At 45.1% G+C, this 143,060-nt stretch overlaps 3 protein-coding genes across 4 annotated transcripts; all 3 read left to right on the top strand.

The window, feature by feature from the left end:
- The first annotated feature begins 29,817 nt into the window (after positions 1-29,817).
- On the top strand, positions 29,818-62,825 carry PAQR5 (progestin and adipoQ receptor family member 5). 2 transcript variants are annotated; one of them, XM_069458255.1, is made up of 7 exons: positions 29,818-29,853; positions 42,936-43,063; positions 45,595-45,800; positions 49,893-50,019; positions 56,669-56,765; positions 58,979-59,120; positions 62,584-62,825. In XM_069458255.1, the coding sequence occupies exons 1-7, from the start codon at positions 29,845-29,847 to the stop codon at positions 62,823-62,825; spliced, it is 951 nt and encodes a 316-aa protein (XP_069314356.1). In that variant the 5' UTR covers positions 29,818-29,844. The 2 variants fall into 2 exon arrangements, with proteins under 2 accessions (XP_069314356.1, XP_069314366.1); XM_069458265.1 differs by lacking the exon at positions 29,818-29,853 and adding an exon at positions 42,645-42,653.
- An 11,614-nt stretch (positions 62,826-74,439) lies between these two features.
- Positions 74,440-101,240, top strand: KIF23 (kinesin family member 23). The gene is made up of 20 exons (XM_069458243.1): positions 74,440-74,509; positions 75,915-76,043; positions 79,897-80,002; positions 80,589-80,698; positions 81,129-81,299; positions 84,391-84,503; positions 84,663-84,784; positions 86,431-86,533; positions 90,391-90,470; positions 90,562-90,681; positions 90,899-91,022; positions 91,324-91,482; positions 92,367-92,524; positions 93,493-93,666; positions 93,896-94,075; positions 94,399-94,710; positions 98,727-98,809; positions 99,003-99,084; positions 99,739-99,809; positions 100,594-101,240. Exons 3-20 carry the CDS (start codon positions 79,979-79,981, stop codon positions 100,607-100,609), a joined length of 2,202 nt encoding a protein of 733 aa, XP_069314344.1. The 5' UTR covers positions 74,440-74,509; positions 75,915-76,043; positions 79,897-79,978; the 3' UTR covers positions 100,610-101,240.
- A 5,837-nt stretch (positions 101,241-107,077) lies between these two features.
- RPLP1 (ribosomal protein lateral stalk subunit P1) lies at positions 107,078-109,725 on the top strand. The gene is made up of 4 exons (XM_069458229.1): positions 107,078-107,273; positions 107,930-108,004; positions 109,242-109,359; positions 109,599-109,725. Exons 1-4 carry the CDS (start codon positions 107,202-107,204, stop codon positions 109,676-109,678), a joined length of 345 nt encoding a protein of 114 aa, XP_069314330.1. The 5' UTR covers positions 107,078-107,201; the 3' UTR covers positions 109,679-109,725.
- Positions 109,726-143,060: the final 33,335 nt, after the last annotated feature.

The following is a 143,060-nucleotide window of genomic DNA, read 5'->3' as shown; positions in this document are numbered from 1 at the left end:
ACATTTTTCCATATTTCAACTGGATCTTTCTTAGTCATCAGACAATGACTTTAAAATGTCATCTACTGAGAGCTCAATCAATTCCAGCAGTAGTTCTTTAGGTGCCTTGGTGATATCCACTAGGTGAGGGTGAAATGCTAATTTCAGTGTGATGTCATGATTCTCAAAGTGAATCTTTCATTATATTCTCCAATTAATAGGTCCATAACAGCTTTGTATTCTTCGAATGATTCACATATATCACCCTGCTCATCAATGACCTTTGCTAACTAGGGAAAATGTTCATCTAAAATTTCCTTTTGAAGAAGAAGTGTTTTGAAAAAAGATAGCTTTTTTCAAAATGCTTGAATTTTTTTGCCACATATGCAGTAGTACCCAACCTTTCTGGCACCAGGGACCATTTTCATGGAAGACAATTTTTCCACGGACCAGGGTGGGGGGATGGTTTCGGGATGATTCAAGCGCATTACATTTATTGTGTACTTTATTTCTATTATTATTACATTGTAATGTATAATGAAATAATTATACAACTCACCATAGGTTGGGGACCGCTGAATACAGACTTAGTTTTGTCTTGCAAAGAAATATTCAAGTTGTTTTGATTTGACATGATATCACACAGAAATGCTGCATTCCTGTAGAAATACTCTTTCAATAATTCACATTGCTGATTCTGTTCTTCATAAAATTTAACTATCTGTTCTTGCAGAGATAAAATTTTGGCTAACACCTGTCCTATGACAGCCAACACACTTTAGAATGATATGGCAAAGCCACACTGAATGCCTCATTGTTCGACTTCAGCAGGTTACGTAACTGATGATGCTGTGTTGCATTTGCAGGAACATAGTTAACCATACTTATAAGTTATTGCAAAGTGTCAAAATAGTAGCTTTAGCACAGAGATTTTGCTGATGCAAGGTACAATGAAAAGAAATGAGAGCATCTGGATCTGTTAATGCTTTTCTGTGCAATAAAACCTTCATGGTTTCCTGTCATGGAAGGTGCACCATCTGTACATACACTCAATTTACCAAATTCAGTCCAACTTCATGACATTTATCTTGAAAGTTGTTGAAGATATCTATTCCCCATGTTCTGTTCACCAGAGCGCCCAAATCGTGTAACTCTTTGTGGCAAAGAAAATCTTCTGTTGTGACCCAAATGAAGTATAAAACCTGTGCTGAGTCAGTAGTACCAGTTGATTCATCCAAAGTGATTGAATAATATATATTTTCATTTTGAAATATTGTGTGAAAGTTGGTCTGTTAAATTGAAGGCTAATTCATGCTGATGATCAGTTATGGTTCTCCTTGAAAGAGGCAGTTATTTGTACTTTGAAACGTTATTGGGGTTTAAGCATCCTACAACTTTGACAATGCATTCTTTCACAATTTCTACATCATTGAATGGCTTCCCTTTTTTCGCAAGTGTATAAGCTACTTTAGAGGTTGCTTCAGTGTCATTATTTCCAGGTCTTATTGCTGCTTGGAGGAATTGTCTTTGCTTTTGCTTTTCATCTTTTAATTTCTGCAATACAACTTTTTGTACTTCTCACTCTAATTTAAAATATTTGTGGTCCATAAGAGTGTTATAATGCTGATGAGCATTGAATTTCTTTAATGTTGATATTGCAATATCACAAAGCAAGCAAATCATCTTATCTTTAGCAGAAACAAGATAATATTGCAATTCCCAATCCTCATTACAAAATCTCTTTTCTTCCCTCAGCATTTTCTTGGTCTTCTTTGACATGATGGGCTGTTAAGCAGACAATTAAAAAATACCATCAAGCTGTGCAACTATTCACAAATTCCACTTCAAACAGAAACATAGTGCACTGTTGTCAAAAGCTGATAACAGACTGGTGTACTCGACCGCCATAAACTCTCATCAACATGCTATAGTGGCACCAGTCGGGTGGGGAAAGTTAGAACTAAATCATGAGTGTAGCAGCCGTCAGGTTAGCCCTATGGCTTACTAATGTCCTAATGGTGCAAATCAATCTGGGAGGATTATTTTGTTGAAACTTATTTTATTCTTTGGTGTTTTAAATACATTCATTTTAAAAATAAAATAAAAAATATAAAAGATGAACAAAAATGTATTAGTAAAAATAAAAGGATTTGTTCTGTAAAATTTGGATTCAGTCAAAAGGCCACACTTAAGGACCTAGAAGGTCACACGTGGCCTGGTGGCCACAGGTTCCCCCACCCTGACCTAGTTCTTATGAATGCTGAACTGGGCCAGGTGTCACGGATCTTAAGCATTTATTGCATTTGTTTTACCTGCTCAGGAAAGACACCATATAACAACTCCCTGAAACACTCTTATAATCCCGGTTGCCAATGCAGAGAATAAAGGGAACCCAGCTGGGCTGTGGTTGGCAGAGACGACTTCTTGAAAGCGGAAGAGCAGACAGTGCATCTGGAAAAGGTAGCTAAGGGGAAGGAAGAGAAAAGGAACTCAACGAGGAGGCCTCCTGTTCCTGGCATCCTGTGGGGCCAGGTGTCCCCAAGGGAGGTTAAGCGTCAGATCTTCAGGGTGGCCAGAGGATAGAGGTTGGTCACCCTGGGGTGACAGGTGAGCCAGCTAAGGAGCAGAGGGACTGGAGGCAGTGGACTTCCTGCCAACCATGGGGGCGTGGGGCTGTGAATGTTTCAGGGGGGCGTGAGCTTGACGGACAGGGGTGGACTCAGGGACTTTGGATTTCTGCGAGGGACCATGATTCCCCTCGTAGCTGCAGTTGTCCCCATGGCAGGAGGCAACTTTTCCCAGATTAGGGTACACGAATGCCTCCTGCCCGGAATGCTTTCTCCGTGAAGGCTGGTGGTGGTCCAGAGCTTGGAGCGCCGAGGGGAAGGCCTCCGTTTCTGAACCATGGGACGTCAGTAGTTCATTTCTTGGATGTATTTGGTACACATCCTCTCTAGAACCTGACTAATCATTTTTTTAAGTTGTAAGTGGAAAATAAAAAGGAAATTGTGTGAAGGAGGGTGAAACATTTGGCTACCCCGGACTCCAGCAAACAGGAAGGAAAAGTGGGTCTGCTGCCCCTCCCCCACTCCCTCCCGGTCTGGTTTAATCTTCACCTTTGTCTCAGCCACAGTTCCCGATGCCCAGCTGCTGGAATGTTGCTTCTAGGTGTAGCTTAATGAGACTGGGGCCTCCTGGTCCTGGCCTTGCCATTGACCAGCTCGCCGTGTGACCCTGGGCCCTGGGTTCCCGCCTGGCTTCTCTTCTGGAAGCATCGCTTTTGCCTTGCGAGCGTCTGGACCATTCTCTCCTTCTAAACATAAAGTCTTGGCTTCACATCCTCAGGATTTCTTTAGGGGACTGAGGAGAGCAGAGGAGTCTGAGGCCGTGAATTCCAAGGGTTAAGCGCCTGTGCCTGCCCTAAGCTGTCTGGGGAGGGGAGGGAGCAGGCCTGGTGTGCTGGGAACACCTCCATTGTCCACAGGGTTCAGATTTGACTTTCAAAGGGAAAACACCTCTCCTGATAAGATGGGTCCTGCTCTGTTAAAGACGGCTTTGTTTCAGTGTCATGCTGCCGTGAGAAGGAAGAGGCTGAACCAGGTCTCTGGGGCAGGTGATTCCTGCCGTGGGTGAGCTGAGCCGGAGGGTGGCGTGCAAGGGGCTGTGCCCCCTGTGCCTTCAGCAGGGCCCACCCAGCCGGCTGGTGCTGGGCACTCTCTTTAATTTGATCTTGGGAACTGCTCTGGAGGAGCGAAGCCAGCATTGCCATCTCCACTTTCTCACCTTGAGATGAGGAAACTGATGGTTGTGTAGCTTGTGCAGAGTCCCCTGGGCTTCCCAGGGACAGCTGGAGTCAGACCTGAATCAGGTCTCAGGACTCCGTGTCCAGCGTGGTTTTCCCCACAAACTGTCCAGGATGGGCCCTAACACAACTGAATTCTCTCCTCTCCACTCCTCCCTTCCTGCTCTAATTTGTCCCCTGTCGTCCCAGCTGCTGCCAGTTATTGGGGAAATGAATTGGGGAGGAAGATCTGGGTCTTTGTACAAATAGTGAGAGGAAAAAAAATTTGCCCTAATAATTTCAGCTAGTTCCTACAACACCTGCACTCTCCTCAAAGTATCAACATGTTCCTCAGGCCCTTCCATTAAGACCCAAAGAAACGAATCTCTAATGGTGAAATCTCCAGTCTCAGGGCATAGGGAGTGGCCCTTGACTCATGCTGCAGACCACTTTTCCACCTCCTTACACAGATGCCAGCCCAGCGTGACATTCCTGTGCTGACAAAGGCAAGGACAGATCTCCAAGCATGTTTTCACCTTGACCTGGACCTCCCACTGCACACGCCCACTGCACTCTGTGGGATACCGTGGGGCCGTGTTTGGGAGACGTATCTTAGCCATGGAAATGATTTTTCTTCTCGCTCCTCATACAGAGGCCCTGCTTTTCCTCCCTGGGCAAAATGAATCATTTTCTACAATAAGCAGCAGCAGTTGGGACTTTGGGGACAGGAAGGGACAACCTAGGTTTACAGACAGCTGAACTAAGAATCCCACTGTCACCTGCTTGCCAGTTCCACGCTGCATCCTCCCGTGGCCGCCTTGGGTTCTGGGCAGACCTTGGGTTGGAAGTCTAAGACCAACCTGGACCCTCAGAGGTGGCCCTGGGCAGCAGAGGCCCAGGGAAGATGGGGTTACTATTTACACCTTCCTGGACTGGGGCTGCGTGTTCTTGGGGGCTGATTTAGAGGGCCTCTTATTCCTATTCTTCATGGATTTTTGAATAATGCATTTTGCCTCAGCCCTCTAAAAAAAGCCTGTGCTTAATAATGCTAGAATAATGACCTTGTGTCACATTTCAGCCACTGGGGCTCTTAATCCACTGCTGCATTCAAATACTGTGAAATGTGCTACTTATGACATTGGGTTAGCGGGAAAAATAACATCCTATAGCGAGGAAGAAGGAGAATCAATTCTGCAGTCTGTCCTGTAGCCTGGGACAGGCCGGAGCAGGCACATCCTCAGTCCTAACATAGTTATAGCGGCAGCTGCTCCGTCGAACACCTCCTGGGCACCAAGCGCTTACCAGGGTGCTTGCTGACGCCCGAAACACACCAAAGAGGCAGTTACGATGGGGATTATAAAAATGCCCACCCGGAGGGATGTTGTGAAAATGAAAAAATGAAATGGGGCATAAAGTGCCCGTAGGGGCTTGTAATAGACTACGTTCTCCATAACTGGGAGTTCAAATCAACGTTGTATCTCCATGTCACAAGGGAGGAAGGTGAGACCTACAGAGGCTTCAGGACTCAAAAGCCAGGGGAGCGGACTCCAGAGCCCAACACCACACTGCCAGTGGGAACAGTTGTATGTTATGGGGCGGGGGCATCGGCCTGAGCTCCTGTGGGCCATTTGCAAGTTGCACCCCTTCTCATCAGAGCCCTGTGTCCTTCTCTGACCCCCGTGCCCTCTAGTCTGGGCCGGGGGTCTGGGCAGGTGCCAGCCTCCTCATCCATGTGATCTACTTCCCTCTGCCAGCTCACGCCTCCTGAGCTCCTTGGCTGCCCTGACCATTTCCCCCTCCCCTGTGGGGTGTGTTCTTTGGGTAATAATTACATGAAATGGCTCACCCACCGCTGTGTCTGCTAACAACCCCCTAGTCCCAGAGGGTGAAGCTCAGGTTAATGATTGCCAGGAAAGCTTCTCGTGAATGCAAATCCTCTAAGGGAGGCGCAGCAGGTCCCCTGGGTGGTCACTCGGTCACTGGAAAAGCACCCTGGACGCTGTGTGTTGGCCTGTCCCCTGCACCCACCCCCTTTCTCCCCTCCACCCCCCACTGTGCTCCCACCTCTTGCCTCTGGACTCAGCACCAGCTGCCTCCCTGCTCTGGCCCTTTGCTCTCCGGGGACAAGTCCTGGCCCTCTTTGGGACCCCCTCAAGTACTGTCTCCTCTGGGAGGCTTCCCTCCTGCCCTGCTCTGGGCGCCCTCCCTGAACTACTTTGAGCTACCGGGCAGATGTTTTCTGAGCGCCCTGAAGTGCCTCAGGTGCTGCACGTGTAATCGAGCACTTGGGAGTGAGCAGGGCAGGAGCCCTGCCTCCCAGGAGGGGAGGGAGGATGCGACACCCACACAGCCTGGGGTGTGGCAGGGCTGGGAGGGGAGGGGCACTGGAGGCTGACGGGGCAGGCGGGGTAGGGCTGAGACCCAGGATGAGGTGGAACATTCCAGGCAGGTAGCAGAGGGAGCCATGTGTAGGAAGGACAAATCGGGATTTGGTGTCAGATAATGTGACGGAGCTGCAGACGGGTTGCACTTGCAGCACCTGTGAAGTGCCCAGGTGGATGTGCCCAGGAGGCGGGGGTCCCTTAGGGAAGTCTCCCTCCCTCCGATCGCTTGCCCGGCAGTTCTCCTGGCTACGCCTGTCTCTTTAGAAAGAGGGAATTCTCTCTGAGGGCAGCCACAATTCCTGACCCCCTGCCCAACAAGGACCCCAGCACCCCTGCTTTTCATCTTGTCCTGCTAGTCCCCAAGTCCTTGTCTGCAGGGGAGATGGCCTAAGACCCCCTGTGGGTGCCTGAAACTGGAGACAGTGCCAGCCCTGTATGCACTGTGTGTCTTCCTATGCAGACATACCTACTGTGACATTTAACGTGTAAATTAGGCACGGCGAAAGATTAATAACAATAACTAATAATCAAACAGAACAATTATAACAATATACTGTAATAAAAGTGAAGTGAATGTGATGTCTCTTTCCCAAACTATCTTACTGTACTGTACATACCTATTTCTGGACTGCAGTTGGCCGAGGGTGACCGAAACTTGGGAAAGCGAAACCTCCTCTGAGAGGTGACTACTGTGCCGGTCCCTAGATCCTCGTACTTCTGCTCACTTTCCGTTGTGTGTTGTCTCCCTGGTGCGTTCCAGGCAGGCACAGAAGGTCAGGGCAGTTGTTCCCCACCTGGGCCACGTGTGGAGCTCAAGAGTGGAGCTTGATATCCGGGTGACCCCCAGACTGCACCCTGGGGGCTCTGAAATGGGCCCACCCAGGCCAGTCTGGTTTTTCAGCATGGTTGTGTTTGGTACTTATTGCCAGAGAGGTGTTCCAGGCCCCTGTCTCCACCCCAACTTTACCCCCCACCCCCTCCCAGGGTTAGACCCCCAGGCTCCACCTGTCCTCGTGTGTGTGTGTGTGTGTGTGTGTGTGTGTGTGTGTGTTTGTATATGTGTGGTATATGGGGGTGTGGATAATGTCTCTGTGGTCTGAGCTAAAGGCTGCCTCCCAGAAGCTCGGGCCTGAAGATCTTGGTTCTGCCCTCAGGGGGTGCCTGTCTCCCTCCAGGTTCCCAGCCTGCTGCCCCAGACATGTGAAGGCTCTTGTCCTTGCCGGAGTCTTCTCTGGGTCTTCCTCCTTTCCTTCCTCTGTGGTCTGGCCTGGCTCCCACAGGCTGACAGCTTTATCTCAGACTTCTAAGTTTCGGATCAGATCAGAAGCTGAGAGATAGGATCGTGCCTACCCAGCAGCCTGCAGCTTCCCTGCTGGGGAGAGGGGACGTCAGCAGTCAGGGCCTGTGGTCCCCTTCCATCAGCCTGGCAGGGACTTCACCCTTTCCCCACCTTGGGGGAGGAGCCTGCCTGCTGCACCTACCCCGGAGGCCAACTATCTAGGTAACAGAGAGGCAAAAAGAGCCTGGGCTGGCGCCATGGTCCTAGCTCTACAGGGCTCGACGTTGGACCAGCCCTGGGTGGGCTCAGCTTCTCATATCCTGAACCAGAATCTCAGTGGTCTCTGACTGCACTTTACAGTCACCTGGACCCACCTCCCCTCACCTGCCCCTCGGGGAGCCTGATTTAAGTGAGCTGTAGTGGGTCAGGGCGTTAGTATCTTTTAAAACTCCCTGGCTAGTTCTGACGTGCATCCAGAGCTGAGGTGCTGGCACCCACCCTTCCAGCTGTCACAATGCGTGGAAAACGTTGTTACACACTGGAATAAGGTGCCAGGGCTGTTACCGTGCGTATCACATAATGCTGAAGTCAGTATTTGTATTTTACAAAAAGATATTTTTAAAAAAGGTAGCACCATAAACCCAAATATTTAATAATTTTAAATGCAAAAATGTTTTAGCATGCCAAGGAAGTGTAGATTTATAAAAATACTATTTGATCCCTTTTAAAGCAGAATCTTAAAAACAGAGGATGTTGGCAGAATCATTATGTCACAAGTATGGGGTTTTTTTTTTTCTGTAATATTTTTCAGAAAAAGCTTTTCCTGACTCTATACCCTAGTTGAGGAATGGTGAGAAGATATATTTGTGTGATATCTTCAAATATTTTCCGCTGACAAGGCCTTTTGACTTTTTTTTCAGGGACCGCAGTCTTGTATTTATAAGGAGCCATCGTTTTGTTTCTAAAGTGTTTCCGGTTTGCCTGTAAGTTCTTCAGTTTTATCTCGTTCAGATGGAGATTCTGATGCATGCTTCCTGTGTCAGTTTCGAAACCGTCGTGTTGATATTCCACATGTTAGGAAAGTCTGTGAGTAAAGTAATAGTTGTTCTTGCAACAGAGTTTTGCTTTGTCTACTCTCGTGCAGTGTCTCAGTAATTCTCAAGAGACATTTCACATTTGAGGGGTCTGTTTTTTTTTTTTTTTTGCATTGTTATTGTCTCCTTTTCAGAGCATATGCAGACCATTGAGAGATTAGTGTAATTAACTTCCGTGTCTGGCTTCCGCAATGATCGACTCATGGCCAATCTTATTTCATCTGTATCCTTACCCAGTCCCTTCATCCCAGTTGGATTCTGTTGAAGCCAATCCAAGACATCATATTCCTTCAGGATGCAGCTCTAGAGGAAAAGCCCTGTAAAACACATAACCACAGTACTATTGTTGCACCCTAACAATTGATAATTCCTCATTATAAAAATATCAGTGTTCAAAATTTTCCAATTATGAACATCGGTAATTTCCCAATTTTCTCATACTCACATTTTCAAAATTCTGAAATAAAAATTTTGGACGAAACAAAGTATACGATTTTGGTAGTGAAGTACAGTATTCATGAGTACAGCATGGCGACCACTGGGTGGAAGGCGCTAGGCAGTGGGGCAGACCCTGCCTCTGGGGTCCCGAGTGCAGTGGGCAGCAGAAGTCATTCGGGGGCTCAGCAGACATTTACTCCTTGAACAGCAATAGTAACATTGAACAGTGTCACGGGCACAGCCACCAACAAGACAGACTCGTAGTCTGTCTTGACCTGAGCGAAACAAAGACGCTGGTGTCTAACTGTGAAGTTTGCATATAGACATAGTCCCTTGTAGTGGAACCCAGAAGACACTGGAAGATAATTTTGCCCTAGAAAGCCATTATGGAGCAAGAGATGTTTGAGTTTAGTCGAGTTTGATGTTTGAAGAATGGGTAGAATTTCATCAGGAAAAGAAGGTGGAGGGAGAAGTGTCTCATCCCACGCAAACAGCAAGCGCAAAAGCATGGGTGGGTGGCAAGCTGGTGTGTTAAGGCCCAAGGTGAGGGGTGGGGTGGGCATGTGGCAAGGCTGGTGGGAGGTGAGGCTGGGGCTGCTGGACTGTGGAGGGCTTGAGCTTATGCTAAGGAATGGGGTCTTCCAGCACTTATCGGAGGGGACTGCACGATTTTCTCATGAGAGCATAAGTGTGGACAGGAGAACAGAACCTTGCAGGGGCAATGAGAAGTTAGTTGGATTTCCAAGCCCTTCCTGGAGCCCTTTATCCACTAGACCAGGGGTCCTTCGGGGGCGGGCCTATGTCTCCCTCTATCACCACGAGTCTTCAGGGATAACACAGGGACTGGCACACAGTAAGTGCTCAATTCAGGTCTACGGAAGGATGGTCTCTCGAGTGCTCCAGTGTGGGGCACTCCCGCCCACACTCACCTTCACCTGTGGTGGTGACCAACGGAGCCTCCTCCTTAGGCCTTCGGCTCAGGGAAATGGGGTGGCTTTTCCAAATGCATGCACTGTTAGGCTTTAGGACTTGGTCCCCAGCTGCCCTGAATGGGATCCCAGAAGGCCAGTGTTGCCTGGGGCCAGGAGGTGGGATGGGGGCACATGGAGGAAGGCTCAGCCATGGCCTTCTCATGTGGGGGTATGAGAGAATGACAACATTCGCAACCCCCATGTTGGCTGATCCAGTTAACTCCTCCAAGACTGGCCAAGAGTTGGCGGACTCATTTATTTCCTTTCAATAGTATTGTTGCTTAGTAAAAAAGAATAACACACACGCTCATCGTGGGCAAACTCTAGCGTTACAGAAAAGTGGAAAGAAGAGAGTGGAGCAGGTGCCTAGATTTGCTGATCCATCTAGAGAGAGAACCGCAGCGAACAGCCTTCCAGACATTTTTCTGCCCATAAATACAAGCAGTAAAACGTAACACAGTTTCATATAGACAGTATTACAAGATTTATGCTGTTCTATAACCTGCTTTTTTCATTTAACAACTTGTCGTGACACCGTTTCCTGTCAGTTACCGCAGATCTGTAACATTTTTAATAGCCACACGGTGCAGCTTTGCATGGATGTACCGTAACTTACCCAGCCTGCGCGCTATTGCCAGAAATGTGGGTTGTTTCCAATTTTTCTCTGCAGTGTGCTAGAAAATATCATTCGGCTTTTTCAGCTGTGTAGTAATCGCCTAGTGGTAAATATTTAGAATAGCTGGGATAGCTGGGGCAAAAAAAAAAAAAGTTTAGTTCACTCACAGAGTCCTAAAGCCACGCTGGGAGGTTACCATGGCAACCCCCGGCCACCCTCTTGCAGGGAGTGCCCATTAGCCAGGGCTCTGCCGGGAGGAGACGGGTCAGAGCTGAGGGGAGCAGTCTGTTTTCAGGCAATTTTATAAACCAGGGGCAGAGGGAGCAGGAGAGAGCGTTAGTGCAGAACTGAGATGGTTTAAGGTGCAATGGTGATAAGAGCCATTTATTGCGGGCTTGTTATCTGGTGGATGCCACGGTTTTTCATACTCACGAGAACCGTTGATACTCGTATTATCCTCATTTTAGTGATTAGAGATTAGGTAATCTGTCCAGGGCACACAGTAAATGATAGAGGCAGGATTTGAAACTGGCCGGTGTTCACTCCTCAGAATCCTCCTTACCGCCTGACGGGGGTCACCAGCCTCTCTCCTGTCACTGTCCCTGAGCCTCTGTCCTTTCTCCCCAGCCTCCTAGTGCTTTCATTCCCATCACATTTGATGTCGTGCACATTGATTCTTCATCTGGCCCCCATTCCCCAGGCCCCGCCCTGGCCACCTGCCACCCCATACCCTGTTCCACCTCCATGCCGAACTGTGGACAGGTCCCCGAACTGTGTGCACACCCTCTTCCCACCTCCATGCCTCTGCTCCTGCTGGCCCACAGCTCTCCCCATGGCTCCCGCACGACTGCTTATTCTTCAAGACTTATCCCAACCTCTGTTTCTTCCAGTAGTCTTCCCTGACTCCCCGACATGACAGCCCTCCTCTGTGTTGCCCTAGAAGCATCTGGTTCTGACCACTACTTTACCATTAGATGTGCCATGTGGCAATTGCTAGAGTGGGTCTATATTAGAATGTGAGCTCTTAAGGGATGGAACCTTTGTGTCCACTTCTCCATCCCCACATCCTACCAGAGCCCTGGGCAGATGCACGGTAGGTATCTAGTAAATGTGTGCTGAATGAATGAATCAATGATTGAGTGTATTCCTGCTCACTCACCATTCCTGCTACCAGCCCAGGGCAAGGGAGGGGAATGCAGAGACTAGTTAACCCAACCAGAGCATAGCCACTCCCTGGTTCCCTGCTTCTCACCTAGCTGGTTCCCGAGCACTGCCCAGATATCTGCTCCCAATCTCCACCTTCCTTAAGACTGGTCCACCCCCTCCTCCCACCATAGTCCCGACCCATGGCTGTCTGCCGGGGTTCTGGGTGAATCCTTTACCATCACTTCCATCCCAGCTTTGTTTCTCCCCGTCAGTCCCATGAACCTCACTTTTGCTTATCTCTTTTCTTCGTTTCCTTTGGGGAACCTCAAGTGCTTCCCACGCTTTGAAAGTCTCTTCTCTCTGCCTCCTAAGTGTATCTGTGGCCTCGACTTCTCCAAGATGCGGTCATGTATTTTTAAACTGCAAGTCTGTGCAAAGCGAACTCAACTTGTCTGAAAACTGCCCTGGTTTTTCTTACTTCCTTCAATTGCTATCATCGTTTCCCAGGCTCTGGGAAACGGTGGTCTGAGACCCCGGCCGAATTTGCCTCATTTGCCTGAGTCTGTCTCCCTGTGGTCAGACTCCTGACTTTTATCCCAAAGCTCCCAGCCAACCCCGGCAGGGGTGGGGGCCGTCAGCAACCCCGAGGGCCCTTAGTGGGTCTGAAAGTGCTGTGTCTGCTGGGCTGCGGCTGGTTGTTGCCATGTGCAACTTCAGCCGGGGCTGTAGATCTTCAGATTTGTCCAAAGAAACTGGGAGCCTAGGTTTTTATGTGTGGTCCCTTGATTTTTTAACATTGGCCCATTTTTTGTTTGTTTTCTTAAAGGACTTTATAGTTTAGAGTAGTTTTAGGTTTGCAGAAAAATTGCGCAGGAGGTACAGAGAGTTTCCATTTGCTGCCTCCCACCTTCAGGTCCCCTAATATTAACACCTCACATTGTTGTATTATGTTTGCTCAAATTGATGCACCAATATGGACACATTAATATTAACTAATGCATTAGGGTTCATTCTTTGTGTTGTGCCTTCTGTGGGCTTTGACAGATGCATGATGTCGTGTATCCACCATTATAATATCCTGCTGGTTATTTAAAAAACACTTTACATGCCAGAAATCTCTGCTTTCCACACTCTTTCATTCCACATGCCCCTCCTCTCTTTGTTTCTGCTCCCCCCTGTATTCAGCTCTTCTCCTCTCTCTCTAGTCCTGAGAGCTTCCTGCCCCTGGACACGGACAGTTCTCTCCTGTCTCATCTCTCTACCAGACTCTAAGCTCCTGGAGAGACTCGGAGGTTTAACTTAGAAGTCTGAGCTTGCTCTGGAGTGCTTGTGAGATCCCCCGTGGACTGAGTGAATGCCTGCACGTGTGTTGGCTCTGAGGCTTCCGGGGAAGGTGCTTTGGGTGCAGTTGACAACAGGGAGAGAGCATGTGGCGAGGGATGGAGACCTGGGCACATCTCGAGTGGCAATGGCTGCAGGGAGGAGAGAGGTGTCCCCGCAAGGACAGTCTTGGAGAGAGGAGAGTTGGGGACAAACAGCTTGAAGGGGGAGGGATGAATCCTTAGGAGGAGTGTCGGGAGGTCTCCAGGGCTAAAGGGAGGAGCTGACCCCATAGAACGCCCAAGTTGGGGTCTCAGACTCACCCGGTCCGGAGCCCACCTTCTACCCACGGAAACAATGAAGCCCAGAGTGGGGAGGGCAGTTTACACAAGGCCCCAAGGCCCCAAGAGCGGGACTGCGGCAGAGCAAGGCTCAGAACCCAGGGCTTTCTCGGCCCCTTGTGGCCTTCTCAGCCCTGCCCGTCACCCCACCTTCTTGTTGAATGGCCTGTACGTGGGGAGGGCCCAGGGTGGGGCCGAGGCCTGCTCCCCAAGCAGGGCGGAGGGAAGGCCTGGGTGTGGCTGGCAAGCCTGTGTACAGAGGACGGGGTTGTGACCTGTGAGGCAGAAGCAGGAGGAGGAGGTGAGGGGAGCAGGGGTGGGGCCCCATACTCCACCTTTCCCTCCCCCCGCCCCCAGCAGCAGCCTCCTTCAGGAAAGGGGGTTGGAGAAGGAAAATGAACTCACAACTCCTCCTCCCCAGTGGGGCCGCCCACCAGCCCCTCGGGGAACCGGGCTCCCTCCCACCTCTCCCACGCGCTCCCCCAACTCTGCCCCCAAAGAGCCAGACGAGGACACATACCTTCCACTCTGCTGAAGGGGTGGCTTGCTGTTCCCGTGACAGTCCCACCTGCGTGTCTTTGCTGAAGCTATGCCTCTGCCAGCCGTGCCCTCTCCCCTTCCCAAGCTGACAGATCCTTTCTGATCTCTTTACACTCTGTTCACACATCATCTGCCCCAACCCTGGGCTGCTGCCCTCCGCAGCAGGAACCCCTGCCTGGAACCCCAACATTCCCGTAGCATCTGCCCTGCCGGCTCTCTGGTTTGTGTGTCTCCCCTATTCAGCAGGGAGCTCCCCGATGGCTCAGGCTATGGTAACACCCGTGTCCCCAGCTGTGGCAGAGTGCCTGGCACAGAGCCAACTCACTACATGGGTGAGTGGATGAATGGACAGCCTCTGAGTAGAACAGTCAACACATTTTTATTTAATCTCTTCTCTTATGATAAAAATATTAATAGATTCAGATCCTGTCTTTCAGGAATCTGAATTATGGCTACCAAAATGACCGCACCTAGACGGATCAGAGAATGATAGAAAATCAAGCTAATAATAATGATGATCTTTTCTTGAGTTGCTTGCTATGGGCCATGCTCTATGCAAAGAGCCTCAGGTACATTATTTTATTTAATTCTCTTGCAGCTGATGAGGTCGACATAGAGACCAAGGCGGAGAAAGTCAAGCAACTTGTTCAAGGGCACCAGTCAGTGAGTGGTGTGTGGCCCTGATGTCTGGTTTCAGCCACCTCACTGCAGCTGGAGGTGTTCAGCGAGGGAGGGAGCACTGGGGAGAAGTAACCTGGGGCCAGGCCTGGAAGTGGCCAGCTGGAGGAGGTTTGAAGCCTGGGGACAAGCCTGGAGCCTGCCAGACTGGAGAGACTCCGAGGAGTTGCAGGGGATGGGATTGGGGGTGGCCGTTACCCCAGCCTGTGGTCCCTCTGGGTGGCCCACAGTGACAGAGGCTGGCAGCCCCTCCTCAGGGCCCTGCCCGGTCCCCCCACCCCCAGCCCAGGAAAGAGCTAACTCTGCAGGTAGGAACCAGGCCCATTGCCTCCAGGCTGGGCTGGTCACCCTGGGTGTGGCAAGTCCACACAGGGCAAGGCCAGCACAGCCTGCAGAGCCTCTTCTCCCTGGCACACACCTGCTGAGGGATGCCTCTCCCAGCCAGCCAGCCAGTCTCCAGGGTGGAGTGGCTGGGCAGGAGCAGGTTTCTGTGAAAGAACACTCACTCCCCCATTCACTGACCGGTAACATGACTGTTTCCCACCGCTTGGAGCCCGGCCAACGACTCCTGCCCTGGATTGGCTATTCTGTCTGGGTGCCACGGTGACCCGGGGATGTGACTTTGCTCTTGTTCACCAGGCACTGCATGGGGCTGGTGGTTCTGAGCCTTCCTTGGCTCACAGACACCACTGAAAATTTGTTGAAAGCCATGGCCCCTGTCCCCAGTGACACATGCACACATACATGGATATATGTGCACATACACACACATAATTTTACCTCTAATTTGATGACTTTCCTGAGGCCCATCCATGCATTTCCATAGACCTCAGGTAAAAAAAACCCCATCCTAGGAGCTACTGCAGGCCCATTCTCCTGAACGTGTTCTTTATAGTAACAATAGCAGCAGCAGTAGTAGTGGTGGTAAATACCACTGGCATTGCTTTAGCATTTTGTAGTTAATGAAGTATATTCCCATCTGTTGTCTCATTTTAGCTTCCATAGCCCTGGCCAGTTAGGTGGCACTGTCCTTATTTCACAGATGACAAAAATGAAAGCCAGGTGCAATTGGCCCAGCCAAGTTCACACCTAGGAGGTGACAGAGGGAGACTCAGCCCTGACTCCCAGGCCCCGTGTGCCTGCCTCCTGTTACAGCTCTTCAGAAGGTTCTCCAAGCTCAGGCCGTCCAGGGAGCTTGTTGACATATACCAAGGAATGTTAGGAGGGGCTTCTTGTCCCGCCATTCATGTGTCTGGATACCTGGCAGCCCCGGTGCCCCCAAATTCCTTAGACATACCACAGCATGTGAGACTCCAGGTGAAGAAAATCCGTGGCTCTCCATAATCAATACAGGTGACCTGTGACTTTTTCAAGCTTTTTTGACTATGGTCTTCAAGTAAGAAATACCTTCTGTCGTAACCCACCACCCACATACAGTCATACATAACATAAATAACAAATACCGCTAAGCAATACTTACCTTTACTTTATGCAATGCACTGATAGTGTCTGTTTTGTTATTTTCTATACTATTCTATTTTTAAATGCTAGTCATGACTCACTAAATTGATTTCATGATCTATGGATAGATTGTGACCTGCAGTTTGGAAACATCACATAAACAGACGTAATATTATTATCATGGTTTTAATGAATAGTGAGCTACCTGGAAGTTGGTTGTAATCTTGCCGAGGTGGGCATTTGACCCTGGCTGCAGCAGCTGGAGTTTAGGTGCGTGTCATTGGGCTAAGGCGTGACCTCAGCTGCCACCTGGCTTGCTGTCCTGTGAGTTCTTTTCTCCCTGTGGTGGATTCAGGCACTGGCACTGAATCCAGCAGGGTGGGGCTGCTGGTCTTTCAATCCCTGTCATATGTCTGGGCACATGTTCCCATTGTTAGACAGCTTATTTGATCTTGCCTTTGCCAGTCCTTCACCCAGTGACCTTAGACAAGTCACTTCCTTTCTGGTGTTCTCATCTATAAAATACAAAGAAGGGTGGGTTGAACTAGGCTGTGCTTCTCAAAGTAGGAGGGTTTTTGGCTGGGCACAGTGGCTCACACCTGTAATCCCAACAAGTCGGGAGGCTGAGGCAGGAGGATCACTGGAGCCCAAGAGTTTGAGGTTGCAGTGAGCTATGATGATGCCACTGCATTCTAGCCCCAGGCAAAAGAGCAAGACCCTGTCTCAGAAAAGAAAAAAAAAGATATATATATATGAAGCTGCAGTGAGCTACGATCATGTCACTGCACTCCAGCCTGGTGACAGAGCAAGACCCTATCTCTTAAAAAAAAAAAAAAAAATAGGAGGATTTCTGTAGCTATAGAATGTATATGACATATATTTTTTCTGAAAGATTTGGAGAAAATAGGCCGGGCGCGGTGGCTCACGCCTGTAATCCTAGCACTCTGGGAGGCCGAGGTGGGCGGATCGTTTGAGCTCAGGAGTTCGAAACCAGCCTGAGCAAGAGCGAGACCCCGTCTCTACTAAAAATAGAAAGAAATTATATGGACAGCTAAAAAAATATATATATATAGAAAAAATTAGCCGGGCATGGTGGTGCATGCCTGTAGTCCCAGCTACTCGGGAGGCTGAGGCAGGAGGATCCCTTGAGCTCAGGAGTTTGAGGTTGCTGTGAGCTAGGCTGATGCCACGGCACTCACTCTAGCCTGGGCAACACAGTGAGACTCTGTCTCAAAAAAAAAAAAAAAGATTTGGAGAAAATAAATTTCTGTATTAAAACAGTCATCACTAAGTTACGGAGCAGACAAAACACGCATGCTTTTTTAGATACATTTTTTATTGTGGTAAAATATACATAACATAAAATTATCATTCTAACCGTTTTTAAGTGTACAATTCAGTAGCATTAAGTATGTTCACATTGTTGGGCAACTATCGCTACCAGCCATCTCCACAACTTTTTCATCTTCAAAAACTCTGTGCCCATTTAACACTAACTCCTCATCCTCCGACCCCCGGTCCCTTAGCTTCTATTACACTTTCTGTCGTCACAGATTTGCCTACTCCAGGCCCCCCATCTAAGTGCAATTGTACGGTGTTTGTCTTTTTGTCTGGCTCAGTTCACTTGGCCTAATGTCGTCAAGGCCCACCCACGTTGTAGCACGTGTCAGAATTTCATTCCTGTGTAAGGCTGAATAATATCCTGTTGATGCGTGGACCACATTTTGTTTATGCATTCATCTGCTGATGGATGTCTGGGCTTCCACCTTTTGGCCATTGTGAATACTACTACTATGAAATTGGTTTACAGATAACTGCTTGAGCCCCTCTTTCACTGACTTTGGTATATGAAAAGTATCCAGCCATGTAATCTGAAAAATTATATTAACAATGGCTGGATACTTTCCAGACAGCCAGAAGTGAAATTGCTGGAACATTTGCTAATTCTATGTTTCACTTTTTGAGAACCTGCCATATTGTTTTCCATAGCGGTTGTACCATTTTGCAGTCCTACCAGACATGCATCAAGGTTTCAATTTCTCCACATCCTTGCCAACACTTATCTTCTGTGGTTTTTCTTTTGTTTGTTTGTTTGTTTCTTTTGTATTTTTGTGAATAGCCATCCTCATGAGTGTGAAGTGGTATCTCATTGTACTTTTGAATTGTACTTCCCTAGTGACTAGTGATGCTGAGCATCTTCCCATGTGCTTATTGGCTGCTTGTATATTTTGGGGGAAATGTCTATTAAGTCTTTTGCCCATTTTTGAATTGGGTTGTTTGGAGTTTTTTTGGTAAAGTTGCAGGAGTTCTTTATATATTCTGGATATTAATATCTTATCAGACATATAAGTGATGAATCTCCCGTTCTGTGGGCTGTCTTTTCACTGTCTTGAGAGTGTCCTTTGATGCATAAACGTTTTCAATTTCGATCACGTGCACTTTTAAGGTAAAACAGGAGTCTGAAGGCAGCTTGGGACTCTGCTCCTAGGCTCTGTCTCCCTCCCCGCTCCCCCCAGGGTGCAAATTCAGTCCTCTGTGGTAGTGAGGACTGCCAGGGCGCTCCTGGCACAGCCTCGGTCACCTGGGCTCTGTGCTGTTTTCTGTCAACACGAAGGAGATTAGTTGGAGCCCCAGAGGAGGGAGGGGATCAGAAGTGTGACTCAGCCCCAGAGCGTGAGTGAAGGACCGCCCCCTCACCTCGGGCTCCCCTGCACCTCACCAGCCTCCTCCCACCACGCCCAGGAAGCTGGGGCCTTACTGGGACCAGTCAGTGTTCAGACCGGTCTGAGGATGGGCAGAAAGGTGATGCTGGCTTCCTTCTCAGACACCTCCCCACTGCCTTCTCATAGAACCGAAATGTCTCTGTTGACATTGCGTCTTTGGGTGACATGTATGACCTTTTGTCTGAAATACCTTCTATAAAATCCAGACATCCAGTGGTGATTTGGACTAGATGACCTCTCAGGAGCTTGCTGATCTTACCTTTCCATTATTCTAAAAGCAAGCAAGAGGCTGGGCACGGTGGCTCACTCTGTAATCCTAGCACTTTGAGAGGCCAAGTCAGAAGGCCTTGAGGCTAGGAGTTCGAGACCAGCCTGAGCAACATAGTAAGACCCTGTCTCTACAGAAAATAAAAAAGAATTAGCTGGGCATGATGGCATACCTGTAGTACCAGCTACTCAGGAGGCTGAGGGAGGAGGACCACTTGAGCCCAGGAGTTTGAGGTTGCAGTGAGCTAAGATGACTCTACTGCACTCTAGCCTGGGCCACAGAGCAAGACCCTGTCTCAAAAATAAATAAATAAATAAATAATAAAAAATAAAAGCAAGCATGGAGGAAATTTAGTACCAAACAGTGTTCTTTGCCTTTGTTACGGGTTTCCTGACTTTGAGGTGAGTATTTTGTTCTCCATCATATTTTTCAGAAAAGAAGAAGTGGTATTCCAGCTGGATCTAGTGGCATCATAGTTGGGTCTATTCAGAGTTTTTCATATTCAGGGTTATTCTGTTCCTTTATTTAGAACAATGGGCTGTTCTGGGAAGACCGGCAACCTGGTACTTTCCCAATCAATACTTGTTTGGGATTCTTCCAGAAGGTCCCTGACACAATCAGTTGGGGGAGAGAGAGAGAGAGAGAGAGAGAGAGAGATATTTGCGGGGGCCGGGGCTGGGGGAACAAAGAATGTAACACAGATTGAGATTTATTCTCAGGAATATTGTCTTCCAGCAAATACTGGTTTTGTTGTAAAGGAGGCTTTAAAGATCCCTTTAAAGAACAGAGCAGTAAGTTGTGGAGAGCAATCATTACAAACTAACCTACGACAGTCATTCATTCACAATGACTATGTTTCATCAATCAATTTCAATATGTACTTTTTTTTTTCTTTTACTTCTTCTTTTTTTTTTTTTTAAGGCAATTCAACAACAAAACCACCATCAGGAGGTTTCAAGCTAGGACTCTTAGATTCAAGACCAAGCAAAATTAATAAGAGGTGAAATTTGCACATGGCTATATCATTCCTCTCGGGAGAGGGGTTCGTCCATACAGTTCCCTCCCCCGGTGAACTGTAGCTACACTCTGTGCGTCCTGGGCAGTGCATGTCTTTCGTAGCAAGCAGGCACAGAAACAGTATCACGACCTAGCAGCCCCAGCAAGCCGCCCTTTTAGGGACTGTTACGTGCACCTTGCTTGAACAGTTCATACGGCTGATGCTGCAGTTGTCTAGTGGCCCACTTCAGCTGACCTTCTAGTTGGATTCAGGACACCAAATCTTCCTGAAAGGGCTCATCTGGGCTCACTCAGAGTGTGCCTCTTTGGGGCATACCATAGTTGCCTCTGCTCAGGCACAAGGGAGGGTGCCTGTACAACACTTCTCACTAATTCACGAATCTCTAATTCCACTCATTTCTCTGAAGAAGCAGCATCCACTGGGCTAATTAGCAAACTCTCTGGTCTTGATTAAAAATAACGCCAGCTGAACCAAAGCTGTATTCTCTGGAGTGTGTGTGAGTTTACATGGTTGTCTTTCAAATGCTAACTAACCGCCCCCCACCCCCAGGGGTATGGGTTAAAACTAACATTTTCGTATCATACTATCTATATGAAGTATTTGAGACCAAATTGCAGACAGCATAATTACGGCAAATGAATACTTGTGACTTGGGATACATTTTTCAGCAATCAGCATTAAACACAGCTTCCAGAAAGTACAGATTTCAAACAACTTTAATGGAGGTGAGAGTATTTTTCACTTAAACTGGGTGAGGTGACTCAGAAAAGTGGCTGTAGTTAGGAAGAAGATACCGTTGTTGATGTATATGAAGATTTTGGATATGGTTATTTCTATGAACTAGGAGTAGAAAAACTATTTTAAAATTAATATATTGGGCATACTTAGGGATTTTAAATGGGTATGCCTAGCTAAATTAATAAATTAGTGCCATAAAGAGACTGTTTATTAGTTCATTTGCATTCCTAGAAGTTATAAAGTTTTTGGACCCTCTCATTGGCTTACGTGTTCGGTAGGTTATAAGGTTTGCCAACTGTGGCCTTCAAGGCCTGGGATATACAGAGTGTAGCTAAAGTTCACTGGGGGGAGGGAAATGTATCGGTGGACCCCTAGCCTGAGAGGAATGAGGTAGCCAAGTGCAAATTTCATCTCTTATTAATTTTGCTGGGTCTCGAATCTGAGAGTCCTAGCTTGAAACCTCCTGATGGTGGTTTTGTTGTTGATTTGCCTTTTTCTTTTTTTTTAAGGCTATTTCAGGAGAACTTAGCATACACATGTCCTGGAGAGTGTATTACAACACACTTACCTTTTTTTGTTTTTATTTTTTTAAAACTATTTTAAATCAAGTTTTAGAGTTTTGGAACCTTCTTTTAAATGAAATCTGACGTAGCTGGGCGCAGTGGCATGTGCCTGCAGTCCTAGCTACTCGGGAGGATCACTTGAGCCCAGGAGTGAAAGGCTGTGGTGTGCTATGATCATTCCTGTGAATAGCACTGCACTCCAGCCTGGACAGGGTAGTGAGACCCTGCCTTTAAAAAAAAACAAAAACAGAACAAACAAAAAAAAGAAACCTTCTATGGAACACCAATATAGGCTTGAGACATTCGCAGAGCTTTACATTGTGTTTTGGTTTTGGAACTCTGAGAAGCCTTTTTGTTTTATTCAAGTTTGTTGCTAGACCTCTGCAGAAAGAGACAACAAACCAACCTGCTGTTTGAAATACTGGAAATCACACTCTGGTTTTCATAGTGTTGGTGAAATGAAGAGCGTGACTTGTGATAGAAGGAGGCTAAAAAGACTGAGTTCACTTTATGTCCAATTATGTATGGAACGATTAACAGCAGGCACCGCATGTGGACCGGCGGCCGTGCTTTATGGTTGCCCAGAGTTGGCCATGGATGTTCACAGTTCTTGACAAACATAGAAGTTTACATTTAAAATGCAAAATAACTATGTATGAACAGGAGAGTCCTTATTTCTCTGAATGGCAGGAAAATAAGACAAAAGAAATCTCCGGCTTCTGAAGCAGCAGGTCGAGTTAGGTCCTACCTGAGAGTTTGCCCAAGCTGACGAACTGACAAAGAGGTTAATTGTTTAGCATCCAGGTTATAAGCATCGTTGTAAACATTCTGCATTTTCCATCTTCTCTCAGGAGCAAAGAGAAATTAAGTCTTAGTGCTTTGTGCTAGGACTTAACTCCCTTCAATCAAAGTCAATTCTCTTCTCAAAAGGAAACTTATGCCTCTTATAGCTTCTTTCTCAAGGGAGCGGTTTATATGTTTCCACTATAATTCAGAAAAAATTGGGCATCTTGTGGTTAAAGTGTGGGCAGAAATGACCTCTCTTTTTCTCCGAGCCACGATTACAATGCCCCTCTCCCCCAGAGTGGTCGCTGAGCGTCTCGGTCTGCTCAGGCTGCTACAGCAAAATACCATAGACCGGAAGGCTCATAAGCATCAGAAACTCATTTCTCAGTTCTGGAGGCTGGACGTCCAAGATAAAGGCTCCAGCAGATTCTGTGTCTGGTGGGGGCCCACGTCCGGTTCATAGCCGCTGTGTCCTCTCGCTGCGTCCTCACATGGTGGTAGGGAGAATGAGCTGTCTGGGGCCTCTTTTATAAAGACACGAATCTTACTCATGAGGGCTCTGCCCTCACGACCTAGTCACCTCCTAAAGATCCCAATTTCAAACACCATAACATTGGGAGTTAGGTTTCAACATATGAAATTTTTAGGGGGACACAGACATTCGGTCTGTAGCACTGGGGCCTAACCTAGGGCCCCACCGAAAGCAATGTCAGAGTCTCTAATCTCTTGGGTTTCTGCAGCCGATAGTCTTCAACTCCAGCGACACAACTCCATGAAGCACCTACATCCCTCCACCCCTGACTCCTTCCTCAGACCTCAGGCAAAGCAGAAATCAAATGCCAACTCTGCCACCTGCTAGTCTGGTCACTGCGATGGCTACACAGTGACTGAAGGGCGGGTGGCTACACAGCACGGATACACTGGACAAAGGGAGGATTCCCAAAGTCCACGTCCCAGCTGGGACGGAGCAAGAGTTCATCTCCATACTCAGAATGGCACACAGTTTAAAACTTATGAATTGTTTAATTTTGGAATCTTCCGTGTAACATTTTCAGACGTCAGTAACTGAGACCATGGAAAGCGAAACCTCAGATGGGGGGACCACCGTCCCCGGAGAACTGGTAAATCGTTATTTTGGGGTACGTCTGGGAGGGTGTTTCCGGAGGAGATTGGCTTGTGAGTCAGTGGCGTGAGTGGGGAAGATCTGCCCTCAGGGTGGGCAGGCACCGGCTAGTGGGCGTCCCCCGCCCACAGGGGCTGTCCGAGGGGATTCGCCCTGCGTGGCCTGAGGAAGTGGTCGTGGCCTCTCCTGGGGCAGTGGCCAAGCAGACGGTGCTGACTCTGCTCAGACCCGCCCCACCACCCCTCTGCTTCTAGACCTATGACTAGACTCAAGTCCCAGCAGGCCCCTGAGGGACAAAGTGTGACCCATGAGGAGGTACACTGCACCCCAAAAGAACTACGTCAGTTTTCTAATTTATACAAGCAGAAATGCAGGGAACAGGTGTGGGAGTGAATATTAAGGGTGTGGGATAATGGTGGAAGGAATATAAAATTGGATCAGCTGAATTTATTGATGTGGGTCCCCTAAGCAGAGATTCTGCATTTAATGTTGCAGCTTGGGGAATTAGGATAGTTGCTAACAATTTGTTTGGTTGGTTGAAACATAGATCAAAAGATGGCCCACTATTCTGTCTATAGTTTAGGACTGCTAAAAAAAAAAAAAAAAGATGGCCCACTATGAGCAAGTTGGAGATGCCTGATCTCCCCCTGGTTTAATGGAGAGGAGGGGATTCACCTTTCATGAATACTTTGAGAAACAGATTTGTGAGGGGAGCCCCATCATCCTTGCAGAGCTCTGTGATTGGTTCTCTCCGTAGGCCAGACCTTACAGTAGGAAAAGCAGTTACTCAACTGAAAAACTTAAAGGCAGTGGGGATAATTGGATCCTAGTGGCAGGGGCCAGGTGGTGGCACTGGACTGTCAAAGGCCAGGTGGACGCAGTTGTGGTAACAGACAGCAGAGGCAAAGCACACGTCAGAATAATCTGACTCGCATAGACTGATGGTGTTGGCTAATCACTGCTTTTCTAGAAGTGAAATAGACAGGAAGCCTACTAAATTCTCACTTAATTTAGTCAAGCCAACAAAGTTCTAACTCAAATCATAAAATCAGAGAATTACGGCCCCTCAGTCAATTTCTGGACTTGAGCCAGTTTACAGACCCAGAACCTCTTGAATGAAGGGGAGGCTGGGGTCCCTCGAGGAAGGGGACACTACTAAAAATTTATATTGTTAACTTTTCTCCCAGCCTTGCCCAAAGGGACCTGTGGCCTTGTACCAGGGTAACTGGGCACTGGGGAAAAGGAAATAAGCAGGACTTCCAGGGACTGGTGGACACTGGCTCTGAACTGACATCGATTCCAGGAGACCAGAAATGTCACTGTGGCCCTCCAGTCACAGTAGGGGCTCATGGAGGTCAGGTAACCCATGGAGCATTGGTTCCCTGACCTGTGGTGTGAAAGGCCAAATGGACGCCATGACAGCTGCCTCTACCTAGGAAAACAGTATGTCAAAAACAATACCGCACCTCTCGAGGGATTGCATATCTTAGTGCCACCGTCAAGGACTTGAAACATGAAGGGCTGGTGATCCTAGCACGTCCCTGTTCAACTCACCTATTTGGCCTGTGCAGAAGACAGATGGATCCTGGGCAATGACAGTAGATGTTTGTTAAACTTAACTAAGTGGTGATTCCAATTGCAGCTGTTGTACCAGATATGGTTTTATTGCTTGAGCAAATTAACGCATCTCCTGTACCTGGTATGCAGCTTTCGATCTGGCAAACGTCTTTTTCTCCATTAAGTCCCACCAGAAGCAGTTTGCTCTCAGCTGGCAAGGCCAGCAATACACCTTCACTGTCCTACCTCAGAGTGCATCAACTCCCCAGCCCTATGTCACAATTTAATTTGCAGGGAACTTGATCCCCTTTCCCTTCCACAAGATATCACACTGTTCCATTACATTGATGATATTATGTTGATTGGACCTAGTGAGCATGAAGTAGCAATTACTCTGGACTTACTGGTAAGACACGTCAGAGGGTGAGAAATAAATTTGACGAAAATTCAGGGGCCTTCTACCCCAGTGAAATTTCTAGGGATCCAGTGTATAGTGCATGTTGAAATATCCCTTCTAAAGTGAAGAATAATTTGTTGCATCTGGCCCCTCCTACAACCGAGAAAGAGGCACAGCTCCTAGTGGGCCTATTTGGATTTTAGCGGCAGCATATTCCTCATTTGGGTGTGTTTTGCCAGCCCATCTTCCAAGAGGCCTGAAAAGCTGCTAGTTTTGAGTACAGCCAAGAACAGGAGAAGGATCTGCAACAGGGCCAGGCTGCTGTGCAAGCTGTCCCGTCACTTGGCCATATGATCCAGCAGCTCCAGTGGTGCTTGAGGTATCTATGGCAGACAGGGATGCTGTTTGAAGCCTTTGGCAAGCCCCTGTAGGTGAATTGCAGCAGAGGACCTTGGGGTTTTGGAGCAAGGCCATGCCATCAACCGCAGATCAATATACCTCCTTTTGAGGCAGGGTGCGGTGGCTCACACCTCCAATCCCGGCAGTTTGGGAGGCTGATGTGGGAGGATCACTTAAGGCCAGGAGTTTGAGACCAGCCTAGGCCACATAGTGAGATCCCATGTTTAAAAAATATATAGCAGGGCATGGTGGCACGTGCCCATAGTCCTAGCTACTCTGGAGGCTGAGGCGGGACGATCGCTTGAGCCCAGGAGTTCAAGGCTGCAGTGAGCTATGATCATACCACTGCACTCCAGCCTCAGCAACAGAGTGAGACTCTGTTTCTCAAAAAAAAAAAAAAAAAAAAATTCCCTCCTTTTGAGAGACAGCTCTTGGCATTAGTAGTACTGAGCCCTAGTAGGAAACTGAACACTTGATCGTGGGCCACCAAGTTACAACCTGAGCTGCCTATCATGAACCTATCTGACCCACCACGCCATAAAGCTGCCTATCTGACCCACCGTAAAGTTGGGTGTGTATACGGCACTCCGTCATCAAATAGAAGTGTTGTATCTGTGATTGGTCCTGAGCAGGTCATGAAGGCACAGATAAGTTGCAAGAAGTGGTCCAACTGCCCATGGTCCCCCGTCCTGCTACTCTGCCCTCTCTCTCCCAGCCTGCGCCCATGGCCTACTGGGAAGTCCCGTATGATCAGCTGACGGAGGAAGAGAGGCCTCAGGCCTGGTTTGCAGACGGTTCTGCACAATGCTCAGGCACCAGCCAAAAGTGGACAGCTACGGGACTGTAGCCCCTTTCTGGGACATCCATAAAGGAGTATATTTTTGTTCCTTTTGTATTCTTTTATCATGGAACATAAGATTTATTGATTTTATCAATATTTAAGTATTATGTGTTTAAGTTATGGGATATCAGGAGAAGAGTAAACATCACCCAACGACTTTACCTCTTCTTCTGGAAGGGATTAATGAGTTTTTGGTTGTATAAAGGACAGTTGCAGCATGTTAGGCAGAACTATTACCTTGCTACAAGCTTTATTTGGAGATTAAGTGTGGTTTAGGAGAGGCATAGGGTGCTGACGAGGGGTGGGTTTGTGATGGTTAATTTTAGGTGTCAATGTGATTGGAGTAAGGAAGACCTAGAGAACCGAGACAGCGTCCTCTCTGGGTGTGTCTGTGAGGGTGTTGCCAGAGGAGACTGCCGTGTGGGTCTGCGGACCCGGTGGGGAAGATTCGCCCTCACTGTGGGCGCCACCCAGGCGGCTGTGGGCCCAGAGAGAACAAGGCAGAGGAAAGTGGGATTCTCTCACCACTGCGTCCCAGGGTCTCAGCTTGCAGAGGGCCTGTTGTGGGACTTCCCAGTCTCCATCATCGTGTGAGCCGATTCCCCTAATAAGTCCCCTCTCATCTGTCTGTCTGTCTGTCCATCCTATTGGCTCTGCCTCTCTGGAGAACCCTGACTAATACACGTGCACATCTGCCTCATTTCTTTGTTTACACGTTTCATGGAGACAAGGACAGTCCTCTCCATCTTTCCCCCCATGCAATGAAGGAGTAGAATGGCCTGCAGGATGCCTACGTCCCTCCATTCTGTGTATCGCAAACCTCTGTGATTCTTATATCAGTTAAATTCTCAGCTTTTCCTTAAAGCTTCTGCAGCCCACAGAGAACAGTCAACTCTTCACTTAGTCCTTACCCTTCCTTGCCACACGATTAAGATGCAGTAAACAGGGGCTGAGTGGAGAAATGGATGGATCCTACGTTCCTTTGTATTACCCTCATTTTTGCGTGGTTAGCCTGGTCATCTGACCTAGGTGTGTGCACTGTGACACCAGGGACCATGTCTTTCTTTTTCTTGCTTACGATACTGAGTCAAACCCAGGGAGAACCAGGAGACCAAAGGAGGCAGGTCTGTGGAGACCCAGCCTCGGTTCCCATTACTGTTTGAGGTTTCTCTGGTTTGCCTGAGTTTCCCCAAGTCCTGGGCCTTTGTCTCTTGCCTTGCCACTAGGTGAATTAGTCTTGCTTCTGGGAATGTGCATGGCTTGGTGACTTAGCTTTGAAAAACCAAGAATGTATCATGGCTTGTTTACATCAGCGTTGTTTGTGAAAAGTATTAACTTTTATTTTTTAACCTGAACAAAATGGACATGAGCTTTAAAAAATCATTTTCTTTATCATTCTGTAATTTTGAAATAGTATGTAACTATTTTATTGTCATAAAATATACATAACGTAAAGTTTACCATGTTAACCATTTTTAAGTGCATAGTTAAGTGGCATTCAGTACATTCAGGTTGTGCAACCGTCACCAGCCCCCGTCTTCAGAACACTGTCATCATCCCAAACAGAAACTCTGTGCCCCTTAAACACTCACTTTCAATTCTTTCCCCCCGGCCCCTGGCAACCACCATTCTACTTTCTGTCTCTATGAATTTGACTCACCCAGAGTATTGTGGAATTGCACAGTATTTGTCCTTTTGTAACTGACTTCACTTAACATAAGGTCTTCAAAAGTGCATCCTTGTTGCAGCATGGATCAGAATTTCCTTCCTTTTTAGGGCTGAGTAATATTCCAGTGTATGTATGTACCACGTTTTGCTTATTCAGCCTTTGATGGGCACTTGGATTATTGCTACCTTTTGACTATTGTGAATAATGTGTCTATTAGCGTTTCTAAAGAAAGAAGCATACTTATGACAATGAAACATAAACAGATTGTATGTTGCTATATACTTCTAGATCGTAACACATAGAACACAGAAAAATATAAGAAGAAGCAAAAGTTAACAAACCACAAAAACAAAACCACTTTAAGTTCAAAGGATGAGCAGCACCGTGTCATTAAATAAGCCTTTGCTGAAGGCCCAGGATGAGGCGGGCACACACCCAGAGCTTCCAGCCAGCCCTGGGAGGATCCTCCCTGGTGCGGTGAGGGGTGGGCAGATGGAGGCCTAGGGAGTTACCTTTGACTGCAGGTAGGATGTGGTTGGCACCCAAGGGAGGTCCAAGAGTGGTCTCCAGGCTTTCAGAGGCAGGGAAAGAGGCCCTCTGGTTGATGGAGACTATGAGACAGGCGCTAAGGGTTGATGGCTCAGTGATAATGGGAGTGGGGAGGAAATTTACTATGGTAAACTCTCTGTCTCCACCAAGTACCTTGGATTTATTTGTTTGGCCTGGTTTTGTGTGTCTCAGGGCAACCAAGCTCTGGTGAGCTTTCTGGAAGAACCACTTCTCTTTGTGCGATCTGGAACACAGCTCCTGGTCCTCCTCCACCCACTGGCTGGATGCAGACTTGGGAACCACTGTCTGCAGGGGGCAGTGTTTGCTGGGTGGAGAGTGCGCAGCCCCAGCTCTCCCCGGCTGTGCAGGCTTGGGGAAGTTACTCTGCCCTCCAACCCTCCTGCATGTGTGTAACATGGGGAGATTGGGTGGCCTCTAAGATCCTTTCCAGCTCTGCAATTTTATGATCACTATCTTAGTCCATCTGGGCTGCTATAACAAAATGCTTTAGACTGGGTGATTTATAAAGAACAGAAATTTATTGCTCATGGTTTTGGAGGCTGGGAAGTCCAAGATCAAGGCACTAGCAGATTCGTTGTCTGGTGAGGAGGACCTGTTTCTTATAAATGGCTCCTTCTATGTGTTCTCAGAAGGTGGAAGGAAGGGTTGAATAAGCTCCCTGGAGCCTCTTTTATACAGGCACTAATCCCATTCTTGAGAGTGGTGGCCTCGTGACCTAATCACCTCCAAAAGGCCCACTTCTTGATACCACACTGGAGATCAGTTTTCAACATATGAATCTTGGGGAGAGACAAACATTCAGACCATAGTAGTTGTCCATATTTTGATTTAACTACCTCCCTCCAGCATTCTTGGGATGACTGACTCAGCAATCTGATAGTTTTGTGTTTTTCAGGAAGCTTGATTATTTGCTGTCATTAGCAAGTGTATGTCCGATAGTTGAACAATCAAACTGTACGATCCAGCTGGAGTTAGGCTGTGACTGACTGGATTTCTTCATGCTGTCCTCTTTCAGGGCACCGGCTGGCTGAGACAGCCCAGGCCATGTCAGAGCTTTGAGCCAGGCCTGGTGAGAGGGAGGGGCGGCCACCCACCGGCCCTGCCAACCGACCCAGCTCCACCATGCTGAGCCTGAAGCTCCCCAGGCTGCAGAGCATAGAGCAGATGCCCGAGGTATGTGTTCTCTTCATTGCAGAGCTTGCGTTGCAGGGTGTGACAGGGCTTGGCCTCTGCAACGCGAGGACACTTGTCTTCATCCAGCCTGTTCTGTGCAGGCACTTTCTCCTCGAGGGCCCCTCCCGGACTCCCTTGGGGGAAGTTCGAGCCTCTTGCCTCCTGCCCCTGCACCAAACCTGGAAATGGAAGTGATCCCCAAACTGTTTTAGTTTTAACCCTTGCCCACGACATTTGTGTTTTATCCGGAAGCAAAGTCATTATTGAGATTCAAGCTCAGAGATTAGCCAGCAGCAGCTGGCTGGGTAGGGAGAAATTCTTCTAGGACCTTCCTACTCCTATGGGTGCTTGAAAGCAGGCCGTAGGTGGAGTCACCTGAGGGCATGGCTTTGTTGTCGTCCTCATCCCTTGGGGGTGGGCTGGGCCAGGGGCAATGGGAGGGCTGTTGAGTGGGCCTTAGCACTGCTCTCCAGCAGACCCCCGGGCCTGGAACTCACGGCAGCCACCCTGAAGTACATGGGACTCATGGACAATCTGCTTTCATAAGCCTTCGGTGAGGTCATTCCGGGTGTGTGCCACAGAGAACGGGTGCCTCTCCTTCCCTTGCGAAGAAAGCAGCTCATTGCACCCCTGTTTTGATGTCATTGTTCCTTCCTTTCTGACTGAAGAAAGAGTAAGTGTTGTTTCCTGGTGGGACGTTTCACTGGAGGATGTCACAGAATGCAAGAGTGCCTCCTTCTACTCAGCTGGTTGCCAAACACTTGCTACTTGCCCCAGAAAAGTAACTCCTAAACACACTCAGCATCACAAATGGAAGACTAAGAGGGGGCAAGTTGCCAAACCCTAACCCTAAAAGCCTGTGAAGGCAGGTGGTTCCAGGAAGCTGGTGCTGGGGGGAAAGCATCAACAATGCAGAGGTGTTTGGTGTGCTGAGACAAGGACTGGCAGGTGACAGGCAGACTGAACATGAGGCTGGTTCCTCTGGCACTGTGAGCAGAGCGCCGGCCTCTGTCCTCAGGGAGCATCAAGCTGTCTTCCCGGGGCGCTGCAGTGGTTGATTCCACCCACAGAGCACCAGCAGCTGTGATTAGTGGGAGCACAATGTGACTCTTTGATTGATTCACCTGTGAAATTTGTCCTGACTGCCTACTATGTGCAAGGGATTGTTCTGTGCAGGGTCCAGGGAATAACTGCATACAAATCCTGCCCTTATGCAGCTCCTGTCTTGGTCAGGAAGATTTTAAAATGTGCATGAGCAATTCTGGCGTAGAGCGGGTTAGGGTGTGTCCTAAGAGAGGGAGAGAGTTTCAGAAGAGGAGGGACTGCTCACTTCCGTCGTGGGGAGGGAGGGACCAGGGAAGCCCTCACGAAGGGGGTGAGCTGTGAGATGGGTTTTGAGGGGCGGGCAGGGTGTGGGAGGCGGGGAAGCACTCCAGGCGTGAGCAAAGGCCGGAGATGGGAAGCCCTGGGGCAGGTGTGGGGACTCTACGGGGCAGGGATTACAGGTGTCTGCTTGGATGTCCCCCTGGGTATTTTGGTCAGAGCTGGGTTCAGAGCACGTCACCAGGAAAGAAGCAAAGGAGGCAGAGGGGTATGGGTAGGTGGTCTGGGTGACCTGGTGGGATTCTGGATGTGTGGAGACTCCACAGGTCAGGACCACACAATCCCTGGAGAGGCCGAGGGCTGAAGATGAACATGTCTCTCCGCCCAATTTTTCATAAATTATGGGGATGATAATGCCCTTTTTAGTGACATGGCACTAGCTGGAGGTGGAGAACCACATCACACTTTGCACCCACTGTTGTCTTCCAAGCTTTCCCTATTGGGAAAGTGTCCAGCGTCCACTATGGGGCTTCCCAGCATCATGCTCAGGGTTCATGAAGCCACAGAGAAAACACGGAGCGTCTGCCTGCCAGAGGGTGGTTTTACTTGAGGATTTAGGGGAAAAGGCATTTTTTGGCATTAAAACTGATGAAAGTATATTTAAGATAAAATGCACAATTTGCATGAATATTTGAAACAGGAGATTTCATACAAATGTTAAGCTTACTTTTGCTGGGCTCTGCGGGTTCTAGTACTTGGTTTGTAGCATAACCTCAGGCAAGAGAATCAATCCGTCTACCTCAGTTTCTGCATCTGTAAAATGGGAGTGATAATGGCATTTGCTTCCTAGGGTTGTGAGAATTAAATGAGATAACCCATGCGAAGTGCCTGGCACATGGTGAACAGTCAATAGTGTTGGCTGTCATTATTGGTATCAACTCCTTTATGCCCTCCAGGGTGCTTTCAGGGGTACAGTGTGTCGGCTGGAGACTTTGAGAAGCCCTGTCCATGGACTCGAACCCGGTTTGCCCACCCTGGTGTTCACCACCTTTGCCAGCCTGATCCCTCCCCACCTCTTCCACCATTTCCCATCCACAGACCCTCTTCTAGCCGCACCCATGGTGTCTTTATTCTCCTCAACACATTCGACATTCCCTTCTCTTGATTTCTGTTTGGAAAAGCCTTTCCTCTCCCATACCCTGCGTTCTCCCTTTCTGGCTTCCCTCATGGAGCTGCAGGTGCCGGCTGCCATCCCTGAGCTCTTTCAGGAGTTGGTTGGACCTGTGCAGGCTGCCCTGGACAGCTGCCTCTCCTTTTGTATATCAGCCAGCTGTGTGGCCTGGGCCACTTCACTACCCTCTCTGGGCTTCATCCATCCATAGGGAGCGGTGTGCCCACCTCTCTGCACTGCCAGGGCTGTAGTCCTGGTGCATTCCTGGCCCAGAGTTTGTTCACAGGTGAGGGCAGTTTCTCTCTTCTCTCAGAAGGTAGGTCTTGTGTATATGCCTCATATTTAGTCTCCCTTGTGCCTAAAAGTAGGCCTGGGTGGAGGTCATTAAACATCTGGACAAACACCTCAAGGCATGGAATAAATATCTAATGTTGATTCCTACACAGACCCAGTTTAGAGACAAAACAGAGAGGGTTCCATACAGCAAGTTAATATGCAACACTGCATGGCACTTTGCCAGAAGCAGGGGCATTTTGTGTCACATTGCTAATCTCTATGAATCACAGCCTTGACCCCAGGCTACGGGTAAACACGCAGTCCCAGATGGCTTGTTGAGGAGTGCAGCGGGAGGATTCCTAGAGATGGTGGCTCTAGGTAACAATGAAAAGCAGCACAGTGCCCAGACGTGCACTCAGCTGGGCCGTGGACGCATAAGCTCGCTGAGCCTTGGTGTCCTGTCTGTTAAATGAGGTGACTGCTAAGTCGGTCTCACAGGGCTATTGTGAAGATCCAAGAAAATGAAATAGAACAGTGGGACTATTACAAACAAAAGGCTGCCTAGCTGGATAGATGGCTGGGAGTGGGTTAGGTAGGTGGGCTTGGGCACCCGGGAACAAGAAGCTATCTCAATATGCAAGTGGTTTCTCCAGCCCAGTGTTTCTCAAAGTGGGTGCTTGGGTCACCAACATCAGAATCACCTGGGAGCTTATTAAAATATGATAGGAGTTGTGATTGTAGGGCATTTTTGTATTGTTCTTGAGTTTATTTTATCTTTTATTTTTATTTCTTAAGACGGGGTCTTGCTCTGTTGCCCAGGCTAGAGTGCAGTGGTATGATGATAGCTCACTGCAACCTCAAACTCCTGGCCTCAAGCAATCCTCCTGCCTCAGCCTCCCAAAGTGTTAGGATTACAGGCTTGAGCCACTGCACCTGTCCTGTTCTTGATTTTAATCAAAAGAAAATGGTTTCAATATTTCACCATTTAATATGTTTTCTCTGTGTATAAGTGATATTTATCAAGTTAAGGATATTCCTTTATAATCCTAGTTTGCTAGGATTTTTTTCCCTTTAATTATGAATTTTACAGAATGCTTTTTTCCTGTTAATATGTCTTCTGAGACAATCATATATGATTCATTTAAGTTGTTAATGTGATGATTACATTGATTGATTTACTAATGTTAAGCCAACCTTTTGTTCCTGGTTTAAATACAGCTTGCTTATGATGTAATATCTCTTAAATATATTGCTAGAATCAGCTAATATTTTGTTTAGGATCTTTAAATCTATTTAATGAGTTGGACCATAATGTTTCCTTCTTAGAGTCAGCCTATAATTTTTCCTTCTTATACTGTCCTTGTTTGAACTTGAGATTTGCGTTATGCCAACCACAAGTGAGTTGGAGATTGTTGCCTATTTATTCTATGGGAAAAAATTGCATTGCATAATATTAGAATTATATATTCCTGAGTGGTTGGTAGAATGTACCTGAAAAATTGCCCAGGGAGGGCCACCATATTGTCCAACCCCAAATGATATATTAATAGTTTGGATATTTGTCCCCTCCAAATCTCATGTTGAAATTTGATCCCTAGTGTTGGAAGTGGGGCTGAGTGGAAATTGTTTGGGTCATGCGGGTGGATCCCTCATGAATGGCTTGGTGCCCTCCCTGCAGTAATGAGTGAGTTCCTGCTCTGTTAGTTGGCTCAGGAGCTGCTTGTTTAGAAGAGCGTGGGCACCCCGTCCTCTCTGTTGCTCCCTCTCTCCCCAGGTAACGCACCCACTCCCCCTTTGCCTTCTGCCTCAATTGGAAGCTCTTTGAAGTCCTCACCAGAAGCAGATGCTGGCACCATGCTTCTTGTACATCCTGCAGAACCGTGAACCAAATAAACCTCTTTTCTTTATAAATGCCTCAGTCTCAGGTATTCCTTTATGGCAATGCAAAACAGACTAAGGTACCGAGGGAGCACCGTTTATCTTCTTAGTCTACAGGAGTGGAAACCTCTGGAGCTGTGCAGAGAACAATTTGGCCCCACAGCTGAATTTTATTTGTGGAAAGATTTTCTTTTTAATAACAGCTCTGTTGAAATATAATTCACATATCATAAAATTCACCCTTTAAAAGTGTACAGTTCTTTACTGGAAACACACAGTGTTAAAAAAAAAAAAAGTGTACAGTTCAGTGGGGTTTAGCATGTTGAACACAAGAGAGTATGTTGCACAAAACCATCACCCTGATCAATTTTAGAACATTTTCATCACCCTAGAAAGAAACTGACCCATTAGCAGCTATTTTCCACTCCCCTCACTCCCAAGCCCTGGCAACACCTGAACTATTTTCTATCTGTCTGGATTTGCCCATTCTGGATATTTTATATAATTGGAATCATACAATATGTGGCCTTTTCTGACTGCCTTCTTTCGCTTTACATAGTATTTTCAATGTTCCTCTATGGGGTAGCATATATATCAGTACTTTGTTTTAATGGCTGAATAATATTCTGTTGAATGGATAGACCACAGTTTGTTTATGCATTCATCGGTTGATGGGCAGTTGAGTTGTTTCTACTTTTTGGCTATTATAAATAATGCTGCTGTGAGTATTTGTATACAGGTTTTTCGGTGGACATGTTGTCAGTTCTTTTAGGTGTATACCTAGGAGCGGAATTGCTGGATCATATGATAACTCTACATTTTTATGTTACTGATTTAACTTAATCGACTGTGGTCTGAGCATGCTGTCTGTATTATTCCCATCCTTGAAATTTGCTCAGACAAGCTTTATGGCCTAGCACATGATCAATTTTCATACATCCTCTAAGTGTGCCTGAAAATAACATAGCTCCCAATTTTTGGGAACAGTATTCCAGAAATTTGTCTGTAAGATCAAATATTTTTACTGATTTTGTTCTGTTTGATCTATCCATAATTGAGATGTGTGAAAATCTTCCACTATGGTGGCAGGTTTGTGAGTTACTCCTTACAAATAAATTAACATTTCCTTTAAGTATTTTGAGCCTGTGTTTTTTAGGTATATTCAAGTTTATAATTGTCATATCTTCCTAGTGAAGAAAAGTTCTTTTATTGTGTAGGGATTATCTTTATATCTAGTAATGCTTTCGTTTTGGGTTGTATCTGATAGTAACTTAGCAATTCCAGCTTTGTTGCTTTTGTTACCACTTCTTTGGTTTATCTCTTTCCTTTGCCTTTAATCCTTCCCCATTTTTATATTTTAATTGAATCTTGGGTAAACAGCACATGGTTGCGTTTTATTTTGTTTGACAATGTTTGTCTTTTAACTGGATTGATTTATGCGATTTATGCAAATACATACACATGATTTATTTGCATTTCTTTCAATCATCTTTTGTGCTTTTATTTGTCTTGTTTTCTCTGTCCCTTTTTTTCCCTTGCTTTCTTTGGATTGAGTTTTACTTTCTTATTTTGATTACTTTCCCATTCTATTTTTCCTCTCTACTTATTTTTATAATTAATATGCTAGAAATATTCTCTGTATCCATTACTTTAGTGGTTGCTTCAGCTGTTTTAACATGAATAGCTGTACTAGGCAAGAAGGGTCGGGCTACGCTGAGTTAAAAATTGCCCCAAATAACTCAGTGGCTTCACATAGCAAAGGTTTATTTTACGCCGCATTACATAGCCAGTGGCTAGTTGGGGGCTGAGGGACCCAGGCAGAGGGAGCATCCACCATCACCTGGCTGCACTGTCTGGAACACGTGGCCCCCAAGGTCACCATAGAAGGGGAAGAGAGAGAGGTGTCTTAGGGTGGATTCCCCAGAAACAGACTCTGAGACAAAGATTTGTGCGCAGAAGTTTATCGGGGAGTGTTTTCAGGAGCAACACCTGTAAGGACCTGAGGAAGCAGGACTGGGCAGAAGGGGAGTTTGCATCAGAGGCCTCCACCGACCACACAGGGAGCTCTGGAGTTGGGTCGGCCTTTCAGAGTGGTCCCAAACGGGAAAAGGAGGCCAGGACTACTCTGTATCCCTCACCAATGGATGTGGGCTGCCCCTGGGGAGGGAGTATACCCAGTGGTGCCCTTTGGCCAAAAGCAATCCCGTGGGAGGATGAGTGGCCCAGTTCTGGCAGTGGTGGGAAGAGTCCCTTCGGAAGTGCATCTGTGATATCCACTAAGAAAGCTCACTGCTTTTACCTGCCCTGGTCTAGAAGTAACATCAGCTAGAAAGAGTTATCTGGGTCCCCCCTAACTCTAAGAAAGTCTGAGGAATGTAGGAAAGCACATGGCATATTTGGTGAGTGCCAAGTCTCTCTATCGTACCTAAAACTTGTTGGATCTGAGGACTGATGACTTTCAATAATTATAGAAATGTATCAGTTATCTCTTCAAATACTATATCAAAACCATTGTATTTTCTCCTTCTAGAGAAATATTCTCCATTTATCTTCTTTGCTTTTTTGTATTTTCTCTCTCTTAATCTCTCTAGACTGCATCCGGGATACTTTCTTTGGATCTACTTTCAGTTGACTAAGTTTCTCTCCTGACAGGTGTAGTCTGTTATTTATTCTTTCAATGTCTGTTTAATTTCAGTTATTATTTTTCTTAATTTCTAGAAGTTATATTAGGTTCTTTTCTAATCTTGTTCTCTGTTATTTTTAAGCTTCTTCTTTAAACATATTGAACATGGTTATTTTATATTCCAAAATCTGTTCTTCCAGCTCCATTTCTGCTGTTTCTCGTTCAAGGTGTTTTGTTTGTTCTACATGTGTGCATGCTTGTATTAAAGTAAATATCCTTCAGAGAGAATTTGTTGGCTTTTTAAATTTTTTTTTTTAATTAAAAAGATTTTTTTTTTTTTTAAGAGACAGGGTCTTGCTGTGTTGCCCAGGCTGGACACAAACTCCTGGGTTCAAGCAATCCTCCTGACTCAGCCTCCTGAGTAACTGGGCCCAAAGGCACATGCCACCGAGTCTGGTGTGTATTTGCTTTTGTTACTTACCTGAGGGAACTACAAAACTTTGACCTCTTTCTATTTGTAACCACTTTCTTTTTTTTTTTTTTTTGGAGACAGAATCTTGCTCTGTTGCCTGAGCTAGAGTGCAGTGGCATCAGCCTAGCTCACAGCAACCTCAAACTCCTGGGCTCAAGCAATTCTTCTGCCTCAGCCTCCTGAGTAGCTGGGACTACAGGCATGCGCCACCATGCCTGGCTAATTTTTTCTATGTATTTTTTGTTGTCTGGCTAATTTATTTCTTTTTTTTTTTTTTTTTTTTTAGTAGAGACAGGGTCTTGCTCTTGCTCAGGCTAGTCTCGAACAGCTGACCTCGAGCAATCCTCCCTCCTGGGCCTCCCAGAGTGCTAGGATTACAGGCGTGAGCCACCGTGCCCGGCCCCATTGTCTTTTATAAATATTGTGCTGCATATAGGAAAAGCATTTTTTTTTTTTTTTTTTTTTTTGAGACAGAGTCTGGCTCTGTCACCCAGGCTAGAGTGCAGTGGCATCATCCTAGCTCACCGCAACCTCAAACTCGCAGGCTCAAACGATCCTCCTACCTCAGCCTCCCGAGCAGCTGGGAAGACAGGCGCGTGCCATCATGTCCAGCTAATTTTTGTATTTTTTGTAGAGACAGGGTGTCACTATGTTGCTCAGGATGTTCTCGAACTCCTGACCTTAAGCCATCCTCCCAAAGTGCTAGGATTACAGGCGTGAGCCACCATACGCAGCAGAAAAATCATTCATATGCTTGACTGAATATTGGACACATTGTTTTCTTAAGAACATCATACCAATGTTGTAAATTGACATTTACCTGTTGTTTAATACCAACAATGGTTGGCTATGAACTCAACCTATTTAAAGCTCTAGTAATTGCATATGTGTTGTGTGCAAGTGATGTTTTATGCTCTTTTAATTGAGAGCCTACGTATTCTCTCCCGCCGGCACTAAGCACGTTCCTGCGAGAGACAGTGGCTTACCGTCCAGCCCCGTGCCAGGCACACAGCAGGTGCTCAGTAAATGACAGGTTATGATTGATGCAATAAATCATGGTCTTCCCCTCTTTCCTCCCCATCCTCCCCCTGCCCTCAGCCAGCAAACACCTCACCAAACTCCCCCCAGTCTCTATTTCCCTGCCCTGGCTTTGTGTTCACCTTGTCCCTCTTATCTTCTTCCGTGGTGAGCTGGCCTCTGGGCAGGGGGGTGGCAGCACCCTGCTGAGGCAGGAGACCGGCTCTGAGGCCAGAGGCAGCTCCAGCGACAGGGTGTCCTGGGAGCTGTCAGAGATGCGCACCTGCACCCCAGCCATGACTGCAGTAACCCCAGGTGACCTGCACACACCTGCAGAAGCAAGTTTGAGAGGTGCTGGCTTACAGACTTTGTCATCCTGAGACACTTGTATCGGTTTGCCGGGGCTGCCAGTAACAAAATCCCACAGACTGGGGGGCTTAAACAGCAGAAAGTTGTTTTTCTCACGGTTCTGGAGGCTGGAAGTCCAAGATCAAGGTGTCAGTGGGGCTGGTTCCCTCGGAGGCCTCTCTCCTTGGCTGGCGGGTGGCCACCCTCTTGCTGCCTCTTCACAGGGTCCTCCTCTGTGGGCACAGTCCTGGTGTCTCTGCGAGTTTAAATTTCCTCTCCTTACGAGGGACGCCAGCAGGATCGGATTAGGACCCACTCTACCGGCCTCGTTTTAATCTGGCCACTTTCTGACAGACCTTATCTCCAAATGCAGCTGCATTCCGAAGTACTGGGGGTTAGGACTTCAGTGTATAAATTTTCAGAGGGATGCAATGCAGTCTATAACAGCACTTTAAAGAAGAAGAAACTGAGGCTTGGAGAAGGATGCGATAGTCCAAAATCACACTGCGGGGGGGGGGGGGGGGGGGGCGGGGCGGGGGTGCAAGGGCCATATAAGTAACCTAAACTTTTGTACCCTCATAATATGCTGAAATAAAAAAAACCAAAAAAAACAGAGTTTTAAAAAATTGAAAAAAAAATCACACTGCAGGCCAAGGGATGAGAGTTTCATCTCTGGACAGCGCCCGCCTTAGGGGCAGCGATGAATGACAATACACAGGAGGCTGGGAACGGGGGCCTGATATTTGCATTTAGGTTTCAGCTTTGCTTCCATTATTTCTGGGAACTGGGACACATGCCCTGACCTCCCCAGGCCTCAGTTTCCTTTTCTGCAGAATGGGGACAGCAACAAGCTCTTCCTCAGCAAGGTGGTTGTGAGGTGGTTGGACAGGAAGTGCGGAGTACACGTGCATGGTGCCTGCGGCCGCCCGATGCCGCTCCGCCTCTTCTCTTTCCCTGCTGTCAAAATCTGCTTATTTACCGCCAGCCAAAACTGCCCTATTATTTTTCCCCAGGTGATTTGCAGTTTAATAGCTAGAAAAGAAGCCAAAGGTTTAAAACTGTCATGGTGCAATTTTAGGCACCAGCTAGCAGGTGCACAGAGGCCTTGGCCGTGCAGGGGAGCCTTCTGGATGCCGATCCCGTGGCAGGCACCAGAGGGGAAAACTGGCTGATGCGCCCTCCCAGCCTGAGTGCCTGGGGGTTCTCACTTCTAAATAACAGGCTGCACGCGATTTGATTCCATTTCACTCTAAATTGCCCAGCCTGCAACCGGGGATGCAAGGTGGAGTCCTGCAAATCAATTCCGCTGTGCAAATAAGCAGGCGCCTGCTTACTTGGGGCTGCTTAGAAATGTGTTGAGGCAAGGATTGTAATTTGCCTTTGGGGTCAAACTGGGTTTGGAATACAAAATTGTTTCCAAATGTTTAGCTTGTCATTTCAATGCACGGAGTGCACATTCTGTGAAGATCTACCCTATGCAAAACTCTTCACTGAGGCTAGAGTGGAAACACGGAAAGAACTGTTTCCTTTCCTGCGCTCAGAGGAGCTCAGAGCAGGAGCGCACCTAACAACTAGCAGCGTGGTCCAGTAAACAGAGGTTCAGGGTGGGGAGGACAAGGGCAGGTCAGTCTTCTTCTTCCAAGCTGGAATGTCACTGTCCTGGGACAAAGGGACTCTCTTTCTTTTATTTACCCAATATCCATCTGTCGTGGTTTTGTGGGGGCTACTTTAAACCCTGCCCCTCTTGCGTGGTTAAGGTTTGGCTTCCCATCCACGTCTGGAGGCAGAATAACAGGTCAGATGGAGGCAGCTCTTTAATCTGGGCCTAGCACTGGCTTTCATGGCAAAATATCCTCCCCAGGTCTGGGGCCAGCTTCCTAAATGTGGTCAAGGTGTCCAGTTTATGGATTTCCTAGTTCCTCTGTTCCCTTTTAGCTTTTGACTCTGTCATCTCCCCCAGCCCCCTGCCCTTTTGCCCACCAGAGTGCCGGCTGGGACCCATAGAGAGAAGAGGAGTTGTCACACCCTCTGTCACCCTGGGCAGAGTGCGGGAGGCCTCTTCCTCCACCTCCGCAGCCACTGCCCACTGTGGCTGTCACTGTGTATGAGCCGCCTGCAGCCCTGCCCTGCGCACCAGGGCAGGCCACCCACATGCCCAGTGCTCTGCAGAGTCTCCTCCGCTGGCCCCTTGTCCTAAGGCCTCCTGCTTCACAGCGTCTGCTAACCTAACTCATGAAGGAACAAGTCATTAATAATTATTGCTCCTTCCTAGAGTCTGCATTGTAACGAGTGGCCAGTGCTTTAATTAATAAAAAAAAATTAAAAAGGAAGAAAGAAACTTGAAAAGTAGAATGACAGACCCTGGAGGAGCTCTTGGGAGCCGTATTTTCTGTTGGAAGGCCTCCCGGTTGCCCACCACGCACACGCCACCCCCTCCACCTGGGTGGGAGGCTGACAGCCATCGGCCCGTTTTCTTCCTTGTCATCAGCCCTGGCGGGGTGGGAATCTGCAAGTCAAGATTCCTGCTGCCGGTGATAGGAATCTGTCCACCATAAACCCGCACGTCAGCAGAACTGAATGGTGAATCAAAACCTGGAACAAATCGCTTTAATTACCTAAGACCCAAACCTAATTCAAATAGTATTTCTTCAATGGACCATGAACCAACTTCATTATCACCCCTCCCCCTAGTCTACCAGTTTAACCCAGAATTGAACTGAGAGTTCTCTAAAACTCGGAGCCACTGTTGGAAGGGAAGGTGCTGACCATCCCGCTAGCAAATCCGCCCATTTTACAGGTGAGGACGCAGAGGCCTGAGAGCTGTGGCCTGCTTAGGGCACCCCTGGGCCCGGGTTTCACTCCTTACTCTGGTGGCCCCTCATTTTCTCCACTGGTCCGTGGAACTGCTTGCCTTGGAACCTCAAGGAATAGCACAAGCTGTGTTATATATTGTATATATTTGTTTTTGCTTTTGTTTGAGACAGGGTCTTACTCTGTCACCCAGGCTGGAGTGCAGTCCTGCGATAATAGCTCACTGCAGCCTCAAACTGCAGGGCTCAAGCGATCCTCCTTCCTCAGCCTCCTGAGTAGCTGGAACTACAGGCACACACCACCATGCCTGCCTAATTTTTAAATTTTTTGCAGAGATGGGGTCTCTCTTTGTTGGCCAGGCTAGTCTTGAACTCCTGGCCTCAAGCAATCCTCCCACCTCAGCCTCCCCAAATACTGGGATTATAGGCAGTAGCCACCACGCCTGACCCTACTTCTTAGTTTAACAGAAGCTCTCCATTCAAAAATACACAATATAGGCCGGGCTGCTTGATGCCCCGTATTTCACCTGACCAGTACAAGTTTCTCATTGGTGGTGTTTTGGGGAGGAACTTGCCAGGTGGGCTGCATGCAGGGAAGGGTTGAGTGGGCCCTGCTGTGGCCAGCCTCCTCCTCTTCCCGCAGCAGCTATCAGCATCATAGTCCTCATCATCAAAAGGCCTTTATGAAGCGCCTTGGTGAATATATCCTCGCTCTGGAGGGATCTTCTGCAGAGATCTTCCCACCAGTCCCTGACACCTGGGGCTTGTCGGCTCAGACAGACAGCATATATGTCAGCTAACCAAGAAGGCAACCCACAACCGGGCTGTAGGCCCCAGGCAGAGGGTGTGAAAACGGATTCTTAGGCAACATTCATGCCAAGAGTAAGTACGTCTGGAACTGCAAAGACAGGCTGGATTCTCGAAGGGACCCTGGCCCTTGACTTCTCTCCTCCTGCTAGCTGGAGGCTTCTTGGGGGGCCTGGGGTTTTAGATGCTACCGGGAAGGAAGCGGGTGGGGAATGGAGCGGCTTGACAGGTCCAAGACTTGGGCTCAAGTGTTCCAGGTTCACAGTGCACAGCCTGGGAGAAAACTAACACCTGCCCAAGATGTTCCTCCTGAGACCTTCATGCCACCCTCTTGGTGCCTTTTTCTTCTCTCTGCAGGTGTTCCATGAGCAGGGCATCCTCTTTGGCTACCGACATCCACAGAGTTCCGCCACTGCCTGTATCCTCAGCCTTTTCCAAATGACCAATGAGACTGTCAACATCTGGACTCACTTGCTGCCCTTCTGGTATCTCTGGCCCCCTTGACTGGCCCGTCTCATTCAGGAGCCCTGGGGACCAGGCCTTCTTGCAGACACAGCCGGGGTTGGGAGGGCTGAGATTCTGTGCTGGGATTTGGGGATCCCCACGGGTGCATGAGTGTGAGGTGAGTGTGTGATGGAGGGGGAGAAGTTGGGTCTGCCACTGGGATGAGTTTGGGGGCATGGATGGTGGTAGGACTTGAGGGGCTCCCAATAGCTCCCCAGTCCTCCCCTGCTCCCCTGCTCCAGTGCCTGATTTGACAGCATCTTCATCTCCTTCAGTCTTACAGGCTTCCTGGGTCTCCCAGGAGCCTTGGTTAAAATGTCACTAGCTTGAGCAAGTCACTTAACCTCTCTGAGGCTCACATTTTTCTACCTGCAAAGCAGGTGCCATGGTCTGCAGCTCTCCCAGGGTTGCTGTGAAGATTTGGGGAGAAAACGTTGGTAGAGGCATCGAGCACAGAGCTGTGGGTGCTCCATAAGCAACTGGGTGGCCTGGCCCAGGCACACTGTGATGGAGCCAGCTAAGAGCAGGCTCCGGGAAGTGATCACACAGAAACGGGAGTTGCCAGGGAGGCAAAGAGGTGCTTGCTGTGAGAGTTGGGGGCCGAAGGTGACCTTCACAGCCCGCATACCTTTGCTTGCTGAGTGGACAGTGAAGACAGGACCAAAGCACGGGAGGCCTCAGGCTCACAGCACGTGGGCAGCTAGCCTGACCGGAAGTCAGAAGAAAGACCTAGGGCCAAAATGCAGGGCCAGGCTGTTTGGTTCCAGCAACCAGCCCAGCGCAGAGGGAGAGAGCCCAGTCTGGGGGCAGAGTGGGGTTTTCTGTGAGGAAGCGTTTAGCCCTGGGCCTGCGGACTGGGTAAGGTAGCAGCCCAGCCCTGCTTAAGGGGGCCATTTGTCATTCTAATTTTCTACTTAGGTAAAAAGCATACAGGCTGATGAATCATAACACTGCAGAAGGAAACACAGTCAGGCTCATTCTCCTCCCTGGAGTGCCCAGGACGACCTGTTTCCTGAGCATCCTCCCGGAGCCCTTCTGGGGATGCAGGAGCATCTGTGACATGCATGTCCCCCGTGCCCGCCTCTTCCCCTGCTGCTCTCTCCTGGCCTCTCTCCCTTGGACATCTCACTCTGTCAGCACCTGCAAGTCTCCCTGGCTTAGAACAGCTGCCTGGTGTTTCATTTTATAGATGAACCATAGTTGACTTGGGCTCTTTTGAGATTTGTGCTGCTACAAAGAGTAGATGCCCTGTCAGTCCTAGTTTGTTGGTCTTGAGCTCTGTGCATGGCTCCCTGTGGGGTGATTTTTAGCTATATTACAGCTGAGCCACACTGGCCGAGTCACCCCACTGCCTGTGGCAGCCCCACACCACGCCAGGCTCTCAGAGACGATCCCGACTGAGCATCACAGAGCAGCAGGGGGGAGCCTAGGGAAGCCTAAGAAAATGGTACCACCGAACAATCTGGACGACTAAAGGATACGTTTTGAGAAAAAGCAAATAGCTTAAGCTTTACTTCTGCTGGGACAGGAGGAGAAAGACCATAAGTGTGGCCAAAAGGATTTAGCTATGCTCCTTCAGTTCCTGCGAGAAGAGCTTTGCGGAGTCTCTTCCCCTGGATAAATCAGCAGAAAAGGGAGCCAGCTCTCTGGGAGTGGTGTGTGGCAGTGTGGTGCTCTGCAGGCAGGACCCCATGCATGGAGGACAGACCAGGCAGATCCGAGGCAGAACGGCGCAGTACTTCTGAGTGGAGATCTAGGCTTGGCTGAAAGTCAGCGGTTCAGAAAAGAAATTGTAGTCCTAGGGGAGGAAGAGTGTGGAAGAGGAGGGAGAAAACGGTCCCCTTGTCCCCTGGACTTTCAAGGCTCCACCTGGGGGATTGTGTCTGTTTGAGGAGCTTTCCTTCAAGAGGGACATAGACAAACTAGAGGGGACAAAGGCAAACCACGAGGATGGTGGTGACGCCAAGTTTGGATCCTGGGAGGAATGATTGAAGGAATTGGGGTTATTTAATGTGAAGTTCAAGGAGGTGGAGGCGGGTAGGAAGACTGCCTTAAAATACTTGATGGGCTTGTTTTCTATGATTCTTATGAGAACTAAGGCCAATCAAATGGACATAGCTTCCAGGGACACAAATTTGAGCTCAATGAAGGAGAACTTCCCAACACTCAGAGCTGCCTTGGGAGGTGGTGAGCCTCCCATCCCTGGCAGCATGTAAGCTGAGGCTGGAGAATTACTTGGGCAAGATGCTGTAAGAGGGATTCCATTACCACATGAAGCGGGGATTAGACTAGATATACCTGAAGGCTTTCTCATCATCCTACGTGCCCATTCCCAACTTACTGCCTCTCAGTTAAAAAAGGACCCACCCAACCTCCACAGCACACAGTATGTCCCCAGAGTGAGCACACGGAGCAGTCAGTCATCACAGGAAAACGCAGGCAGAAGACAGTCAGGTGACGATCTAAGAGGAACCCCCGTTGTGGAGGTTGAGTGGGCCCCGCTGTGTTCCAGGTTCTTTGTGTGGAGGTTTGTGACTGCACTGTATGTGACAGACATCCAGAATGACAGCTACTCCTGGCCCATGCTTGTGTACATGTGCACCAGCTGCGTGTACCCCCTCGTGTCCAGCTGTGCGCACACCTTCAGCTCTATGTCCAAGAATGCCCGGCACATCTGCTACTTCCTGGACTATGGCGCCGTCAACCTCTTCAGCCTGGGTACGTGCGGCCCTGCTCTTGCTGTCCCACTCTCCCCGTCCCCTGTGAGCTGGGGTCACCATACGGCTTTGGTGGGTGTGCAGAGGAGTCAGGGGAATGCCAGTGCCCATCGAGGTTCCCGATGAGTGTTCTGTAAGAAACTTGTCTGTAAGTTTGTGCTAGATATTTAGCTACCGGCTCCCTGGGGCTGTCAGCCCTGATCTGCAGTATTTGCCAATTTCCATGGTGTAAATACTCCCACCGTGGCCAGCTTCAAGCTACCAATATGACATCACCGAATGCAGAGGTGGAAAGAGACATGATGGATTTAATTGCAAGTTTACATAATTTAATTTTTAATCATGGCTGTTTTTAACAATCGGCTTGCAAGATCCTGGCAACTTTAATGTTGGCTCTCACAGGCCAGGATGAGCCGGCTCTGGCACATCAGAGCTGGTCTCTGTCCTGTGTGTCCAGAGGCTGACAGCACTTAGAGAGATTTGCTCAAAGTGCCACCGGAGGAGAGTGGCGAACCCAAAGTTGGTGAAGTTGAGTGTTGACATCCCCAATCTCATTGTTTTTTTAAGTACGATGCCCCTCCTCTTGCCTCCTCTTCTCCCCTCCACTGTGGGCACCCACCCGTCTTCCTCTCTCTGGCCCTGCTCTAGGTGTGAAAGCCAATGCTTGTCTTCCCTTGCCCAAGAGGTTGTCCCCGGCACCTCCATCCCCCATCTCTCTCTGCCTTCCGCAGTGCATGTGTACACACACACACACACACACACACATACACACACATGCACATGTCTCTAAACTCTGCTGTCCTGTCCCCACCGCTTGCTAAAACTGCTGCCAAAGCCCCGGCCTCCTCCTGGCTGTTGGGATGGATGCAGGCATTTGGGGCCTTCTCTTCTGGGATCTTCCACCAGCCTTTGACACAGGGTCCCTCCTGCCTCCTCAAATCCCCTCTTTCTGTGGCCCCTGTAGCATCAGCCCCTCCCAGTGGCCCTCCGCCCTCACACTCTCATTCTCCTGTGCCGCCCCTTCTGCTCTCCTTCACACATGGCCGGGTCGGGCCTTGGGCCTCTTCTCTTACATCACCCAGCTCCCCAGGGATGTCGTCCATGCCCACCGTCTCTTAACACCACTGGATAAACCCCACCTCCACCAACCTGAGGCCCAGGCCACCTGGGAGCTGTGAGACCAGGAGTGTCTGCCTGCTCCCACCCTGCCCCTTCCCTAATGCCCCAGGGCCCACCGCCCACCCATCCTCCCTGTGAGAAATCTGCAGCTTACCTCAAGTCTGATCTAATCAGTTACCCAGTTCAGCTGAGCGACTCTTCTACCTGCTCTGCGTGGCTCTGCCCCCGTCTTGGCTCAGGCCCCAGCCTGTCTCCTGCCCCATCCACCCCACCCTCCAGGCCACCCAGCTGCCCTCACCCAGGCTTCAACGCCTTCTACCAAGCCGCCCTCCCACTTGGGGCCCCTCATTTCCTGGGATGCCGTCCAAATCCCTTAGCCAAGGTTTCCTTGGCCCTCGACCTCCTGCCCCAGACTCGTGTGTTGGGTGCAGGCATTTTGGAGTCATCGCTACACGGCATTTTGGAGTCATCGCTACACGGCAGGCCTTGTGCCGAGCCGGTGACTGTCACTGAGGGGCAGCATGATGCTGATGCTGTGCTTAACGGCCTGGGTTCTGGAGCCTGACTCCCCCACTCCCAATTGCTACTCACTTCTGCGAGAGTTTCTTAATCTCTCCAGGCCTCAGTTCTCTCATCCACAAAATTGGCATAATATTGTCTTCATAGGAACGTTCTGATGATTAAGTGTGTTTTGAGTGAAGCTCTCAGAACAGTGGCTGGCCCCTAGTAAGCTTTGGGTGGCCGTTACCACGATTATCTTGCTGGCCCTGAGGGCAGACCCCTGAGGCAGGCACCCTCATCATACCTGTGCTCCAAGTGCAGAAGATGAGGCACCTGCAGGTAAGTGACCAGGGCTACGCAGCTCGTAAATGGCAGGGCCAGGGTGAGAACCGCCTGTGCATTGTCTCTTCCTCCGTCACTGGGCACACTGTCCGCGTACCGGTGCCCGCAGCACCATGGTCTCCCTTCTCTGCACCCTCACGTGGGCCATTCCCTGGGACTCCCTCCTCCCTTCCCTGCAGGGCCTTCAAGGCTCTGCCCAGGGTGGGGGGCCCTGCCCTGTGACCCTCCTCCAAGCCCCTGGCCTGGGCCTGCCTCCCTCATGGCTCTGATCCCAGCCTTGTCAGCAGTTTCTTTGCTGGGAGCAACCCCCTGAGCACAGGAGGTGTGTCTTTCATATTTGGCTTTCTGTCCCGGTGCTTGACATGGGACAGTGTTTAGCAAACATGGAAGGAAGGTCCACAGTGAGAGCCTACTGTGCCATCTGGGACGCCCAGCTCCCCCTCCTCACCTCTCCCCTCCTCCCACCCCCTCAGCCCCTGTCACTGAGTGTGGCAGTCCTGCAGCTTCCTCCCTGCTTCCACCTGCTCCTCCTGGGGGGCCATCCTGTGCACTTTCACTAGGTGTTGGTCTCTTAACCCCCTACTCAGAATCCTTCAGTGGCTCCCTATTGCCTGAAAGAGGACGTTCACCCTCCTTAGCCTGGCACCCAAAGCTGTCCCTGCTCCTGCTCCCTGGAGAGCCCCCCCTGCCCTCTGGCACCTGTGAGGATCCTGGCTGACCTCCCAGGCTGTGCTCCCAGATGCGGTGCCCGACGTCCCGCTCGCCCTGACCCCATGCCCTCCTCCAGGCTCTCATCAGCTTTGCTTCCCGCTGCAGCTTTGGGCAGGTCTGAGGCTCCCTCCCTCCTGTCGGGCCCAGAGCTTGGCGCACACTTCAGTTCCGTCAGCATCCACTGAGTGAACGCTTCCTGGTCCAGTTGGGAACTGCCCCTGTACCAGGCCGGGAGAAGGGCTCGTCTGTCCCCTGGAGGCAGCACCCAGCTGGAATCTGATGGGCAGCCCGTAGGGGTGGGACACATGTGGCCGGCATCACTAGATCTGCCTGGCAAATGACAGAAAAGGCACAAGTTGACCCTGCATGGCCCAAGGCCTGTGTCAGCCTTGAGCTAGGGTCCCAAGGTTCTTGATGTCTTTGGAATAACAAGTGACCTTAGATGTATCCCTCAGGCCCTGGGCTTGACAGCTTGAGGCTGCCTCTTCCAGAGGGGACCTCAGCAGGTCAGGGTGCAGGTCCAGGCCCCTCTCCCCAGGTGAAGCACACCTGTCCCCTTCAGGAGGGACAGTAATCTCTATTCTTCAAAATGAAGGTTTCACAAACAAGGCTCTAGAAGGTCCTTCGGTAACCCTTCTCTCACAAACTCCTACACCTAAAACAAAATACAGCACCCAGCCTCTCCGCTGGCCTGTCCCCCAGCCCGCTGATATGACATGCCCCACCTTGGCAAGGGCCCTCCCTCCAACACTGATCTGTCCACAGGGGCAGCCCTGTCGCCAGCAGGTGCAACGTGCACGCTCAGGGTAGAGCTGAGCACGCTGGGCTTCCATCGTGGGCAGCAGAACACAGTTGACAGCGGGGACCCTGTCACTAAACTGCCTGGGTTTGAAGCCTGATTTTGCTACTCTCTGGCTGTAGGACCCTGGGCGAGTCACTCAACCTCTCTGTGCCTCTGCTTCCTCATCTGTGAGACAAGGATAAGTGCAAGAGTTCTGTGGGAGAGTGGTCGTAAGGGTTGTGTGATATAATACGTGGAAGGCCCTTGGAGCAATGCTGAGCTCGTAGTAAATGCTCAGGGTGGGGTGTGGGCAGGCAGAGGGGAGAGGGGACATTCTGGGAGGGGCAGTGGCACAAACAAGGGTGTAGAGCCAGGACTGTGGTGGGTCCTAGGGACAGGCGAGCTCACTGGCTCTAATTCCTGCTATCTTTTTTTTTTTTTTTTTTTTGGCTTTCACTCAAGCAAACTCGTTGGTTGGAGCGTGAGCATAAGGAATGTTGTTAGGGGGATGACTATGCTAGTATGCTTGTTTGTGCAGCTCGTTGTAGAAGTGAACTGCCCAAAACACCGAGGCAGGCTGGCAGGTCCCCGTGGAGCCAAGGCCTGGCCTCTTTCCCAAGGCTGGCTTTTCTCCCCCAGGCTCGGCCATCGCCTACTCCGCATACACGTTCCCGGACGCGCTGGTGTGCACCACCTTCCATGACTACTACGTGGCCCTGGCTGTGCTGAACACCATCCTCAGCACAGGGCTGTCCTGCTACTCCAGGTACTAGTGCTCTGACCTGGTGGGAGGGGAGGGGAGGGAGGGCCTAGCGTGCAGCTCCATGGGCCCTTTGAGGGTCCGGGTAAGAGGTGGGCTCAGTGGAACGGGCACGTGGGAGCTGGGACTCGGTGGACTTCCTATGGCTGGGCAGGACTGGCTTCCCGGATACGCAGGCTGTGTAGTCACCCCATGCCCCGTGCTCAGAGAGCCTCATACTTGGTTTAATACTCTGCTGTCTTGAACTTCTTAATAATTTTTGAACAAGGGAGCCCTGCACTTTGGTGTTGTACCAGGCCCTACAAACTATGTAGTAGGTCTTTCTACTGGGTAAGTCACTTACCCTCCTTGAACTTCAGTTTGCTCATCTAGAAAATGGGGCCCTTACATACACCTCTGCGATGAAGGTAAGGATTACAGGTAATGTACCCAGGGCACCTGGCACAAGCCTGGCACAGAGGAGACGCCCCATAAAAAGGCAGTCCGCTAACAGTGAGTGATGGGCCTGCCGCCAGGTGCATGTGATGGACGCGGATGATATTCAAATGTCCGATGCGTCCCCATGCTATGAGTTATGCCCAGCTCACTGGCTCTAATCCCTGCTATTTTTCTAACTTTCACTCAAGAAAACTCACTGGTTGGAGTGTGAGTGCAAGGAACGTTGTTAAGGGGATAACTACACTAGAGTATTCAGCTCTTTGTAAAAGTGAACTGCCCCAAAGCTCTACTTCCCTAAATTACTTAGGATGCTTTGCAAATGGTTGTGTCAGGGTGACAGCCCTGTCTAGATAGCGCCAAGGTACTGGGTCTTTCCAGGCTGGGGACCTTCCGCTCAGGTCAGGAAAAGCGCTGAGGTGGGCCGGGCACACCAGAGTTCGCTGTCCCCCAGCAGCTACCCACCGAGGACTGCTCAGCCCACCACACTCCCCCTCCCCAGGGAAAAACAGGGAGGGTGAGACATGCCCCTGTGACTTCTCCAGAATGATTTTGGCTCCAGCTTCCTTTGGGTGGGACTCAGGACTTGTGGGACTGAGGGAGAGTAGGCACGTCTCACAAACTTGACAAACTGGTTTTGTTTTGTTTTTTACTGGAAAAATAGATTCTGAAACAGCATCAGGAATACTTGCCCCAACTTGCTTTCCATTTACCTGTCCTGGGAGCTGCTTTCTGTGGGAGTGAAAGGCTCCTTTCTAGGAGTTCCCACTGTGGGTGAAGCCGGTGTAACACACGTACAAAGGTCACACCGGTGCTGAAAGCAGCCCCAAAGAGACGAGGCACAGCGGGTGGAGGGGTGGGCTCTCCGACGGGCACTGGCCCGGGAACCTGGACACCTGGACCTGGTCCTTGGACCAGTCGCTGCCACTGTCTGGTGGTTCCTCCAGGGCTGTGTGGCTCTGGTGTTTGGAATTTAGGATGAGAGGGAAGACAGCACTGTGGGTTGAGGAGGCAGAGAAGGGTTTGTAGGTGTGGAAGAAACAGCCCCAGAGTTAATGATCCAAGACTGCTTCCCCAGGGGCTCAGAATGCAAATCCTAGAATACTTGCTGCTTTTTTTAAAAAAAAAAAAAAAGCTCCATGAATCACCTATAAGCCACCAGGGTAGCTTGCTGTCCTCTAGCCAGGAGTCCTCCTTGATCGTTCACATACAATGGATGGGTCTTTTGGACATGGCATGCCTGGTGTGTTTGGACAAACCTGTTTGGCAGGGCAGCTTTGACAGGCATCTCTTGAGTGCCCAAGTTTGGGGCTTCTCCCCTTGGCAAGGAAATAGATTATTTCTGTTTATTTATGGAGCACATCTGTGGCTATTCCACCCACCCACCCAACATTCCTCCAATGCCTGCCATGCCCCAGGAACCATGGTAAGAGCTAGGAGTGCCAGGAGGAGTAAGACGCTGCCCTTACATGGTACAGTAGGAGAGGCAGACTGTAGATTCCCCAAAAAACCCAGCATGGGGCCATCATTTCCTTTGGAGTGTAGACAAATAATGATAATGCAAAATACCATCTGCTTGGATACATGGAGGTTCCGAGAAAGGGCAGTAGTCCTAAGGAGGGAGGTGGGACACTTCAGCTGGAGAGCAGGGAAGGGCCTTTGTGACAGAGTGAACAGCCCGGACAAGGGTGAGGATGCCAGAGAGGGTGGGCCTGTGCGGGAAGCCACAGGGAACATCAGAGCTGCCAGAGCCTGCACAGGTGGGAGCAGGCAGTGGCCAGAGAGGGACTCGGAGGGCTGGCTGGGGGTGTGTGTCCCCTGGGGTCTGGCCCTCTGCTCATGAAGGAGGAGAAACTCCTAGGAAGGGAATTCTGTGCCCTGAGGGGCTTCCACGTGTGTTAAGAGCCCCTGATGTGGGTGTTGCAGGGTGTCAGGGGCAGGAGATGGGGACCGTGTTGGGACAGAAAGGGAGGAAGGGGGCAAAAGCCACATTCTCAGAGCCAAAGGGCGAGTGGGTGTCCCGTCTGTGGCCCTTCGGGTTCCCTTTGCACCTCGTTCTTGTTCCACGTTCCCGAGTCCGTGGCTTCCCTGCTCTTAGAAGGCCTGTCCTTCCAAGCTTTCATTCCCTGTCTCTGACCTCGTGTCTGGGGAGCGAGGACAGTGACGCATGCGCAGGAGGGACGCTGGCCCTGTGTGCGCGAGAAGCAGGTAGAGAGGAGGACTGGGGCACGGGGCGGGGGGGGATTTCAGACCTGCTCCCCTACAGACTGGCTGTGTGGCCTCGGGCCAGCCACTGCCCCCTCTGGCTTCAGTGTCTGCACCCTCAGTAAGGGTATCTGAGAAGACTCGCCTGGGTTGGGCACCCTACGATGCCAGCGCCGCAGAGTCCTTTCCCTGCCTCTCCCCCTGCTCCTTCGGTCCCAGGTGGCGGAGGAGTGGCAGAGAACCACCTTCCCCTCCCCAGGGGAAGCATTAGCTCGTTAGTTACCCACATGCTTACCAGAACATCAGGGTTTAAATGGCATTCGTTCCATTACAGCGCAGACCATTAGGGTCAGTCTCAACTTAGAGAACTTTGCAGTCCCCGGGGTGGTTTTTTGGTTCCTATTATTGTTATAGTTCAAATGAGTATGTTCCGGAAAGCTGCCTTCTCATTCGGGAGCACGTGTGAGGGGAATGCGCGAATACGTGCGTCTTGGAGCAAGGTGAGCGTGACCAGCCCCGGGTCTGCTCGTCCTGCTGGCTGTCCAAGTGCTCGCTGCACGGCACAAGGCGCTGTGGACCGTCCACATCCATGCAACGCATCCAGCTGCAGATTGTTTTGACAAAGAGCTGCTGAATGAAATGCGCCGTGGTCAGTGCCGTGAGGGGAGAGATTAACGTCCATCCCTGGTGGAAAGTGAGCGGCCCGTGAGGATGCCCTGGCGGTGCAGAGGGGCGGGAGCTGGCCTGGAAGCGGGTTTGGGGGTTGGAGGTGGAGATGGAAGGCTTGTGCACGCGCCTTTGCAATAGAACGAATTTTCCCCCGGCCCACTAGTTTCGAGCACTAGTTCCAGAATTCCGGTTGCTAATTCTTCCAGCTTTGTTGCAACAAGATTTATCAGGTTTTAGAACAGACTGGTATTGCATTGACCCTCACTTAATGAAGGCTTCTCCTAAACTCCAGTGTTTCCTGCCAGCCTCATTCTGGGCAGAGGCGGCTGGGCTCCCTACAAACCAGCCCTTCAAGCCTCGGGTGCAGGCAGGCTTTGGAGACGGTGGGGCTGTGGGTGCTGTGGAGGGTGCCGTGGCTCTGGCCCCACTCCTCAGCCTCTGGCTGTGGGGACACCCTGTGGCCTGACATGGAATTGCATCTTGGTAGTGGGAAGCCCCTCTCTGTGGCTACTGCGCCTTCTGCTTTTTTTTCTCTTTTGCTGTCTCTCTTCTGTTCTGCTTTTCTCCTTCTTTTGTTCCCTGTAGACTCGGCTTTGCAGCTGGAGAGGCTGACCCATTTGCCCCTGGGGGAGCACTTTATCAGGCCGGGCGAACTGTTGTCTCAAGTTGCAGGAAATCCATGCTTTGGGGGATGGCTCTCGCTGGCCACAGCCAGATTTCTCCGTGTGTAAGTGGCACAAGAGGCACGCTGTAGGAGCGACCCTCTCTCAACGCAGGATCGGCAGGGGCGGCAGTGCAGAGGGCAGGAGGGAGCGGGCCTGCCGGGGTGGACTGAGGAGCCAGTGGAGGCAGGTACCGTGGCTCTCGGGGTGTAGGGAAGGGTGAAGGCTGTCGGTGGCCTGAGACCTGCTCAGCCTGCTTGGGGGAGGTGCGCGGGGGTGACACTTGGGAGCCAGACAGCCCTGAGTTTACCTCCTACCTTTGCTTCTTATCAGCTCATCTGACTTTAGGCAAATCACCCAGAACCAGTCTGTTCACTCCTGTTGCAGTGTTCTAGTCCAACACAGCTATTAATACAAGATGGGGAGGGGAAGAGAATGGAGCCCCTAACAATAGATACATTTTGTTTTGTTTTGTTTTGTTGAGACAGAGTCTCTCTCTGTTGCCTAGGCTAGAGTGCTGTGGTGTCATCATAGCTCACGGCAACCTCAAATTCCTGGGTTCAAGCGATCCTTCTGCCTCAGATTCCTGAGTAGCTGGGACTACAGGCATGCGCCACCATGTCCGGCTAATTTTTTCTGTATATATTTTAGTTGGCCAGATAATTTCTTTCTATTTTTAGTAGAGACCAGGTCTTGCTCTTGCTCAGGCTGGTCTTGAACTGCTAATCTCAAGCAACCTTCTCACCTCGGCCTCCCAAAATGCTAGGATTACAGGTGTGAGCCACAGCACCCAGCATATGTTTTTTAAAAGCTGCTGTTTAGTAAGCGTGACTCTGCTATGCACGATTCTAAACACTCTGTAAGCATCGTTTGTCAAATCCTTGCAACAGGGGGGTACCGTTATTGTCCCTCTGTTATACACGAGGACTGGGAGGCATACAAAGGTTAAGTGTGTCCTGATCAAGCATTCCACGTGAAATCACGGTACCGCATGGCCTCACCTCTCCCAGAGTTTGTGGTTTAATCCACGGCTGTGGTTCTTTTTTGGGGGATGATGGAGCGAGGTCCCTTCTTCATTCTCCTTGAGCTTCTCTTCCTTCTTCACCCAGTACCTGCTGTGTACCTCTCTGATTTAGGGACAGGGGAGGAAAGAAGAGGAAGCAGGCTGATGGGCTGGAGTGAGGCTGGAGCATGTCTTTGGAGGCTGTCAGGCTTCTCAGGGCCTGCAGAGGTGTCCCTTGCCCGTGGAGCAGGGATCCCTATGCAGGCTGTTTTTGCTCGGCTGCCCTGGGGACTGGGTGGAACACATCAGCCTGGACAATGTCCACATCTCAGACATGCTTCTGGGCTGGGTCTGGGGGATCCAGACCTGGCCAGCCTGATGCCTGTCTCCAGGGAGGGCTCCCCGCCCACCCAGATGTGGGATACAGGCAGCAGCGGGGTTTATGGGCAGGTGGCTGCACTGGCTCATAGAGGACATGACAGCTGGGCCAGAAGCAATGGGCCTGGGTTCAGAGGGAGCACAGATGCTGTTTGCAGGAGAAAGGGCAGTCTTGTGGTCTGGGACTGAGGGTCGGGGAGCAGAGGTGGGAGCGGCAGCAGGACTTAGATCCCATCCCACCAGAGAGCGTGACGAGAGGCAGAGCTGTCAGCAAAGGTTGAGAGGGCCTGAATGCATGCGTTGCCTCTACAGAAGCATTAGGACAGCCACCCCAAGAGCCTTGGCACAGTGTTCTGCGTAACACCCCTGCTGGCTTCCCAAAGGAGGACCCAGCCCTCCACAGTACACCTCAGCGTCCAAGTGGGCTCTGCACCTGTCCCTGCCTCCTGCGCTCAGCTGCCAGCCGGGGCATGCGAGCACTTCCTTCCTTGGGCCTCCGTTCAGGGATGTGGTTTTGTGTGGACATCCTCCTGGCCCTCTCTGTCCTCCCCGTGTCCAGCCTGCCATCTGTGCTGCCCAGCTCCCCACACCCTCAGCTGCTGCCCCGCAGGCAGGACCCAGGCAGGACCCAGGCAGCTGAGGCCCTGTCATGTTCTTTCCTCTCTTCATGACAGTCAGCACCACTGTTTTAATGCTGGTGCCATCTGTCTTTGGATAGGAGGCAGGTGGGGCGGTGAGGAAGGTGAGAAGGAAAGATTTCACATTTACTTAGTCTTCCCAGGCCAGCATCCCTGTGCATAGTAGAAATATTCCAGAAACCTCTCCAAGGCTCATACACTCCTTGAACCCAGGTCTGCATGGGAATCACCTGGGTGGCTCTGGTCAGCTGGGTGCGTCTCAGCCTCTGCAGGGTGTGCTCACCCGGGGGTCTGCGCCAGTGGCCCACCCACGCTCCCTCCACATCTCTCTGTCCTGGCAGTTACTAGACGTTTAAAAGGCTCTTTGGCAGTTAAATAACTTGGCTCCTGAATTTCGGCCAGTGCCTCCTCTCTGGCTTGGGCTGGATGCCACTGCTTCTCACGTGCAAGGAGATGGTTTCTCTGGGGGTCTTTTCACCTCTGAGATTTGTCACCTCCGTCGGGGCGGGAGAAATGGATGAGGGTGGCCGCAAGAAGTTGTGCAAAAACGCCTGTCCCCTGTTGATTACCAGAGCCCTCAGGAGTTTTGAGCATGTGCATGTGTGTGTGTATAAGTTACTGAAACTCTTTTCTTTCTGTTTCTCCCCTCTCCTTCCCTGATTTAGGTTCCTTGAAATCCAGAGGCCCAGGCTTTGTAAGCTGCTCCGCATCCTTGCCTTTGCGTATCCCTACACCTGGGACTCCCTCCCCATCTTCTACAGGGTAAGGGCCGGCGGCATCTCCTCTCTGCCTGTTGGCGACACTGGGGAGGCGGTTTCCTGAGTTTCTGGGGGTCAAAGCCTGCGCTGGGCACCGCAGGACACAGCGGGAGCCGAGACCCGGGTGCTGCTGTGCTGGCCCTTGAGGAGAGGTTAGGAGACAGCGTGGACAGAGAGGTCCTGGCGGGCAGCATGAGTGGGGCTTGGGAACATTTGCAGAGCCAGGCAGGGCAGGCGCCTGGGCTTAGGAGAGGGAGCCATGTACTCGCTCCCAGTCCTGGGGCAAGTTCTCTCCACTTTGATTCTCCTCCGCTGTAAATGGGCATGATGATAACCCTGCCATCGGGCTGTGGGGAGGATTACACGACGTAACACGCAAGTTGGCTGGCGGCAAGAGTCCTGTACATGCACTATTGTATATTACCATCAATTAGTGTACTGTCGATATTGAAGAGAAAGGTATGAATGAAAACCTTACAGGAGAGATGGGAATTGGAGGGAGAGCACAAAGGGAGAAGGTGTAGGATGGACGACAAGGACAAGAAGGGGAAAGTCCATGCACTCCCAAATCGCACGGGCCTGAGTTCAAAGTCTGGTCCCACTGCTCACTGGCTGTGTGACTGTAGGCAATGCACATAACCTCTCTGAGCCTCAGTTTCCTCATCTGTAAATGAGGCTAACATCTCCTTCTTCACCAGGGGGTAACAAGGATCAACCAACTGATCTGATGGGCTCACCAATGCCTGGCACCTGGCCAGTACCCAGTGAGTGGGGTCCCCCTCCCGGAGGCAGCGTCCTGTGTGTCTGGGGCATGAAGCCCAGATAGCAGGGGTGAGGGGTGAAGGGGAGGGGTGGAGCTCCACCCACCAATGGGGGCACAGAGCACATGCTCCACCTGTGTGGGTCTAGGGGAGACCCAGAGATAGGGGTGCAGCCCATTCCCCTCACTCCTCCTCGAGGCCACGGACCACACACAGGAAGCCAGAGAGGACTGAGCAAGCCTGCCCCGTGCCCCACCAGGTCAGGTGGCACAGACGCTGCACTGTTGCTAGTGTTGTGCACTCTGCATCAGGCAGTGGGGCAGTGGGGAGGGGTGGTCTAATTCCAAATAGTGATGTTGATACTGGGATCAGCCTGCCTGAATTCTAATCCTGCCTTCACTATTTACTAGTGGTTTGCAAGTCACTCTCTGGCCCGCTTTCCTCATCTGCAAAATGGGCCAAATAGTCTGCCTTGTGGTAATTGTTGCGGCTCAAATGAAACAATGCGTGTAAAAGGCATGGCTTGGTGCCCTCAATGAGTGGTAGCTACTATAGTTACTTATAATAATACAAAAACTATACTTACCTCTGACACAGTATAATGGCCATAATTAATACTTTTTGATGACTCAGAAGGCCTTCCAGGGATTTCTGGGCCTTAAAGCCTTAATTAGGAGCATCAGTTGAGTGGATATGCCGATTAACAGTGAGTTCAAGTGTGAATAGACCGCTTTTTCTGTACAGTTGACCCTTGAACACCACGGGATTGAACTTATATGTGGATTTTCTTCTGCCTCTGCCACCTCTGAGCCAGCAAGACCAACCCCTCCTCCTCGTTGTGATTTTCTTAATACCATTTTCTTTTCTCTAGCTTACTTTTTGTAAGAATATGGTGTGTGATACATATAACGTACAAAATACATGTTAATCAACTGTTATTGGTAAGGCTTTCTGTCAACAGGAGGCTATTAGTAGTTAAGTTTCTGGGGAGTCAAAAGTTGTATGTGGATTTTCGACTGCATGGGAGTCAGCGCCTCTAAACCCTGCATTGTTCAAAGGTCAACTGTACTTATATTTTATCCCCAGAAAGAATAGCAATGTATATAACAGGATTTTTCTTTTCCTTTTCCTTTCCTTTCCTTCCTTCCTTCCTTTCTTTTTTTTGTAATTAAATAACTCAAAGGCTTACATGAGCATTTGGGGGATTGAAATACAATTATCATGGGTCTCATTCGATCACACTCAGGCTAGGAATTCTGCCCACATGTCCCTGAGAGTTCCCTCCTCCAGGCCACAGATCTGAGGTGGCAAGGGCCTTGGCCTCTGCAGTCCATGCCTATGTGCCGAGATGTGTGGGTGTCAGAGCCCAGTCCCAGCTGCAGGTGCTGAGAAGGAAGAGGGCCTACCTGTGGCCTGGCCTCCTCCCAACTCCTGATGTTTCTTTAAATACCTGCAGCTATTCCTGTTCCCAGGGGAGAATGCACGAAACGAAGCCACCTTATACCACCAGAAGCACATGGTCATGACCCTCCTGGCCAGTTTCTTGTACTCTGCACACCTGCCGGAGCGCCTAGCCCCTGGACGCTTTGACTATATTGGTAAGTGGGCGATGGCCCTGCCACTCTGCTTGTTGCCCTCCTGGCTGGGGAGGGGTCCCATCCCTGATTCCAGTGCATGTAGCTGCAAGGGGCAGGCAGGGGCCGGGAAGGAGGCCAAGGTGAGTGATGTTGCAAGTTGACAGGGCCCAGGATGTCCATCGCCAGTGCATTGCCAGGTAGGACTTGGGAAGATGGGACGCAGGGGAGTCCAGGACCCTAAAGCATTCAGATGGGGCATGGGGCCAGTGAGTTCTATTGTTACCTAAAACATGGAATCCTGTTAAATGAATTAATCCCATTAAATGAACACTGGAGGTAGCCATGGGGAGGAAGAGGAAAGGCAGGTGCAGATGGCCCTGAGGGTCACAGACAGCAGGGAGCTGTGCAGAGGCAAGTGCCTGTCCTGTGCGTGGTGGGTGGGAGGGGGCCAGGAGTCTGGGTAGAGCAGTTGTTCTCAGGGTGTAGTCCGAGGACCAGCAGCCACAGCACCATCTGGGAATGTGCAGATCCTTGTGTCCTGCCCCAGACCTCCTGAACCAGAACTCCGATAGAGGGGCCCAGCACGCACACAGAAGCTGTGCGATCCTCCAGGTGGGCATGAGCTCACAGATGTCTGCGAAGTGCTGTGGTGGACAGGACGCATTAGAGTCTTGGGGGGTTTACACCTGCTGGCAGAGGAGGCAGGGTGGGGCACTGCAGAATGTATCGCCCCCTCCGTGGCTCTGGGACTGGCTGGGAGGAGGGCAACCTTGGGTCGATTCTGGTGATGTTGACAAGTGTTTGGGGTGAGAGTTCCTTAGATAAGTATGGTGGGAATCAGAGGGCCAGTCACTGTCCCCACCATGGCAGGAACCTTGGTTCCTCCCAAGCTCCTTTCCTTCCTGATTTTCTGTCTCCTCTCACCTAAGAGGTGTGGCCAGACTTGCTCTGTTTGATCTGATTAGAATTTTATCTCCTTTTCTTCTTTTGTCCTGCCAAGAGGGGTTGCAACTAGCAAAATGCTCAGAGGGCAGATTTCCAAAAAGGAAGGAAAGGAGAGGCCAGGGGATTGGCAGCAGCACCCTGCCGGCCATGCCCACCTCCCCAGCCCCACCTTGGTGAAGTAGAGGTGGCTGTGTATAAGTCTTGGGGGCTTCAGAAAAAATAGGCCTGGGCCTTATTTTGCCACCAGTCTGGCTTCTTAATCATATTTTATTTTTTCACTTCTGTCTCATCCTCTTGGGCCTAAGGGTAGAGTTGAAAAACATACAGGGGGAAATTTGCTAGACAACTGTATATGACAGATCATTAAGATGTTTAGGAAGTTCTCAGTCCTTGAATAACTGAGTCTGTTGGAGGTAGGAGTCCTCTGGCGCCAGCCCCTGAGCCCCAGCCTGGGAGTGCTGACCTGGCATGTTAGCGTTGGCCACAGGAAGCTCCTCCCTGCTCCTGTCGGGCAACATTGTTGAAATCACTCTTCATGCTTTGGCCACAGTTCAGATACATCCAATGCTGATGGCTCTTTCTGCCTTTCATCTCATGCCCTAATGAAGATGGGTTTGAGCCTCAGCTGGTAAATGTAGCTAGTCACCACTCTGCTTGGCGCAATGTCCTTAGAGGGCATGGCTTTCTGTTGGAGAAGAAACCACTTTGCTGCATCACGTGCAGATTTGGAAATCACACCCAGCCCATCAGCTTGTGCATAAAATCATACACAGCCCCTTGGCCTGGTAAAGCAGGGGTGGCATCTCCGGGCCATCTTCTTCCTGGGGGGCAGAGCTTGCGGTGCTGGTAGCTCCAAGCTATAAGGAACTCACCAGACCTCCACTTGAGACTCCTCGACCCTCCTACACTCTTGTTCCTGATTCTGCTCCTGCACAATAGTAGAGGTGGCCGGGCTGGTTCTTGCCTAGGACACATTTATTGAATACTTCTTCTGGGACAGGTCCTGAACTTTTTTTTAACTGAGGAGAATCCTTATTTAACTTCCATGTTGTATTCATTTGCGACGGCTGCCATAACGAAGTACCACAGACTAAACAACAGAAATTTAATTCCTCACAATCCTGGAGGCTGGAAATCTGAGATCAAGGTGTCAGCAGGGTTGGTTTCTCTCCTTGGTTTGTTGACAGCCGTCTTCTCTCCCTGTCTTCGCTTGGCCTTCCCTCTGTGTCTGTGTGTGTCTGTGTCCCAATTTCCTCTTTTTCTAAAGACACCAGTCTTATTGGATTAGGGCTCACCCTAATGACCTTATTTTTACTTAATTGTCTCTCTAAAGACCCTATCTCCAAATATGGTCACATTCTGGAGGTCCTTGGGGTTAGGACTTCAACATAAGAATTATGAAGGGACATAGTTTAGCCCATAAGAAGTGTGGTCTTCTCATCTTACTCCTGGTGTCTGAAGGTTGTCCCCAAAAGCAGTCCGTGACGCTGGGCATTGGAATCCTTTTCTCACCAACCACCAAATCAGCATGTCTCTGCCCACCACCACCCCTCTCTACTGGGCTCCCGCCTCTCTGGACAAGCTCTGTGTGAGCTACATCCAGCATGTCATCAGGGAGGAAGGGTCCCTGGTCATGTGGTGATGCAGCAGTAGGGAGGGGACCACTTGGGAAGTGGCCAACAGAAAACTTGGCCAGCCTCTCCTGGCGTTGAAGTCAGAATGTGAGCTGACCAGCACAGACTCTCAAGAGATGCCCTTTGGCAGAGCGTGGTGCCTGACTTTCTCATCTGGAAAATGAGGCTGCTGGATAAGCTGTTTTAAAAAGGAATGTGGTTTGCTCTGATAGCCTTTTTATTTTTCTCATATTGATTTTTAAAAATAAATTTATTAAGGTATATTTTACATATTCAATAATTCCCTGATGTCAAGTATAAAATTCAGTGATATTTTCAGTGAAATTTACCAAGTTGTACAACCATCACCATAAATTGGTCTTACAACCTCTTCATCATCCCAATGAGATCCCTCACACCCATGGACTGTTAATCCCTGTTCCCACCCCTGCTCAAGGCGGCCACTAATCTATTCTCTGTCTTTAAGGATTTGCCTATCCTGGGCATTCCATGTAAATGGAATCATACAATATATGGTCTCCTGTTTGGCTTCTTTCATTCAGCATCATGTTTTGTTTGTGTTTATGTGTGTATTTACAGACAGCGTCTGGCTGCTTGAACTCCTGGCCTCAAGCCATCCTCCCACCTCAGCCTCCTGAGTAGCTGGGACTATAGGCACACACCACTATGCCTTGCTAATTTTTTTATTTTTTGTAGAGACCGGGTCAGGCTATGTTGCTCAGGCTGGTCTTGAACTCCTCGGCTCCAGTGATCCTCCCTCCTTGGCCTCCCAAAGTGCTGGGATTACAGGTGGGAGCCACCACGCCTGGCAACATCATGTTTTTAAGCCTGCGTGCCATAGTGTATATCAAAACTCCTTTTCTTTCTGTCGCTGATCTCGATGGCCTCTTGTGTGTTTGCCCCAGGTCACAGTCACCAGCTGTTCCACGTGTGTGTGATCCTGGCCACGCACATGCAGATGGAAGCCATACTTCTGGACAAGACTCTGCGGAAGGAGTGGCTCCTGGCCACCTCCAGGCCCTTCTCGTTCCCTCAGATAGCCGGAGCCATATTTCTGTGCATCTTCTTCAGCCTCTGCAACATAATTTATTTCTCAGCTGCTCTGTATCGGATTCCCGAGCCAGAATTACATAAAAAAGAAACATGATTCAGATCATAAGGTTTTCATGCCAGATGTCAACATTAAGCTGCAACACCCTAGCCACGATAAGCCGGTGACATGGTCCTGGCTTACGATGGCCTAAAATACTCATAATGATTGGTGTCTTGACATTTTTGAATGAGTTCATGCCAAAAAGGTATTTAACTGAGGAAATGTCTCTAAATGTGCACTGATTCTGTATGTGTGGTTTTAAAGAGGGGAACAGGGGTTCAAGCAAGTCCTTGTTAAAGCAAATTATTGATATTTTGTTAAGTTTTAAATTTACTTAAAACAGGGTTTTTCATTCTATTTAAACAGTTGGATTAAGCACATTGCCATTGTAGCTTTGTGTTACTCTTTAAAAATGGATCTTGTTTCATTTGATGAATTTCACATAGCAAAGCTTCTCCTGAGAGCTCCTGTAGTGGCCTGTCAACTAGTCTGGGAGAGTGAGTGGAGAAGGACTCTGGGAGGACCTGAGAAAGAGGAAGTTGGTCACTGGGAGCCCTAGGGACTGGGAAAACATTCCAGAATGGAGAGACCGGACTTGTGGGAAAAGGGGACCCTCCTTTTGCTCTGTTCCCACAAGTCCGTTCTGCCTTCAAAGTGCAAATTCTCATGTCATTATGGATTTGGAGTTTGTAAGTTTTTTTCTTCAAAGTCCACAGCTGGGTGTCCTGTGTTCTGTTATGCTCTGTTTTCTTGTGGCCAGTTTGATCTGCAAAGTATTGTGCAGTACGGATAAAATGCGTTAAACTATGGGAGCTGCCTGAGTTAATCCCAATTGATTGTGCTCATCTGTCACCTTTTAAACCAAAAAAGGTTGCTGTATTTGGGGATGTCATACATTTGATATTGCATCAGCATTTCAAGTATGCTGCTGCAAAATTTAGTATTCATGTGCAGAGGATGTCAACAGCCTTGCCAATGGGGTGGTCAAATATAGTGTTCTCAACCTTTACTGTGAACCAGGAACACCTGGTAAGCTTGTGACAGATGCAGATTCTTGGAGCAAACCAGGGGATTCTGCTTTACTGAGTTAAAGGTGGGTTTTGTAGAGGAGATCTGCACAAGAGCCAGTCTCCCAGATGATTCTAACACAGGAGGGCCAGGGGCCAAACTTGAACAAGTGCTGGTGTCACACATTCTGAAGGCATGGGCCTATCAGCTTTGTTTTGCTTTATCTAGGTTTCTGCAACTCACCACCTAAGGGCATGTCCCCCACTTTCTGTTCCAGACTTTTCTACTCTGAATAGTAATAAGACACTGAGCATTATCTCATTTTCTTGCACTACCAATTAAAGTCCAGTATTTCATGGTGTTTTCAGGGAGTACAGAAATGCTGATGCAAAACAACTTTTAACAGAGGCCCATCAAACCCTGATCTGCACTTGGTAATGACGCAGGGGACCTCTATGACAATGCAGGATCCTCTTTGCTGACTCAGGAATACCCTCATATCTTAGAATACTGTCTCTACCATTAACCAGCTCAGACACTTGAATGGCCTTGTAAATAGTTCATATTCTAATCCTCTGAGGACAAGTAACAATTTGTATTGGATGAGAGTGGTTAAGAAATATGATTTCATTAGTTTTATTATCTATTTACTTCCTGTGGTGAAGGCAGACTGATAAAATTATATGGGATGGTAAATTTTTGGTACATTAATTGCAAACTGCATGACAAAATTTGTTTTTTTTGGCACCAACCTGACATTGTGGAATTTCACACCAGCAGGGTCTGTGGGCTTCCATTTCATCTTACTGTAACCTTAGATTTATGGTTAAAAAAAGGTCCAAAGTTTAAACACCTTTTTCTAATATTGCCAAAGTCATAAGGTGCTTTAAATTCTCTTGTTTATAGATGATAAAATAATGTTCTCTGTTTAGCTCAGAAATAGGTGAGAGATAAGTGATCAATTTGAAGGACTTTTAGATTATTTAACCTTTGCTTATGTCCCTTTTTCATCGTGCTTAATGATGAAAATGACATGTTAAATCAACAAAATAAGATCAAGTACACAATGTTTTTATAAGTTTGGTAAACTTTAGTCCCATTGTATACTTTTGGGGACAGTGCTATAAATTAAAATTTTATAAAAGGTTGGATCACACTGATTTGGAAGCTTCTAATGCAAAATGAGACTGGGATCAAACATATTAATTATCATTAAGTATTAAGTAATAGACATTAGATGTCTCATGTGGGTACGGTTTTATCCAAGCCATCTCAGAAAGTTTGTCAGGGAGTCAGCGGAAGACCCCGCTGGAAAGATGTCTTTTAACGAACTGGTTCTCATTCTCTAAACACTGTCTCAGTACACTTGAGAGACGTGGCACACTCCTGCTGGTGACGACTGCTTGCAGCACGGCACTGTCTCAGAAGGGACTGTGGTGGGGAGCTGCACGCCTAACAAGATGCACCACTCCCCCCTCCCCTTGCCTGCGAAACGATACTCTGAAACTTACTAGACCTTACAGTTGTCATAAAACTTGCATGTGTTTGAATGAGGCCATTTTAGTCAACTTTACATCTCTTCCCTCATTGAAGGGTTTCATTTCCCATTGCTCAGTTTTTAGAGAATAACTCTCATCTTTTTTTCAAAAGAAATGAATTTGTAATTGTTGCTAGAACACTGCAAGCTCTTTTGAGTACGACATGAGTTAAATATTTGGTCTGCTGCAAAGTGGTTTGTTTTTTTGTTGTTGTTGTTGTTGTTGTTGTTTTGTGGAACACTGCTCACATGAGCGGTTCTGAGGAAGGTGGAGTGGAATAGAATGGTTTTGTCAGATGTGTTTGGGAAACCGTCGTTTGAATCTATTGTGTCCCTTTTTATATGAAACGCCGATCAACACTGTACGACACTTTATGACATATGAGTTGAATGCCAGCCTCTGATTTGCTAGTCAGCCATCTATTATGGCAAAGACCTATGTCCAAACTCAGAGATGTTCTTCCAACTGACATTAATGTCTGGTTTTCTTGAACTGTGTGCGAGAAAAAAAATAAATAGAATGTATTTATTATCATAAAATTGTCCTGGTTGCCACTTGATTTGGTTATGTTTCACCTACCATCCTGCAAACCTGTTCATTCCTCATGAGAAAATACTCCCTGTGCCTGGTAAATCATTAAACGAATGATTAGTGGTTGGTATGCATAGAATGGATGCTGTCCTAGAAGCTGGGGAAAACAGTGAATAGAAACTATGATGCCCCTCCTCGTGGAGCTAGTGTTCTGGCTGGGCAGGCAGACAAGGTGTATAGATAAATTCAGACAATTGCTGCAAAGAAAATGGGCCTGGTGAAGGATTAGGGAGAAGGGTGGTAGGGCAGGGGAATTGGACGGCCATCTATAAGCTGGCATTTGAGGAGAGACTTGGTAGGCAAAAAGGAGGCAGGCTTGCCGCTGTGTTGGGGAAGGCATTTTAGGCAGAGGCAGCAGTAAGTACCAGGGCTCCATGGACAGCAAGTGCTTGTTCTGTTACCAGGTAGGATGGACATCAGGCCCCTGCAGAATTGTGTAACTCCAGCAAACGTCTGGATGACTTGATTGCCATGAATTCTGAAATTTTCCTGAGTGTTCTTCCTGGAAGATTGCCTAAAGAGCTTTTTATGTCCCCTTGGTCTTTTTATGGAATGCTTCAACTCAGTGATAAATGAATTTCAGACAAATAGAAAGTTGTTAGTCCCATACTCTTCATGCTAAGATTTCTAAAAGTGGCTAACTTTTACCTCCTCCAGAGTATAGAATGAAAGGACCTCAAAGAGCATTTTATTCAGCCCTTTTAAAATTCATTCAGTAGAAGATAAAAAATAAAAGAAACAAAAAAGAAAAACTAAAAAAAAATTAAAATATGTTCAGTGGTGTAAAATGCAGATTCTCAGGCCCAAGTGTACCGACAAACACTACCAAAGGAGAGGGAAGGGGTCCAGGAGTTTTGAATTTTTAGCAAAAGCCACAAGTGATTTTTAATATAAGGGCATCTAAGAAGCACTGATATAGTTCAACTATTTTAAAAATAAATAGAATATCAGACTTAGAAAAATGTTGCAAAATAGTACGAAAAATTCACAGGTACTTTTCCCCCTTCCCCCTTTCAATATGTGTAACTCCCTTCTCCAACAGTGAGAAAGCCGGCTCCCATTAGCCACAATGTATTTACTTATTTGCTCGATCCTAGAATGCACAGAATGTTTCAGAGTGACATTCAGATACAGAATGTGGGGAAAAGAAGTCTACCGATTAGAATTCAATCTGTTTCAAGTTCCTTTTGTCTTGAGCGTGAAGGGGCAGCCTGCGTCTAAATAGTCAAAATTATTTGGGTTAGTTATTTCCCCCTTTCTCTGTGAGTGTCCTATTCATTTGAAATATAATTCAGATCACTGGTTTCTTTTCGTGTGAATTTTACAGTCCTCCCCCAACCTGGCTGATTTTATTTGTGTTTTCAGTATGTAAAACATTAACATCCAACCATTTATTTTATAAATAACCTGGGGAGAGACATTCACATGGCCTGGGAATGTGAGATAATGTTTCCAAGGCCACCGAGTGACTGGAAGGGCCAGGGAGGGAACAAGGTGTGTGCAGTGTGTCTCAGCTCCCAGGGCAGTCCTGTCCATTTTACTGCCTTCCCTTAAACACTCTGGGCTTGAGCAGTTTCTGGTCATTGGTGTTCATGCATGTACACAGCTGGACTTGCTAATCTGGGCATTTGGCTGAATACATGGTTTCAAATTAGTGTAGTGTCAGCCCCTCTTCCGTGTTTTGCATAAGGCCCTTGCTAGTCCAGTTGGACAGTTTCTATTAAAGTCAAACTTAACACACAGGACCCACAATCCCACCCAAGAGAAATAAAAACACATCTACGTAAAGACCTTTACACAAGCAATTATACCAGTTTCGTTTGTAATTGCCAAAAAGTGGCAACAACCTGAGTCTCAACTAGTGAATGACTAAATTGTCCTGCATTATACAATGGAGCAGTACTCAGCAATGAAAGGGGATCGAGTTACTGGTACGTGTCCCACATGGGTGGATCTCAAAGCACTATGCTGAGTGAAAGAAGAGACATTCTGCAAAAGGCAAAACTATAGGGAAGGAAATCACCAAAGTGGTTGCCAGGACCTGGGCCTAGGGGAAGGTGACTGACTACACAGGGGCAGCACAGGGGGTTTCCGGTGTGATGGAAATAAACTTGGATTACGGTGGTAGTTACAGGATGGCGCACGTTCATCAAACACATAGAATGATACAATTATAATAAAACGGGCGATTTTGCTGTATGTAAGTTATACCTCAAGAACCTGATTTTTAAAAAGAAAAAAGCCTCCGGGTTCTACTCCCTCCCCCTCTCCTGCCTTCACCTCTGGTCGGTAATTTTAATTTTAGGGAAAAATGCAAATCTTTTACTGGCTATGGAGAGCCCTTGACCTCTTTTTTTTTTTTTTTTTTTTTTTTTTTTTGAGACAGAGTCTTGCTCTGTTGCCCAGGCTGGAGTGCCATGGCATCAGCCTAGCTCACAGCAACCTCAAACTCCTGGGCTCAAGCGATCCTCCTGCCTCAGCCTCCCCAGTAGCTGGGACTACAGGCACGCACCACCGTGCCCGGCTAATTTTTTCTATATATATTTTTAGTTGTCCAGATAATTTCTTTCTATTTTTAGTAGAGACGGGGTCTTGCTCTTGCTCGGGCTGGTCTCAAACTCCTGACTTCGAGCGATCCTCCCGTCTCGGCCTCCCAGAGTGCTAGGATTACAGGTGTGAGCCACCGCGTCCGGCCCATTGACCATCTTTGAATAGAGAAATGGTATACTGAATTGGTATTTTTAAGCAAATTAATAAACCAGAGCTTTAATATGGATAGAAACAAGGGAGGGAGAAGAAACTGGCCTAAAGAGAATGTGGAGGCAGTGCAATGGACTAGGTCCTCAACTGGGGTGTTCTTTGAAGGGATAGATTCATTCATTTCTTCAAAACATGCATGGCGTGCCTACTCTGCTAGGCACCAGGCATGCAACAATGCCATCTAGTGAGACTGTGGGGATAAGCTGGCAGAGGAAACAGGAATAAACAGTGACTGCAGATTGGGGTGTGAGCGCTGAAGCAAATTAACAGGTGCGCAACTTGGGGAGGGCAGTGGGTGTGGGCTTAGGGGGCCCAATATCCAGAGCAGGGTAGTTGGCAGATCTGCTGAGAACTAAAGATGAGGCATTGTTGGAGAAAAGGAGGGAGGAGAGTGTGACGGCAGAGAGAATGGTGTTTGAGCCCCATATGCTCAGGGCACTGCAGTTGAACATGGCTGGAGGGCACAGGAGGCAGTGATGAGTGATGAGCCTGGAGCGGAAGGGGCTCAGGACCCTGTGGAGGGTCCTGAGCGAGGGGGAGCCACGGCAGGGTTTCATGCAGACCTGTGATTTAGGGGTGAACTGGCTGCAAAATGGAAACTGGGTTGGAGCAGGGCACAAGGAGGCCTGTTAAGACAATGTGGTAGACATCCAGATGAGAGAAGGTAATGGCCAAAGGGGACAGAGAGAAGTGGAGAGGCTTGAAGGCTACTTAGTAGGTAGAACTGTTAAATGTAGTGATTGCATGTTGGAACAGAAGGACAGGAAAAAGCCAAAGATGGTGCCTTAGACTCTGGCTTAGGTGATGCCATCCACTGAGTGGGAGCAGGTTTGGGAGAAGACATTAGGATGTGTTAGGTTACGTGGGACATCCAAGTAGAGAATCCAGAAGGCAGTTGGATATATGGGTCTGGAGTTCAGAAGAGCAAATGTGAATGGGATGTGAAGCCATGGGACTGCCTGAGAGTGTCTGGGGAGAAGGCACAGCTAGAGACTATTAGGTTTGCTCAGAGTGGGAACCTGGAAAGCATGTAGAGGACAGAATGCAGTTAATGGAAAACTTAGATAGTGATCATAAGGCTTGTGAAACAATAGCCGCAGGAGTCTGTGGAGTCCGGAGGTTGTAAATTTAACTCTGACCACAGATGGCTGTGGAACCGGTTACTGTTCAGAAAAACATTGACCATCCCCAAACTTCCATCCAAACCTCCCATAAAACCCACTGCTCTCTCCTTCCTGGCATGAATGCTCTTTTTGGCCTCCACCCATCTGCACCCACATGCTCAAATAAACAGCATTTTGCTACACCTGAGGCTTCATGTGTCTCCCTCTCGGCTCCAGACCTAACAGTGACCAGCTCAGAATCCTGAGCCATGAAATTTAACAGAGAAAAAAGGACCCACAAATGAGATTCAGAAAGAGGAGCTAGAGAGCTAGGAGAAAAAATAAAGGCATAGAGGGGCACGGGCAACATTTTTTGGTGTTGTTGAGAGGTCAAGTAAGACAAGAGTGGGGAAGGACCAATTATATTTAGCATCAAGGAGGTGGTGATCTTGGTGAGGGGGGTTCCAATGGAGAGATTGAGGCAGAAGCCAGAAAGGAGAGCAAGTACAGGTAAATAGTCAGCAGCCACGCCCAATTCCTAAACGGTACAGGATCGCAAACTCTCACTTGACAACAAAGTCCTAATTGTTCAAAGGCTTCAACATAAAAAGCAAAGCAATAGAAGCACTGGGAAAAAAATATGGGAAATTAAAACAAACCAACCAACCTCAGAGTGGGTAAGACTTTTCCCAGTATGATACAAAACAGAAGCCATAACAGAAAAGACTGATACATTTGGCTACCAGAATTTTTTTCTAAGCTGTCACAAAACATATATAAATGAAAATAAGAACCAAAATATGAACTATAAAAATATTTGAACTCATATTTTAGATGGAGGGTTAGTTTTTTCAATATAAGAGGAGATTTTATAAATCAATAAGAAAAACTAATCACCCAATAGAATAAATGAAGCAAAGAATATGAACACAGTTCATAGAGAAGAAAACACAGATGGCTCTTAAATATAAGAATAGACATCCAGCTCCTTTATCATAAGAAAAATGAAAATGTAAGCTACAACGTGATTTTTTTTCACCTATTAGATGGAAATATATTGGAAAGTTTGTTAACACTTTGTTGTCTGAAAGTTGTGGAGAAATAGGCACTCTGATGCAGGCTCGTGAAAGTGTACATTTGGACAACTTTTATGGAGGACAATTTGGCAATACTTGTGAAACATTACACACATATATACTCTGATTCAACAATTATGCTTCTTGGAGTTTATCCTACATAAATATCCTACATATTTACTTGCATTGTATAAAATGATGTATTTGCAAATTTATTCACTGTAGCTATGTTTATAACAGCAAAAATCAAAACCATCCTAATGTCCAATGTAGAGGTTGAAAAGGTATGATACCTTTTTTACCTAACATAAGAGTCACAGCTGACATTACTATAACAAAAGACAGGTTAACAAGATAAAAGGATAACAGATTTATTTAATGAAAGTTTTACATGATATGGGAGCCCTCAGAAGTGAAGACCTACAGACCCAGGGAAAATTGTCCATTTTTATATTTAGATTCGATGAAGAATGGACAGTCGTGTAGAAATGTGATTGGACAAAAGGAGTATGAACTAATAGACTGAGAGGGAACCCAGAAAAGCCTACCTGTTCAGATTCTTCTTGGCCTCTCAGTGTAGCATTCCTTTCTCTGGGGTATATGGCAGGATCCTTCTGGAATGAGAGTCGTATGACCTACTATCAGACAAGGTTGATCAAAGAATTTCATTATGGCCAGCTCCTACACAGAAAGGTGGGGGAAGGTTAGAGTAATATTTCTAGGTTTTTCTAAAGTAATATTTCTGGCTTACTTTGGGGAAGAGGAGTTCTAGTTTCTGTGACCTGTCTTGGGGAAGAGGAATTCTGTTTTTTATGACTTGCTTTAGGGGAGAAAGAGGGATAGGAGACAGAAGGGTAGAAGGTTGGCTTCTGATGCTGCTTCTGAGGCCTTCCAATCTCCTTTAGTTCAAAGTACTCAGCATTTCAAAGAGCCATACTTTGGGGAATTGTTTTCTGAGCCACAACACCAACAATATGGGCCAAATATTAAATTATGACTATCCTTACCAGTGCTATGATCCTGTAGGAAGTCGAGAAGGCGCAAGAGTTCCATGAAAGCACAGATGTAGATGTATGATAGTTACCAGCTAAGGGGCAAAGGTTGAAGTGAGATAGAATCAGTTCATCTAAGACAAGAGTAGTTTCTGGACGTTGTTCCTCAAGGGCAAGGACCAAATTTTATTCATCTCTGTAGGCCTAGGATCAACATTAGCACACCAAGAAGACTGATAAAATAATGTATATATGGGAAGGAGCTGGAGGAACCAGACAGGGAAACCCAGGAAAGGTGAATGAGAAGGAGAAAGCAAGACAAAATGATGCGGTGACCTGGCTCCAAGCCGGGCATAGGACAGGAATGGAACACTCCTGGACCACAACGGCAATGCCGACCTTTGATTCAATTCTGGAATTGCCCTTCCATTGAACTTCCTGTGATGTAGGAAAAAAAACCCTCAATTTCCTCATCGGATAATGGAAGAGGATGTCAATATGCTACTTCCCTAAAAAAAAAATATATATATATATACACATATATATATATATATATGTATATATATATATATGAAAATGGAAGCGGTTGGCCGTCCCATCCAGGGTCTCCCTGCAGTCCGGACGCCCACATTCAGCCCGCCGTTTCCGCGTCGGTAGTCTAGGAGACGGGCGCCACTTCCGGCAGAGCAGCTACTCCCACTGAGGCCCCGCCCCTTCCCCGAGGACGGGCGCCGATTGGCCCGTTTGAAATGCGCCGCGCGCGAGCTCACCTGGGCTAGCAGCTGCTCAGGCCGGCTTTCCGGAGTGCGGCGCCTGAGCCGCGGAGTCTCTGTTCCCGCGGCTTGTTCCTGCGGCCCGCCGTCTTCGCCAGCCTGCCGGATCGAGCTCAGCGTCCTGCGCGCGCGTTTGGGCAGCGCGGAGCCCGCTACCATGAAGCCAGGGTGAGTACGGGGCCGCCGAGCAGGAAGGGCGGGTGGGCGGCCGGGGCGGAGACGGAGGCCCGGGCCGCGGGGCTGAGGGCCCGCGTCTCTCTTCACGCCGTCGGCCCCCGGCCCCGCGCCGCCCCGGCCCCCAAAGGAGAACCCTCCACGTGAGGCCGCTGGGAAACCCCGGCCGCGTTTCCCTACCCCGACCTCCCCTCACCCCCCAGCCGGCGCCTCCGCCCCGCCCTGGCCTCCTGCGGCCGGGAAGGGTCGGCCCGAAGCCTGCGAGGGGCGGGGAGGTTTGTGCTGCGACCCGGTTCCTGTTAACTGGGTTGTCATCCTCCTGACTTCAGGACAGCTTCCCCATCCCTTTCTCAGGTTTCCCTTTTCCTTCCCGCGCTCCCAGATTGCATTTTTCAGAGTTATTGCGGGTCAGGAGGCGACTGTGGTCAGGGGTCGTCTCGCGTGTGAAGCCGAGTGTTGTGTTCTGGGTATTGGGGGCTGGTTAGGTGGTCTCAGTCCCTGGAGAGCCGTGGCATTCATTGGTCAGCACTGCGTGCTTTTCTTAGCCCAGTGCCGTGGCCTTGAGGCCAAGACCATCACCTTATATAGGCCAGTTACTTTTGTTGTATTCTTTGGTCGCAGACAATCCCGGCCCCCCGCCCCCATACACAAACGCACACACCCACATTCCTCACTAAGTCGGTGACGAACATTTTGGGCACAGCATTCCTAGGTAAAGAAGTATTTGTGCAAAGAAAAGGGTTAACTTTACAATTATTGCCATTTAGGTAATCGTTTGCAAAAGTCAATCTGTTTTATTAAGAGGCCAAAGTCAAAATCTTTATATTAAAAAAAAATATGTTGAGTTTAAATAAACCGACCACAATAGTATTTTGCACTTAAAACTAATTTGCTTCTGTCTCACCTGGGAATAGTTGAGAAAAATAATCTACAGTCGAAGCCAATAATTTCACTTAATTTTTAATGTGTTAAATGTTCATCTAGCCTGAGGATGTGAAGAACAAAAAGTAGTATGCTAGAGAAATGGTGGTATCAGTCAAAATACCTTTATTGTCTCTGCTTAAGAGAGCAAGAAATCGGCAGTTTGATACCACATTTTGTTTGAAGACAAACGGTTATAGTTTTGAGCATTCATTGGCTGGTTGTTCTTTGAAAGTATAGGCATAAATTTTAATGAAAGAATGGATTCATCCATTTGCATTTTTATAATTTATTGATGTTAATTGATTGTTAGTCTGCCTTGATAATGACTCTTAACACAGTGTATGTGCTTGTACACATCTATAAATGTCTTTGAAAATAAGCATGGGCAGTTATTTGCAGATTTTTCAAATTTTCAGTGCTTCTGTAAAATTGTTCAAGGAAATGTGTAAGCTATTTTAAATATAGAACTAATCAAGAGTAACTTGGTACATTTGGTACCAAAAATGTATTCTAAACCAAATTTTAATTACTTTTGCATTACACATGCCACAAACACTCTGCTACTAACGCAATTTAGTAGTATTCATGTTATTTGAGATGCAGTATTTTGGAACTGCTAAGGAATAATTTTATAAACCCTGGGAAGGTTGTCTATATAAGTTATAGGTAAGGTTTTTGTATTAGTGTTGAACTAAAATGTTTTTTTTTTTTTTTTAAACCTGTGACCAGGAGGGCTAAGACACCCAGGAAACCTATAGTGAAAAAAGGATCCCAAACGAATCTTAAAGACCCAGTTGGGGTAAGATCTCCCTGTGGATTTATGTGTATATATTCTTTCTCCAGTACTTTCTGTCTTATGTGTATGCTTGGAATAGAAGGAAGAAGAGATGCAGAAGTGCAATCGAACACTTAAGTGGATTTACTAAATTACATAAAACTGGTTCTGGCTGTGAAATTTTGGTTTTTCTACAGGATCAATTAGTCCTGTAAAATGAAGTCTTTGGTTGACTGCATTCCTTCCATGATTATAATTTGAAAAGTTAGATAATTAAAAATCTTCAGCTGGGTTGGGTTCATACTCTTTGTGATGGGGGAAATTTTCTGCTCAGATGAACATTCTTTCCCACCTGTGTATAGTAACTGACGACATGCCTCACCAGGGGAGCCCCAAACTGCTGGGGACCAAGTTTCATAAAGACTGTGGTATAGAATAGCTTAATTCAGTCTAATGTCTACTCATAATTGCAAATGAGCTTGGGAACTTGCTTTTAAAATTGAATGGCAAATAAAAGAGGGTTGCTTTGCTCTGAGGTATTTTAAATCTCTCCTCACTGCCACTGGAGTCCAGGTCTGACTTGAGAGAATCAGGTCCTTTGCACACAGCCAGAGTGGGTTTTCCCCTCAAACCTTCCCCTACAGTTTTCTTTCTACTTCTTTGTATATTAAGTGTTAGGTTAAGCTGGCAAGTTTTATTATAAATTGACATGTAATTCTAACTTTTAAAAATCTCATTGTGTGATATGTTGTTGGCTTTTAGAGATTTTTATATTATTGGTATTAATAGTATAACTTTAGGCCGGGCGAGGTGGCTCACGCCTGTAATCCTAGCACTCTGGAAGGCCGAGGCGGGAGGATCGCTCAAGGTCAGGAGTTCAAGACCAGCCTGAACAAGAGCGAGACCCCGTCTCTACTAAAAATAGAAATTAGCTGGACAACGAAAAATATATAGAAAAGATTAGCCAGGTATAGTGGTGCATGCCTGTAGTCCCAGCTACTCGGGAGGCTGAGTCAGAGGGATTGCTTGAGCCCAGGAGTTTGAGGTTGCTGTGAGCTAGGCTGACGCCATGGGCACTCTAGCCCAGGGCAACAAAGCGAGACTTGTCTCAAAAAAAAAAAAAATAGTATAACTTTATTATTTGTATATTAGTACTTTACGCTATTACAATATAGTAGTAAAGACAAGTTGTGCAATTTGATCCTTTTATCAAAATTTATTTTAATTTTTGTGTATTTTAAATCTTTTCATATCTAATATGTCTGTTTGCATTTGTCAGTCTCAAGTAGCAGATTTTGGTATTCATAGCTCTAGCTTTTTCTCTTGAGTTGAGAGACCAAATGTTTGTGGAATGGATGAATGGAAGCTTAAATGAAAAATCAGGCAAAATGTCAACCTTTGTTCTTTACATGCCTTCCTATTTTTTCAGGTATACTGTAGGGTGCGCCCACTGAGCCTTCCTGATCAAGAGTGTTGCATAGAAGTGATCAATAATACAACTGTTCAGCTTCATACTCCTGAGGGCTACAGACTCAACCGAAATGGAGACTATAAGGAGGTAATTCCTATTGGAACCAAGTTGTTTTTACTTGGTATATTATTTCCTGAATGGCTTTTACACTTTTAAATTTAAGAAAGTTCATGTGCGATCCCACTTTTTTGAAAGATTTATTTACTTCGCTATAACCACTGTATCTAAAGTGTTTTTGATTTCTGGGATGCACAGACACATCTTTGGTACACTGGAGTTAGAGGATTGCTTTTAGGGAATAATTTCTTACACTGTATATTTATTGTTTCTTAGAGCACATGTTAGGAATAGTTTAATGTGGAATGATATGTGATTGTGCTAAGCAGTTTTTTATATACACACACAGTTTCATGTGTGGAGATTAAGATAACTAATAATAGACATTTATACTTGTATCAACCTCTAATGACATGTTTTTATTTTTAGGAAATCATTGAACAAACTAAGAAATACTGAGTTCAATTCAGTTTAGCAAATGTTTCACTAAGCTAGTAGGCTGGAGGATGGAAGGAGATTTAAAAAACTTGAGTAAGACACATCCTTGCCTTTATGTAGTTTACAAATTAGTTGACCCCTTTATGTAGTTTACAAATTAGTTGACAATAATCAATAACAAGTAAACAAGTAACTCTCATATAGATGAGACAAAGAGGGGGAACTGTGGGAATGCAGAAGGAAGAGGATGAATTCAGGATGTCATTTCTATGTGTAGCTGCCATTCACTCTTGTGCCACTGTTCCAATGAAATTGCTTTTTGGAAGACCATGAGCAGCCTCTTTGCTGTTAAATTTGATGTGTATCTCTTTGTCCTCTTTACAGTCTATTTCTCCTTCCTGAAGCACTCTCCAGTCTCCCCTTCCAGCTCTCCTGTTCTTTTTACTCTTTACTCACTGGCCACCTTTGCTGGCTCTTCCTTCTTTTCCAACCTCTAAATATGGAATTGGGCTACGCCCAGAGCTCTGTGCTCTGTCTACACTTTCACATGGCTTTAAATGTCGATTATATGGTAAAAGCTTTGGGATTTTTATCTCCAGCTTAAACCTTTTCTCCAGCTCTAAACTCAGACATCCAACCACTTACTTGATATCTCTGTTTGGATGTCATGTAGGCATCTCAAATTTTACGTGTCCAAAAAGGAGTACTTGATTCTTTTTCCTTTAAATCATTTCATCCCTTATCTTCTCCAGTAATGGCACCATCATCTGTGCCAGTTTCTCAAGCCAGAAATCTGGTGTTTACCTTTTACTTGTCCCACCTCATATCTAGTTTATTAGAAAATCCTTTCAGTTCTATTCCAAAGTACGTCTTGAAACTGTGCTTTCATTTCCATCTCCACTGCCACTGCCCTATTCTGAGCCCCATTGTTAATCACTGAGACCAGTGTTTCTCAAACTATCTGTATTGAAGGAACAGCTTTTTTATTTTTAATGTATTGCAATTGGTACGTTTGTACGGTTTGTGCTAGATGGAACTACCCATGTGTGTTAGACAACAGAGAACTGGTTTATAATCTGTACAGAGAGATGAGCCATTCAACACTGTTTTGTGACATTGTAGCAATGCCAGATGGCTAACAAAGTTTCTCAGCATTTAAGTAGTCTGGTAATGAACAGTTCTCAGACAGGCACTGGTTTGCTGACTGTATTTTGAATAGCATTGACAAAACTGCCAAAGTCTAACTGGACTGCCTGCTTCTACTCAGAATCTTCCTCTCTAATCCATTTTCTACAGAGCTTCCAGAGTGATCTTTTAAAGTATAAATGAGATCTTACCATATTTCTGTTCAAAACCTTTTAAGGAATAAAATCTTTAAATGGACAAAATCCTGCTTAATCTACTTCCTATCTCTCCACCCTCATCTTTTAATATTCATCTAATCCTTTGAGTTCCTTGGATAAGCCAGAGTCCTGCCTGACAGCTGATGCCTTATCCTGGAATTCTCTTTCCCTAGGGCTTAACATGATTGGCTCCTCATCCTTGGGTTTCAGCTTCAATATCACCCTCTAAGGGTGTCTAGACTACTCCATCAGAATAGCCACCCATCCCTCTTCTCCCTTGGTCTGCATTCTGTGTGCCTCCTTTACAGTACTTACCACAATCCATTTACTTGTTTATTGTCTCTTTCCCCCACATAATGTAAACTTCTAGGGTATATGCACCTTGTATGTCCTGTTCATCAAACCCTGAATAAATATGGATTGAGCATGAATGAATGGCCTGGGAAGGCTTTATGGAAGAGCAGGTCTTTGAGGATGTAATATAGTTAGACACTGACCTACTGAATTTATTTATTGAAGTAAATTTCAAATATGTATAAGGTTTCAAAGTAGTTATAAACCAAAGTTTTGATGGGGATTAAAAATTGTTACTGCCTTTTGGCAGAAGGCAACATTGTTTAATGGAAAGAACAATGTACTGGAGAGGGCTTTGATGTTAATTAGCTGCATGGGCTTGGTGAAGTTCTTCCTTTGGGCTTCAGTTTTTACTTTGAGAGGAGGGAGCTAGTCCTGAGGAACTGAGGTCATCCATCTAACCTCTTAGTATTATCCTGTGTATATCCTTTTAGTTCCAAGATTCTTGTTCTTTTGTGAACTCTAAAGCTGTTTTATAGGATTAGACTGAAAACTTCCACAAAGGTGAGAGTTATCATAGCTGAAGTAGGTGTGTGGTCTTTGATAAGTTATTTAACCTCTCTGTTTTCTCATTTATAAAATGAGCATAACTGATAGTACCTACATCAGGGGTCTTAAGAACAAAGTGGTTCACTGCATAGGCAGTGCCTATTGTCAGCTGTCACTATTATTTTGATTATTATATGTTTGAGTATTAATCTATACATGTCTCCTTTTGGGGAACGATACTGCTAATCTTAAAAATGTTAAGAGTCGTGATATTAATATTTGAACAGGCTGAATTTAAGATAAAGACTAGAACAGGAAAAAGGACATTTGACAAAGGCTATAATAAATAATAATAAATAATAAATTCTAATAAATCCTCATGCTGCACTAAATAATTTAGCATTGAAATTCAAGAAGCAAAAATTGCAAGAACAGGAAGCCTTCAGAAATAATTATGTCTACAAGCCAATAAAACTAGCAAATAACAAAAATAGAACTCCAGCCCCTGAATAGTTAAAACATTTTAATTTACATTTATATATTCCAATCTAATTTTTCAAGGAGTTTGATAGTGTTTTTGGTAATATGACTATATCTTATAATTGTATTTTGAAAGAAACTTGATAATTGAAGTATTCTTGCTTTCTTAAAGGTCAGAATTTATTTAAAATTTATTTCATATAAGAACTCAAGGGATGAGACTATATTTACAGTTCATTTCTGGTTTTAAAATACAGTACATCAAAACATGTATTATGCTGATATGCCATGTTAAATGGCACCTTTATGAAGGAAAAAATAGAAAACAGTCAATTATTGTATGAAGTAATGCTTAAAGATTTTCACAAATCTATGAATTGTTATAATACATTTTGATCCTCTTTGTCACTTAATTAAAACAAAGTCAGCCTTAGTCTATGAAGCATTAGTGGGCTTAAGACTTTTCTACATTCTCTTTGGTAGTTGTGACTGAAAATATTTACCAGTTTATAAGTGGTGTGATTTGGGTATGTCATGACTTTTTAGTGGATTACTAAGACACTGAGAGTTCCAACTGTAAAGACCATTCATATTTTTTCATTGCATGTCTAGATCTTAAATGTTCATAGCCTCCCGCCCAGTTAGCTCAGTCGGTAGAACATGAGACTCTTAATCTTAAATGTTCATAAAGACACATCTTAAGTTTAAGCAGATGTATTTCGAGCTTACATATACTAGAATTCCATTTAAGTGTGTTTTATTTTTTTCTCTCTCCACAGACTCAGTATTCATTTAAACAAGTATTTGGCACTCACACTACCCAGAAGGAGCTCTTTGATGTTGTGGCTAATCCCTTGGTAGATGACCTCATTCATGGCAAAAATGGTACGATTCTTGGAGTTTTGTTGGATTTCCCTTTTTCTCCTCTTCTGATAGAACTTTTTTGATATTTGTATGTTTGGTTTATGTTAGGCATTTAATGCATATTTAATTTGTTAGAATGATGCTAAACCTACTTTTTGTAAGCTGGCTAATTTTTAGTATTTTTTAATGCAATGAAATATTACAAGTGGAAGACTTACTTTTAAGGTGTAATTCATTGTGACTTGCTATACTGTAGGTCTTCTTTTTACATATGGTGTGACGGGGAGTGGAAAAACTCACACAATGACTGGTTCTCCAGGGGAAGGAGGGCTGCTTCCTCGTTGTTTGGACATGATCTTTAACAGTATAGGGTCATTTCAAGCTAAGCGATATGTAAGTATAATTCTTTTGTGTTGTGACTATTTCACTGTGGACGCAGGACTAAGATGCCTTTGGATATGTAGTATTAAGGAAGAACCAAAGCATTGGATTCATTTTGAAACCTTAAATGTGTTTAAATATTAAATGTTTCTTATTTCTTAAACATGTTTCTTAGTATTTAGGTCACATTCTAAAAACCATGGTCTGATTTTTGCTCCCACTTCAGGTTTTTAAATCTAATGATAGAAATAGTATGGATATCCAGTGTGAGGTTGATGCCTTACTAGAACGTCAGAAAAGAGAAGCTGTGCCCATTCCAAAGACCCCCTCTAGCAAGTAAGTAATTACATTTGTACGCATCACCAGCCTAGGGGCATGGGATTCTGTCCTGTGGTTTGCCCAGGCATAGGGAACATTAAGTAGAGAAGTTGGTCTGACAGTTGAGTTTTGTGAGATTAAAGCTGAGGAATGTCCTTTAGTTATTTGCTCAGATGTTCTCTTTGGGTTTGAGCACATTGTGTTTGAATTACTCTTTTGAGAAGGAAGGTACTGCTGTGGGTGAGGAGTGAGCATAAAAGCCTTTGTTTTATATCTAGGAGGAGATGGGGATACTGTTGTCAACTGAGTATGAATAAAGTTGCATTGTGTGTTTCTGCTTGTATTAGCATATCATTTATGTTATATCTTTTAGTTTCCCCTTGGGATAATTTACTTTTGATATTTACTCACAATGTATAACATCAGAATTTTTTTTTTTTTCTTTTAGACGACAAATAGATCCAGAGTTTGCAGATATGATAACTGTAAAAGAATTCTGCAAAGCAGAAGAGGTTGATGAAGATAGTGTCTATGGTGTATTTGTCTCTTATATTGAAATATATAATAATTACATATATGATCTATTGGAAGAGGTGCCATTTGATCCCATAAAACCCAAGTAAGTGGTGAAGAGAGCTCCTTAGCTGTTAACCTTGGTGAATGCACTTTGCCTCAATGAACCTCAGTTTCTTCAGCTATAAATGGGAGTAATGCTTGTGTTTGTTTTCAAAATGAAATGTTATGACTTGTATATCAAGTAGTTGGTGCTTAATGAGGGAACAAGTGGGTTAAGGCATCTAATGAGAAGAGTGACCTGAATATTCATGTTAGAGATGACTTTTCAAAACTCTTGACTTGGGGTTGTGTTTCGAGAAGGCCCTTAATTATGTTAGGAAGTTTCCCTGTCGATATGCTCTGGGGCTACTTATCCAGAACCTGAGACTCAGTGTGGGAAGTTTTGTGGCCTCTTTAACCACCTCTATCTTGGTGATCTCTACAGAATGGAGCCTAAAGCTGTAGTCTTTACAAGTAATACGGACATTTCATCATTGATTAATAGGAAGTGACATCTGCATTGCCATTCTGCCAGAATTAGAAGAGTACTTCTTAGATGTCCTTGGGTCTTGCCTTGCCAAGACTAAAGACCAGTCACCACCTGGCATCACAAAAGATAAATCCACATTTGTGCCAGATTCTACTCTAGAATCTTATGTCTAAAATTAGTATCTTGTTTCCAAGTTGATGGTTTTGTTCTTAAGCTAAAGGCTTGTCTTTCATGCTGTCTTCATTAGGGCCTCTCAGGATGTAAATAATATGAAGACATTTGTCTTTTTTTTTTTTTTTTTTGAGACAAGGTCTCACTGTGTCGCCTGGGCTAGAGTACAGTGTTGTCATCGTAGCTCACAGCAACCTCAAACTCCTGGGCTCAAGTGATCTTCTTGCCTCAGCCTCCCGAGTAGCTGGGACAATGGGCATGCGCCACTCTGCCTGGCTAAGTTTCTATTTTTTTGTAGAGACGAGGTCTTGTTCTGGGCTAGTTTTGAACTCCTGGCCTCAAGCGATCGTCCCGCCTTGGCCTCCCAAAGTGCTAAGATTATACCCGTGAGCCACTGTTCCTAGCCAACATGTGTCTTATGTTTAACTTTGTGTGTATGTCCAAAGGAGTATTATTGTAGAAACAGCTGGATTTAGAAAACCGTTAGACTGAAAATAGGTGTCAGTGTATCTACTTTTATTTACATGGAAAATTTACGGACTCTGGTTGAGGCCATACTTGATACAAGTATTTCTGTGGTTCTTACTGAGTCATATTTTGATACAGGTATCTTCACTCAGAGTCCTTGAATTTTCATCTGCATTGACTGGGAAAAGAATTACAAAGTTGCTAAGTGAGCTAAATATGAAAGTATTCATTCTAGAAGTTTAAGTGAAGGAAGACTCTTGGTCTACTTCACCCTTCCTAAAATGAGGACTTTACAAGGGGACTTACTTCTGGAGTGACCTATTTTTTTTTTGTTGTTGTTGAGACAGAGTCTCACTTTGTTGCCCAGGCTAGAGTGAGTGCCGTGGCGTCAGCTTAGCTCACAGCAACCTCAGACTCCTCGGCTTAAGCGATCCTACTGCCTCAGCCTCCCGAGTAGCTGGGACTACAGGCATGCGCCACTATGCCCGGCTAATTTTTTCTATATAGATTTTTAGTTGTCCATATAATTTCTTTCTATTTTAGTAGAGACGGGGTCTCGCTCTTGCTCAGGCTGGTCTCGAACTCCTGACCTCAAGCGATCCACCCGCCTCGGCCTCCCAGAGAGCTAGGATTACAGGCGTGAGCCACCGCGCCCGGCCAGAGGAGTGACCTATTTTTATTTACCCTTGGAATGTTTGTAGTAAGAAAGAACTACTTAGGTTATAGAGAAATATATAGAGGAGTAAAGACCTTATGAGACAATTGCTTTTTATATCAAACTAATTACTTTTTCATTTATTTCAAAGTGTTAGTTGTCTTGACTCTGGTTTTGTGTGTATCGTTTTTCTAAATTTTTGTGATGTCATTCATTGCTGCATTGCTACTAATGAATTTCGTGTCTGCCCATGTACCTAGTTTTTTGTTTGGTTTGTTCTAAATGATATTATTTTGAAAGGATCCTATCTTGGTGTTTTTAGTTAAACAAAGGAAGACTGACAAAAGTGACTTGGGTGCCTGGTAAACTTTCTGGGTAACTCCTTGAATGAATATACAAAGGTGCTGCTTTGGCACTGAATTCAGATTTAATCTGTTAGGGTGGCGTTAGATCTGCTTTTTTAAGCTGGTTAACTTTTAGTGGTTTTTCACACAATGAAAAATTATTAACAAGTGAAGGATTTTTAAGACACAACTCACTGTGACTGTCACATAGTCTGGACTGAGCATGTTGCTGTGAGATGGCTGGTTTAGAAATGGTAACTTCTACTTTATTCCTTCGGTAGGTGGAACAGTTGCAGCACACCCATGAGGAACACAGATTTTGTGTATGTGATGGTGTTGGCTCTTTTCTTAAGGAGAAGGGTGCAGTTATACTAGTGGTTGGCATTCTGTGGCATGTTCGCATGTAGGCGGTTTTCCATTGGCATTGGGCTGGCTGCTACCGTAAGCCCTCCTTGCTTCCTGAAAAATCTTCCATTGACTGTCAGTGATGGTGGCTGGTAAATGTCTCTACCCTCACCATTCACAAGACTGAGGCCAAACAGGCAGCGCCCTTACCCAGCCTTTATCCTACCATTTAGACTAAAACTTGACAAGCCACTTTGAAAGGATTGCCAGTGCTGGTATATACCAAACTCTTTCTGAATTTCTTTTCTGCTATTGCTGAGAAGGTCAGAACCAGTTCTATCTGCTGATCTTTTAAAATTAGGAAAATATTAGATTTTGATGCCTAACCAGTGCATGTGATGTTGCTATAATACTACTTTGGTCTAATTGTTTAGTTAGTGTTGTTTCATGTGCTTTGTTAGAGCAAATTAGAGCAAAGCTTTTAAAATAAAAGTGGTCCCTATGTTACTAATCTTGACTGTATATAAATCTCATCCAAGTTTAATATTTCTCTGGGGTCTTACTTAAACTTATTTTCATTATAAGAATGGATGTCCTGTCACCTGGCACTTTAGTCCTAGTCTTAAGTGAAGATATTAGTATCTCATAATTTTGGAAACTAATGATTTTTTCTTTCCTATAGACCTCCACAATCTAAATTGCTTCGTGAAGATAAGAACCATAACATGTATGTTGCAGGATGTACAGAAGTAGAAGTGAAATCTACTGAGGAGGCTTTTGAAGTTTTCTGGAGAGGTTAGAAACAAAGCTAGAATTAGAAAAATATAAAATGATAAATATAACCCTGATGAGTTGCTATTGTAATTTGACAGCAATCTTTTTTGATTTATTAGAAAGCATGTATAATGAAATGATTGAGTTCAGGTTTGATCAATGATTTCTCTTTTGTCACAGGCCAAAAAAAGAGACGTATTGCTAACACCCATTTGAATCGTGAGTCCAGCCGTTCCCATAGTGTGTTCAACATTAAATTAGTTCAGGCTCCCTTAGATGCAGATGGAGACAATGTCTTACAGGTAAAGTTGTAGTGTATATTTTCTGGTTCTAACTCAATCCTTAATTTTTGGAATTAGAGTTAAATTAGGGATATATTATTTCAGTGAAGCTTTCTCTAGAATTAATGTACAGTTAGTTCTCTGTATCTGTGGATTCTGCATCCATGGATTCAACCAACTGGGATAAAAAATAGTCATAAAAACAATATTGCATCTGTACGAAACATGTACAGATTTTTTTTCGTCATTATTCCCTAAATAGTACAGTATAACAACTTGTTACATAGCATTTACATTGTATTAAGAGATGACTTAAAGTATATAGGAGGATATGCATCGGTTATATGCAAATATTACACCATTTTATATCAGAGACATGAGCATCTGTGGATTTTAGTATCTGTGGGAGGTCCTGGAACCAGTCCCCCATGGATACTGAGGGTGATGATGTGTAGGTGATGACATTTGAAATTTTTTTTTTCTTCCATTAGATAGTGTAGTTTTGGGAATTTGGCTATTGATTCTTGGAACCTGGCGTTTTGCTATGAAAAAGGTTTACAAATCTTTAAAAATCTCTTCAGTAGAGGAGATAAAATAAGAAGAACATGTGATTTATTGTTTTATCTCTGATGACTCATTTTTGTATGTGAAAGTCTGGTTAATGGTTTTAAAGTGTTGGCAAGTCACTTTCCAAGGTAGGTATAGTTCAGGAAGTGGGGCTAAGCTTACCAGGCCAGTAGGGCTCCCCATCAGCTGATTGCTATTTACAACTGAGCCTGTCGTGCTACAAGGCTTATGTCAATTAGTAACAGCATTTGTGCCCCGAGTACACATAATTTAATAACTTTAAGATACTAAAGTATAATTGTATTCAAACCATATTATAAAATTGTGGTGTTATGGAGGTTTATATGTAGCAAAAGATAGGTGGTAGTGAAGACCACCAGGATTTGAATTCTGATTCCTATATTTATTAGCCATATGACTTAACTATAGTAGAACCTCCTTAAAGGTTATGAGAATTAAAGGAGGCAGTGCACATAAAGTTCTTAGTTCAGTGCTTGGCTTATGGTCAGCACTCAATAAATGTTCGCTAGAAAATAGTTATGTCAGCTTTCCATACACACTTGATTTCCTTTGAATCACATCTACTGTTACACTATCAGGTACCTCTTGACCTTCATTTCTTTTTACAAAAATTAGAGTATTATGAAATTATTAGGTTATTGTAAGATTATAAAATATCTGATTATAGAAAAATTTAGGATAGCCCTGTTCTAGGCTCTCTTTTTTCAGCAGATATTTGTTGAGTTTCTATTGAATGCTAGGCACTATACATCACGCTGGAGATAACATAGTGAAAAGGCAGACAGAGTCCTGCTCTCAGGGAGCTTACAGTCTGATGTAGAAGGAAGACTAGACAATAGACAAGATAGTTAATGTTGTGAGTATATATATATCTTTTGTTTTGTTTTTGATGAATATATTGATCACACTCTTAGCAAACTCCCCCCTAAACCATGTATCCTTTGCCCCTCCTATACATTTTATATTGTGCACATATATTCAGTAGGACTTAATAACTCATTGCTTTGACTCTACTTAAAGAACATTGTAAACCAATTGTAACTCATTTTGGATTATTGGCTTTGTGATCTTTTCTTCAGGAAAAAGAGCAAATCACTATAAGTCAGTTGTCCTTGGTAGATCTTGCCGGAAGTGAAAGAACTAACCGGACCAGAGCAGAAGGGAACAGATTACGTGAAGCTGGTGAGTAAAGCATAGCACTTATTTATTGTCACAGCTTTCAGAAACTTGCATTGCCAGTTTTTTTATCTACTTATTGATGGGTGGTTTAAACATAATTTTCTTCAGTTAGTTAATTTAGAGTTTAAATTAATGGTCAATGCTATTTCTTTAGTTAGGCTGATTTGGTATCTGTTACAAAACACTGATTTCTTGAACTGCTGGCTTAGAGTGATCTTCCCTCCTCATCCTTCCAAAGTGCTGGGATTATAGGTAGCCATCTCACCCAGCCTAAGACACTGATTTAAGAATGAGGAAGATTGACTAAAATAAATATAAAATAAGTTATATATATTGAAAGAGTCTGTTATGTGTATTGTTGGTATTGTAGGTCAGTATTGGGTCCTTGAAATTAAGTGATTTAACAGTTACTCCAGCATTTATAGTTGTAAAAATTGGCTTTTGGAGATGGGAAAAATCTGAACGCAAAAGCCAGTTGAAGGGAAATCTACGTGTGTGTGTGTGCGCGCGCGCGTGTGTGTGTGTTTAATCGTTCATTTACTATAGCTGTACATGTTGTATTTTATGTTAATAACCATTTACTGAGTACCTACTACTGTGTGCCAGGAATTGAACACAGATATAAATGATGAAGCCCTGCTGGAGAGAGCCCTGCTTAGTATAAGAGATCAGTAGATAACTAGACCGTTTGAGTAGAGTATAATGGAAGTGAGCTCAAGCTTCTGCGAGAGTGCAGGATAGGGCTTTCTAATCCAGTCTGGGGGTGGGGAGGGGTGACACATAGCCGTGAGCTGTATGGAGAAGGATAGGATTAAAGGCAACATCTCTGATGGAGGAGACAGCTGCCTCTAAACAGAGCAAGTCCTAAGAGAATATGGCAGACTCAAAGTAGCTGAAGTGGAGGGTGTGGGTTGGTGAATGGTGAGAACCGAGGTAGGAAAATGAGGCAAGGCCATGAAGACCCTTGTCTGTCATATTAAGAAGTTTGAATTTTATCTTGAAGGAATAATGAGGGCTACCAATTATTAAGGGTCTAGTGTGTGTCGTAGTATCTACTAGGCATGGGCTTGGTTTTTGATTCTGACTTCTCAGGCTTGTATCATACCCTCATTTTTCAGATGAGAAAATGGGTTGGGAGAAGATAAGTAATTTTTCCATGGCTGGAGCCTAGGTTCAAACCTAGGTTGGTTGATCTCTCAAAACTTGTATCTTTCTACTATGTTATACAGCCTCCCCCTTAAAGAAGGGTTAGTCTTGGAGAAAGAATATTTTGCCAGTGTAGAGAATTAATTTACCAGGGGGCAAGCCTAGAAATATGAAAGAATAGTTAGGACCCTTTGGCAAGCAATTCAGATGAGTAATCATGTGACCTGGAGGCAAAGGTCAGACAAAAGCAAGACCTAGTTAGGAAGTAGGTGCACCAGGATGTGCTGAATAAAGAGCAGTTTGAGTAGCAGGTGGGGGCGGCTAATGAGGCTTGTGTTTGATATGTTCAGTTTATGCAAGTGGACATGCTTATGATTGAATGCAGAGGTACATGGATTTGGAATGAGAGATTTGACTTAAGGTTTCTAGGATTAGGTTTTGCCAATAGAGACAGGAGTGAAGCAATGGGGGAGATAAGATTATTCCTGGAGAATAGAGAGGAATAGGCTGAGGGCAGAGCCTTAAGGAACAAGCCCTTGAGATTTAAGGAGTTTGGGAAGGAGAGAGAGGTGGTAGCTAAAAGGGACTTGAGGGATTATGAAATGGTTAAAAAACACACACCCATTATATATGTATATTAGAAGATAGTGAAGACTTGAGTTTATGGTCTGAATAGAGGAAGAAATTGAAGTCCAGTGGTACAAAATGGGGCCTGTTAGACCTGCCTCTAGCCTGGGCCAAGACCCTTGCTATTTGTGTGAATCGCTTGAGTCTTCTGAGAGTGGACTGTGTCTGTGCTGTCTACCATTGTATCCCCGGTGCCTCTTACTTACTAAAGTGTTAATAAATATGAAAGCAATGATTATTGGTGGAGCAAGATCCCAGAAGGGCAGGAGATTTGGAATCCAGATCACAAGAGGAAGGATTAACCTTGATGAGATAAGAGTTTTAGTTGGATTGGGAAGAAAGTAAAAACCTTAGGTTTCTGATGCTTTGGGGAAATGATAGAAAGGCCTGCTAGTGTTAATATGGGTGAGGAACACGTATGTCGATGGTGAGGAAGAAGCAAAAGAGATTGTGGTTGGGGCAGGTGTCAGGTGTCAGGTTTTCAGAGGTGGAGTACTTCTGAGGGGTTAGGTTCGGGGTTTCGGCATGATCTTGCAGCTACAATGGAGAGACAACGATTTACTGGAGTTGAGGACATTGGGGTCCTCTGACCACAGCATGTGAGAGTGATTGTCCTCATGATACCAAAATGACCCCGGGGCTGGCATGTAGGAGGAACTAGGAAAATGTTGCTGGCCTCCCTGCGCTTACCACCCTTATGGAATGTTAGGCTTTAGGAAACAAGCAGCTTTTACCCTAAAAGGCTACAGGGCTGCAGAGGGAAGCACGATCCTTCTGCGAGATCAAGGATTAGGTTGCAGGGTTTTTGCCATCGATGGAGGGTGAAGCCTGTGGACCCTGCCCAATGTGATATTTCTGAATGTAAACATATAGAGGATTACAAAGGAAACCAATTATGTATTTTTAAAAGTATTCTTAAATTTGTCATATGGTAATTTATGAGCTTTATTAATGCCTTAAATAAAAACCCAGCAGCAAGTCTAATAACTAAATAATTGCAAAGTAATGATGAATATAAATATCTTGATCAATAAACTGTAATGTGCTATTAAAATATCTGCGATTTCTATTGATAAAAATCACAGGTTCTACTATTACAATACTACTGTGTTTTTTGGCCTACATTAGTAATTGAAGGAACTGCTCAATTCTAGTTAGAGGTCTGTAAAAACATGTAATTTATTTCCCATTGAAGTATGCAGACTCCCTGAGATGTATCCCCGGACAATATAGACCCTGGGCTAAGAACCCCTGGCCATTAGGGAAAGAGATGAATGGATCATTCTGTAAGAAGTTTGAAGATGTAGGGAAATCTGTTAACAGGAATATAAGTTCTTGAGAACACAATGGGAAAAGAAGAACATCAGGATTTTGGGTCAAGGAAGAGAAATCATGAATCATGGAATATTATGGAGGTCCAGATGAGTTCTGTATTTTGGAAGGTGTATCTTTGGGAGGCCAAGGATGAAAGAACGATGAAATTGGCTAACCTTAGTCAAGGTTCCAAAATGAACACATTCTTAGGCACTTTTGGGGTCTAATCAGGTGAGATCTGCATTCTTGGTTAACATCAGACTTGCCTTGGTTCAGAAAGTCAAATAAAAATACTCACAGTTAACAGCTATGCCGCCTGAGAAATCTTTGTTGAGATATACAGGGGACGAGTTAGTTGGTTCCTAAGACAATTTGGGAGCTCCTCTGGGTGCCACGGGGATTTCAGACTCTTAATGGAGCCAACTGTAGCCTGAAATGGCCATGTTTTAAACAGAACACTTTAATATGAGGATATTAAACATCTGTATCTAAGATACTCTTTCATAGAATTTAGGATTTGGAAGAAACCTTATGGGTTATTAAGTATAATGTTATATTCTGTGGAAAATCCTTTTGATCCTTCAAGGATGGCTATTTAACCTTTCCAGAAATGCTGCTATTGAAAGAAAGCCTGGGCCAAGATTAAATTTAGCCATGAAAATTTGTTATAATTTCATCGAATGGTTATATGAAGTTGAGATTTTATAGGCAAACAGCACACTTTAGCTACTATATTGTAGTTCTCATATTTTTGGTGTGTATTTTTCTGTCAGGTAACATTAATCAGTCATTAATGACACTGAGAACATGTATGGATGTCCTGAGAGAGAACCAAATGTATGGAACTAACAAGGTAAACAGTGGCCTTCTTTAATCATTTTTATAGTTTTGTTTGTGTGCATTTTTTACCTTATGCATTTATTTGGATTTCAATGTATTTATAGATGGTTCCCTATCGAGATTCAAAGTTAACCCATCTGTTCAAGAACTACTTTGATGGGGAAGGAAAAGTGCGTATGATTGTGTGTGTAAATCCAAAGGCTGAAGATTATGAAGAAAGCTTGGTAATTTTAATTTATTTATCCTATAAAGTCTTGAGTTTCTGTAGGGAAAACAACTGTTTGGATTTGAAGAAAGACATTTTGAACATTTTGTAGATTGACACAGAATCATTGGATACAGAAGTAGACTAATAACCAGTCTATTGTTGCTTCATTTAGTAATTTATGAAGGACTTAGATATCCTTATTTTTTAAAAACTCCATTGGTTTTGTATTTTAGCAAGTCATGAGATTTGCAGAAGTGACCCAAGAAGTTGAAGTAGCAAGACCAGTAGACAAGGCAATATGTGGTTTAACACCCGGGAGGCGATACAGAAACCAGGCTCGAGGTCCAGTTGGAGATGGTATGATTTGGTGTTACATCATTTCCCTACTCTTTATCTCCCTTAAGAAAAAAAATCTGTTTCATACGAGAGAATGTTTACATACTTTCCTCTCAAGAACCAAGTTAAAAAAAAATTGAACCAAAATATAAATGAGATTTCTTTTATTGTATACTATAACTCTCATTTTGAAGGAAATAAAATTATGTCAACTCAAGAAATTCCATGGTTAATTAAACTGGGGCCCTAAGCACATTCTTAAACTTGTTTAGATAAGCTCCTTCTCGCCTAACTTTTTATAATTTTTATAATTTTAATACAGAACCATTGGTTACCGACATGGTTTTACAAAGTTTTCCACCTTTGCCGTCGTGTGAAATTTTGGATATCAATGATGAGCATACACTTCCAAAGCTGATTGAAGCCTTAGAAAAACGACATCGTCTACGACAAATGATGATTGATGAGTTTAACAAGCAATGTAAGGGCGAAATTATTTGCAGTCATTTTGACTTCTGAAATTAAAAGTATTTGTAATGAATTTGAGTTCCGTGGTTGAATGTATCTTTAAGGGAGAGTTATCTTGTCTTTATACTTTGGAGTACTCAAGGCATTATTTAATTAGAATGACAGAATTTTTCTCACAGCTCTTTTTTATATTCTAAGAAAGTTAAACAAAAAAAGGAGCATGTGTTCCTTCCCTCCTATTTCTTTCTTTACTAATAGTGATGAACACAGGGAATATTTCTTAGTTTCCCTGTCTATAAAATGGGGATTGTAATTATTTCTACCTCAGGGGGTATTATGAAGATAAATGAGATACTATATGAAAATCCTGTAGAACAGTGAACAGCCTGGTACATAGTAAGTGAATGTATCCATTATTTTTATCATCAGTTCATTTTGTTCTTCACCGTAAAGTTATGAGATAAAGTGGTATTTAAATTTCCATATTAAAATGAAATTTGCTTAGAAAAATCAAGTAACTTGCCTAAGTCAAAATTAGTAAGTGGTATACCAAGGATTTCAACTAATCCTAAATCTAGTGTTATGTTTTTGCATTTGTTGATATGAAGCAAATTACTTACCTGTAAGAGTTGGGAAGAGATGCTCTAGTGTAAAATGAAAGACTTGAGTGTCTTCAGTATTAAATAGAAAGCTTCTGTGAGTATCTCTTACAGGGTTTTTTCTCACTATAAACTGATTCTCAGAGATTTGCTGAATGTATAGCTACATTGTATTTATTTTTTAAAATTTATTATATTTTTGAATAGCTATCTTTTATCTAGTGTCTGCTAATAGAAGTTGCTTTCATTGGTTATTTTGGGATTGGAGTAAAATTTGACCTGCATGCTTTTGTTTCAGCTAATACTTTTAAAGCTTTATTACAAGGATTTGACAGTGCTGTTTTAAGTAAAGAAAACTACATTCAAGGAAAGCTAAATGAAAAAGAAAAGGTGATCTCAGGACAGAAATTGGAAATAGAACGACTGGAAAAGAAAAACAAAACTTTAGAATATAAGGTTTGTTTTGGCATTATGATAATGGATATAGGTGCTGGCCATTCAGCACTGGTCTCTGAGTGAGCTGTTCTGCTCCATGGGCCTGTAACCGCTGCTTATTAGGAGTTCTTGGTGGGGCCTGTAGAGGGGTAAAAAGAAAAAAAAAAAGAGTTCTCACTTGGTTATGTACTAATCTTCATCCCACCTGAAAGAAGAGGAAATGTGAGTGAAAAGCATAAAAGGGAGAAAAGGGATAATATATTCTTTAATTTTATGAGAATCTAGTGGTTGAAAGAATACTCTTTGGCCCAAGCAAGGGAGCTTTCTAGAGGACTTTCTAGAGTTTAGCTTTGGTTATAGCTTGCTTTTTGATTTATTAGAAATATTTCCTCAACGGGGGCAGGGGAAAAAAAAAAGCAAAAAAATATTTGCTTAGTATATGACTCTTCAATAATCACATGAAAGAAATGATTAAATGAGATAGACATAACAGATACTTGGTAAATCTTAATTAGATCCGTATTTGGTTTACAAATTGTAAACAAATACAAACTCAGGATTAAACTCTTCCTTTGAGGTAGAAGGAAATACTATTTTGTTGGGGACTGCTGCTGCAGCACTGTGTAATGTGTGTTCTCTTATTTACAGAGGATTGTTTAGAGGTTTGGCAGGGTATACATTCATTCTAAAGAGAAGCTAGTCTCAACCAACACTGTTTTCTTTATTCTGAATATAGCCTAAAAAACTAAGTTTTAGGTCTTAATTTTAAGAGAAGCTTTGTCTCTGGGTGAGGAACTTGTTTAACAGGTTTCCCTTTCTGGGAATGGAAGTGGGAATTCAGATGAAAATTGAGAGGAAAAATATGCTTTTCCCGTGACTTTTATTTCCACAAATAAGCTTACATAAGCAAATTAAGAAAGATTATTTTATAGCTACATGAAATATTTACATACCAAATAGTGAACATAATGATTGATCTACCTTCCCAGATCGAGATTTTAGAGAAAACAACCACTATCTATGAAGAAGATAAACGCAATCTGCAACAGGAACTTGAAACCCAGAACCAGAAACTTCAGCGACAATTTTCTGACAAACGCAGATTAGAAGCCAGGTTGCAAGGCATGGTAACGGAAACAACAATGAAGTGGGAGAAAGAATGCGTGAGTATCATTCTTGTAGTGCTCGTCTTAGAGTTGGATGATTTACTTCATGTTGTGGTTAGGTTAAATATTCTAAATTACTGTATTTGTGGTAGGCTTTTGGTGGTGTTTGTTAACTCTCAGGAAGAACTGGAAAACTGTCATTGTTAGGAAATAAAGTGACTGGGTAGCTGGTGTACTTGTTTGCTATGACTGAGTTAGAATATAAATTGCCATTGATAATCTGTAGGAGCGAAGAGTGGCAGCCAAACAGCTGGAGATGCAGAATAAACTCTGGGTCAAAGACGAAAAACTGAAACAACTGAAGGCTATTGTTACTGAACCCAAAACTGAAAAGCCAGAGAGACCCTCTCGGGAGCGGGATCGAGAAAAAATTACTCAAAGATCTGTTTCTCCATCGCCAGTTCCTGTAAGTTATTTGTGGTTGTGCATTAATTTCGTACTAGAGGAAATTTGTTCAGATTAGATGACTGTTGCTATGATAATCAGTTTTTTGTTTTATATTATTATATTTCTGAAATTTCTATTGCTATTTCTATTTTTTCCTAAGATACTTTACTTGAAAAAAATTTTAAATTTTGTACAAATACAAATTTAGCGTAAAAATTTAGTAATTTAATACAAATAATTATTTATAATGTTAAATCTTCATGTGCTAAAATTATAGAAGAGTAATGAATTGTTTCTCTCAGTTTTTCAGTCTTGCTCATTAATTTCTCTCAATTTTTCTAGCTTTCTGGTAACTATATTGCTCAGATTTCCAACGGCCAGCAACTCATGAGCCAGCCACAGCTACATAGGCGCTCTAACTCTTGCAGCAGCATTTCTGTAGCTTCCTGTATTTCGGAGTGGGAGCAGAAAATTCCTTCGTACAACACACCTCTCAATGTCACATCTATTGCAAGGCGTAGGCAGCAGGAGCCAGGACAAAGTAAAACTTGTGCCGTGTCAGACAGAAGGCGAGGGATGTACTGGACTGAAGGCAGGGAGGTGGTTCCTACATTCAGAAATGAGATAGAAATAGAAGAGGATCATTGCTGCAGGGTTAGTGCCAGTATTATTTTAAAGCATTGTAGCAGATTTTATCTTCTTTGTTTTTTGTAACTTTGTTCTGAAAGTTCACTGGAAAGATAGGCAGGCTGCAATATATATAAATAAGGTCTAACTTTTCTGTAAGTTAATTTGAAAGATGGACTCATTCTAAAATTGAGGCCTAGCTCCTCATCTGAAAAAGCCTAAATGCATCTGGCAACAAAAGCAATGCCTGTGTGTTCAATGAACACAGGCCAATTTGGCATGTCCCAGAGTGGTCTGTGCTTTTCAGTTGAATAAACTAATGAGCTTTGCACAAAATTGGTGAACCGTAGTATCTTGGCACACACTTTCCATTTTTTTCCTTTTGGTTGCCCTTCCCCAAGTTAGATTATTTTGCTGCTGCTTTTTGAACCCTAGTTTTTAAGATTTTCTGAAACATTTATTTTGAAAAATTTCATACCCAAAGAGAAGAGATAAAAGAATGGTACAAGAATGTCTTTCCCCCGACCTAGATTTACCAACTGTTACTTTATGTAGATACGTAAACATTTTTTCCCCTGAACTTTTTGGAAAGTAAGTCATAGACTTCCTGACACTTAATCCTCAAGAATAAGGACATCATCCTACATAACCACAATCTTTATCACACCTAAGAAAGTTAACATTAATGAATAAATATCCTCTACTGGGACAATATCCAGTTGTCCCACTAATGGCTTTTCCTTTTGCAATCCGTGATACTATCAAAGTGTATGCATTGCATGTGGTAACTATGTCTCTTTAACCTCTTTTAACCCCCACCCCAACACGTTTTTTATTTTTATGACATTGACTGTTTTGAAGAGTCCAGGCCAGTTGTTTTGAAACTACTGAAGATTTTCATTTCGAATAAATTACTTTTATTTTTGAGGCTTTATCTCAATTTACAAGGGTTTTGCCTCATTCAAGGGTATTTAAATTCACTTTAATATTTTTCTTCTTAAGGATTAAGGTAAAGCTTCCTTTGAATCTGAATAAATGAACCAAGTTAATATTGTGGTTTTTATACTTAGTAAAATTAAGATAGCTCTTTTAGAATTTTTCTTCTAAATAATTAATCTTACAGTAAACATTTGCTTTAGATTTTCTTGTATAATTTAGGGTATAGATGAATGTTCATGTAGGTGGCCCAAATTCCTGATTATTAAGGGATGGTGATGAATCCCAAGGTATGTACCAAGGCAACAGATGATTCTAGAGTCTCCTAAGTTCTTTATTTTGTAGATTTTGCCTTAAACCTTTTTCGGGAGCAAATTATGGTGAATGGTCTTTCTGATCAACTCTAGTCAATCATCTTATTTCTTGAAAGTTTATAGACTGAAAACCATTCAAGGCCTGCTTGTGCCTTGCCAACAGTAATGTGATATCTAATTTGGCCATGAGATATTTAAGAGGATTTACTAGAGATACTTTTTTTTTTTCCAACTTCTCACTTGAAATCAAAATCTCTTTAGAAGTGCAGCAGAAGAGTTACCTACCATAAGGTTAGTATCTATGCATCTAAGTTTGTTGGTCAAAAATTATGTCAGGTGGACTGAATTTGTATTTCAGTGAGGAAAAAACTTTAAATATTTACTTCACAAATGCCAGTAGATTGTACAGATTGTCATCTTTCCTAAGCTTGTTTTATCAAGCTTTGGATTTGTATTTATTGTTAAATATGTTGAAGGAAATTCTCACTTTGGCTAAATGGTAGATGATAAAGGCCAGACTTTCCTTCTTGTTCAATGTTAATTAAACCATTTAAAAAATGGAAAGTTTGCTGCTTGTTTTGAGGATCAGCATCTTTAGTGGCAAACTGCATTGCCTATGTCACTATATAGGGAAAATGATTCGGTTCCTCAGGTTATACATTTTGAAGTTAGGATCTTTACATTTGAACAGTGTTGAAGGATTTGGCCTGTGACAGACTTTTTTTCATTTGCTTTCAGTTTTACACACGGGAGATGTTTACAAGATGCCAATGATAACTCATTGCTTCAAACAATTAACGATGGCGTGTATATGAAATATATTTTCTTAGAATGACTATGCTAAATTTCACTTCACATTTACATGTGAATGGCATTTGAATGGAAGCAAGCGACTGGTTTTTTATTGTATAATAGAAACTGATTTGACACTATTCTTTGTTTGATTCTTGGAACCTTTATAAATGTGTGGTAAAAAAATTTGTTGGTATATTTTTAGCCATTGTTGTATTTGAACTTCTAATGAAGTTCTCTTTTGAGATTTAAAAATCTTATAGTGAAAGTACTCAGAAGTACGTTATATTTCTTTTAGTCATTTTATACATAGAGTTCTTATACCTTATGTTCTGTGGTATTTTGTACTATATAGCTTCATCAGCTTTTATTATTTTTTGATCTCTGTCTTTGTATAAGGAGTGTTTCCTCTTTTGTTTAGAGGCCTAGACATGTTTAGGGCTCTTACTGAAGCTTTTAACAGAGTTGTGGACCTAATAGATTACCTTATAATAGCAGGCATAAATATTGATTTTTGATCAAGAATGTAAAATGAATTATTTGTTGTGAACCACCCCTTAAGCAGGAAAGTCTAGCAGCATTACCAGAATTTCTCCTTTCATCGTTTGTTCAAAGGGAAGATCCCAGGTAGAGTTTATCATATACAAGCTAGTGTTAAAGATGTTTGTTGGTTTTGTTTTTAAACATGAAGAGAATGTTTAAATTACTTGAAGAACTATTTAGCTTTGAGATGGATTGTTTTGATACTATCATCAAGTAACGTAGCCAAACCTGCTGCACTTCTAATAATACCCTTAAATTAATTCTGGGTTATGCTTGTTTCTTGATTCCTCTTTCAACCTGATCAGAACGTACCACCAATTCGTCTCCGACACAGACGATCACGCTCTGCAGGAGACAGATGGGTAGATCATAAGCCTGCCTCTAACGTGCAAACTGAAACAGTCATGCAGCCACATGTCCCTCATGCCATCACTGTATCTGTTGCAAATGAAAAGGCACTAGCTAAGTGTGAGAAGTACATGCTGACCCACCAGGAACTAGCCTCCGATGGGGAGATTGAAACTAAACTAATTAAGGTAAAAACTAATTTGCACAGGAGAAAAAAAATATATTAAAAAATCAGCTAAATAAAAAACCATTTGCCCTGCTACTTTGATGACAAACACACAGTGTCAACTGGAACATCAGTGGGTATTTGATGTAAGCTTTTTGTTAGCAGAAAATTAAAGTAACTGCTTAGCGGTGAATCTGCTAAAGGGGGACTAAATCAGCTTAAATAGGCATAGAATCTTGGGTAGCTTAGAACTCCAGATCCATAATGTACTTTACTGTATATTTAGTTTTAACCACTACTTAAAAAGTAAACCTAAACAAAGAACTCCCACCTTTGTTCTCTGTTAGTTCAAGATAAAAAGTCCACATTAAAATTTGGCCTATCAAAATCATTCAGTATTGGGCTATCTAAAGCCCTTTCCCAGAACGATGACTTGCCTGCCTGTAGAATAATTTTCCTTTAATCATAGAGTCAATGAATAATCAGGAAATAAAAGATAAAACCTTTTCATTTCAAATTTAATTTAGAGGATAGTTCTTATAATTATAGCTACAGATAAGATGTACTATCTTTTGAATATGAGGGGGAATGCTCAGAGAAGAAAGAACAATGCCTTAGAACGTGTAGAAATTTCTGGCAGATTTCTTGATCCTTAGTGCAGTTTAATTTTTAAATTACAGGTAGAACAAAAAGGAATATTTTTTCCCCACAATTATGAATGTTACTAATTACATTGTATTGGACTTTTCTTTAGTGAGAGATAATGTGCTCATATTTCTAAAGTATTTTGATAGTTCATACTCAGTAGTCCCAAGCACCATCTGGTTTTGTGGGTGGGAGTTTCCATAAAACAGTAGACTCTTGAGATCAATTTGAAATATGATATGTGTGTTTATCATTTGGATGTATCAAAGTGTAACAGTGACCTTTTCTCTTGGCTTTAGGGTGATGTTTACAAAACAAGGGGTGGTGGACAATCTGTCCAGTTTACTGATATTGAGACTTTAAAGCAAGAATCACCAAGTGGGTGAGTGAGCATCAGAGACATCTCTCTTGAAAGGGTGGTTGTTTTCCTAGCTGCTCATTCTCGAGGAACAGAGTATCCTGTGAAATTTATCATTAATTCTCCAAACGGGTGTAGATGGTATTTCCCTATTTTTAATATTTTTCCTGTTCTTAGATGCAAAAATAATTGTTGCATCATGTTTCCCCCTTTTCAGTAGTCGAAAACGAAGATCTTCCACAGTAGTACCTGCCCAGCCAGATGGCACAGAGTCTGAATGGACCGATGTAGAAACAAGGGTAGGGGAAAAATTAAATATTTGTGTCCTTAATAAAAATTAGGCATCTCTTATCTTAAACCACATAGCTGTAGCTTTTTAAGCTCTTTGAAGATGCTGAGGTACTATGTCACATGGCCAGCTCAGCATGTAGGCCTGTTCATAGCAAACCTGCAAAGGTATTTGTATTTCTTTAGGTGTGGTCTTACTGGAGCTCTTCAGTTCAAAGTCCCTGTTTTCAGTGTAGAGGAATAGGGCTCAAGAACGAGTCAGAGAGTATCACTCTAGAATAACATAAATTCACTTCAACTTGATGGGAATCTTCTTAGAAGCAGCTCACCTGGAATTCCCTTGTAACTGTTACTCTTGAGAAGAGGCTCATACGGAAAAACATGAGAAGGTGGGGGTTGGAAGGCTCAGCTCTGGCCCTGGCCACTAACTTTCTCAGGAACTCCTCTTCCTTAACTAAAGTGAAGGAAGTTAACTGGATGACCTCTAAAGATCCTTTTGGCTCACAAAGTTTGTGGCCTATGCCAGAAATGCGAGTAATTGCCATCTTCACTGAACTAGAAAGCAATGTTGGATTTCATCTAGGTAGAACCTATATGTAAACAACTGTGTTTTATAGACTGTTAAGAGAAGCTGATCTTTTCCTCTTCTGCCATTTTCCTCTCAGTGTTCCGTGGCTGTGGAGATGAGAGCAGGATCTCAGCTGGGACCTGGATATCAGCATCACGCACAACCCAAGTAAGCGCTGACTGTAACTGGGGCCTTGCTGTGTGTGTTTTCCCTTCTCTAGTAGCTCCACCATCAGGCCTTCTCCCAACCATCCATTTGTTTTTAAGAGCAAACCTATGGTTTTCATTTTCCCTTTGGAATATCTGGGTCCTACTGGCAGACTGCAGTAGGCAGCTGCAGTGCTCAGAGCCTCGGAGCTGCAAGGACAGGAGGGGACAGAAGATTGGTGGCTCTTGTTCATATTCTGCCAACACTCAAAAGCTTTCTGAGGCTGAACTGAGAGCACCTATAGAGAGGGAAGGCTGAAGGCATTCATTGAGGATGATGACAGTTTTGTGTAATTATTCTTTCCTGACTTGCTTCTTGGTCTTGGTATAGCAATAAGTGTTCACTGAAGTAAATAAAACCGAATGGCAGAATTTATATTAGGGAAGGAGTCACACCTTTTCCTCTTCTATTAAACCCGTACGTAGGAGTCTGGCCCATTCTTTTTCCATATTTTAATAAAACCCCTACTTTACAAATATCTACATAACAATATTTTTAACACCTGTATTCCTTAGTAAGCAATTTGGAAAATTGTTGTAACAGGATAAAGATGTGAAGTCCTATTTAAATTAAATCTAAATTTAATACTAGATAAGCATATTTTATAAGTTATTTACTTTCTCAGAAGGACTTGAATTTTCTCATGATCAAACAGCAATTCTCAAAGCCCTCCTAAAGATTCATTTGCTATGAATGTGTCACTAATTGCAAGATACAATACTAAATGTTGGTTTTTATGTTTTAGGCGCAAGAAGCCATAAACTGATAGTCCCAGTAGTGAAAGAACATTTTCATTTGTGTGAGTGATTTCTCCAAAGCCATGCCAGAAGCAGCCTTGTAAGCCATCTTGTAGAACTCCAGCTTTCTTGAACATCACAGACCTCAGCTACATCATACACTGGCCTAGGTCAAAGCTTCCCCTATGGTTCCAAAGACATCTAGAATTCAACACACTTTGTATAGTATATGCCTTGCTGTATTTAATATTAATATTAATAGCAGAGAAAGACCCCCTTTTTTCATTGCTGTATGAACTTTTTTATAATGCTTTTTTTTGTATATTTCTTGTATACTTATAAACTAATTCATGAAGGTGTTCGTCTTAGGTGATTAAGGAAGGATGTATCTAGATCACGCTTTATTTTTTATTGTGACTTTTCCAGCTCTGGTCTGAATATTTCTTAAGGTTTTAATAACAAATGCTGCTATTGATTAGCTGCAGGAATGCACTTTAGACCTATTTGACAATTCAAACTTTCAAAATAAAGATGTCAATGACTGGCCAACAATAAAACCATTTTAGGAAGTTATTTTGAATTTTGTATGTGTGTATTCACTTTCTGACATTTAGATATGCCAAAAGAATTGAAATAAAAAGCACTAAGAAATACAAAGTTGTGTGATGGCCATTCATTCAACACATACCCCCAGTACCTAGCATAGTGCATTGCATTTACCTGGCACTCATTATTTGTGGGATGGATTAAAAGAAAGCACTAGAAAATATAAAGTAATTTGATGTTAAATGGACAATGCCTATTTTTGTGTGACATAATATGCTTTTCTAGACATTTTAAAATACATGGTTTGGGGACAACATAAATTAGAAAAAGTACTATTGAAAGTCATGGTGAAATATCCACTCTTGCATGGGTGAAGATACATTTTGCTCTGACTAGATTTGGGGTTCTTTTGAGGCTGGTTTTTTTTTTTTTTTAACAAAATGATAGTTTAATCTGTTTATTAATAATAAAGGAATGATATTAGTCCTTGCCAAAAACTAATTCAAAGGTTAAGGAAAAAGACAAGATCCACTTATTTGTAATTCATAGTATATTAATTAATGCAGTATGTGTTTTTAGAATGCTTCAGAGCAATCCTATCTCATGCTACAGGATTTGATCTTGATTTTTTTTTTTAAATAGCTTATTACTTAGTCTTTTGAAGATACATTTTAATAGGAAGTTTTTACTGTACTATAATAGGTGATTATGGGGTAGTGGAATTTGAAGTAACAATATGTTGAATCCACTAAGTTCTTAGACAACACAAAATAAAGGGAAATGCGTGGGCAATTGATGTTTTGCCTAACTAGTTCTCTTAATTACAAGGAATAGCTGTGGTTAGTTGGGTGCTCAGTGTCTGATACCCCCTAAAGGTATTATCTATAATTTATAGGTGGAAAATTGAGTTATTTGCTCAGTGACCCCAAAGTCTGTTCATTTAAGCCCAAGTCTGATATCAAAGCTTTTAATTATTGTGCCATGCTAATGATTATCTCAACTTCATAGATAAAAAATTTCTTAGCTTTAGATGATTAATTTTAGTTGAAAGTTTGTTTTGCAAAATAGGATTCTTTGTACAGATCATTATATCTAGGTTATTTAGTGTTTTTGTTCCCAAACATTTTAATAATTATCTTATTTGTACAACCCAGAGGCAAACTACAGTTAAGGAAATGGGCCCAGAGGAGCAAAGTGCTCCCAGAATGGTCACATAGTCAGGGATGGAGCCAAGGCTGATTGGAGTCCTTGTTCTACTAGTCTTTATCACTGAATTTTGTTTTTGAAGGCTGGGTGCAGTGGCTCATACCTGTAATCCCAGTGCTTAGGGAGGCCAGGGCGGAAGGATCATATGAGGCCAGGAGACCAGCTAACATAGGATACTCTGTCTCTACCAAAAAAAAAAAAAAAAAAAAAATTAGCTGGGCATTGGTGGCATGTGCTTGTAATACCAACTACTTGGGAGGCTGAGGAAGGAGCATCACTTGAGTGCAGGAGTTTGAGGTTGCAGTGAACTGTGATTGAGCCACTAAACTCCAGCCTGGGTGACAGTGAGACCCTGGATCTAAAAAATACATATTAAAATTTTGTTTTTGGCATATTGAAACATGTCACACTTCACCACTTTGTTATTCCATGCTTCTGTCCCCATCCTTGTGAAAGTGTTTCCAATTTTCCTTATATACATGGTGCTGCAGGGAACAGCCTTGCACTTGGACCCTCACGTACGTATTCCAGATTGTCTGTAAGGTGGAAACCAGAACTGGAATTGCTGGGTTTAGGCTGTATCTTTAACTTTAACCAGGTTTTGCTAATTTACTCTTCAAATGATTTGCCAACTTATATTTCTACTAGCAACATCAGATAGTTTCATTCCTCACATCCCCTTCTACACTTGGTGTCCTCAGACTTATTTTGCCTGTCAGGTGTGAAATGGTATCTCATTGACTTAATTCGTATTTCCTGATTGTTAGTCCTGAGCTGAACACCTTTTCCTGTGTCGGGTGGCCAGTCTGGTTTCCTCCTTTGAACTGTCTGTTTATATATTTGCATTGTAACAGGTTGCTAGTCTTTTTCTTTTTGGTGTGTAGGACTTCTTTATCCTTTGGGTATTTTTTTTTTTTTTTTTGAGACAGAGTCTCGCTTTGTTGCCTGGGCTAGAGTGAGTGCCGTGGCGTCAACCTAGCTCACAGCAACCTCAAACTCCTGGGCTTAAGCGATCCTACTGCCTCAGCCTCCCGGATAGCTGGGACTACAGGCATGCGCCACCATGCCCGGCTAATTTTTTCTATATATATTTTAGTTGGCCAGATAATTTCTTTCTATTTTTAGTAGAGACGGGGTCTCCCTCTTGCTCAGGCTGGTCTCGAACTCCTGACCTTGAGCGATCCACCCGCCTCGGCCTCCCAGAGTGCTAGGATTACAGGCGTGAGCCACCGCGCCCGGCCTCCTTTGGGTATTTTGAGCTTCATATCTTCTCCTGGTCTGTGACTTTTTTTCACTTTGGTTATGGCATTTTTTAAAAAATAAACTTAATTTTTAGAACAGTTTTAGATTTACAGAAAATTTGTAAGGGATAGTATAGAGAGTTCCTATATACCCTGCAGCTCGTTTCCCCTATTAGCAACATTAGTATGGTGCATTTGTTATAATCAACCAATATTGATATATTCTGTTAACTAAAGTGCATACTTTATTCAGATTCTTTAGTTTTTACCTAATGTCTTTTCTATTCCAGGGTCCCATCCGGGACAACATATTACATTTAGTCATTGTGTCTCCTTAGGATTCTCTTGGCTGTGGCAGTTTCTCAGACTTTGGTTATGGTATCTTTTGTCTTACAGATTTCAATTTTAGTGTAATCAAACATCAATCTTTTCCTTTATGTTTTATGTTTTATGCCTTAAAATTTTTTTCTATACTATGCTAGGCACAGTGGTGCATGCCTGTAGTAGTCCCAGCTACTCAGAACACTGAGGCTGGAAGGATTACTTGAGCATAGGAGTTCGAATCCGGCCTGGGCAACAAAGCAAGACCCCGTCTCTCGCAAAAGAAAAAATTTTTTCCATACTCTGATGTCACAATATTCTCCGATGTTTTCTTCTAAAGTTTTAGAGTTTTGCTTTTCACGTTATATATGGTGTTAGGAAAGAATTAAAAACATTGTTTCCCTACCCCCATCCCCATAGCACTACAAAACCAATTGTTCCAGTACAGTTTTTTGAAAAGCTATACTTCTGACATTACCAAGTTCCCACATGTATGAGAGTATTTTTTGGTTCAGTATTCTGTTCTGCTGGTCTATTTAATTGTATGTCAATAGCACACTTTAAAATATCCATCCAGTATTTATTTATTTGTGTGGCTTCCATGTGATAAGCGCTGTTTGAGGCACAAGGAATGCTGTGATAAATCAAATTTTGTACCCTCAATGGAACTTGTATTTTAATCTTCCTTTATTACTTTGAAAAATTGTCTTGTTTGGTCTTTGATCCTTCAATTTAAAATTTAAGTCAGCTTGTCAAATTCCATTTTACTGTAATTTTGATTAAAATGTCATATTTGGAGAGAATTATCCATTTAAGAATCTTCCCGTCTATGAATATGGCATATCACCATTAAGGTTGCCTTTAATCATGCTCCATAAAAATAATGGTCATATACATCTTTTTAGATTTATTTCTAGAAACCATGTTGTTTTTGTTGTATTATATGAGATATATTTTTTAATATTGCATTTTATAAGTAACTGTGGCTGAGTATAGGATGCTGCTGGGTTTTGTATATTAATCTTGAATCTAGGGCTGGCACAGTGGCTCACGCATGTAATCCTAGCACTCTTGTAGGCTGAGGCATGAGGATTGCTTGAGGCTAGGAGTTTGAGACCAGCCTGAAGAAGAGTGAGGCATACAGAAAATAAAAATCAGCGAAGTGTAGTGCTGGGCACCCGTAGTCCCAGCTACTGGGGAGGCTGAAGCAGAACTGCTTGAGCCCAGGAGTTTGAGGTTGCAGTGAGCTATCATCATGCCACTGCATTCTCACCAGGGTCACAAGTGAGACCCTGTCTCAAAACAACAACAACAAAAAAACAAAAACAAAAAAATCTTGAATCTAGAGACCTTGCTGAACTCATTAGTTTGAATTGTTTGTCTGGATTCTTTTGGAATTTCTGGGTAAATAATCATATTACCTATGAATAATAAGAGTTCCTACCTTTCTAATACTTTTGTTTTAAGGAGATAACTAAACTCTAAAATATTTAATAGTAATTGAAACAGAAGCAGAGAAAGGAGGCATCTTTGTTCCTGATTTTAAAAAGAGTGTTTCAAAAATTTCACCATTAAGTATGAAGTTTGCTATAGATTTTTGGTAGATATCCTTTGTCATGATATGGAAGTTACCTTCTATTCCACTTTTCTAAGAGTCTATGTGATTAGTTGTTCAATTTTATCAAGTGTTTTTTTTGAATCTATAAGAATTCTTATAGATTTTCTTCTTTGTTAATGTAATGACTTATTTTTAGATGTTATTATGATGAAATATCCTCTAAATTATGATACCATATTTTTATGTACAGTTCTAGATTCAGTTTGTTAATATTTTGGATTTTTGTGGTACATACATGAGAAGAGCCTATAATTTACCTTTCTCTTACTCTCAGGTTCTGGTTTTGTTACCATTATAGTAATTTGAAGAACAAAATATTAATTTAAATTTCTTATTAGTTTAGTTTAAGATGTGCAAATTTTAGTCTATTGTGTTGATGTACTTTAGTTGCCAGATCAGTTTTTTGTTAAGTACACTGGTGGGGGAACAATGTTTTGGACTGATTCATTCTAGCTTTGGAAATGTTTGGATTTTTTAATAATTTACGAAAATTCCACTATAATGGCTTCCTAGGTTTAGACGAAAACTCAAAACAATTTTATTTTTCAAAAGTGTGATCGCTTTATAAGAGCTTTTTTAAAAGTTCGAGATACTAAAATATGTTTATGTTTGTGGCCAAGATTGACCCAAGTGGGACCCTAGATTGTGGGATTCCAATGGAAGTTTGTTCAAGGATGACTGAGATAATGTAATGGACTGAATAAAGCAGGTACCAGAAAAAAAACAAAATCAACCAGCAATCCAAGAGGAATGTAAAGATTACCATTTCTGAAGGTAGGAATTAAAATTTCACATCATATAAATGATAAATATGGGTTGTAGACAATTTTACATATCAAAAATAAGAGAGAAGACATTTACCCATAATCCAACTCTCCCACCCCAGCACCAGGCACTTAAATCAGGCTTCTACTAGTATTTTCCAAATCCAGGCTCCACTACACGGTAAGCATGTAATTTTGGGATAGTTACCAGGTCTATGACTTAGTTTTGTCATCTGCAAAACGGAGACAGTACCCCTTTTTTTCTGTGTGAGGATTAAAGTGAATCCTTGTAGAGAGTGTGGGTCTGTGTCTGGGGCATACTAAGCGCTCAAAGGCTATTGCTATCATAACGCTGGAAGTTTCTCTATTACTCCGGTTTCATCAAGACACTGCGCTGAGCACTGGGGCGTCCGAGATGTGACGTAGCTCCGGCGCTCCAAGAGGTCACCACGGCCAGGGAAGGCTGGCTCCGTAATTAGGTGATTGCCACATGACGTCACAGGTCCGCCTCGGAGCCCCTGCCAAGTCGAACAGTCCATGGGACCGAGGGGCGAGGCCCATTTACCTAGGTAACTTTTTCCTATAAGTATTTTCAGTGTTCGCAAGTCCTGTTTTACCCAAATGAAATTAGTTTGCCTTTGCAGGCACTAAAAAACTTTTTGAACGGGCAGAGCGAGTCACGTGTGGCGCGCAGGCGCCTTCAGTTGCCCCCGGTCCCGCCTCTTCCGCCTGGCGCGGGCGCTGATTGGTCCGCGTGGTCACATAAGAAGCTCCGCGCAGGCGCGGGGTTCTCTTTCCTCAGCTGCCGCCAAGGTGCTCGGTCCTTCCGAGGAGGCTAAGGCCGCGTTGGGGTGAGGCCCTCACTTCATCCGGCGACTAGCACCGTGCCCGGCAGCGCCAGCCCCGTATTCACCGGCGCCATGGCCTCCGTCTCCGAGCTCGCCTGCATCTACTCAGCCCTCATTTTGCACGACGATGAGGTGACCGTCACGGTGAGTGCGGGCCCGGGCCGGCGGCAGGGCGTCCCGCGTGCGGCTGGCTCCCGCTCTCCAAGCGGCCTGGCCCAGCACTTAAGGCCGGGCCGAGGCCGCGGTCACGGCGGGTGCTGGGGCGGGGCGGGCACCCGTCAGGCGGGGGCGGGCTCTATGCCTGGCTGCCTGAGTCCTCGGGACCACGTGCAGGCCCTGGCGGCAGTGTGTGCGCGGCTGGGCGCTCCGGCTTTGAGAAGCTATATTTAGGAAAGCTTTCCCGCAGCGCTTGGGCATCCTGACCTGCACGTAATCTTATTCCGGGACATTGACTCGTACCTACTTTCGGTGTGATTGCCTTGAATTTCTATGGTCTTAGCAGGCCTGTGGGGCGGGGCAGCATGGCGTGGAGGGAGGCACAGAAGCTCTGCCCCACCTCCCTGGTCTCCTAACTTAAAATGGGCTCGCCGCATTGCTAGGCGCCTGGCTCAGGTTTCTTTTGCTTGTGATAACTAAAGTCTTTTAAAACGAATATATGTGAAATCCAAATAGAATATTTGAACTGTTGAAATATGGTTCTGTACACGTTTTGAGTGACTTGAGCTTTTAACTTGCGGTATATTGGAAACATCACGAACGCTACACTGGACTCTGATGGATTGACATTTTATTTGTTTTAGGAGGATAAGATCAATGCCCTTATTAAAGCAGCTGGTGTAAATGTTGAACCTTTCTGGCCGGGCTTGTTTGCAAAGGTAAGGTGTTGGTGGCAAAGTGGGGAAGACCTACTTGATTAGGTCAGGTGTATGTGCTAAAGTGCCAGAAGGCCCTATGTTCCCGCCTCTTGTTTCGTTACATTTATAACTCTGGAGCTAATAAGGTTTTGGTTTGTCATGTGGCTTTATCTTGATCTCTGGTTTCCCTTTCCTCTGTCCTGGAGCCATGGTAAAAACTTCCAGCCATGTTAAATTGCAGGCAAATCCTTTCAGTATGATAAGCTTGTGATCTATTGGAAATAGGGTTAGTGGTCTTTTATTCACCACACTTAGTGTGTATTGGGTTATAAAAGGCTAATAAAGAACAGGGTTCCTGCCCAAAGAGCTTCCACTGGCTACCTTCCATTGTTCAGGTTACTTAATTTCTGACAAGTGAAGTTTGGGTTGTGTCCTCCAAAGAGTTTTGGAACATTGTACGTATGTCATTTAATAAATACCTTTGCTTAGTCTGAAAACTTGTATTCACTGTTAAAAGGAGACCTGGAACTGTGGAAAGAGTCCTCATTTGAGTGTTCCAGGAAGCTTGGATTTTCTCCCAACATGTTATTTATGAAAGGAAGGGATCGTTAGCTTTACTTCACTACATACTTAAATACAGCAATACAAGTATGAGATTTAAAGCTGAATAGTTTTTTTGTGACCATTCTTAATAGAGCAGTGTGTTGCTCTGTTGTCTAATCTAAGTCTTGCTGTTGGCAAAGAAAAGTCAGTCTTGAGGATGAAAAAGCAAACTGAAAGTTTGATTCCAGGGCAGACAAAGTGTAAGGGCGATTCCAGCATAGAAGACAGAAGAAAAGTACTGTACAGTTGTCAATTTTCAGTATCCTTGGGGGATTGGTTCCAGGACCTCCCTCAGATACCGAAATCCAAGGATACTCAGTTGTCTTATAAAATGGCATAATATTTGTATATCACCTACATATATCTTCCCATTTACTTTAATACCTAATAAAATGTAAAAGCTATATAAGTAGTTGTTAACACTATATTGTTAAAGGAATAATGGCAAGAGAAAGTCTGTACATGTTTGGTACAGATGCTTTTTTCCCCCAAATATTTTCTGTCCATTGGTGGTTGAATACATGGATGTGGAATTCACCGTATAGTGTTAGGAATTGATCACTGTAAGGTGAAAAGTGGGGCGGGCTCTTTTTTTGTGGCTGGGTGAATGCTATCACAGGACAGAACATAACATGTGCGCGTACCTATGTTGCAGGCCCTGGCCAATGTCAACATCGGGAGCCTCATCTGCAATGTAGGGGCTGGTGGACCTGCTCCAGCAGCTGGTGCTGCACCAGCAGGAGGTCCTGCCCCCTCCACTGCTGCTGCCCCAGGTAGGAGTTTTTTTGTATTGGAAGGGGTATGGAGATCAAAAAAATAGTATTATAGGCCGTATTTCTCTTAATTTGCCACAAGTAGGTGCTGTGTGGGAATTCTGAAGCCTGCAGCATAATTTGATGTTGAGGGAAGTCTTGTGGGTATTTTTAACCATGCAAGTTGAAGGGCCTAGAGAGCTCTTCCAGAGCTTAAAATACTGAGAGTTGATTGTCTCTCTTTTTTTTTTTTTTTAAAGCTGAGGAGAAGAAAGTGGAAGCAAAGAAAGAAGAATCTGAGGAGTCTGATGATGACATGGGCTTTGGTCTTTTTGACTAAATCTCTTTTGTAACGTGTTCAATAAAAAGTTGAGCTCTTTGCTGCTGTTGGTCTTGCCCATAATTTGGGAATTTACTCAGCAAAGTGTAGTACATTGTGAGATGGTCTCACTTCTGTAATGTTGGCTTTCAACCTATTAGGTCATGTATGAGAGGAGCTGGGTTTTTTCCCTGGCACCATGGCCAGTTGTGAAGTCTTAAACTAATAAGAATGCACGTAACAGTACAGCAATGAAAGCTGCTCTGGGGTGGGAGGAGAAAGGATCAGAGCAGATGCCTTGTCTCAGATTACCCAGGTAACTTTATGATTACAAAGTTTGTCTCCTACACTCGGGGCACAGGTATGGGTATCAAATAGGCCTCGGCTTTGGAAGAGCTCTTAGTTGATAACCCTGTACAACCCTGGCTAAGAACTTTTGAGTTGTGCTGAGCCCTCAGGTGGAATGTTAACTGCTGTATCCCTGGGTGTAAATTTAACAATACCTAGTACGTAGTGTCCCTCAGCAAACATTTGGAATCTTACAGCATTACTGAAGGAGTGGGAAAAATAAACTCTAGATCCCCAGTTATGCACAATGGCTAAAACCAGAATTCAAATCTGTTTGAAAAACTAACAAATGTAGCTTTTTTTTTTTTTTTTTTTTTTCTTCTTCATTTTTGGCCAGTTAATAGCATAGCATGAAATGGAAATTCACTTAGACATGTTCACCCCTATAATCCCAGGGCTTTGGGAAGTTGAGGCAGGAGGATCACTTGAGGCCAGGAGTTCATACAAGGAAAAAAAAAAAAAAGATGGAAGACATGAGATTCAGTGATAAGAAAGCATGACTTCTTGCCCTGACCGTCCTCACTCCAGTGTGTGCGACCACTTTGTTACTACAACCACTTAGGAAAATGGCAGCTTCATTTTGAGGTATTACCCAAGAGAAACTATTAATACATATGGACATCAGGATACATCTCTGGGAATGTTCAAAGCACTGTTGAAATAGCAAAAATCTCAAAGGTCCATCAACTGGAAAATAATTAAATGATCTTAAGTATTCAGAAACAAACCACAACTACAGGTAATGGAGAAATTCTTACTAACATAAAGTTAGAATTTATTTGAAAGTCAAAACAGTAAATTATACTACATTTCCCTTTGCATAAAGCTTGAAAAATATGTTAGGCATACAAATCTGATAAAAGTATATAAAAAGGCAAGGGAAGATAAACAGTTTAGGGCCTTGAGGTTAATAGAAGGAGGAGTATATAGGTGTTACTGTCAAATGTTGGTGATTGTCATATACACGTTGAGTATCCCTAATCCAAAACTTTCCTGAGCACCAATATGACACTCAAAGATGACTGACATCCACCTGATTCGTGCCTGCTTTCCCTCCTTCCCTTCCTCATCCATTAACAGCTGACATCAGCACTTTGCTAATCTCAAGTGTGTCCTCATTCTTCACAACAAATCCTGGATGGTAAGGCTCCATGGCACAGATGGGGACATGGAAGCTGTGAGGTTACAAAGTAGTAAGTGGACGATTAAAACCTCACTCTGACTCCCACCCTGTTCTCTTAACAGCGTTGTCTCTTCTGTCACCTGCATCAGTTTCCTCATCTAGTGACAGTACTGTACCTACCTCACAGGGTTCTGGAGAGAACATAGAACAGGACTTTAAAGTGTCAGGAGGGAATACCAACACTTAGCTGAGAAGACTAACAAGGGAAAGGACAGCATCTAGAAGAGCAGAAAATTAAGTGGTGAGCTAAGGATATCATAAATACCAAATTCAGTTAAACAATACAGTCACAGATAAGACGTTCACTGTAGCCAGACTCAAATGTTAACATAGTCTTAATGGGTGGGTGGCCCAGCTTTTCAAAAGAAACTTTAATATAGCTAAAAACCTTTCCAAAGAACAATCTGAAAAATTAGGAGAACCACATACACATAGAAATACTTTGTATTGATTTGATATTGAATAAAGTCCTCCCAGTTCCACCTACTTTCTAGTTCTGAGCTTCCATTTCCTTTTTGCAAAATGGGAATATGTACTTCACGTTGGGGAATGAAAGAGGTAAGAGGTAAGTGAACATGCCCATCAATGCTTGTTATTTTCCTTCAGTACAGGATACAAGGGACACAGCTGGCATTCCTGGTTCCCCAAATCCCCAGGTCCAGCAGGCCCAAGCTTTGTGCTCCTCAAACCCACTCCCCACCCTCCTTACCAATCAGGCAGATTTGGTTTCTCATACATATCTCACACTTCTGATTGTTCACCAAGCATACTTGTTATTTTGCTTAAATAGTTTCACTGCTCTCAGAATTGTGTTCACATCTCTCCTTGTGGCCACTAGAAACATTCCCAGGTCCACGGTTGGCTGGTTTACCCCTTTAAAAATTCTGTATCAGCAGAAAGCCAGGGTTAGGAGTAAGGCCTCTCATGTTCCAGAGAACTGTAGGAACAGACATGTTCATGGACAAACCATCTAAGAACACCACCACCAAAAACTACATTGTTACTGAATGTGTTGCACAATGGGATTAGTAAAAGAATCCAAAGTTTCTGTCAGCTGTTTTACTGATTCCTTTTTTGCTGCTTCTCAACTGAAAATAGTAAAAAGGAACCACATGTGAAATTTTAAAACCACCTTTTGGAAAAGATAAACCCTCTAATTAAAATCAAAGATTCAAATTAATTATGCAGCAAAACAACTTGGCATATTGCTACAAATTCAATAAAATGTGTCAAATCCTTTCTCCCCCATAACATGAATGGGCATATACAGTAAAATTCTGAGGGAACATGGTGAGCAGCCAGGTGATTTTTGGTTGCTTGGGTACTTTATAATTAGAAATAACTTTTTTATTTTCTCCCATTCTGAGCCTTACCCTACCAAGAGAACTTAATTAGCCCTGTTTTTATTAATATATTAAGAAACTATTGCTCAGAGAGGTTCAGTACTTTGCCACGTTCACAGAGCTACTGCAGGGTGAAGTTGGGCCTGGCATCTCAGTTTTCTCAATCCAGCATTTCTTCTACTGTGACATGGTGTCCCCTCCACACACATACTTTTGTAGGATACAGCGACCAGCATTTGCATTTTTTCTCTGTTAACTTCACAAGCCACTTCTTTCTCATCTTATCTTTACAAGCAAGCCTGGATAATTCAGCTTGACATAAACATGAGCTGCTTTAAAGAAAGTATTGATATTTTTAGTTCTGAAATAGATCAAGGAGATGTCCCTCAAAGTCAGATGCACAGCATGCATCGTGGAACCTGGACCGCTCAGGTCAGATCAACAATCTTCCGGACACTTCATTAGAACACAGGGTCAAGGGATTGCTCGAATACTTAGGGGCTTTCAGAGTCCTCCAAGCTCTACTGAATTTAAGTTGCTGAAGCTTCCACATCTCTGACTTGTATACTTTTGAGAGTTATTATAATGTCCAATTAAAGTAAGAAATGTGCGTCTTTTGCCCTCCAGACTTTGCACTTGCTATCTTCCCTCTTTCTGGGTTGTTGACTACCAATCCCTAGTTAATTCTGCTTCAGACCTCAGGAAGCCTATTGCAGGCTACACTGTATCTCTTGCTGTAAGTTCCCGCACTATAGCTTCTTAAAAAGTAGGTGTGTAATCACATCCCTGTGACTGTTGAGCATGCTCTGGGGATCAGGGCTGTCTGTTTTGCTCACCTGTAGCCCCAGTACTTTTTGCAATGGCTGGCTCATTGTTGGCCTTCACTATGTACTTATCATAGTCAGCTCTCTCCTTTTACATGTGCGGAAACCGGGGAGCACAGACAGGAGGAGGAACTTGCTCAGCAGCAGTGATGAACAGCTCCAGGACTGGAACCCAAGTCTCCCGACTAGCAAATGCTCTTTCCATTGTAGCAGACCCTGCAGGGGCAAAACCCAGGGCTGTCGCGCACCACAAGCCTCATTCGTTCATTTAATTTCACCGTTAGTGCGCACCTTCCAGGCTGCCAGGTACAGGCGTCAGTATTTAGGCCCCGAGGTGGGAACCCCCTCCCAGATGAGGCAGAGATGCGAGTACCAGGTCAGGCCTTGCCCGCCGGCTCTGCGAACGTCATGCGAGGCCTTACAAGCCCAGCGCCCACCGGACCTCAGGGACGATGAGCCCTGGCTATGCCCGAGCCAGGCTTTCGGGGGTGAACCGGGAACTCAGCAGACGCGATGGCAGAAGCAAAGGCGTGGCACCCAGGAGCCCGCAAACTTCCTTCTGGACACGGGGTCCCGCGCTCAGGTCCACATCGCCTAGGATGAGGGAGAAGATGCAGGAAAGCTCAGGGGCTGAGCCTCGGTGACCAGATGAAGTGTTCTCGCCCAGACTCAGTCTTACCCTAAATGACCAAAGTAACCCAGCTAGCGCGGGTGCTTAAAAATCATGCAGCGCCGCTTAGACATTTATAGCCACTGTTAGCCAATCAACGCCCGCGCCAGGAGGAAGAGGCGGGGCGAGAGGCGGGGCTAGTAGCTGAGTGCGGCCGAGGGAGGCTGAGCTTCCCCGCCGCGCGTGGGCCTATTCGCCGCTGGGGGCGCGCGTGCCCGCCGGCTTTGGCGCGGGCGGTGCCCAGGGGTCCCTCGTGGGGCAGCTTCGAGTCGGGCTCTGGTCAGTGTGCTGAGGCAGCTAACCTGCTGTGAAACTGTCAGGAGATGCCGCACTTTCACTAACCAGCAGCAGTGGAGTGGGGCGTATCTGTAAATCGGGAGTAGGGGCCGCGGGCTGTTGTCCTCAGGGGTGGGGAGCGGCAGACCGCGGCGTTTCGCGTCGCTGGGTAAGGTCACGGGCGCGAGTTCCCGGGTCCTTCACTTTGGGGTACCGGGCCCTGGCCGTTCCCAGCATCATTTCCATAAGGCGTTTTTTACCCAGGCAAAGAAGCCTACATCTGTAATCCTAGCACTCTGGGAGGCCGAGGCGGGAGGATCGCTCCAGGTCAGGAGTTCGAGACCAGCCTGAGCAAGAGCGAGACCCTGTCTCAAAAAAAAAAAAAAAAAAGCGAGAGTATTTGCTCTGCTTTGAGCTCCTTATATAGCTAAATCACCTGAGAAACTGTTACTGCTACAAACAACAACAACCCCGAGTGAAACAAACGACAACTAAACAGCTTCCAGAGCTCCTCCAGGGTCCACCGAGTCAGGACGTCTGGGGAGGCAGCCAGGAAGCTGCATGTTACCGAGCTTTCCTGATTAGCCATGGCTGGAGGCTCCGGATTAGGGCAAACCCGGCTCCCCACGCAGCGCCTGAGGAGTAGAAGATGCGTAATAAATGTTGTTTGAAAGAATATGTGAGTGAATGTTAACGAACAAATGAATGAACAACTGTCTTCAAATGTTTAAGGAAGAATTAACAGTTTGATAATAGGCCATGTTGGCAAAACTGGGAAAATGGGCTGTTGGTTGGAGTGTAAATTACGACAACTTTTTTTTTTTTAATTTTTTTCTTCAGCCTGTTTGTGAACTGCTATAACTTTTTAAGGTGGGTAATTTTGTCCTATCCCTCAAAATTGAAAGTGCCCTTACCTTTCACACAGGAATTTCGGTTGTAGGAATCTATCCTATGAATTATATGTACAATTTCACCGAAGCGTTGCTTGTAATAGAAAAAAAAAGTGCATGAGAAGAGGCAGGTTGACTAAATCTTGATGTTTTCGTGTAGCTATTTATAGGAATGCTGCTTCAGAAAGGTAGTGAGGACACCTTGTTAAGTGAAAAAGGCAAGTTGCACCCAGTATGCATTAATATGACCCTATTTGAGTAAAAAAAAAAAAAGATTCACATGCATATGTTTATAGTATAAAAAAATTTCTGGGAGGGTTCAAAACTAATTAACAGTGATTACCTCTGAAGGCAGGGGTCAGACAGGATGGGAGAAAGATTTTTTACTTTCCAATTTATCCTTTCCATATTACTTGAATTTTAAAAAACCATAAACATGCATTAACATTAACATGCATAAAACATGCATAAAAATTAAAACACTTCTAAGTAGTTCTAGAGGGAAGAATTCTTATCACTTTTGAGACAATTTTAGTTCTAAATAAATAAGGAAAACTTGGCTGGGCATTAGGCTGAGGCTGGAACAGGGAAGACAATGTTTGCTTTGGGAGGGAGTGTGAACTAGATGCCCCTTCCAGCTATGAAATCCCATAGGTCTTTTGGGATACAAGGTTAAATGCTCTGATGTCAGACTACTTGGGTTGACTCAAATCCCACTGCCACTAAACAAGGCTGTATGACTTTAGGTGAGTTGTTTAACTTTTCTGTAGCTCAGTTTCATCATATACATGATGGGGATAACAATGACAGCTACCTCATAGAGTCTTGAAGAATTAAATGAGATGGCACATAGAAAACCCTCAGCACAGTTCCTGTTCAAAAAATGTTAGCGTTTCTTTGCTATCTCATGTGATGAATTGATGCTTAAAAAATTAAAAAGGAAATCCGAGAAATAATTCCTACAATTGGAGGGTCTGTTTTATTTTTATATGCTTTAAATATTTATGGGTAAGGTCAAATATTGGATTTTCAGAATTAACAGAATTAGTAGGTTGGTAGAATCCCAATCATGGGGGATGGCTTTGCTTACAGAATTTTGTCTTCCAGAGGCTGGCTCAGTGCTGCCCTGCAGTGGCCAATCATGGGAATGGCCACTTGGATCGGCCACTTCAATCTGGAGTGAGTGCTTCAGGGCTGCCACGTGAGTTCTGCAGTCAGGGCTGTCCTGCTGCTTCTCCAAGGGGTAAGTGAGTCAGTTCGTACCTTAGTAAGGACAAGCATGTTTGTGTGCACACTTGTGACCCAGCCAAGAGGAAACCAAGTGCACTTTAATATGGTCTTGCCTCCCTTGTAATTTACTTAGTACACTTGACTTCGCCTCTTAATACACTCAAGTTCATTTCTTGTCTGAAAACAAAGAAAGATGTCACTGAGCCACTGTGCAATCTGGCGCACCCTTGGCTTTCCTCCCAGGTTGTTGGATGAAACGGCCACGTGAAAACTACTTCTGCATTTGCCATAAAGCTTGTGGAGCCTGTTGTGTTGTTATTGTCCGCTAAATAAGGTCTCGTGTGAAAACTTCTTGTAAAATTTAGGGCCAGGAGAAAGTTTGTGTCCTTTAGGGAATTGATAGCCATCCTCTTGTATAATAACGAGTGCTCGGTGACGTATGCTGTCTTCTCTGCCTGAGCTACTGAGAAATTCAGCGCCAGGCTCGATGCCCAAGCTGAGCTATTAAATTAATTGTACTTAATGGATAATGTATTTGCTTCCTCCTTTGCTTGGTGCTGATTTAAAAAAAAAATTTCCGTGGCTCTTTTATTGACTTTACTGCATATTTGTACTTTGATCTACACCCTTAAATCCTTTTGAGAAAAAGGAAAGGAATCCATAAATTAAATCAAAAGTGGAATATGTGAAGGGTCTTTTTGTGGCAAAAAGTTATTTGAGATGACTTTAAGCCAGTGGTTGTACTTGAGTTTTGAGCCTAACAAGTTTATGGGTCAAAGATTTCAGGCCATAATGTTTCTTTACTTGGGAAAATGAGAAAACCAGGTAAATGAGGCCATCAGGAAGTTGTGCGGTGTGGTTAAAAGATGAGGCGCTATTAAGGCTTGTTTCCTTATCCACTATTTCCAAGGATAATATTGAATCAGTGTGAAGATTTATAGAAAGTTGGCAGCTGTCTTTAGACCAAAAATATTTTCCTTCTGCTGTCATTTCAGACACGCTATCATTAGGGCTTCATTTCCTTGTAGTCTTCTTTAAATATAAAAATTGTCCTGGGAAGGTTAAGACACCAGTTTCTTGACATCGCAGAGCAAATGAGATCGTTTCCCAGGTCCTCCTTGCTGCAGGTCTTTTCAGAGTCTGAGTTTTGCCTCCCCACTAAGGGAAATGGCTCTTTGAGAGGGCAGAGGCTGTTGGGTAAAAGAGGCCGGGTTCTGCTTCAGCTAGCTGTGTGACCTTAGACAGCCCCAGCCCCCTCTGGCCCCTGGCTTCCTCACCTTGGCATGAGGGCTTTGGAAGACACCGGCTCACTCATGGCCAATCCCAGCTCCCCTCGCAGGGGCCCTGAGAAGATAGACTCTGGCCTGCGCCAGCCCAGCGGAGTCACCTTCCAGCCCCGCGGGGCGCCTCGGCTCCTTGCTGTGTTTACTCTCAAGTAAAGCCTTTCTTGTGTTTACTCAGCAAAGATTCTTTTAAGACAGGCTAAGCACACGGTTTACTCTGCTAACAAGCCTTGGCATTTATTGTGAGGACCTGTGTTGACTTATTCTCCAGTCTCCATTGACATTCACTGAGAAACGTTAACGCAAACACAAGGAAACATCCCGGGAGCTCCCAGCCTGACATTGTGCTGGGGAAAGAGCCCTGGAAAGGGCCATTCTTTCTGTTTTGGTTAGAATCACCTTGAGAGTTAAAAATAACAATAATTATGCACCATAAGAGAGTCTAATGAGCTCCTTTTAGCTTTTAGATTCAGTATCGGAACACTTTTGCTAAAGGTCTCTAGAAAGCTCCCTGTGTTAATTCTGGATAAGACTATGTCTGTGCCAGTCAATTCATGAGTCCCCTTCCACATGGATCGTCCTGTGGCATCTGGGGACCATGGCACAGTTCCAAAGTGCCTTGGGCTGTGGGCTCAAGCACAGCTGGGCCCCAATGTGGCCATGGAATCTTGGGACAGTCACTTCCTCTCTCCAGCTCACAGCTCTCTCATCCTTAAGGTGAGGGGAAGTTGCCTGCCCATCTCCCCAGCTAGACTGGGGCCTCAGGCCTGAGCCCGGGTCCTGAGGGTGCTCACGAATGTCTGTTGAATCATTGAATGAATAAGCCACGCCAGGCGATGTCTCCAGTCTTGCTCTGACATCTTGTGCCTGAATCCTCCCAAAAGGCAGGCTCTGCCTTGAGTCACAGTCTGATGAGATTTGCTAATGGGGTCACTGCAGACAACCACAAACCCCAGCGTCTGACTCAGACGTTGCCGCTGCCAAGTGGTTTCACCTGCCTCCACCCCACCTCCCCATCCAAGCTGATGCTTGTGCAGGAAACATCTTTCAGGTGAGGGACTGTGTATTTGGTTTTGTCTTTGTTGCCTGGAAACTGTTGACATCCTGAGACATTCTGTTGCCTTCGCTGGGTAATGAAAAATTGATTACTTTTCTCTCTGTCAACAAACTTGCACCCGTTCACCTTGGCTGGGAATGGGTGGGAAGCGCTTGCTCTGTGCTCTGCAGCTGTTTGCTTTCTTTCAAGCACTGGGTTTGCTTTACTTAGGGGCGGGGTGGGGCCCAGAGGCAGGGGCTAGATGAGCCTGTCTATGTGGGGCGGCTCGTGGGGAGGGCTATTGGTACTTCCCTCCATCCCTGCGCCTGTGACCCTCAGCGCCTGTCCCCTCTGCAGCCTGCTCTCTGCCCAGAAGCCTCCTCTGGTCTCTCCAGCCCTGGATCCCCCTTGTCCATGGAGAAGCCCTGGGGACAGCCTGAGAGACACAGTTAATGCCATTTCCATTCTGCTCTGTGTCGTCTCTGCCCTTGGCTGTGCACTAGCCTGGTGCCCTCGACTCGAGGGCAGGCAGCAGATCTTCCCAGAGAGGCACAGCATGTTAGATTTAGAGGGGACCTCAGAGAGCACAGCCCTCTTGTTTTTTCACATTTGTGGAAGAGGGAGCTTAGAGAGGGGAGGTGATGTGGCCGTGGACACACAGTTCAGTGGTGAGAGTGTAGCTTCTTGACTCCCAGTCCAATGGCCACCAAGGTTATCAATTTGGTATGTCCCTAAAAGTCCCTGGTGGAATATGAAAGTTGGGGACGGCCACTGCCCCAGGAACATATCAAACACCCAGAAGAGAGGACATAGACTGGGTAAGTGTTGACAGGGGCCTGGGGTCTTTCTGTGGTGAGCATGGTGACCACTCAGGAGGGATAGGGTGAGGGAGATGGCAAGAGAGACGCTTTCAAATGTGGTGTTGAGGGGACATTGAAGAAGGCGCCGTCAGCTCTGTGAGGGCAGTAATGGGCCGTCGGGCGCGGTGTGCAGCCCGTGGTGGTGTGGTTCACAGGACAGCAGAGGAGCCCCGTGTGGGGAGTCACTCAGCCTTGGGCCACCTGGGCCCCTGAGACAGCCTTCCCAGCCCTGGGTCAGATCTGTAGACGCCCCTGTAGGCCCAGCCTTGTCCCCAGTCTCAGGGGGAGCCCAGGCCTGCCTTGCTCTGGGAACTGCTCTTACACTTTGTCCCAGGGCACCCTGCCCGGGCACCCCTGGGTAGCTTCAGGGGATCACAACTGTAAGCTTTTTGTTCTTAGGAATTTCTTGAGTTCCTTAGTGACTGAGTCTCAGCTTAGGGGCAGCAAATGGCGGGGGGGTCTGCAGATGTGTTTTGTTTGGTCTGCAGCAAGAGTGTCCTGGCGGCGGGGCTGGGAAGGATGCTTCATCACCGACACTGTTTAGAATTGCTGGTGTGTGATGAGACTGAACAGCAGGCGGCTTCTGCGCAGTTTTATCACTGAATCGTCAACTTCTCTAAAGACTCGTCACCTGACCTGGGGGATGGACCGCTCTACTCCTCCCACCTGAGCTATGCCACTGGCATGTATAGAGGTTTTTATTCACTTATTTCTTTTTAAAATAAACTTTATTGTTTAGAGCAGTTTTAAGTTCACAACAAAATTGAGCAGAAGGTACAGAGATTTCCTGTATCCTACCTGCCCCACTATCAAAAACTTGCACCAGGTGGCACATTTATTACAATTGATAAACCCACATCGACTCGTCATTATCTCCCAAAGTTCATAGTTTACGTTAGAGCTCAAGCTTGGTGTTGCATGTTCTATGGGCTTAGGCAAATGTCTAATCACATGTATCCACCACTGTAGCATGATACAGAGTAGTTTCACTGACCTGAAAATCTGTGCACCACCTATTCATCCCTTCCTCCCCCAACCCTGGCAACCACTGATCTTTTTATTGTCTTCATAGTTTTTCCTTTTCCAGAATCCCATATGGCTGGAATCATATAATCTGTAGCCTTTTCAGATTGCTTCTCTCATTTAGAAATATGCATTTAAGTTTTCTTAGTGTCTTTGCATGGCTTGATAGCTCACGTCTTTTTAGTGCTGAATGATGCTCCATTGTCTGGATGTGCCGCCTCCTGAAGGACATCTTGGTTGCTCCTAAGTTTTGGCAATTATGAATAAAGCTGCTATAAACATCTGCATGCAGATTTTGTGTGAAGGTAAGTTTTTTAAAGCCTTTGGGTAAATACCAAGAGAATGATGTACACAATTTTTACAAATTGGGAAGCATCACACCAAATTCTGGATTTCTGGCTTCTCTTTAAAAATCAGAGGATCTGGATGGCATGTGCCTGGTGATGGGTCCAGTCACTGCTGCTGCTGCTGCTGTCCCTTTGGGTTGGGCACATGCTGCTTCTCCACCTCCCCACAGCCCCCACCTTCCATAGGGTCCACCCAGCTGCATCCTCCTTGTGCCTGGCCTCTCTGGCTGTGTGAGTTTGCAGCCCCCAGGGGAGGTAGTGCAACCTTTCTCAGGTAGACGGCCTTGAGGATTGTCCAGTTGCATCACTGTGTGTCTCTGCTGGTCCTGGCTTTGGCAGACGTGGACCCTGGAGGTCCATGTTGCAGCATGTGATTTTACCCAGGCCTGGTGTGCAGCAAGGTTGGTAGAAGGAGTGAATTGCTGGCATAGCTAGTGAGTGGGCCTAGCCTGCCACCTGGCACCTGGTGCTCAGTGCCCCTGCTGGGCTTTCTTTTAGTCTTGATTACCTGACTGACAATCAGGTCCTTTCTGGGTAGAGGAGTGTGTTTTATTTTTCCTAGTTTTCCCTTCTGTGGACTACATTCATTCATTTATTAACCCATTCATTCATTCATTGAATTATTCAACATATATTCACTAATTATCTGCTTTAGGTGCCAGAGATGCAGAGATTAATAAGAGCTAGTCTGAACTCTTAGAAATCTCCTATCTGGTGTTACAGTGTATCTCAGGCTGGGTAACGAGGAGCAGAGACAGAGCCGAGGCAAAGGGGGCAGGCTGGTAGGGAGGGTAGGGAAGCTTCCTGGGGGGCAGGGAGATGTTTTTGCTGCAGAGAAAGCTTCTCTAAAACCACACAGAGTAGCTGGATAAACGTCTGTGGAACTGCAGGAGTGTGGTGCAGAGGAACAGAGTTTGTGAGGATGGCAGTGGGAAAAGAGCTTGGGGCCAAGCTCCGAGTAGCATCCCTAGTAATAGAATGCCAGCCACCTACATAATTTTAAACTTTCTAGGCCCACATTAACAAAAGTAAAAAGAAACAAGTGAAGTTAATTTTAATAATATATTTTATTTAACCCAGTAGATCTAAAATATCATCATTTCAACATGTGGCACTAGCCACATTTCCAGAGCTCAATAGCTCCATGGACTAGTGGCTACTGTACTGATGGTACATTCTTCTAGAACATTTCTCATCCTCGAGCCCCAAGGAGGGAGTGGCACAGTGGGACTTTGTTGACGAAATATCCTCTAGCTCCTGCATGGAAAGTGCCTGAGGGATGGCGGCTGGGAGGCCTGTGGGAGGCAGATTAGGAGCCACGGATCTAGGCAGCGGGATGGAGAGGGAAGTTCACAGGTGAGGGAAGTTGGTTTTTGGTTGTTTTGTTTTTGTTTATGACCATCGCTCAAGGAAGTTGTCATTCAGCTTCCCAAGAAGATGTGACATCAGCAGCGATCCTGCTCCTCACGAGAGCTCCACGACTGTCTTGAGTCCTGAGAGAAGGATGTAAATGTAGGGAGGTCACCCACAAACCAGGCGCTGCCCATCCTCAGCCCCACGTCAGGTTCAGCCCCCACCCCTGCCTCCCAGCCTGCCTGTGCAGGGGCTTCTTGGCTCACGGGTGGGGAGGGCTGCCCAGGGCTGACTTTGGCCCACTGTCCCTGGGCTGTCTTCCTGGCCCAAGATGCCCGTCAGCTCCAGCTGCAGGTCCAGAGCATCACTCTGAGTCAGCAGCAGGAGACAAGTCTCAAAAATGGCACAGGGTCCTTGCTGTCTGCTGAGGCAGCACATGAGGAAATGGATTTCTCATGACAAGCCACATGGCCGTCTTTGGACCAGCGCTACTCCAGGTGTGGTCCGTGGACCCCGGCTGGCTTACAAAATATTATTACCTGTCTGTATGGAGACAGGCCTAGTAAGTACATCCTGAGCATGCAAGATTAAGCAGTTAGACACTTTTATACAAATTTGACATTGCTGTATCATTCAAACAGCATTTCATTTTTTTTACTACTTCATTCTTATTGCATTTAATAAAAAGTATCAGTCCACAACAGATTGGAAGTTAAAAAACAATGGCATTATATATACACAGTGGGATATAATTCAGTCCTAAAGGGAAGGCAATTTTGTCATTTGCCACCACATGGGTGAACTTGGAGGACGTTATGCTAAGTGAAATAAGCCAGGCACGGAAAGACAAACACCACATGTTTTCACTTATATATGGAATCTAAAACAGTTAAACTCATAGAAGCAGAGAGTAGAACGGTGGTTACAGGAGGTGAGGGGACAGGGGAGGTGTTGGCCAAAGGATACAAAGTTTCAGTTAGACAGGAGGAATACATTTTTTGAGATCTATTGCACTGCATGATAACTATAGTTTACAATATATTGTATATTTCAAAATTACTAAGTGTGTAAATTTCAAATGTTCTGATCACAAAAAAAAGTGATAAGTGAGGTGATAGATTTGTTAAAATTAGCTTGACTTAATCATTCCACTTCGTTTACATATATCAAACATCACATTGTACCCCACAAATATACACAATTATAATTTGTCAATTAACAATAAAAAAAAAAATTAGAAAAAAGAAACAAAAAACCCAATGGCCCCCTGGTCCTTCTTCAGAGATGGCTTGGGCGGATGAGCTCCCACTCCTTTGGCAGCTGGCTGAAAGGAAGGCCTCAGAGAGCTGAGACCCTGCGAAGTTCTTCTGTGGGGCGGGAGGGGGCGGCAGAGACATGGGTAATATGTTTTTCCATGTGGCACGGTTCATTCATTCTCCAAGCACTTCCATTTGGCACCTTCTGCATGCTGGGGACACGGGGAAAAGGAAGGCTTTCTCCTCCTTCCTGGTTTGCCCCAGCTCAGAGCAAAGTCACCAGGGAGGCCGTCCACGTGGAGGTGGCAGGAAACAGGCAGGATTCCCGCCCGGGGTTTGCTCCTGGGCAAGCGTAGCTCTGTGGCGCGGGTGTGCAGGCTGAGTCAGGCTGCCTGGGTCCAAGTCTGGCTCCTTCACTAGTTGCTGTGAGAACTTGGGAAAGTCAATCCCTTGGAAGCCCAGTTTCCTCCCGTGTGGAGGGGGCATATTAATGGTACCCAGCCTATAGGGCCATTGGGGGATTAAAGATGGTCCACGTAGAGTGGTTAGCACTGTGCCTGGCCTGTATGGACACCTGTGTAGATACCCAATGTGCTCGCCATTGTGACGGTCCTTTCCTGCCTGGTTTTCTCGCAGCTCCTGTGAGGTTGGGAAATGTCACGCTTTCCACATGGGCACTTTTCCTGAGGGCAGCCAGTTCCACCGGCCACTGTGACTGCTGACCCTGTGACATGGTGAGATTTGGCTCAGTCCCCACCTCCTCCAGGAAGTCTGCTGAGATGGACTGAAGCCTCAAGAGCCTTCTCATCATGGCCTCATTTTTTAAATGACTAATTTCTAATTTTTCTAGTTTCTTCCTCCTCCCTGTCTTCCCAGGCCTGCACAGACTCTGCACGTTTCATAGTATACAAGGTACTGTCATGTTCATCTTGCCACCGGTGACATGGTGGTTGTGAGCCTGGCACCTGGAGCCAGGCTGCCTAGGTTAGAATCCTGGCTCCACATCTGGCCGGCTGTGTGGCTTTGGGTAAGTTGCTCGACTCCTCAGAGCCTCAGTTTTTCTGTTCTGCCTCTTGTATTACCGCGATAATTGGGTGAGGTAGTGGAGGTGAAAGCCGGGTGCCTGTACTGAGCAAGTGCCCAGTAGACAGCAGCAGATGAGGAAGGTGAGATTCAGGAAGGGGAGGAGCTCAAGTGTCAGGCACCTGCCAAGGTGCAGGGCCCTAGACATACAGCATCTCATTTTATTCCCCCGGTAGAAAAGTAGGTACTTTGCATCCATTTTGCAGATGAGGGGACTGGGACTCAGTTTATACTAGTCTGCAGGACCAGGAAGAATGGGTGTTGGGTGTTGTCCTCCAGAGTCTGATACAGAGTCTGGGATTCCTTTCTGCCTGTTTTGGGAAGGAAGGGTAGAAAGATGTGGCTTTTTGGAGGCTGCTTGGGCATGGACCTAGAAGGCCAGAAATAAACACTTATTTTTCTCTTCGCTTTGCCCCAGACCCAAGGAGGGCTTTCAAGAGGATAAAGGCGTTAGTGGGGAAAGTGGGACTCTAGTTTGGGGACCCCCTAGAGTCTCTGGTAACAAGTGGCCCTTTACCATTAAATGAACTTGCAGAAGAGCACAGGAGTGAGCAGCAGGGGGTGCTGTGACATCAGCGGAGAGATGCACTTGCCTGGGCAAAGCTCAGCCAGGATTCGGTGGGTAACAGCGGGCATGCCCGCTTGTCCACTCAGGGAACTTCCACCTGACAGCTGAGAGGGGTCTTCTGAAATCAGGGTCACTATGGGCATTGTGAGCGCCGGCTTTGGAGTTTGTGGACTTGGATTTGAAAAGTCACTCGGCTCTTTCTAGTTTTGTGACCCTGGGCAAGTCGCTTAACCTCTTGGAACCTCAGTGGCCTCACTGAACAAAAATTAATATTCATTTCATGGGGCTGTCAGGAGGTTTAATGCGATGATGCATGCAGATTTCTTAGCATAGTGCCTGGCACCTACGAGCACTCAGTTAATGACAGCTATTATTGTTGTTAAGGGTAGTCCCACAGAAGTGAGGCTTCTGGACTGTATCTGGACCCCTTGCTGTGGCCTTCCAAGGGTTCACCTTCTGCCCAAGCACACTGCCCATGCCCCAGAGGCCCTGCTTGTAGCTAGGAACCTAAGATTCCCATCTGGGCCAACAAGTTCACTGGAGGTCAGTGGGGGAGGAGGAGGGCAATGTGGTCTCTGCTGTGCTATGAACTTGCTGTGTGGCCCGGCATAAGTCCCTTGCCCTCTCTGGGCCTTGATTTCTCCATTTAGATCTAGAGGGTCTGCAGGATAAGCATTGAGATCCCACTCAGTCTAGCGTCAGGAACCTGGGAGTATGTCTTCATCCCAGAAACATATGTTCATTTTAACAGGGCCCTTCACTGTCTGAACCCAAAAGTGTGGTTTGAGGACGGGAATGGGTGGGCTCCTAGCTAAGCCCTATCAAGGGGACAGCTTGTGGACAACTTCCCTCTGCAAAGAGGTGACCCTGGTTTTCCTCACAGGCCAGCTTGGCCCTCCTGTGCCCTCTACCCCTGTGATGTCCACCCACATTTTATCCTTCCTGGGTCCAGGGGCCCCACATGCTCTCCTTGTCACCTGTTAGAAAAGGGTCTGATAGAGCAGTTTTCCCTAAGCCATGAATGACTGGTAGGGCTGGTGTTGCCCATTCCGAAGGGGTTTGAACTTGGGCAGGAATAGAGTTTTTATCCAGAGAAATTAAGCTCTATTTATGGAATGCCAGCAAGAGACTTTGAAGCTGGAAGGGTGTTGCCTCCATTCAAGTCATGGCAGCCTCATTGCCTGGCCTTGCTCGGGGAGGTGGGGCAGGTGGGACAACTCAACAGCCGTGGGACACAGCAGCAAAGGAGATGGGCACACTGGACGTCATCGAAATTACAAACTTTTGTGCTTCAAAGGACACAATCAAGAAAGTGAAAGATTCTCCCACCAAATAGGAGATAATATTTGCAAGTCATATATATCTGATAAGGAACTTATATCCAGAATATATAAAGAACTCTTAACAACTCAACCACACAAAGACAACCCAGTATAAAAATGAACAAATTATCTGAATTTGTTTCTCCAGAGAAGATATACAAATGGTTCACAATACATGAAAAGAGTTTGACATCATTAGTCATTAGGGAAATGCAAATCAAAACCGCAATGACATACCACTTCACCCCCGCCAGGATGGCTATGATGAAAAAGACAGATAATAACAAGTGTTGTCGAGGATGTGGGGAAATTGGAGCCCTCATAGGATGGGATTGCAGCCACTTTGGAAAAACAGTTTGGCAGTTACTCAAAAAGTTAAACAAAGAGTTTACCATATGACCCAACAATTCCGCTTCTAGGTGTATACTCAAAAGATTTAAAAACATATGTCATAAAACAATAACAACAACAAAAAACATGTGTTCAAACAATAACATTTGTTCATAGCAGCATTATTCATGATAGCAATTCAACTGTTCATCAACTGACAAACTGATAAATTGTGGTATATCTATACAGTGGTAAAAATGAATGAGTTGAACCATAAAAAGGAATGACTTACTGATACATGCTACAATGTAATGAGCAAGATGGACTTTGAAAACATTATGCTAAATGGAAAATCCAAATACAAATGGCCACAAATTATATGATTCTACTTATATAAAATGTCCAGAATAGATATATCCATAGAGATGGATGTAGATTAGTGGTTGCTGGGGTTTTGAGAGAGGGGGACAGGGGATGCCTACTAATAGGTACAGGGTTTCTTTTAGGGTGATGAAGATGTTCTTGATTTAGATAGTGGTGATGGTTGCCCATTTTGTGAATATACTAAAAACCACTGAATTGTACACTTTGAAAGGGTGAATTTTATGCTATGTGAATGATATTGCAATTAAAAAAAAGTTTACAGAAAGAATGGTGGAGTCCTTGAAGCCTTCCATGAATACTAAACACCCCATCCCTGTGCCCCGCCAGCCCCACCCTGGCGTATGTGGTGACTACTCTCTAGGGCAGCTCCTCCATGAAAGTGGGGATGCCCCAGGCAGCACTGAAAACTTTGGGGAAGGTATTTCTTTCTGGTGGTCACAGTGTTGAGGGGACTGTGCTGACATTACTGGGTGGCCTGTGAGGAACCAGGGGTGCTGGACATTCTGCAGTGCATGGAGCCATCTCACAATGAATCATTGTCTTGCGTTGCACGTGACTTTTGAATATCTCTCAGGACAGTGATGTCAGTGATTATCTAAGCTAAAAACTAAACTCTGCTTTACATAATAAACACCAAGCGTATTTGCAAGGCTCTGATGTACACTGAATTTTCCAGGAATACAGGTACCATGTAAATTGGGAAGACTGCACAGCATCTCTTGCTTAATGTCAATAATCTATCCTGGAAAATGAGATGTTCTGTGTGAAAACACTTCTGGGAACGTATTTCCTTTCTTTTCATTTTTTTTTTTTTTGTTCATTATCTTTCATTATTTTTAAAGAGGAAATATTATGTTGTTACTCATCAACCTCAGTTCCTTAACCAGTTTCCTAAAATGTAACTAAAATCGAGTAACATGCTTGTATATGTAACAAATGATCATGTTAGGTTGTAAGATGCTTAAAGCTTTGCTTCCTCATCACCCCATAATTAATGTGATTATTAACAAGCAGTTGTTCTGTACACAGGAATCTGGCCTCTCTCAGTGTCAGCAACAGCCAAGAGGCACCACCCACTTCATTGCCACTTTCATGTTTTTCAAAATACAACTTGATTCAGACATTCTATTGATTGCATTTAGAATGTCTTGATTCTCTTCCTGCACATTATTTCATCAAAAAATGTCATATTAGCCAGGCACTGTGGCTCATGCCCATAGTCCCAGCTATTTGGGAGGCTGAGATGGGAGGATTGCTTGGGCTCAGGAGTTCAAGACCAGCCTGGGCAAAAGAGTAAGACCTTATCTCCAAATATATAAATAAATAAATAAATAAAAATTGTTATATTGAAGTTTGGAGACATACACATACATTGTTTCCCCATGTACATACCAGCCAAGCTATGCGTGGTGCCTCACACCTATAATCCCAGCACTTTGGAAGTCTGAGGTGGGAGGGTTGCTTGAGGCCAGGAGTTTGAGACCAGCCTGGGTAACATAGCAAGATCCTGTCTCTAAAAAAAATAAAAAGATAAAAAAAATTAGCTGGCATGGTGGCACATGCCTATAGTCTTAGCTACTCGGGAGGTTGAGGTGGGAGGATTGCTCGAGGTCATGAATTTGAGGTTACAGTGAGCTATGATTGTGCCATTGCACTCCAACCTGGGCAACAGAGCAAGATCCTGTCTCCAAAAATATATATAGAAAAATACCAGCCCCAAAGGCACTGTATTAAAGACACATGTGTTCTATTAATGAGTGATTCTACAGGGAGAGTGTTAACTGAGGAGGCGTTCTACAGGGTAAACCTGAAATTTGTTTTCTCTAAGCACAGGAAGGGATGTGATCCTCTGGTCCTGTCCAAACTTGAAGGACCTTGGAGAATGTCTCATCCTTCCTCAGTTCACAGGGAAGAGATGAAGGGACCTAGGTAACATCTCCAGGGTCATGCAGTGCCTGTGGCAGAATTCGGCGGGGCACCCAGGCTCCTGGCATCCGGGTGGTGGCTATGGACTCTACACCAGGACCTCAGGCTGGCATTGGAGTGGCCAGTGGAAATACAGGCCATTAAGCAGGTTTGGTGGATCAGTCACTTTGCATTTGAGCAAAGCAACATTAAGTAACTAATGTATCGTGTTGACCCTGTACTCTCAATAAATATACCAACTGGCTATTTACAGAACTCAGCCTGTGGACCACACTGGGTGTTCCAACCCAGTTACGTCAGGATGTAGGAGGGAAGCAGAGGGGCTGGGAGGTAGGGCCCGATGGTCCGCAGAGCCTGTCTGTGCACCTGCTGATGGCCATGGGGAGGTCGGGGCAGCCCTGGCTTCCGAGAAAGCCAAGCCTGCCATCCCAGGGTGCTTCCTCCTGAGTGGCACTGCAGATCCTTCCTGTTGCTTTGCCCTAGTCAGAGGCTTATGTGGGACGAGTTTTTCTGAGAACACTCCCAGGAAGCTGCAGAGTGGATAGGGGGAACAAAGCTGGGAAGAGGGTGCCCAGGACAAGGCATTTGCACGAGAAGCACGAGAAGCCGCCTGAAATGAGTCTCAGAACTGCCTGTCTGGGGAGGAAGGGGTACCATTTGTTCATCCCCTTTTGATCCAGGGTAATCCATGGGGTGTTCATGCCACGTTGCATTCGGGTGAGCGCCAGGTGGGTTCCTGCAGGCATCCTGGCCTCTCTGGCAGGAAAGCCTGGGGCAGGATGAGAGAGGAGGGAGGAGCCCAGGGGTGAGGCTCCGGCAGCTTACACCTTCACAAAACAGCAAGGCTGCATGGAGCTGGCAGTCTTGGGGCCAGCTGGGATAAGAAATGGGGTCACAGGGTCCGAAGTGATGCCAAGAGGCCATGGGTACAAGTGGCTGGAGGGGATGAGCGCAGGAGCAGATTAGCAGTCGGTGGGAGTCTGAGTTCCAGAACATGTGTGATGTGCCTCTGGCACAAAGGGAGAAAGGGAGGAGGGTGAGCAGAAAACTCATTGCAAGTCCCAGAAGGCTCCATGCTCAGTCCTGACTTGAGGTATTTACATACATCTGTCCCTTCCTCTCCCCTTTCCTCCCTCCCTCCCTGTATCCCCGCCCCACTCTCTTCTCTCCCTCCCCACTCTCTTCTCTCCCTCCCCCTGCATCTCCTTCCATCATTTCCTCTCTGTGCCTCCCACAGGCTCCTTCTACTCTCCGAAGCTTGCTGGGAGCTTGTTCTATCTGCTGAATTACACTGCACGCTCTTGAGGGTGGGAGACATATTACATCTATTTTTGTATCACCTCATAACCCCTGCAAACATATCTGGCACAAGCACATGTAACTCAGAGGGCAGCCAGTGTCCCCAGCCCCTGGAAACCTGAACAGGAGTGGCTGAAACCCTCCTTTCATGCGCTGAGGGAACTCGAAGCCCTCTAAGAAGCAAATTCCTGCAAATTGTCCCCTGCCACTTTGGCACCAGACTCCTGCCTCCGTGGGATCTAATTTTTCTTTTGCTGTGAGTTTCAGCTGTTTCTTTATCTCTTCCCTGGAGTTGACCCAGTTGTAGGGCCCGGATCTTTCTCCTTGATCTTCCCACTGCAGAGTCACTGCAGGTAGTAGAAATGTTATTGAAGATTCTTGGGTCACTAGGAGGGTCCCATTGTGCTTTGAGCAGTCATAATGTCAAAAACATCTTGTGTTTTTACATTTCACTTTTTCTTTCCCTCCTCCAATCTGAAGGAATACATTTCACTTTATAAAAGTTCTGCCAGTCTCCATGCCAACCAGCTCTTCTCCCCCTTCCCCTCTCAAGGGAGCAGCCTTCCCCACCCCTTGGGTCCAGGCCCTCACGCTCTGGAGCAGACCAACCAGATTCCTCCCATTCTAGGCCACCCCTGCAGGACAAAGGCCCCTGAGTTCTCAGTGAGCCCAGGACAGAGTCTGTCCTCAGCAGGAGGTGCTGGGCACTGGAGCTGCGGCTTGCACAGGACCCCAGAGCCCCTTCTGTGGTCCCCTCAGGGTTCAGGAAGGCCCATCCTGTGGGTTTGGCCAGGTGCCTCCCTGCCCGAGGGGCCTTCTCTCTCCACATGTCAGCTCCGGTGGGACCTGGCATGGCTTCATCCTGTGGATTGGAGTCAGAGCGCAAACAAACTGCCTTTCTCAGGGAGAGAAGCACCCCAGAACCCACTAATCTCCTTCTCCAGCGGCATCGTGTTGCTCTTTGCGATCATAATCTCTCCTGGCAGGCGGTGCTGGAAAAAGGGTCCAGGGGAAACCGGATCTTTCTGGGCAAAGCCAGGGCTGTCTCCCCATCTGCACCACCGGGTGTGCCCTGCCCGGGGTGGGGGGGGGGAAGCTCCTCCCCACATGGCGCCCAGCCCGCAGCCCCACAATCACCAGTCACCAGTTCTCAGCTCTCCTTTCCTTTCTGTTAGCTTCGGGGTGAATTCCCTCTCCTCCCACTGCCCGTCTCTCTAGTTCAGCCCTGTTCCTTGGTTTCTTTGTCTTCACGGTGCGCAGTGCCCCCTGACGTCATATTCTGTTCCCTGCCTGCCTCCCCTGCTGGAACGCACGCTCTAGGTGCGGGGTCGTTGGTCGTTGCTGCGTCCCTGGCACCCAGAACAGAACCTGTGCATGAGGAGTGGTGGATAAATATTGATTAAACAAATAAATAAATGCTTTTCAGGTGCTGCTGGTTTTCTCTTTGTGGGAGTGAGACTGAATTTTAAAAGTGAGTCACTTTATAGAAGAATATTCAGTGTGTACTGGTGGTGCACAGCAATGGCAAAAGTCACAGGGAAGGAAGCATAGTGGCTCTGGACGACAGGAGAGGAGACTGGCATTTTGCGAGTGCCTGCTCTGGGTGGAGCATTTTCTACATGTTGTCATCTTAAAGACTCTCACAGCAACCTTCGAGGCGAGCATCTTTTCCCCCATTTTGCAGGAAACGGAGGCTCAGGGAGAAGTCACCCAACTGAGCGTCACACTGTCAGTAAGTCGATTTGCACCCAGGTTGCCATTTCTGTCACTTCGTGGTACCCTGGCCGGGCCCCTCTCTGATTTCTGAGCCCCTCAAAGCTCTTTACTTGGTGGTTCCAAAGAAGACGATGGGGGTCTGTGCAGGTCAGATACTCAGAACTGAGCTCCAGGGGGGCAGGGTTCCAAGGCTTGGAGAAGAGGGAGGATCGCATCCTCTGATGGGCAGGAGGAGGCAGGAGGGAGGCTCTGGGCTGCTCTGCCCACCTCCCAAGCCATGCCTGCCCAGGCCAACTTGAGCCAGGCTAGCCTGGAATGACACTGTGTTTGTTGTTAAACAAAGGCACAAGGGCCTGGGCCCCAAAGCGAGTGAGCTTTGGGCCGTTTCCAGGCCTTGATTTGATTTACAGAGAATAGGGAGAGGACCTAGGAGCCCAGAAACCCTTCCTGCTCCAGGTGCCAGAAATTCCCCCAGTCATGATGTCCCCGAGAGCTTGCATGAGCGACTTAACCGGTTTGTGTAATGTTTCCTCCTGTAGACAGGGGCACGAAACCACCCACCTCACCGTTGACACGAGGATCAATCAAGGTCACGGCACATAAAAGCACGAAATACCTGTGAATGCTCTCTCTTCCCCCACTTTCATTAAAATATCTTGAACTTTAGATTTCTGGTTAAAGTCAGCCTGGAAGCCCTGTGCCGCCTGGGCTCGGAACTCGCCTTTGCTCCAAGCTCTGCATCGGGTGTCATCTTCATCCCAGAATCATCGTCTTCGTCACAGCAGCCTTTTGTTACCGGCACTGTATGCCCGTCATCTCTCTTCTTCACCCCAACTCTGCAAAGTAAAGCCTATGATCTCCGTTCTGTCAATGGAGACACTGAAGCCCGACAGGCAGTAAGCAGTGCGGCTGGGGTGAGGGCGCAGCTCTTGTCCATTTTCCAGGTCGCTTCTCTTCTGTCCTGTCTTCCTCCCCACTCTCCGCTCTAAGCCCAGAGTGCGACACAGCTTGACCTTTAAATCATCCACCATTTATTTATAGAGCGCCCGCTCTGTGCGAGGCAGGGTCTGTCCAGCCCAGGACCTAGAGAGAGGCCAGCCTCATCCTTGCCTCCAAGGAGCTCAGAGAGTATGGAGGAGACAGACGAGCAGTCAGGAATTCTGAAAGAATGTGGCGCGTGGGGACCAGCGGGGGGTGCGGTGCAGTGGAGGCACCCACTTCTGTCTGGGAGGCAGCGAGTCTAGAACATGAGTGGTCAACAGGGAGCCGTCAACACGCGCTCAGTGTCCTGTGTGCTTGTGGGTGTGTTCTTGCGTGCATGTGTCTGCGCACAAGTGCAGAGTGATTGTGACAGATTACTGAGACACGGTTGCTGCCCCACTTACGGCGGCTGTGCAGAGCCTCCACGTTCTCCACGCTGCATCTCAGTTTCCACGTCTTTAAAATGAGAGCTTTCAGGTGTATGGACTGGAGCTTGTTAATAGCAATTTGGTTTTTTTTTTTTTAACCATAAGGCAAAATGTTTATGATGGAAGTCCTTACTTCTGACACTTATTAATTTGAGAAGCAGACTTTAAAAGAAATACATATAATATTTTATTATGGGATTTAAAAAACATACATAAAGTAGGGAAGATAGTATAATGAACCTCCATGTACGAGAACCTGGCCCTAATACTTATGCACATAATTTCTGCTGCTCTTTTTTTTTTTGTTTTTTTTTTTAGAGATGAGTTCTGGCTATGTTGTTTAGGCTGGACTTGAACTTCATGTGATCCTCTCACCTCAGCCTCCAGAGTAGCTGGGACTATGGGACTATAGGTGAGCACTCCCACGTTCAGCTTTTCTGCCAATCTTGAAGAAACGAGTTCTTGATGTGTTAAATGATTAGATACTTTGCAAAACCTTGAATATAATTCATTTAACACCTATTGTTTTTCTCTAATAAAAAGTAAAAAAAATTAAAAATATTTACAGTGTTTGCCAAAGAACTAATAAAGACACACATCTGTTGTCTGCTTTTGTAACTTTAAAGGCGCATGGTAGAGAATTCAGATTCTTAGGCCGTGAGGAGTCAGGGCGGGGAAACACTCCACTAGTCCAACTCTTGCAGACCTAACGTTCTGTGGTTCTCTTATCTGCAGGAAGAAAAGCCCATTTATAACTTTTCTAGTCTGGTTTTAAATGTGGTGGCAGAGATTCAGGAATGTGTTTGCTTGGAACTCGTAGCCCTTGGAGATTCACTTAGGAAACAAGGCCTTGTTGTCTCCTATTCTGACTCCCAGGATACATTTTAATGAAATGCCCTCAAACCCAAATTGGCTTCAGCCTAACTCGCAGCAGCTGCAGTACTCTGGGGAAAAAGCTGAAACCAGGGGGCAGAAAATGTGGATTGAAGTCTCAGCTGTGTACCCATCAGCTGTGTGGTCTTGGGAAAGTGGCTTTCCCTTTCTGGGCCTCCTTTGGCCCATCTAAGTGGGTTTTCACCCAGGTATTCTCTGTGGACTCTTCCCACTCTGGGTGGCTGTGGTCTGTGGCTAAGGGCAAGGAAGGAGTGTTACACACCATGCATGACATGGTAGACGTGTGCGCTTCCTCATTCCTTCCTGAGGAGATGATGTGCCAGAGGGCTTGGGTAGACCTTGGAAAGCCCGGCAGTTTTCTCTAAGTTTATTAGATGCTGTGCGCCTTAACAAAAGAGAGCCAGATGTCAACTAGGGGCACTTAAGATCTACATCAAAATGTCTTGAACCCTCATTCCAAAGACCCCTTCACTCCTGCAGAGATTTCTGTGAATCCGCAAGGGACCTCAGACTCTTGAAGTGTGAATCCAGGAACCCCCCTCTCTCTTCATTCCACATGGCACAGCGGAGAAATCAGCCCATTGCTGTCTCTACCCACAAGAGACCCAGGGAAATGAAGGTCTGGGAGCATGGCAGGCTCTTCCAACTACCTGGGGAGGGGGCCACACTTGACATCACCCGGCGCATGGTTTAGGATCACACAGTAGTCATTCTTGATTTAAAATATTGACTCAGTGCTTTACCCACCATGCTGCCTCACCTTCCTTCACCTTGCTGGTTTCTCTCTCTCCTCCTTTCACTTTCTGATGCTCTCTTCGTCCTTCCCTTGGATGTCCAAATTCATTTCCTTCTATTTTTCAGAGCAGTTCAGCACTCAGCTGCTCCAACCCGAACCTGTCAAGGTGGTCGCCAGGCAAAGACACCCACTTCATAGGATCAACCTTCCACAGAAAGGAGTTGTTGTCATAAAGATTAAAACAAACAAACAAAAAGAGTTGCACAAGAATATAGTCCAAGACTACTTGGGTAGGGTTCAGGGGTGATGATGCTACTTCTGATTCATTGTCCGAAGGGCTTGGCCTTGCGCTGTCTTTCAGACAGACCCACCCTATGAGAACATTCTGTAGCATTCGACACGACTCTCTCCTCCCTGGCTGTTGTTCGACCTTGCTCTCCTGGTCCTCCTTCCTCTGTGGTGGCACCTTCTCTGGCTCTTCTTCGGCGCTCTGGGCTGCCTGTGCGGGGGAGTGAAGGAGGACGCAGGAGTGTGGCTTCAAGTGTCCATTCCATTGGCTCCTCCTGGGGTGGGGCTGCACGTGGTTGTCTCTTACTGCACGTGATGACTGTTGGGCCAAATCGGTGAGTCTGCAGAGCTGGTCTCAGAGTGTGAACTCAATGAGGGACGCAGAGAACAGAAGTAGGGAAGCAACCATGGAAAGTGACACCATTTGACAAGGCTAGGAAGGAGCAGTGACATCTGAGTGTGAGAAGCCACGTCCCACCCACGTCCAGAGCTCTCCAGTGTGCACTAGCCCGTGTGAACGACTGGAAGGAGTGGTCAGGGCTGCTGCACAGGGGTGGGCTTTGGCTCTGCCTAGGAAGTGGCTTGCCTTGGTTCCCACAGAGAAGAGAGCCTGGTCGTGTGCCTTGAGAGGTGGCTGGAGGGGTTATGGAAGAAAGCAAAGAAAAGGAGCATTCTGGAAACTCTTCACGGAGATTCTTGAGCTGAGCCTTGAAAGATAAGTGTGGACACTTGCCAGGCTGATCTCCTTTGACAGGTGGATACGTCTAGGTGGAAAGGGGCCGAGAAGAGGGAAGCTCACTCCAGGTGGAAAGAGCAAGTCACACGATCAAGGCATGTGAGGCTGGATTGGAAGGGTCTATGGGGTGGAAGACAAGACTTTTGTAAGCTCTGCTAAGACATTTGGGCTTTGTCTTGTAGGCCACAGAGAGTCATGGGAGGGTTTTAAGCAGGTAAGTGGCATTCGCAGATGTGTGCCTTGGAAAGATGCCTCTGGCTGCTGGAGGGACCCCAGGGGCCAATGTGGAGCAAGGAGGCCAGTTATGTATTTGTTGTGTCATCCAAGAAAACACTGTGACAGGGCACTGGCAGAGGGGATGGAAAGGAGCGGAAAGACATCAAGGAGGTAGAATCTATAAAGCACAGTGAGTACGTGTGACAGGTCATGTGTATGCATCTGGTTCATTTTAACTGCTGTGTGATATTCCACTAGGCGAATAAACCACAATTTAGATTTCTGTTCTTCCAATGGTAGTTATTTTCACTTTCTCACGATTACAAACAGGACTGTGATGAACACCTTTGTGCTGATCTGCCTGTGCACGTGTGAGAAAGTGTCTTTAGAGTGGTTATTTAGAATTGGTGGTTTTGCTGAATTGTGAGGTTTGCCCATCTTCAGATCTGCTGGATTGTCCCAAGTTCCTCCTCAATGCGATTATACCAGCACCTCTCCCGTCAACTACAGGAGCTTCCTTCCCGTGTTGCTTTCAGTCTGTTGTCAGACTTGCAAAAGTTTGTTAATGTGATCAGTGTGAAATGGAATCCTGTCTGTTGTTTCCATTTCTTGCCCTGACTACTAGTGAGATTAAGCCTATTTTATGTGATGATTTGCCACCATTTTCTTCTTCTGCAAGTTGCCTGTTTATATGCTTTGCACAATTCTCTGCTGGGTTGTTTGTCTTTTTCTTACACATTTGTTGGGCTTCTTTATATAGTTGAAATACTACTCCTTTGTTGGTAAAATGTATTTTCTCAATTTGTGACTTGTCTTTTCCATTTCTTTTGTAAAAGTCTTTGTCAGATAGAAATTTTAAATTTTAATATATTCCAACATTTCAAAAATTTCCTTTATAGTTTGTAGTTAATGTACTTTTATTCAATTTTTTCCTATACTGATGTTATAAAAATTCTTTTGTATTTCTCCTATTTTTTCTAAAAAGTTTTAAAATTTTGATTTTCACATTTATATATTTAATCTCCCTAAATTGTGTGTGTGTGTGTGTGTGTGTGTGTACAATGTGGTGAAAAGGCCTAATTTTACCTTTTTATTCAAATAGCCAATTTTTTCAGTGTCATTTATTGAATAATTCATTTTTGTCATTCATTATTTATAGAATAATTCATTACACTGATTTGTAATTCCACCTCTGTTATATATTAGCCATGTTTGTGGGTTTATTTCTGGGCTTTATATTTTATTTCATGGTTTATTTGTCTGTTCTGGGAGGAATATCACACTGTTTTAATTACAACAGCTTTATAATGATTTATTTTATCTGGCAAGATAAGTCTCTTAATTTTGTTTTTTTTTATTTCAAAATTGCCTTGGCTATTCTTGGTTCACTTTCTTTCCATATTAATTTTAAGATTATCTTATCAAATCTGTGAAAAAAATCCTTTGGGATTCTGATGGGAATGGCATTGGATTTATAGACATTATTTGGGGGAGAATTGCTCTTTTTAAGACATGAAGTCTTCCCATCTACGGTAATGGCATATTGCCGTATTATTTAAGTCTTCTTTTATGCCCTTCCATACAGTTGTACATTTTTTTCCTCATCAAGGTCTTTAGCATTTTTTGTTAGATTTAATCCCAGATGATTTCTCATTTTATTTTATTTATTTGTTTATTTTTATTTTTATTTTTTTTTTGTTTTGAGACAGGGTCTTGCTCTGTCACCCAGGCTGGAGTGTGATGGCATGATCATAGCTTACATCAACCTCAAACTCCTGGGCTCAAGCGATCCTCCTGCCTCAGCCTCCTGAGTAGCTGGGACTACAGGCGTGTGTCATCACACCTGGCTAATTTTTCTATTTTTTTGTAGAGACAGGGTCTCACTCTTGCTCAGGCTGGTCTTGAACTCCTGACCTCAAGTGATCCTCCCTCCTCGGTCTCCCAGAGTGCTCGGATTACAGGATTGAGCCACTGTATCTGGCTGATTTCTCATTTTAAAGAAAATATGTCTAATGTTTCACTACTGAGTACAATATTTGCTGCATATTTTTCAAAGATATCCTTTATCAGATTAAGGAAGATCCCACTATCCCTAACTCTCTGAGAGGTTTATTTTTCATTTTTGTTTTTGACATGAATTAAAATGTAAATAGATTTAAATTTTATTAAAAAGTTTTTAAAATATAGTTTTTCTTTTTATTTATTAATTTTGGTGAATCATATTAGTTATTTTTCTGAAGTTAAATCCTCCTTGGATTTCTGAGGTAAATATTACTTGGCCGGGATAGATAGATAGATACATAGACAGATGATTGATAGATAGATAAATAGATTGCCATGTTCAATCTGCAGGCCTCTGTTGGGGGGGTTGCTGTGAGGGAAAGGGCACAGTTTTATAAGGCAGGTGTGTTTCTGGGGGGGTCGGCGCTCTCTGGGCTCATAGATGTCTAAAGCTGGCTTTTCTGCTTGGCATTTCATGGCTCTCTCTGAACTCTGCTCACCTTATTGGGAGCTTCCAGCTGCATTGCCTCTGGTATGGTGACATCTTGACTCCAGTAGCCATCTGGTCCCCGCCAGAACCATCTCTGTTTGGTCCCATTCCCCAGAGGGCAGACTCCTTATCCCTTTCCCTCTTGGCCTTTGGTAAACTTATACCTCCTTGCCCACTGTCAGTAAGAGTGCAGCTCCCCTAATGACCCTTTCTCCTTCCTCTCCACATGTGACCCCCAATCCTGAGGACCCATCAAGCTCTCCGAGAGGTCCTCCTCAAGCCCCTTGCACTTGGCTTAAGGTGGAGCAGTAACACCCGCCTGCGCTCCCATCTTCAAAGGCATCTTTCTTTATTCCAGACCTCTCCAGTTTGTCCTCTTTCAGCCACTGGACCTTGGGGATGGTCAGTTTGGCAGAACTGGTTTCACAAAACCATAGCTTGTCCTGCAGAGGGGGGCCAGTCTGGCATCTTGTTTAGGAACAGGGAAACATTTGGCATCTTGTCTTGTTCTTGCTCTCTGGAGCCTCAGCTGAAGCTGAGATGGAGAGAGTCCCATTTTAATATCCTGTTACACATTTTTCTAGAGCATTACTTATTTTGTCTGTTTTCACATTTATTGGCATAGAATTGTTCATCGTATTCTCTTCAGAGTTTAAAAATCTCTGCTATATCCGTGGTTATATCCTCTTTTTCATTCTGAATATACGTGCCCCGCCTCTGTTTCTTTTTTCATCAAACTTGCCAGGGCTTTGATTATTTATTAGCGTTTTTAGAGAACACTAAAAATTCCCTCTTTTGTTTCTTTGTATTCTATTTAATTAATTTATGCCTTCTTTCTTCTTTTTCACTCTTTGTGAAATAAATCATACATACAAAAGAGTGCATATAAAGCATGTGTGTGCATCGGGAATAATAAGGTGAACAAGCGTGTATCCACAATTGAGTTTGAGAAATTGAGAGCCAGGATGTTGGAGTCCCCAAACGTGTCTCCCTCATCACCCTGGTGCAGCCACTGTCCCAACTGTTGTGTTAATCATCCTTGTACTTTCCACAAACATTTTGCATATTGTTCAGCATTTTTTAAAAAAGGACCCCAGGTGACTGGAGTTCTATTTATCAAAATTCTTACTTCATGACATAGTCTCCTATTTGGCTCATGCATGGGCCCCCTTCCCCTCCTTCCTCCCTTCCTTTCTTTCTTCATTCCATTCTTCCCTTTCATGTTATTTCTTTTAATATAATAAGCACCTGCAAATCCTCCACCTAACAAAAGCCAGGCCACTAGTACTAGCACACATCCAGCTACAAGGTGATTCTCCCCCAGTGTGGGTAATCGTCATCCTGAGTTCTATGTTCATCCTTTTCTTGCTTTTCTTATTATATAGTTTTATTGCATTTATATATTTTCTCAAAAAACATATTTTTAAATTTTAGTTCTTTTAACATAAGAAGAAGGAATTGTGCTATATGTCATCTTTGGAAATTTCTTCTTTTTTTACTTGATGGTATCTAAGGTACATCCATATTGTCAAATTCATTGTAATTCTTTTTTTATTGTGGTAAAACATACATAACATAAAATGTCCCATGTTGATCATTTTTAAGTTTGCATTTCATTGGCATAAAGTACATTCACACTGTTGTTCTACCATCACCACCATCCGTCTCCAGAACTTTGTTCATCTTCTCACACTGAAACTCCAGTCAGTGTGTTCTGACGGTGGGACGTTGTGGGAACACATCAGTTTATTCATTCTCCTGTTGACGAATAGCAATTGGTGTTTCCAGGGTTTTGTCACTGTGAGCTGTGCTGCTGTGATCATTCTTGTAATGTCTGCTGCTGAACGTGTTCATTGTTTTAGGTGTACAAATGTTCATCTTTAGGAGATGAAGTCAAACAGTATCACAAAGAGGTTGTACCAATTTTATACTCCCACCTGCAATGTGTAAGAGATACTAGAATCCACGTCCTCACCGACACTTGACCATGACAGCTTGAAATTTTGCCAATTGGGTGTCGAATGGCATCTCTTAGTGGCCTTGACTTGCATTTCCCTGATTCCTGGGCATGTTAAACATCTTATATGCTTATTGGCCTTGTGTATTTTTTTCTTCTGTGATTTACCTTTTTATGTCTTTGTCCACTTTTCCTCTTGGATTATTTGTGCTTTTCCTAACAATTTATAGGAATTATTTATATATTATGCTAATCTTTTGTCATTTTTATGTATTATGAATAGCTTCCTCCAGTCTGTAACTTGTATTTTTCGTTTTTAAAGATTTTTTTTTTTTTTTAGACAGGGTCTTGCTCTATTGCCTGGGCTAGAGTGCATTGGTGACATCGTAGCTCATTGTAACCTGAAACTCCTGGGCTCAAGAAATCCTCCTGCCTCAGCCTCCCGGGTAGCTGGGACTACAGATGCATGCTACCATAGCTGGCTAATTTTTCTATTTTTTGTAGTGATGGGGTCTCTCTATGTTGCTCAGGCTGGTCTTGAACTCCTGGATTGAAGCAATCCTCTTGCCTTGGCTTCCCAAAGTGCTAGGGTTACAGGTATGAGCCACCATGCCTGGTCTAAAGGTATTTTTTGATAAAGAAAAGCCCTTAATTTTAACACAATTCATTCTCTCTCTCTCTCTCTCTCTAAATATATATATAGAGAGACATATATATAACAATTATATGTATGTAATTTTTTTTCTTGAGACAGGATCTTGCTCTTTTGCCTGGGGCTAGAGTGTAGTGGCATCATCATAGCTCACTGCAACCTCAAACTCCTGGGCTCAAGTGATCCTCCTGCCTCAGCCTCCTGAGTAGTTGGGACTGCAGGCACGAGCCACCACACCTGGCTAATTTTTCTGTTTTTTCTTTTTGTTTTTTTTTCTTTTTGTAGATGGGGTCTCACTCAGGCTAGTAGTGAACTCCTGGCCTCAAGTGATCCTCCTGCCTTGCCTTCCAGAGTGCTAGGATTACAGGCATGAACCACCATGCCTGGCCTCAATACTTTTTTTTATAGTTAATATGTTTTGATATCTTGTTTAAGAAATATTTTTCTCACCAATGTCTAAAATATAGTCACTTATATTTTCTACTAAAAGTTATGATAAAGTTTGTTTTGGACATTTAAGTCCTTAAGACATCTGGAATTGATTTTTGTATATGGTATGAGGTAGGGATTCAATTTCTTCTTTTCCATTTGGAGAGCCAATTTTCTCAGCAAAATTTGTTGAATGGTTCTTTCTTTCCCCTGATCTGACATTCTACCTTGGTCATAAACCAAAGTACCATAATGCATGCAAGGGTCTCTGTTTTATGGCATGCGTCATTTTGTCTGTACCTAAATGTACACCACATGTCTTAGTGGCCATTTGGGATAAGCATTGGTATTGCTCATCTTGTTTCTCTTCTCTAGGGGTATCTATGCTATTTTTGATCCTTCACTCTTCCATATTCCCATTCTATTTTTATTTTTCCTCTCCTTTCTTGCCTTCTTTTGATTTTTTTTAATTATTCTATTTTCCCCCTCATTATCTTAGAACATGTACACTCTGTTTCTATTCATTTAGTGATTACTCCAGAAATTAATTCATCGAAGTTTATAATGCCATGCCCTTCTTCCTGGAAAATACAGAGATCTTATACTATTTTCTCCATTTTCCACCCTCCTAACTTATCTGCTGTTGATGCCAAATATTTACTTCTTTTTTTAAAAGCTTACATGATTTTATTGTTTTATGAACAATAAAACACATATTTCTCCATGTATTTGTCACGATCTGTACTCTTTATTCTTTTTTGCACATCAGACTTTCCACTTGGGATTATTTTTCTTCTGCCTGAAGTATAACCTGGAGACGTGTCTTTAGTGAGAGTCCATTGGTGACAAGCACTCTTGGTTTTTTTTAAATAAAAACATTTTAATTTCTTCTCATTCTTGGAAGATATTTTTAGTGGGTATAGAATTCAGGTTCTGTGAATTCGGGTTCTGTCCTCATCTCTAGAATGGGGAAAATAGTAATTAGCTGGCAAGGTTGTTTTTAAGATTAAATCAGACAAATTATTTAAAAAGTAACTGATCTATG

Source organism: Eulemur rufifrons, chromosome 2 (genome assembly GCF_041146395.1).
Source record: "Eulemur rufifrons isolate Redbay chromosome 2, OSU_ERuf_1, whole genome shotgun sequence".
NCBI lineage: Eukaryota > Metazoa > Chordata > Mammalia > Primates > Lemuridae > Eulemur > Eulemur rufifrons.
The sequence above is the reverse complement of the archived record's forward strand: the minus strand, read 5'-3'. Positions and strand labels throughout refer to the sequence as shown.

Bases quoted from the DNA above. Each gene is read 5' to 3' on its own strand.
- PAQR5 (XM_069458255.1), top strand. The intron at 50,020-56,668 runs GTACTAGTGCTC...TCCCTGATTTAG, and splicing joins GGGCTGTCCTGCTACTCCAG to GTTCCTTGAAATCCAGAGGC. The intron at 59,121-62,583 runs GTAAGTGGGCGA...TGTTTGCCCCAG, and splicing joins TGGACGCTTTGACTATATTG to GTCACAGTCACCAGCTGTTC.
- KIF23 (XM_069458243.1), top strand. From the start codon at position 79,979: ATGACCTCATTCATGGCAAAAATG. The intron at 90,682-90,898 runs GTAATTTTAATT...TTTGTATTTTAG, and splicing joins AAGATTATGAAGAAAGCTTG to CAAGTCATGAGATTTGCAGA. The intron at 91,483-92,366 runs GTAAGGGCGAAA...CTTTTGTTTCAG, and splicing joins TGATGAGTTTAACAAGCAAT to CTAATACTTTTAAAGCTTTA.
- RPLP1 (XM_069458229.1), top strand. From the start codon at position 107,202: ATGGCCTCCGTCTCCGAGCTCGCCTGCATCTACTCAGCCCTCATTTTG. The intron at 108,005-109,241 runs GTAAGGTGTTGG...CCTATGTTGCAG, and splicing joins GGCCGGGCTTGTTTGCAAAG to GCCCTGGCCAATGTCAACAT. The intron at 109,360-109,598 runs GTAGGAGTTTTT...TTTTTTTTAAAG, and splicing joins CTCCACTGCTGCTGCCCCAG to CTGAGGAGAAGAAAGTGGAA.